This window comes from Camelina sativa, chromosome 4 (genome assembly GCF_030686135.1).
Source record: "Camelina sativa cultivar CO46 ecotype springtype chromosome 4, ASM3068613v1".
NCBI lineage: Eukaryota > Viridiplantae > Streptophyta > Magnoliopsida > Brassicales > Brassicaceae > Camelina > Camelina sativa.
The window spans coordinates 16,562,046-16,685,359 of NC_141883.1; the positions used below are offsets into that span (position 1 = coordinate 16,562,046).

The 123,314-nt window shown below is 36.6% G+C and overlaps 13 protein-coding genes, 4 long non-coding RNA genes and 2 other non-coding genes across 24 annotated transcripts; 10 read left to right on the forward strand and 9 right to left on the reverse strand.

Moving 5' to 3' along the window:
• Nucleotides 1–1,412: 1,412 nt before the first annotated feature.
• Nucleotides 1,413–5,060, forward strand: LOC104780334 (putative phospholipid:diacylglycerol acyltransferase 2). 5 transcript variants are annotated; one of them, XM_010504830.3, is made up of 6 exons: nucleotides 1,413–2,125; nucleotides 2,749–2,971; nucleotides 3,154–3,440; nucleotides 3,574–3,904; nucleotides 4,002–4,267; nucleotides 4,424–5,060. In XM_010504830.3, the coding sequence occupies exons 1-6, from the start codon at nucleotides 1,734–1,736 to the stop codon at nucleotides 4,911–4,913; spliced, it is 1,989 nt and encodes a 662-aa protein (XP_010503132.2). In that variant the 5' UTR covers nucleotides 1,413–1,733; the 3' UTR covers nucleotides 4,914–5,060. The 5 variants fall into 5 exon arrangements, 3 of the variants coding, with proteins under 3 accessions (XP_010503132.2, XP_087366353.1, XP_087366354.1); XM_087510227.1 differs by having other exon boundaries at nucleotides 1,526–2,125; nucleotides 4,002–4,272; XR_015596765.1 differs by having other exon boundaries at nucleotides 1,528–2,125; nucleotides 3,154–3,445.
• A 3,254-nt stretch (nucleotides 5,061–8,314) lies between these two features.
• LOC104780335 (uncharacterized) lies at nucleotides 8,315–11,201 on the reverse strand. Its single transcript, XM_010504831.3, is given in 5 exon segments — nucleotides 8,315–8,912; nucleotides 8,915–8,963; nucleotides 9,227–9,274; nucleotides 9,370–10,338; nucleotides 10,668–11,201. Coding segments are annotated over 5 exon segments (1,656 nt in total). The 5' UTR covers nucleotides 10,875–11,201; the 3' UTR covers nucleotides 8,315–8,529.
• A 5,151-nt stretch (nucleotides 11,202–16,352) lies between these two features.
• On the reverse strand, nucleotides 16,353–18,371 carry LOC104780336 (sucrose transport protein SUC8-like). The gene is made up of 3 exons (XM_010504834.2): nucleotides 16,949–18,371; nucleotides 16,771–16,834; nucleotides 16,353–16,634 (listed from the first exon to the last, which is right to left on the reverse strand). The coding sequence occupies exons 1-3, from the start codon at nucleotides 18,188–18,190 to the stop codon at nucleotides 16,465–16,467; spliced, it is 1,476 nt and encodes a 491-aa protein (XP_010503136.1). The 5' UTR covers nucleotides 18,191–18,371; the 3' UTR covers nucleotides 16,353–16,464.
• Nucleotides 18,372–23,165: 4,794 nt separating this feature from the next.
• LOC147945830 (uncharacterized) lies at nucleotides 23,166–23,993 on the reverse strand. Its single transcript, XM_087509382.1, has one exon. The coding sequence runs from the start codon at nucleotides 23,991–23,993 to the stop codon at nucleotides 23,166–23,168; it is 828 nt and encodes a 275-aa protein (XP_087365508.1).
• A 7,917-nt stretch (nucleotides 23,994–31,910) lies between these two features.
• LOC147945831 (putative FBD-associated F-box protein At1g32375) lies at nucleotides 31,911–43,271 on the forward strand. Its single transcript, XM_087509383.1, has 6 exons — nucleotides 31,911–32,120; nucleotides 34,709–34,897; nucleotides 37,487–37,675; nucleotides 40,264–40,381; nucleotides 42,730–42,914; nucleotides 43,050–43,271. Exons 1-6 carry the CDS (start codon nucleotides 31,911–31,913, stop codon nucleotides 43,269–43,271), a joined length of 1,113 nt encoding a protein of 370 aa, XP_087365509.1.
• A 157-nt stretch (nucleotides 43,272–43,428) lies between these two features.
• On the reverse strand, nucleotides 43,429–45,087 carry LOC147945832 (uncharacterized). The gene is made up of 2 exons (XR_015596149.1): nucleotides 44,820–45,087; nucleotides 43,429–44,384 (listed from the first exon to the last, which is right to left on the reverse strand). It is a non-coding gene; the product is annotated as an uncharacterized LOC147945832 (long non-coding RNA).
• A 1,011-nt stretch (nucleotides 45,088–46,098) lies between these two features.
• On the forward strand, nucleotides 46,099–47,570 carry LOC104780338 (farnesoic acid carboxyl-O-methyltransferase-like). The gene is made up of 3 exons (XM_010504836.3): nucleotides 46,099–46,250; nucleotides 46,372–47,016; nucleotides 47,129–47,570. The coding sequence occupies exons 1-3, from the start codon at nucleotides 46,182–46,184 to the stop codon at nucleotides 47,459–47,461; spliced, it is 1,047 nt and encodes a 348-aa protein (XP_010503138.1). The 5' UTR covers nucleotides 46,099–46,181; the 3' UTR covers nucleotides 47,462–47,570.
• A 2,671-nt stretch (nucleotides 47,571–50,241) lies between these two features.
• LOC147945833 (uncharacterized) lies at nucleotides 50,242–50,895 on the forward strand. Its single transcript, XR_015596767.1, has 2 exons — nucleotides 50,242–50,394; nucleotides 50,484–50,895. It is a non-coding gene; the product is annotated as an uncharacterized LOC147945833 (long non-coding RNA).
• Nucleotides 50,896–54,195: 3,300 nt separating this feature from the next.
• On the forward strand, nucleotides 54,196–56,969 carry LOC104780339 (pheophorbide a oxygenase, chloroplastic). Its single transcript, XM_019244613.2, has 7 exons — nucleotides 54,196–54,876; nucleotides 55,220–55,455; nucleotides 55,532–55,658; nucleotides 55,746–55,882; nucleotides 55,968–56,127; nucleotides 56,204–56,488; nucleotides 56,568–56,969. Exons 1-7 carry the CDS (start codon nucleotides 54,451–54,453, stop codon nucleotides 56,820–56,822), a joined length of 1,626 nt encoding a protein of 541 aa, XP_019100158.2. The 5' UTR covers nucleotides 54,196–54,450; the 3' UTR covers nucleotides 56,823–56,969.
• A 63-nt stretch (nucleotides 56,970–57,032) lies between these two features.
• Nucleotides 57,033–59,112, forward strand: LOC104780340 (large ribosomal subunit protein bL9c). Of its 2 annotated transcripts, none has more exons than XM_010504838.3 (7): nucleotides 57,033–57,320; nucleotides 57,729–57,856; nucleotides 57,976–58,021; nucleotides 58,168–58,265; nucleotides 58,352–58,399; nucleotides 58,552–58,708; nucleotides 58,950–59,112. In XM_010504838.3, exons 1-6 carry the CDS (start codon nucleotides 57,168–57,170, stop codon nucleotides 58,670–58,672), a joined length of 594 nt encoding a protein of 197 aa, XP_010503140.1. In that variant the 5' UTR covers nucleotides 57,033–57,167; the 3' UTR covers nucleotides 58,673–58,708; nucleotides 58,950–59,112. The 2 variants fall into 2 exon arrangements, with proteins under 2 accessions (XP_010503140.1, XP_010503142.1); XM_010504840.3 differs by having other exon boundaries at nucleotides 57,041–57,320; nucleotides 58,886–59,112.
• Nucleotides 59,113–59,404: 292 nt separating this feature from the next.
• LOC104780341 (cation/H(+) antiporter 4) lies at nucleotides 59,405–62,084 on the forward strand. The gene is made up of 3 exons (XM_010504841.2): nucleotides 59,405–59,668; nucleotides 59,794–60,852; nucleotides 60,941–62,084. Exons 1-3 carry the CDS (start codon nucleotides 59,405–59,407, stop codon nucleotides 62,069–62,071), a joined length of 2,454 nt encoding a protein of 817 aa, XP_010503143.1. The 3' UTR covers nucleotides 62,072–62,084.
• Nucleotides 62,085–64,588: 2,504 nt separating this feature from the next.
• On the reverse strand, nucleotides 64,589–67,104 carry LOC104783775 (cation/H(+) antiporter 12-like). The gene is given in 4 exon segments (XM_010508887.2): nucleotides 64,589–65,571; nucleotides 65,574–65,658; nucleotides 65,733–66,761; nucleotides 66,892–67,104. Coding segments are annotated over 4 exon segments (2,310 nt in total).
• Nucleotides 67,105–67,651: 547 nt separating this feature from the next.
• LOC104783776 (cation/H(+) antiporter 10-like) lies at nucleotides 67,652–70,842 on the reverse strand. Its single transcript, XM_087510230.1, has 3 exons — nucleotides 70,309–70,842; nucleotides 69,156–70,181; nucleotides 67,652–69,038 (listed from the first exon to the last, which is right to left on the reverse strand). Exons 1-3 carry the CDS (start codon nucleotides 70,519–70,521, stop codon nucleotides 67,926–67,928), a joined length of 2,352 nt encoding a protein of 783 aa, XP_087366356.1. The 5' UTR covers nucleotides 70,522–70,842; the 3' UTR covers nucleotides 67,652–67,925.
• Nucleotides 70,843–74,177: 3,335 nt separating this feature from the next.
• On the reverse strand, nucleotides 74,178–74,846 carry LOC104780342 (uncharacterized). The gene is made up of 3 exons (XR_766706.2): nucleotides 74,786–74,846; nucleotides 74,510–74,595; nucleotides 74,178–74,418 (listed from the first exon to the last, which is right to left on the reverse strand). It is a non-coding gene; the product is annotated as an uncharacterized LOC104780342 (long non-coding RNA).
• A 1,358-nt stretch (nucleotides 74,847–76,204) lies between these two features.
• On the forward strand, nucleotides 76,205–77,976 carry LOC104780343 (uncharacterized). Its single transcript, XR_766707.2, has 3 exons — nucleotides 76,205–76,484; nucleotides 76,675–76,753; nucleotides 76,837–77,976. It is a non-coding gene; the product is annotated as an uncharacterized LOC104780343 (long non-coding RNA).
• A 3,987-nt stretch (nucleotides 77,977–81,963) lies between these two features.
• On the reverse strand, nucleotides 81,964–84,053 carry LOC104780344 (uncharacterized). Its single transcript, XM_010504842.2, has 2 exons — nucleotides 83,768–84,053; nucleotides 81,964–83,152 (listed from the first exon to the last, which is right to left on the reverse strand). The coding sequence occupies exons 1-2, from the start codon at nucleotides 83,816–83,818 to the stop codon at nucleotides 82,454–82,456; spliced, it is 750 nt and encodes a 249-aa protein (XP_010503144.2). The 5' UTR covers nucleotides 83,819–84,053; the 3' UTR covers nucleotides 81,964–82,453.
• A 17,366-nt stretch (nucleotides 84,054–101,419) lies between these two features.
• LOC147945834 (small nucleolar RNA R71) lies at nucleotides 101,420–101,524 on the forward strand. The gene has a single exon (XR_015597898.1). It is a non-coding gene; the product is annotated as a small nucleolar RNA R71 (small nucleolar RNA).
• Nucleotides 101,525–110,605: 9,081 nt separating this feature from the next.
• On the forward strand, nucleotides 110,606–112,289 carry LOC104780345 (uncharacterized). Its single transcript, XM_010504843.3, has 8 exons — nucleotides 110,606–110,920; nucleotides 111,019–111,056; nucleotides 111,146–111,254; nucleotides 111,333–111,356; nucleotides 111,431–111,499; nucleotides 111,590–111,713; nucleotides 111,811–111,871; nucleotides 111,940–112,289. The coding sequence occupies exons 1-8, from the start codon at nucleotides 110,795–110,797 to the stop codon at nucleotides 112,106–112,108; spliced, it is 720 nt and encodes a 239-aa protein (XP_010503145.2). The 5' UTR covers nucleotides 110,606–110,794; the 3' UTR covers nucleotides 112,109–112,289.
• A 4,574-nt stretch (nucleotides 112,290–116,863) lies between these two features.
• LOC147945835 (small nucleolar RNA R71) lies at nucleotides 116,864–116,970 on the reverse strand. The gene has a single exon (XR_015597885.1). It is a non-coding gene; the product is annotated as a small nucleolar RNA R71 (small nucleolar RNA).
• Between the last annotated feature and the right edge of the window lie 6,344 nt (nucleotides 116,971–123,314).

Below are 123,314 nucleotides of genomic sequence, written 5' to 3' on the forward strand. Positions count from 1 at the left end.
ACTATCCTTAGAGTCTCTACTCTACCAAATTGGAAAATCACTGAACAAAAGATTATTTTTAATTTATCAAGAAAAATATAGTTAGCAAGAAACCGTATGTAAGACTCCTTTATAAAACGTATACATTACAAGCATAAACGAGCGTATCATAATAATAAATATATATCTTCTTGTAGTATGTGATGTGCCCCAACGGTTGAGTAAAGAGACGTAAGGTAATCTTTTCGATGATCTAATTTTTGGTCTTTGGATTCTCTGACTACAAAAACAAAATTGTTTAAACTTCTGCAGCACCTCTTTGTATCACTAGGGACAAATTTAACAAAAGCAAAAATACCAATAAGGCCAAAATATAGGATAAAAAATTACATACGAAAATTATGGCAGGGAATAAAGAAACCTGATGATTAAGATGGAACGGTGCGAAAATGGGTTTACGTACGTGTTTGGTTCAGTTTCTCATTTCGTTTACGTGCTCTACTTACTCTTCACGTGTCTTCGTGCCTTCACGATCGATGCCAATCTACAGTTTGACGGCAAAAAGAGAATCTCTTGATATATATTAAAATTAAAATATCAATCAATGCAATTTAATGCAAAAAAATGTTATGATCCATTGAGATAATTGCTGCATTTATAGTATAGTTGTATTACAGATCTTTGACCCCCAAAAAAAAAAACGAGTTGTATTACAGAAATGAATCAATGATAAAACTTTTACATGCACGGATTTAGGTTAGCTGGTCCCTGGATGTTCCGTTCTTGGGGCCAATTCTTTCGGTTTTCGGGTAATTTGAGTATGATAATCTGGTAATCATATATGAACCGAATAAAATTTGGTTCGGTTCGGTATAGATACTAAAAGTTGGAACCGAATAAGACGCGAAGACATTTGGTTCCAACGAGCTGTTCGGTTCCGACTTAACTGAAGCAACCGAAAATACTCATACGAAATCATAAGACATGGTTAAAACCACTTGAATCCGAACCAAACCAAAAGCCATAGATTTATTGTATTAGTTTCAGATTTTTTGGGTACCATCCGGTTCTAAAAGTTCTAATAGTTCGGTTTTTATATAGTACACGAGACCAAACTTAATTCCAAATTTTATTTAGCTTCGATCGGTTTGGTTTTTTAATTCCGGTTAATATTCTCAGGCCTATGAATATGCATAACAAAAGGTAGCCATAAAACAGGTGACTCTATAAAGTTCTTAAGCGATGTCACTTGAGTGAGTAATGATGAATAATAGTATAATTTGGTCTTAAGGTATTCATTTAGTATAGCAACTGATTAGTATATATGCCAAAGAAAAAGAAAAAAGAAGAAGCAAAACTGCATGTAAAAAGGAAGACAAGTGTCCTAAAGTGTAACAATATCTTCATACTTTTCACACACTTCTATTTCTACTAGCTTACAAGTCGTCACCTCGAATATTCCTCCCATCAAACTCAACAAATGTTGAAATTTTCATTACTAGTGATACTGTAATAGTAATAAATATAGAAAAATGGCGGCATAATTATATAAGTAGAAACTAATATTAATTCTTCTTCTTCACATTGGAAATGTCGTGAAGCTTTTTAAGACCCCAATTTTTGTTCTTTCCTTCTCTGCATTTTACAATATTTGCCATTTATTGCAAAACCAATTTTTTTCTCCTAATGAAACGAGATCTTTATTGAGTTTAAATGATTTTGGTTTAGCTCATAAAAATAAAACACATTGTTCGATGCCTCCACTTCTCCGGTTCAGAAAACTATCTTTCTCCGAAGACACCGTCAACCCTACAGCCAAACAACAAACCACCACCGAGAAACCAAAACGTCGTCGTGCTGGGAGATGTAGCTGTGTGGACTCATGTTGCTGGGCGATTGGTTATCTCTGTACGGCTTGGTGGCTTCTTCTCTTCCTCTACCACTCAGTTCCTGTCCCGGCTATGCTTCAAGCTCCCGAGTCTCCAGGGACTAGGTTGAGTCGAGACGGTGTTAAGGCGCTTCATCCGATGATTCTTGTTCCGGGGATTGTAACCGGCGGGCTTGAGCTTTGGGAAGGCCGTCCTTGTGCCGAAGGGCTCTTCCGTAAACGTCTTTGGGGTGCTAGCTTCACCGAGATTCTTAGAAGGTGACAATTTAGACCGTTATGTTATGCGTCACTCGGTTTGGTTCGATAAACTTAGAGAACCGGGTTGATATTGGTTTCGTTTTTCAGGTTTAGGGGGTTTACAATCTTGGTTAAGCTTGATTTCATTTCTTGAAATGGCTTTACGTACATTGTTATGGTCTGAGGATTTAATTTGGTTATGGGTGGAGATGGTTCTTTCTATGTGTTTTTGATTATTTAGCATCTATAGTTTTGGATGATTTAAAAAAATTATGAATAAATTTATTCAATTCTAGATGTGAGAAGGAAATTAATGTCAATTTGGAAATGGAAACCGTAAGATTTTATTTCTTATAGCAAGTAGAAAATTGTCAAAGATCTACAGAATATATTATGTTTCTAAAACATGCAATGACGATAGATTTTGTATTTGTAAACTTACTAATTTTAGAATATCAGTTTCTAATAGCATTTCAGATATTATTGTTTATGATTTTTGATGAATTTTAGAAATTAGGATTGTTAAAGTTTTTTCTTTTTTAATTAAACGACTTTTGGGATTAGCATTTCGATTTTCTAAATTCTGACTTAACCCGTTTGAAGAGTTGACTTGCTCGTTTAATTGTTGTGATTTGATTTTATAGGCCATTGTGCTGGTTGGAGCACTTATCTCTGGACAGTGAGACTGGTCTCGACCCACCAGGAATCCGGGTCCGAGCAGTCCCAGGACTGGTGGCTGCAGACTATTTTGTACCGTGCTACTTTGCCTGGACTGTTCTCATAGAGAATTTGGCGAAAATTGGATATGAAGGCAAGAACCTTCATATGGCCTCCTATGATTGGAGACTCTCTTTCCATAACACCGAGGTATGTTCACATTAGCGGACTTGGTAGTATTGATTCCTATATGTCACATTGACACACTAGTATCAATGATAATGATTATAATATAAGACATCACGATGATTACTATATTAGCTACTTTTGTATATGTAATGTTAGATTGTATTTGGATTAATCTATAGATTTTTTGGATTGGAACCGAGCAGGTACGTGACCAATCTTTAAGTAGACTGAAGAGTAAAATCGAGCTAATGTATGCTACCAACGGGTATAAGAAAGTGGTGGTGGTTCCGCATTCAATGGGGGCTATCTATTTCCTTCACTTCCTTAAATGGGTTGAAACACCTCTTCCTGATGGAGGCGGTGGTGGCGGTCCAGGTTGGTGCGCCAAACACGTCAAAGCCATTGTCAACATTGGACCCGCCTTTTTAGGTGTCCCTAAAGCCGTTAGCAATTTGCTTTCTGCTGAGGGCAAAGACATCGCTTACGCCAGGTTAGGTCCATCGACATTTTAAAGTTACTTTAACTTGTTATATGTTAGGAACTTAGGATCATATGAAATGGTATATTCTTTTCAATATCTGAAATAGCTTAATGCATTTTTATTGGTCGTGCTTATGGTTTAGATCTTTGGCTCCCGGTCTCTTGGACTCGGAACTTCTCAAGCTACAAACACTCGAACATCTTATGCGGATGTCACATAGCTGGGATTCAATAGTTTCTTTACTACCAAAAGGAGGTGAGGCAATCTGGGGCAATCTAGACTCGCATACTAAAGAAGGCCACAGTTGTATTGACTCCAAGAGAAAATTATCACAAAGTAATCTCCATAGACAAAACGACAGCGTTAGACCGGAGTCTTGGGTGAAAGAACCCGCAAAGTACGGAAGAATCATAGCATTTGGAAAACGAGCATCTGAAGTGCCATCCTCACAACTAAATACTCTTAACACCAAGGTTTATATTAACAATTTTTGCCATGGTCACCTGCCTTTTTCTGGGGTCAATGGACTCATAACTGCGTTTTACTCTTTCTTTGTCTATGCTTAAACAGGAACTGTCAAGAGGAGACGACTCTTTAAATGACAGCACATCATGTGGAGAGTTTTGGTCAGAGTACAGTGAAATAAGCCGAGAAAGCATAGTTAAAGTAGCAGAAAACACAGCTTACACAGCCACCACTGTTCTTGATCTTCTCCGTTTTATAGCCCCTAAGATGATGAAACGAGCTGAGGCTCATTTCTCACACGGCATTGCTGAGGATCTTGACGATCCTAAGTATGGACACTATAAGTACTGGTCCAATCCACTCGAGACCAAGTAAGGTTCAAAACATTTTCCCATTGTCCTTTCTTTATATAGCAAGTAGGCACACATCCAAAAAAAAAAAAAAGTAATTATTGGTGCCTTGGCTGGCAAGAAAGGTCTAGGTCACAACATTTCTTATATGAATACCTTGTTTTATTCCCCTAACAGATTACCAGATGCACTAGAGATGGAGATGTACTGTCTTTACGGAGTAGGGATTCCGACAGAGAGATCTTACATATACAAGCTCACAACCCCTTCGAGTAAATGCAAGAGCAGCATTCCATTCCGGATAGATGGATCAGTGGACGGAGATGATGACATTTATCTAAAAGGAGGAACTCGGTTTGCTGACGGAGACGAGAGTGTACCGGTGATAAGTGCAGGGTTTATGTGCGCAAAGGGATGGAGAGGGAAAACACGGTTTAACCCGTCAGGGATGGAGACGTTCGTCCGGGAATATAAACACAAGCCGCCCGGAAGTCTACTCGAAAGTCGAGGAACAGAAAGCGGATCTCATGTAGATATAATGGGTAATGTTGGACTCATTGAAGATGTTTTGAGGATTGCTTCTGGAGCTTCAGGTCAGGAGATTGGTGGCGATAGAGTTTACTCTAATGTGATGAAGATGTCAGAGAGAGTTAGCATTAAGTTGTGATATATGTAACATAATTAGGAATTTAACCAATTTTTTTGGCCTTTTTAAAAAAATATGTAAATAAACGTAAGTTCGTTGTTTCTGCTCAGTGCTCATATTTGTTTTGTCGTGGTTAAATAAAATATAACGAAAACCTTGGGAGTAAAATAGTAAGTTTAAAAACTAGGTGGTCTTTTCTGCAAATTAATTATATTCCAAAGGACTTTTTAAGTTAAAAACCAAAATTGATCGTAAACCGGTTTAAATATTTTGGATTTGATTCGGGCGATCAGATCATATGCCCTCGTGGCTTAGAGGTGACTCTAGATTTTGGAATACGAACAATTTCAAGACTCTAGGGTCCATCAAACAAACAAGGCGATGTTTTGTTGAGCCTTTAAGATTGATGTGTTTTGGTTGTGTTGCAGTAATGGACGAGGGACGCCAAAAGGACTTGCAGTTGTTGGAGGAGATTATTGATAAAGGTTTAAAACAGAAGCTTGTACACACAACTGCTTCACGGTATCTTTTTTTTTTACTTCTTTTGATGAAATTATAATTTGAGTAAATGTATGTAGGATATTAGGTTAGCATACAAAAGACTATAAACCATTTAACTGATGGTCAACCTTGAGAAAAATGGTGTGAATAGTCTCAAACATGGGGCTCTACTAATTTTGCTTGTAACCTGGACTTTTTGTTGGGGCTTTTCTGACTCTCCTGTTGATGATTTTGATTGTCTGATTGTATTTCTCTGGTTTCTCAGCTGTGGATGCTGATTGATTTGGTTTTGTGTTGTTATTTATTTTGAATGGTGTGAATAGTCTCAAAACAATGGTCAACTTGGTTCAGAAGTTTACATGCAAGCTGAAGTGTACGTCGCTTTATAGCTTTTGATCCTTTCTTTTAATATTAGTCAACTCATTATCTGGGAAATGTCATACACTGTGTCTCCATGTGCAGCTTAATGCATTTTGGCAAGAGCACAATCTCTTCTGCCTTCAATAAACATTTTAAGAACTTTCAGTATGTTCAATATGTTAGATGCTAGAAAATGTTGAGATTACTGCGGATTAAAACTGGATAGGATTCCTACCAGGTTTGCTTTAATTTCTGATTTCGTTTACACCTTATGTCTATTTGTATTCAGGCCAGATACGCGGCACATATTCATGGATATATAGGACTCGGCTTTTATGTAGAATTCACTATATGTATGAGAAACAATAAATAATGCATTTTTTTAAACTACATTTATCAACCTTTTCTACAATGAGTTATAGAGGCAATCGGAAAATTCTCAATCGAGTTAATGATCACCAAAATTCTTAAAACATATTATCCAACATTCAAATATATATTTTTTCCTTATTCCGTAAAAAATAATTTTATATGTTTTGTAATGCTTTTTCTATAGCAATAATAATATAATTAAAAAAATAGTGACTGAAAATATAAATAATTATATGAAATATTTTTGATTTATAGTTTTGCAAAAATGTCAATGTACAAGAGTTGCAATGTACAAGAGTTGCGCATACATAATTGTGTGGTAGTGAGATAATTCAAGGTAACACTTGTAGATAATTCAAAGTTCCTATTTATCATTCAATGAGGGAAGTTTTTTTTTATTACATAGTTTATATTCATCTAGTTAATAGTCACATGAATTTTGGAAAACACCAGAGGATGATGCTAAATTTTAAAAATTACCATTTTTTTAATCTATATCTTTGTAGTTATCTTTCCTATGGCTTGCTATGGCTTGAATCATGATTCTCTTCACTTTATCCTTATAAAATGTTTTAGTAATGTTGACAAAAAAATACAAAAGCACGTATTTTTTTTTGCCTTTTTTCAAAATAATATCAATATCTTGTTTTCTTATTATTTTCCCTGAGGTTATTAAATCCACGAAGATTGTTAGAATCATTTTTAACTGTCCATGAGGAGAATCTCCTTCCTGTCAATGAGGAAGATAACAACGTTGAGCTCTACCACAAGTCACAACGTGAGGAGAACCAAGAGGAGAATCCCAATGAGGAGGATAACAATGCTGAACTCTACAACTACATGTAGAACCAAGAGGAGAATCCACTTGATGTCAATGAGGAAGATAACAACGCTGAGTTCTACAACAACGTGCAGAACCAAGAGCAGGTAAAATTAAATTTTTCATTCACTCACTCTTATTGATGTTTTTGATTGATGATTCTGACTATTTTTTTATCTTTCAAATGTAGGTCAACGTTGTGTAAGTTTAGAAGAGAAAAGATATAGCTTATGTAACGAGTAACGATTGAGAGTAAATTGGTGTATGAAGTGTAGAGTTTAGATCGGAAGAGAATAGTGTAGTGTAGAAGAAGAATTCTTACTTCCTACTTGATTTGGATCCTAGGTAAAAAATAAATATAGACAATTACAAACAGAATATTCTATACAAGATGCTATGCACAATTACACATAGTGAAAGTGACATCTCCTCTTAAGTTAAACTTGTCATCTTTTGTTTGACTTAAGCTCCCACTTGTCCCTAACTCGCCAACGGCTCTTTGGAGAAGGATCTGGATGTTCCACGACCGTTGGAGGCTTCTCTTCATGGACTGGACTCGTAGACATTCTAAATGGTACGGACGGCCCATCTTGATCATTTTACGGACGTACGGACATGGGGTGTGAGTTCTCATACGTTGGAGGTGAAGAGGAGGAGAATCCCCTTGCTATCAATGAGGATAACAACGCTGATAAAATGTGCAGAACCATATGCAGAACAATGTTTTTCCATACCTTTGCTCTGTTTTTTTTCTTTCTCCAAATGCTGCTTTTCAAAGTTCTGTTTGTTGCCTTATATTTCTGTTTGCTTCTGGGTGAATCCAAGAAACACATGGTTGTATTATCGTATATGATGAAATGAGTTGTGTGGTAGAATGCATTATAGTGACTAAAAGTGGATTTACTATATAAATGGTGGTTTTTTTTTTTTTACAGGCAACTAGAAGAGTTTACTGGTGTTATTACGCAGATCAAAGGTCGCATCAAACTGGTAAGTTCAAGGTCTTATCTTGTTTTCTAATTTGTAGTTCATTTGTCTTTATGAGGTTGGGATTTGACTAGAAACCTACTGCGTAGTTACCATTTGGGTAGTGATTATGCTAATGGTTGTGTATATTTGCAGGCTCATTACCAGATTCAGCAAACCTACTGAAAAGCCTCCTTCATCCCGGCAACGTGCGTTTTAGTACTACCAACTACCAAGCTTTACCTTTTCTCTCCAATGGAGACAGACACATTAATTTAAGCAATTAAGATTAGATGATTGTTGTCGTATAGTGGACCAAATTGTTAGATCAGTCATCTATTCAAGATGATCAGGTGTAGATTAAGTAGAATGTTCTTTCTTTTGATGAAGTAGAGAATGAGAGTTAGCAAACTGCGTGGATCCTCAATGAACCCACAATTTGTGTCCCCATATACTCACCACATTCAAACGTTAACTGTTCTGAGCAACAAAATTTTGAAGCTTCCCCTCAACCAGCAAAACAAAACACACAAGTCTAAATCTTCTATTCGGAAAAAAGCCAAATGTCAAACAAGAAACCCAAGACAAGCCGAACAAATAACTTTGGGGGCAGTTTTATCATTTTAATGTGCGAATATCCCGACCACATTGACGTCCTTCTCTTGTTGTCCCCTTCTGTTCAGAGCCATCAATGGCGATATTACCTACACCAGCCTCCATAGCTTCCCTTTCGTCCTTTTCCTTTTCTCTGTTCTCAGTTACTGCTTCTTCTTCTTCTCCTTTTGGTGCTTGCGGTTTCATTGCCGGTTCCAGTAATCTTGGGCCTGGACTGAACCATGGGTGTGTTAGGCATTGCGCGGCTGTCGGTCTCTTCTCAGGCACAAATTCAAGAATCGGGATTAAGAAATCTGCCATGGCTTTTGCGTCCTGCTCGCTGAAATCATACTTCTCCTTTAAGACTTTGCTGATTGGCCAAAACCGCAACCGCCGGATGTGCCTAGTTCACCTAGTCGGTTGAAGTAATCCGGCGAGTATCGACCGCCTAATGCAATCTACAATTGAAAACAACATAACTCATCGAAAGAAATTTGGCTCTACTGTTTATCCGAGTATCAACCATCAGAATTTGCAGTCAAATGGAACCAAAAAAACTAAAATCCAACTTTAGAAAGGATTCGATACTAGATACATATACATGCGATCTTATACGGTCACAACACTACTTAAATTTAGAAAGGATTCAATACTAGATATGTATATTTGTTCATGCGAACTTAGATGGTCACAACACTACAACTATATTTATCAGCTTTACCTTTCGTGGCATCATCCCGAGAAGCTCCATCATCAATGCCAGGTGATCCTGAAAGAAAAGCAACCAGTTTAAGACTGCACATAAGAATAATACAGCTTAGCTTCATACAAAACGGCTAAGAAAGTGAATATATAAGAAGGTACCTCATCCCGGTCATAGTTTTCACCACTGTGAGGATCAAATAGGACATCTCCAGTGGCCAGCTCCAAACAAATACAAGCAAAGGACCACATATCTGCTGAGGTTGAGTATTTTGATCCAAGAACAACCTCTGGACATCGGTACTGTCTTGTCTGAATATCGCTTGTGAACTGTTTATACGTCCAACAAGCATTCCCAAAATCTACTAATTTGCATTTGCACTCTATATCACTCAGTAATTTATGCCTCGTGGATCGGCTTCCTCTCCTATTACCCTGACTATTCTTTTTGTTAGCCTTCTCTCTGGCTTCTTCATCTTCCATTAATCTTGTGGAACTTCCTTCTGACCTCTCCTCTGTGGAATTGCCATTTGTTCTTGCTTCTGAGTTAGAAATTCTTTCATGTTCTTCTGAAGCTTCCTCTCCACCACAACCCTGAACTACCACCTTCTTAGCCTTCTTACGGATCTTCTTTTTCTGATTCTTTGTCAAATCGCCATCGTATGTATAACTCTTAGTTTCACGTTTAGCAGCTGACTCAGAAACAACTTTTTCCTTGGTGGATGGCTGAACAAGTGGAACACCTGATCTCCTAGCATCTCTTGATGGATCAATAGTGGACAACAGTAAAACATTCTCCGGCTTTAAATCAGTATGAATTATAGAGAGCTCACGGTGAAGGTAATCCAACCCAACCAAAATATGAAAACAGAGCTCTTTAACCTTGTGGAGAGGGACCCCTCGGTAATCACTGTACTTGATAACGGACAACAAGTTATCTCCCAAGTACTCAAAGACCATACAAACATGTTTCCCATTAGGACCCGAATGCTTGAAATGATCCAGTAGCTTTACAACACATTTCTTATCACCAGGGTCACTTTCAGCAATCTGTTTCAAGATCTTGATCTCATCCATGGCTGCCTCTGTGTAGTGCTGAGCGCTCTTCTGGACTTTCAAAGCTACATAACGCTACAAACAATAAATTTTCTTGCGTGGTCAACGCTTTGAAATGAAATTAAAGCAAGGTCCTCCAGCTCAAAACCAAACAAGTATAAGATACTACATGTGTTTCTCAGGGATCTGAAACTAACAGTTAAGAACTCAATCTGACAAGCTGGCTCATGCACATTATATAGGTAAACCATAACCTCCCTCAACCACATTACCGAAACAGAGCATATATAGTCTATACAGTACTGAGAAACATAACAAAGCAATCATTTTGTTCTTCTTCTTTTCACACCCTATGTTAGGTTCCTTAGGAAACAAAAACGAAGAGGGTAAAAAAGGAAACATACCGAACCATGAGTGTCCCAAGCAAGCCAAACAGTAGAGAAATGACCCCAACCAAGCTTACTCTGAATCACATAAACTCCATTCTTAAAAGTATCACCAACTCTCACCGCATGGTACCCTCCTTTCCTGTAATCCTCCGTTCCTTCGTCCTCCGACGAGTACTCACTCTCGTCACCCACACGTCCGCCGTTTTTATCCTCCGCCGCCATTTCCGGAACTTCACAAAAAGGGGCAATCCCGGAGACCCAGAACCACCTCGATTCTAGGAAAAAGTTTCGAAATTGGGAGAATCCCAATTGAGAAGACCAAGCGATTTCGAAGCTTAACCCTACAAATTGATGATTCAATACAAAATCAGACTGAAACGAAAGATGATGATTCTGGAATCTGATTTGGTGAATCAATCGAATTTGTTCAATGTGATGATTGGGGAATTTTGAAAAGTCTCGAGAGAGAGAGAGAGAGAGAGAGAGAGAGAGAGAGAGAGATCGGTTGGGTGGTGTGTCTCCTTGGTTGGTTTGGTAGTTACAAATTAGGGTTTTCTACTCACTTTAGATTCAAGATAAACCGGTTTTAATTGGACCCGGTTTAACGGTAAAACCAGAAAAACGATTTGTCAAAATAACTGGGAAATGGGAAGTACATTTGTCAAAATAATTTAATTATGTCAAATTCCAATTAATAAATTATTAATTGGGAAGTAGTTGATTGTCAAATGTAATTAAAAATCCATAAGAAATAAAAAACCGTTTTCTCTCTCGACCCTTTTCTCTTAAAAACCGTAGATCTTTAGCCATTGTCGTCTGAGTTTTGTTTGCCTCTTCGTCGTTTGGGGCTTCGTCGATGGTGTAAGAGGGCTCTGCTCTCCTTCTTTGCTTTTATTTTCCAGTTGTAGTAGTAGGGTGATTCGATCTCTTCCCTTCCGGATGTGTTGAGGAGTGGCTCAACTGTTGCATCGTGATGGTGCGGCGGCTGACGCTACGGAGTGAGATCTCGGCTCTTTTTTCCTCTCCGGCGGCTGATGGTGGTGGTTCGAAGCTGCTCCGGGCGGCATTCTATGTAGCTTCAGGATTCAGATCTGGGTCTTGGGTCGTGTTTCCTGCTACACCGAACCTCTATGCCGGAGATCCTAGTTGTCCGGAGGTTAACGGTTGAGTTGGGTTTTTTTTGAGTCTACCAGTTATTAGGGAGGATTCTGTGTGCATCGGTGGCCGAGATTTGAGGACATCCTTAAAGTCGCGTTCTTGAGAGCTTCCTCCATTTTCTGGTTTCAGTCCGGCTAAGAAGCGAGACAACAAGGAAAATGCGACGTGGCCAATCCGGAAATGCACCGTGAAGTGAAGCTATGCTAATCTTTGCTCCAATTTCTTATCTTTAGTTGATTACATTCTGGATTTACGAGAGTAATTCGGAGAAGCCTTTGCTCTTGCTGGTATTGTTTCGCATCTCTTGGTCGGGTCAGTCGGATGTATTGTCCGTTTTTGGCTTAGGACCAGAACAATGAAAGCCATAAATACCAAGCTAATCTGATGTTGCGCCTCTGGGTGTTGATGCTATTGGGACAAGTTCTACTCGCCGATCATATGGTACTAATAGCTTGGATTTGAATTAATTTTTAGTGTAAGATTTGGTCTTCTCTGTGTTAGTAGTTGTTCTTGTGTCATAGGACTTATTTAGATGGTTTAAGAGATGATTTCACACCGAGTTGTGGTGTGTTATCTATCTCGTTGTGGTAAAAAAATGTTTTGTTTCTCGGTTAGGTAGCGTTGGATCCGCTAGTGATTCAGGGTGGTACTAGATCGACTCATTGCATTTGGTCCAATTCTTTGGAGGGGATGTTAAGTACCTTTGATTTGGATGTAGTATCTTGGTTAATGAATAATTGATGTTGAGCCAAAAAAAAAAAAAAAAAAAATTGGGAAGTACATTTGTCTTTTTGTTTTCCCATAAGTGTTGCAAAGGTTACAACAGTGGAAAACTCCACTTATAGAACTCGATATGCTAATGAACATTACAATATTGGATTATCCAACAAAGATTGATCATCTCCTTTTCATCTGCTCAAAAGTAAACATCTTCATGATCTTTCAAGTTCTGCTTCAGCCTTCAGACTTAGAACTACAACCTTGGCTGCTTTAAGCGGAACATTTGAAACAACAGATCACACTAACAAGGAACTCAAAGAAAGAGAACATCCAGCAGAAAATTCCAACACAAAATAAAAAGACTAAGAGGGAAAAAACTGAATCTCTCACTTAACCCCCATCCCAGGAACCTTTACACTTAACGCACAACCCGGTGGAGACATGAGTGCAATCCAATTCATCCGAAACTTCTTCAAGACCCTCAATCACTGAGATGCTAAAGCTTGAAAGAAAATAACCACAAAGCAAACCAAAGATCGAGTACTAAGAATTTACGACCCAACTAACAAAATATTGGCCCAAAGTAAAGAAACAACTGGCCTTATTAAAACACATAGGTGTCCCAGAGGACAGATAAGGTCAACCGATGATAGCATGAGTAATTTAAACACGTGCACCCTGCACTGCATTCAAGCCACATGTAAGCATATCCTTCACTTAATGATGACTCTTTGGATTCGCTCGGGAAGAAGATTTCGACCGCCGGTGATTGACGTCGGAGAAATATCCGACCATCAGTAACCGAAGTGAATTTACCCAAGAAAAACATTTATTCAATTCGTAGACATCTCGACTTCATCATGAATCAGTGAAGAAATCTTAATCTGAATGAGATTTAGAGGAAATTTTATTCCAGTAAACCGCCGAGCAAAACCCAACAACTTCAATTCCCTTTTTTTTATTTCTCTTCTCTAAATCGGTAGGTATCAAAGACCACCGCATCTACATCTTATTTCTAAACAGATGAAGATGTCCATCGCTAAATTTGGAAACACCGAAGTCAGGCGGACATGACCTACATAGATGCATAACTTTGCTTGCACTTTCTCTAGACTTTTCTATTTTATCTTCATGCCAAATATCACCATAACCACCTTGCCCACATCAGAAACCCAAAGTTGTACACACCGGAATAACAAAAACTAAAACACGACAACGGTATAGCCGTAACGTAAGCCGACCAACTTCTGTTAAGTGAACCGCAAGCTGCCGGAAGGAGAGCCGGCCAAGTCCTGTTGAAAGAACCAGAAACTGCCGGACGGAGAGCCAGCCAAACTCTGTTAAATGAACCAGAAGTTTCTGGAAGGATAGCCGACAATCTCCGCTACTGAAGCCGGAGATGCCATACCAAAACCCCAACTAAATCGGAAAAGATAATAATCAACGGCAACAAAGTCACCGTGATAGGACCCGGACAGCGCCAGAGAGAAACTAAAGCTAGCCATCGTCACGAGAACCGATCGATGCTAGACCAAGGCCATCCAACCACCGCTAAATAAGCCGATAGCTGACGGATGAGTGCCGGAATATAAACCGGACGGCTAAAAAAGAAGAACAAAGAACTCTCTCTCTCTAAAGGATTTGAGAGAGAGAAGAGAGAGAGCGGGAAGTACATTTCTCAAAATAAATTTTTTATATTTACATAATTAAACTTTTGTCATTAGTATAAATATCATAACTTGAAGTTATTATTTATAATATAATCGTATTTTAAATTAGTATCTAAAAAACAAAGTTTTAATAATTGTAAAAGAAATGAGTATTCCATAATTTAAATATTCGAAATATTTTTAACTTGCTAAAAAAAATATTTTTACAGACATGTTATGGACCGAAATAGAGTTTACAGAAATATAATTATATAATTATTTATGGATTGGTCTACTAAAATACACAAAAAAATTTATTCTGTTACCAAACACAAAAAAATATAACATAATTTCTCTAAAATTATAGAATCTCAATATTAATCAAAACATATCAAACAATTACAAAAATACAACTTATATATTTTTTTCATAATTAAAAAAAATAACTACAACATATATTTTTCTTAGTAATTTAAAAAATTATTCCGTGGTATACCGCATGTTAAAGTCTAGTACTACAATATAATGTACTTGATTGTGTTTCAAATTTTTTAATTTCAATGTTAAAGTCTAGTACTATAATAAAATGTACCTCATTGTATTTCAATTTTTTTAATTTCAATGTAAGTCTTCGAAACGAGATAGCTTTAGGCTCCAATAAAACAAAATACATATGTGATCCTTGTGATCATTTAATTAACCTTCAATCATTCATTTCTAAATATTAGTTAAAATAAATGTTTATTCGGTTGATGATTTATTGTTGGATTTCTAAATTTAAAATATATTTTAAATAGATTTGAAAGTAAAACTGAAAAGAATTCAAATCCGTAAATAAACCATGTTATGTCAAGATACATATGTTTCTATTTTCGAAATATATTAAATTTTATGAATCATATGTAAATTAGATTTACAAATCAATGAGAGCTAATAATATTTTTTAATTTGGATGAGAATGACCGTTGTCACTAAGTGACTCACTACACATGCTTATTTTTCAACCTAGTCTACAGCGGGTCGAAAACTTCACGTTACGTTGACCCAATCTGTCAACTACTAAACCTTGTAACGTTGATAATTAATTAGGTAATTAGTGATACAGTCTAGGGCTTTACATTCTATTAATGTAAAACTTCTAATATAATTAACACAAGACTTTGATTATACTTAACAAATAGGAAACACTAAATAGGCACGTTTTCGGGATGCAAAAATTGGAAAACAAGTCAACACCAATCGCCTGCTTCCACAAAAGCTACGGGTCAATAATTTGTTCTCCTAAAGTGTTTGAATATTATATAACTACACAAATATAATTATATACGCATCTATATAAATAATATCCAGTGAGAAATATTGTATATACTGCCAGTAAGCATGGCCAGTTTCTACTAATATTATTTAAAAAGTACATTTGAATTTGTGCTTCAGAAATTTTCATGTGATGCCATTGTAAAAGATGTCATATATCTAAAAGATAACTTAAATCACCTCAGTAAAAATAATTATATTGAACGATGTATACGTAATTTTTTAAATGTATATATTTTTAGTTTATTTTAAATAGAAATGTAAATTTACTTTTTATATGGAAGCAACATATTTTTAGACTCTGAATACAACTTCACAAATTCGGCACGATGCGATGGAGAAAACATATGAGCTTGTGATAGAGAAAACACAAGAAACGCTTCCTCAATTAACCAAAGCCAAACCCGGAATGCAATACATCATTGTGCTTCGAAGAAACTGATTTCATGATATATGTAGATATGTGAAATGAAATAAGTCTGAGATTCTAATAATGTGATTACAATTATGTGTGTTTATATGTGTGAATGTGTTGTGTTCGTATCATTTGAACAATCCCTTTCATTTATGTGTATCATATGCTACACATATTACTTTGAAATATCAGTCACTATTGTTTTCCCAAAATGTCTTTCCATTAGATAACTACAGTATACAACTAATGGACTACTATGTCTCTTTATACTGTCAGTTATACACTTGCAAAGGCTGGCCCAAAGGAGGCTAATCCAAAGGGTCAAGTGATGAACTCAAAAAGTATAGGAAGTTTGGTATGTTTGTTGAACTCAACAACTATTATTTAAATGGTTCCTTCTTCCAAAAGAAAAACAGATGAATATGATTAATTAGGAGCAAAATATGGAAAACATGATCAGAAAATATATATTTATATATTGCATACAAATATGCAACATGTTACATCAGTATTAGACATGCATGTGCATACACATAACAAATAAAACAAACACCACTTAAGGTAAAACAGTAAATGCTACAACACTGCTAATAGCCGCTGCAATTGCTCCGACCACAAATCCTGGTAAGTTTCCACCTCCAAATAATGCATCAACAGGACCAGCTCCAAACGATACAATCATTTGTGGTATCACGATTGCCATATTTAATACTCCTAGAGAAAGTCCTGTAGAGATGACATTAAAATAAAAAAAAATTCCTTATTAACTTAATTAAATGCTTTAAAGTAATTTATTTTATTTTGAATGGTATAATTTTTTTGAAAAAAAAAACCAAAAGTAAGACAAAAATATTTTAAATACCTTGGCCGGCCCCGGTGCTGCTTGAGATTATGGAAGCTAGGGCGAATGGAATACTGAAAGTAATCTACACAAAACAAACAAAAAGAAGATTAATAATGTTAAAAAATAAATAAATAATGGATACTAATTATAGTAACAAAATTTGGATTAAGAAAAAAAAAACAAGTTGTGGACTTACAGCAAGAGGAATTCCAAGAATAGCAAAGAGAGCCAATGCTCCACCTTTGATGCTATCGGTGGGAAGGGCCAAGGCACCGGCAGTTTTCCGGTGCTCCTCCGCCTTTTTAGAAACCAAAACCGTCATTGCCAAACACACGGCGAGGATGATATTCACAGCTCCCCAAAGCCTTTTGGCTCCAATTTTCCTGCTAATACCTTCAATACCAAGCGAAAAGAATCCAAGAACGATTGAGTTAAGCATCAATCCCAACGCACCAACTGTAACTCCTTGGTTGTAAAGTCTCTTCATGTTGTCATCTCCCTCTGAGCTTCCACCGTATACTTCACGACCCATCCAGTCAGTATCGAATAAAAGGAAAGGGAACCACGCAATCCAGTTCAAGGATGTTGTGATCAACAACATCCACATTGGTTTTTTCATCACCTTGAAGGCTCCAAATAACTCACCGAAGAAGGGAGTTTTCTTCTCTTCGTTGGAGTCTGCCTTTGGTGACCATGGTTTGTCTTCGACGTACCAAAGAGATATGATGGTGACGACGAGGAGGAGAGTGATAGAGAGGAAGAAACAACTCTTTAGATTTGCGCAATAGATGTCACATGATTTAGTCATTGTGAAAGGAAAGATCTTGTGGAGGTGACTGTATGAACCAGCCGCGTACCCCAAAACGTTTCCAACAGCCATGAAGAAAGAGAAAGCCGCGTTTGCGGTTCGCGTTTTCCTAGCGTCTCCAGCTGCTAAATCACCGAGGAAAGCACGGCAAGGTCCTTGGAGAGTGTTGTTAGCCACGTCCAGGATCCAGAACCCGAGTGCGAAGATAACGACGGCTTTTGACTTTACACGCTCCTCGACTTTGTCTCCCAAGCTGTGGCCAAAATCAGCCGCGTAACCGATTAAGAAAACAGCAACGGCCACTAGAAAGGCGCCAGCGGCGATGAAAGGACGACGACGACCGAATCTTGACTGACATCGATCGCTGTAGTAACCGACGGTTGGTTGGACAAGTAAGCCGGAGATAGGACCACATAGCCAGATGAGAGATGACCATTTGTGTGGAACCCCGAGAAGCTGCACGTACGGAGTTAGCAGAGACAACTGAAGAGCCCAACCAAACTGTATACCAGCAGCGATAGAAGCTACGGATATCATCTTTCTGAGTGGTGATGGCCCATCAACAACTGCCGTCGACGATGAAGAAGACGACTTATCCACAGCATTTTGTTTTTCTTGGAGGTCACTCATCTTCACCTTATCCTTTGAGGGAATTGTGCTGGTGATGGTATTAAAGACAAGGTGAAGAAGAGGACCGAGATGTTTGTTCTATAAAATGTTGTTATTCCGTGTTTCAAATAGTTTAGGAAAGCAAAGCTTTTATAGCTAGAACACATACATCCTTTATTGGATTATTCTAATAATGACAAAGCTATAACGGTAACACAACCGAAAATAGTTTGTCATTCTTATCCATAGGTATGATCGGTGGTTGTTGTATACTCCCCCAATCCAAAATAGGTCTACAGCACTAAAACTCTTCTAATCTTATTTTAGACATTAATTATTACCAATATTACAAGTCAAATATAACAAAAACAGAATTTCTGGTTGTATGTATTGTAATTTCTACGGCACATAAAAAAGCTGTGCAGTTTTCTTTTTCTCTTTCTATTTTTTTCCATTTTATTTATTTTCACTCCATTTTATTTATTTTCACTTATTTATTTTCACCCCTTTTTTTTTTGCATTTTGAACTAAAAAAGGAATAAAAACGTACGTACCTGGTGACAAAATAAAAACATACATAACTCATCTAATCTGCATATAATATACATATACGCATTTGACAATTTTATGTTACTAGATTTTTGTAACAAATTTTAATAATGAATTATATATATATATATATATACATAAATTAGTTTATTCACACAAAAAATGTAAATAAATCTACTTACTAAATGAAAATATGGGATAAAATTGATTATAGGGGTGGGTTTTGTACATTGAGAATGAAATGCCTAGTATTGTAGAGGCAGATGTGGTTGTTGCTTATCCCTGTGTTAGTAAGATTATGCGTTCTATAACTTCAGTCAGTCATCTCTATTTTACTATTTATGTTTACTAGACTCAAAAGTAAATTAATTTTCACTCTCTATGATATAGGAATCCAGATGAGGGAACGTACGTGAATAGATGAAAATAGGCAAATGGTTGATAACACTGTTCTGCCTATTTGATGGATGATAGATGGAATGCAACGAAGAGATGGTAAATAGACAAATGGTTGAAAACATTGTTCTGTCTATTTGGTAGCAGTGGACGATGAAGAGATAGATGGATGGATTGAAGGACGCCACAGAGATCTGTGAAAGGATCTATGATAAGTCAAATCTCAGTCTTCAAGGATTCACACACAAGAAGAAGGAGAAAAGGGTGGTTGCTTCTATCTCAGAAGAAAACCTAAGAAAACTCTCATTTTATTTCATAAAAACTTGAAAGATTACAATGCTGAGAAGGGACCTTATATAATGATCCAACAGCAGGGGACCTTCTAAGGTCGAAATTTATTACAAATAAAAGGACTAAACTTGCAAAAACAACAGACTCGATTTTAGGACCTAATAAATAAAAGACTCAAAAGACCCAACGGTCGATTCTTGCAAACAAGAAAAGAACCATTATTTATTATTTGAATTCAAACACTTACCTTGGTAATAGCTCTCATGCACGCTCCAGCCTTTCATTGATTGCTTCGGAAATGATGAAAAGAACGGGTTCTTTAATTCCTTGTAGAACTGGCAAAAATGATGCTTGTGGAGTCTTCTCTTTGGAATCTTCTAGCTCCATGAGAGTAATGAGACTTGCAATGGACTTGTTGAATTGTTCCTTTAAGGTTCTTGCTCCCAACCCTGTCATAGGTTTGTGTACCATTGTTGGCAGAACGGGTTCTTCAGGAACTGAAAGAACGGGTTCTTCGGGAAATGGCAGAACGGGTTCTTCGGGAAATGGCAGAACGGGTTCTTCGGGAAGTTGACTACTGATGTCCTCATTATTCCCTCCCCCTTGAGAGAGTTCTGTGTGCAGAACTATTTCATCTGCATGGAAAGGAGATAAATCAGCAATATTAAAGGTTGGAGAAATGTTCAACTCACCTGGTAGCTCAATCTTGTAGGCGTTGTCATTGATTTTCTATAAGACCCGAAATGGTCCATCTCCTCTTGGTGACAGCTTGGACTTTCTCTCCTTGGAAAATCTTTCTTTTCTCATGTGTAACCAGACCCAATCTCCAGGTTCAAACGTCAGCTCCTTGCGGTGCTTATCCGCATGCTCTTTGTTCTTTGCGCTTTTCTTCTCAAGATTCTCTTTAACTCTTTGGTGAAGTTTCTTCACAAAGTCAGCTTTGGTGACTCCTTCTGCACTAGAATAAACAGCTTGGGGCAGAGGTGTGATGTCTAATGGGGTTAGACGATTAAAACCATTTACAACTTCAAATGGAGAGAACTTGGTACCAGAATGCTTAGCATGATTATAAACAAATTCAATATAGGGTAAACAAGATAACCATTTTCGGAGATTCTTACCCACCGTAGCTCTCAAAAGAGTGGAGAGAGTACGATTAACTACCTCAGTTTGGTCATCAGTTTGAGGATGACAAGTGGTGGAGAAGAGTAGCTTAGTTCCTAGCTTTTTCAACAAATTCTTCCAAAAGTGGCTGAGAAATTTGGTGTCTCGATCTGAAACAATGGTCCTTGGGATTCCATGCAAACGCACAACTTCTTTGAAAAAGAGTTCAGCAGTTTGAGAAGCATCATTTGTCTTGTTACATGGAATGAAATGTGTCATTTTGGAGAACCAGTCCACCACAACAAAGATAGAATCTCGGTTGTTGATCTTAGGCAGCTCTAAAACAAAATCCATAGAAATATCTACCCATGGTAGGTTAGGGATAGGCAAAGTCATATATAAACTATAAGGATGTGACCTGGATTTTGCTTTCAAGCAAGTGATGCACTTTGCATAGAACCTTTCCACATCTCTTTTCAAATGCGGCCAAAAGAAATGCTCCATCAGAACACTTAGTGTTTTGTCTCGCCCAAAATGTCCCATAAGTCCTCCTCCATGTGCCTCTCCTATTAGCAGCTCTCTCATGGATCCTTGTGGAATGCACAGCCTTTTGTCCTTAAAGAGAAATCCATCATGTTGGTAGTATGACCTATAAGCGGCTTTGCTTGTTTCCTTAAAGGCTTCTTTGAAATCTGGATCCTCCACATATAGACCTTTGATATGATCAAATCCCATGACTTTAGCCTCCATTTTAGTGATCAAAGCATGTCTTCATGATAAAGCATCAGCTACAATGTTCTCTTTGCCCTTCTTATACTTAATTCTTATACTTAATCACATATGGAAATGTCTCCACAAATTCAAGCCACCTTGCATGCCTCTTCTTAAGTGTTGTTTGTCCTCTTAGGTGCTTGAGTGTCTCATGATCTGTATGAATAACAAACTCTTTTGATAGTAAATAATGTTGCCAAGTTTCTAGAGATCTTACCAAAGCATAGAGCTCTTTGTCATAGGTTGGATAATTAAGTGCAGCTCCGCTGAGTTTCTCACTGAAGTATACTACTGGGTTTCCTCCTTGAGTTAGAACAGCACCTATTCCTGTACTAGAAGCATCACATTCAATCTCAAACATTTTATCAAAGTTAGGAGTACCAAAACAGGTGCATGTGTGAGGCTGTTTTTGAGCAGATTGAATGCATCCTCTTGTGCTTGTCCCCATTTGAATTCCACATTCTTTTTAATCATAGATTTCAAGGGTGCAACAATGGTATTAAAATCCTTCACAAATCTCCTATAGAAGGTAGCCAGTCCGTGGAAGCTCCTAACATGTCCAATGGAGCTTGATCTTTTCCTCATCGACCATTAGTCCCTGCGAACTCACAACAAATCCTAAAAACACAACTTGATCAGTGCAAAACGTGCATTTCTTAAGATTAGCATAGAGATGTTCAGCCTTAAGCGCTTTTATCACCATTTCAAGATACTTTACGTGATCTGCAAGACTTGTGCTATAAATCAAGATATCATCAAAATAAACAACCACAAACTTACAGATGTACTCCCTTAGGACCTGGTTCATTAACCTCATGAAGGTGCTTGGGGCATTGGTGAGTCTGAATGGCATAACTAACCATTCATATAGTCCTTGCTTTGTCTTGAAAGCCGTTTTCCATTCATCACCTTCTTTCATTCTCACCTGATGGTAACCACTCCTTAGATCAATTTTAGAAAAGACAGTAGCTCCACTAAGCTCCTCTAGCATGTCATCAAGCCTTGGAATGGGATGTCTATATTTGACAGTGATGTTGTTGATTGCTCTGCAGTCTACGCACATTCTCCAAGTTCCATCTTTCTTAGGTACTAGCAGAACCGGTACAGCACAAGGGCTTAGGCTTTCACGAATGTAGCCCTTTGACATTAGATCACGAACTTGCTTTTCCAGCTCTTTTGCTTCTTCAGGGTTTACTCGGTAGGCTGGTCTATTAGATAGTGGTGCTCTCGGAACTAAATCAATTTGATGTTCGATTCCTCTTATAGGCGGTAGTCCAGGTGGTATCTCCTCGGGGAAGACCTCTTTAAACCTTCCTAAAAGTTTAAGCACTTCTGGTGGTAAGTCTTTCTCTTCTTGAACTGAAAACAAACCTTCCTTAAAGATCATTGGTAGCACCTTGTCTTGTGAATTAATTGATTTCAAAACAGTAGAAGGTGTTATGTAAAGATTAGTTTTGTTTGACTTAGCTTCCTTTGACATGGTCTGGTTCATTTCATGCACTTCTTGAGGGGTGAGTGGAGCTAGAGTATGCTTCTTGTTGTTGTGTGAGAAAGTGTAGTAGTTGGTTCAACCATTGTGTAAAGTCTCCTTATCAAATTGTCATGGCCGTCCTAGAAGAAGGTGTCCATCTTGCATAGGAACCACATCACACACAACTTGGTCTGAATATTTGCCTATGGTGAATGGTATGGTGACTTGTTCGGAGATCCTTAGTTCAGCCTTATCATTGAGCCACTTAAGTCGATATGGATGGGGATGCTTTATCTTTTGGAGACCTAGCTTATCAACCAAATACTTGCTGGCTACATTAGTACATGAACCACCATCAATGATTAAGCTACATACCTTGGAGTTTATGGAGCAACGAGAGTGGAATATATTTTCTCATTGAATTGTTTCAGGATCAAAAAGAGTGCTAAGAGCCCTCCTTATGACTAGAAGCTCTCCCATCTCTGGATAGTCCACAATATTCTCCTTAGATTCATTACGTTCTTCTTCCTCATCTTGTGATTCATACTCTCCATTGGCCTTAAGGATCATTACTCGCTGGTTTGGGCACTCCCTTGCATAGTGTCCTTTTCCCTGACATTTAAAACAAGTAATATCACGAGCTCTTTGGTTAGTAGGCTTACCTTGCTCTGGTTTGGTTACTTTTGATGCCTCAGGTGCAGCTCTTTTAAACCTCTGGTCCACATCAATAGATTTTCCCTTGTCTAAAGCTTTTTGAGGTGGTGGTGTCCATGGAGTCTTACTGCGGTTAGTAGAAGTTGTCTTCCTTTTGATGTGTTGTTCAGCTTGGACTGCTAGGTGCAACAATTCTTCAAGATCATGATAGGTTTGTCTTTCCACCTTTCTAGCAATTCGATCATGAAGACCATCTAGGAACTGTGCCATCAAGTTCTCCTCAGACTCTTCTACCTCCAATCTGTTTTTAAGAGATTCAAACTCTTCAAAGTACTCCTCAACAGTTTTGCTTCGTTGTGAGAGCTTGCGGAACTTCTTTTGTAGCTCTCGGTGGTAATAAGCTGGGACATATCTCTTTCTTAGCTGAAACCTCATATTATCCCAAGTGGTGATTGGTATATGTCTATGCCTTCTCCTCTCAGAAACATCTCTGTCCCACCAAGCTAAGGCATTGTCGGTAAGTTGAGCAACATCTAGGGATACCTTTCTCTGTTCAGAACAGTTGTAGTAGCCAAAGATATGTTCCATACGTCTTTCCCAATCAATGTAAGCTTCAAGATTAACCTTTCCAGCAAATGTTGGTCGATTGAGCTTGAGATCATAGCCTCCTTCTCTTATGTTGTCTTCATCTCGTCCCCTGCCTTATTGGTAGTGTCTCCTTGGCCTTTGGTGTTGATTAAGATCTTGATGTTCTTCCTCTGAATCAGACTGATCTCCATTATCAACCTCATGGTTTCCTCTTGGCAAGTTACGAACTGGTGCTCTTGGTGCAGGTGGGGGTTGTTCAATTCGTGTCATGCGATCACCAAGCGTTTGGAGTTGGGCTTGAATAGATGTAAGCATCTCAGCCATGTTCACCTCTCCTCCTTGTTCTCCCATGGTTCAAAACGTTTCTGTAAAAATAAGGAAAAAAGAGATCAAGTGCACAGGAAGTCGAAAGATCCAAATATGGAAAACTTCCAAAAACTGACAGATCTAGGATTTGGGAGGTTTTGGGCAATCAAATAAACAGATCTGAACGATTTTTTTTTTTTAGGGTTTTCTTTTTAGAAGATGAACAATCAAAATAGAAAAAGAACACACGAAAATAATAGATCTAAAAGGGATAAACGAAATAAAACAAAACAAACTGAAACAGACACAAACTGAAGCAAACAAAGGGAAATAAACTGAAACAAAAGGGATAGATAAAACCTGATTTGGAGCGTTTAGCTCTGATACCAGATGATATAGGAACCCAGATGAGGGAACCCATGTGGATAGATGGAAATAGGCAAATGGTTGATAACACTTTTCTGCCTATTCGATGGATGATAGATGGAATGCAGCGAAGAGATGGTAAATAGACAAATGGTTGAAAATACTGTTCTGTCTATTTGGTAGCAGTGGACGATGAAGAGATAGATGGGTGGATTGAAGGACGCCACACAGATCTGTGAAATGATCTATGATAAGTCAAATCTCAGTCTTCAAAGATTCACACACAAGAAGAAGGAGAAAAGGGTGGTTGCTTCTATCTCAGGAGAAAACCTAAGAAAATTCTCATTTTATTTCATAAAAACTTGAAAGGTTACAATGCTGAGAAGGAACCTTATATAATGATCCAACAGCGGGGGACCTTCTAGGGTCAAAATTTATTACATATAAAAGGACTAAATTTGCAAAAACAAGAAACTCGATTTTAGGACCTAATAAATTAAAGACTCAAAAGACCCAACGGTCGATTCGTGCAAAACAAGAAAAGAACCATTATTTATTATTTGAATTCAAACATTTAACTTGGTAATAACTCTCATGCACGTTCCAGCCCTCTTTGATTGCTTGGGAAATGATGAAAAGAACGGGTTCTTTAATTTCTTGTAGAACTGGCATAAATGATGTTTGTGGAGTCTTCTCTTTGGAATCTTCTAGCTTCATGAGAGTAATCAGACTTGCAATGGACTTGTTGAATTGTTGCCTTAAGGTTCTTGCTCCCAACCTTGTCATAGGTTTGTGTACCATTATTGGCAGAACGGGTTCTTCAGAAACTGGAAGAACGGGTTCTTCAATAAATGGCAGAACGGGTTCTTCGGGAAATGGCAGAACGGGTTCTTCGAAAATTTGACTACTAATGTCCTCATCACTCTAACTTACATATTTTTATTTCTCCAATCTTTGGGTCAAAATATTTAATATGTTGCCACTAACATATCTCATGTACTTAATGTTTCTCACTTTTATAGGATGAAACCCCCGTTGGTTGTTTCTTATAAGTCTTGTATATTTAGAGATATGCACGTGTGAACCAGAGTGGTTGAATACACTTTTGTGTATGCTCAGAGATTCCCCTAAATTAAAACATCTCAAATTAGAACAGGTTGGTGGATCTAAACTTGATTTTAATATATTTGGCTTTGAGCAGTACATGTGTTGGTTGACTTGGTTCTAATCCACTCTGCTATTAATCAAGCAACATTTCCCTCCCCATGAACCACGCCCTTACTGGATAACTGGATTGAGCCGTGTTTAGTTCCAAAATGTTTGTCATCAAGTCTTGAAACCTTAAAATGGTTACAATATGAAGGAAAAGAAGAAGAGAAACAAGTGGCAGCATTCATCTTAAGAAACGGAAGCGGTTTAAAAAAGGTATCCATCTCCTCAAAATCGATTGATGACCTCGACAAGAAATTTGAGATGATCAAGGCATTTTTGTCAAGGCGTTCACCTGCCATTCGACTGACGTTGTGGTCGTCAATTAACATATTGTTGGTTTGTTGGTTGGTGTTCGATCTGAATTTTCTTATGTTTTTGTCTCCTAAATTTAGCTTTGTCAGTTTGCTATGTTCTTTTGCTGTTGCATGAGGCTCCGGTTCTAGAAAGTGTATGTGTTTAAAACTTGGTCAGAAGTTTGGTGCTATAGATATTCGAGTATTTGTTGGACCTGCTGTTAATGGCAGAGTGCGTGAGCTGATAATCGAGATTGATGCTTCGATTACTGAAATCTCAGTCACACTTCCAAGGAGTATGTGTACAGACTGTAGAATTAATGCTTGTGGATTTGGTGCTAAACAATGCTGGGAATCGTGGATTCTCGTAAAGAATAAAGATATAAGCAATCGATTATGATTGTAACAAACCTAGCATCATCACCTTAAGTATAACATCACAATATCAGGCTCACGCTCATGCATATCAATCATCAATGGGCTGGAAGTTCGGTTTTTTGGTTTAGTTTTGTGGTTTTACAAAAAATGAAACCATAAAAAAAGCATATGTATCACAGTTTCGGGTTTTAACGGTTATTGCATGTTTTTTAATAAACAGATGTATATAAGTTGATACATAAATTAAAAATAAGCTAAACCATAAACATAATTCAAAAAAAATATAATCCAACTTTTAGTTTTGTAAACTCAAATCTTTAATTCAAATATAATTTTTTTGTAACGCCCCGACCGCCATCTCTCAGTGGGCCTATGTCCAATCTCAGTCCATGTGCCCACCTTCCTTAATGGGCCTCATGTCCTCTCACTAGGCCTGTGAGCCCATCCATATCCGACGGCCGGTTTGCTACGTGCGGGAGGCTTTAAAGACTTTTTACCGTCCCTACAAATCACCACATGATTTTTCCCTGTGATCACCATATGATATTTCTCTGTCTTTTGTCCTCACTCGCACAATTCCAATAGTCACTGCCCGGAAGGTCAGCCATCCTGAGAACACTCCAGCTCAAACACGCTTAACTCTGAAATTCTCTCATGACCATTGACCGAAAAGATAAGTGCACTTTGGTGACATAGGTGGGCAATCAAATAAACAGATCTGAACGATTTTTTTTTTAGGGTTTTCTTTTTAGAAGATGAACAATCAAAATAGAAAAAGAACACACGAAAATAATAGATCTAAAAGGGATAAACGAAATAAAACAAAACAAACTGAAACAGACACAAACTGAAGCAAACAAAAGGAAATAAACTGAAACAAAAGGGATAGATAAAACCTGATTTGGAGCGTTTAGCTCTGATACCATATGATATAGGAACCCAGATGAGGGAACCCACGTGGATAGATGGAAATAGGCAAATGGTTGATAACACTTTCTGCCTATTCGATGGATGATAGATGGAATGCAGCGAAGAGATGGTAAATAGACAAATGGTTGAAAACACTGTTCTGTCTATTTGGTAGCAGTGGACGATGAAGAGATAGATGGGTGGATTGAAGGACGCCACACAGATCTGTGAAATGATCTATGATAAGTCAAATCTCAGTCTTCAAAGATTCACACACAAGAAGAAGGAGAAAAGGGTGGTTGCTTCTATCTCAAGAGAAAACCTAAGAAAATTCTCATTTTATTTCATAAAAACTTGAAAGGTTACAATGCTGACAAGGAACCTTATATAATGATCCAACAGCGGGGGACCTTCTAGGGTCAAAATTTATTACATATAAAAGGACTAAATTTGCAAAAACAAGAAACTCGATTTTAGGACCTAATAAATTAAAGACTCAAAAGACCCAACAGTCGATTCGTGCAAAACAAGAAAAGAACCATTATTTATTATTTGAATTCAAACATTTACCTTGGTAATAACTCTCATGCACGTTCCAGCCCTTCTTTGATTGCTTCGGAAATGATGAAAAGAACGGGTTCTTTAATTTCTTGTAGAACTGGCATAAATGATGTTTGTGGAGTCTTCTCTTTGGAATCTTCTAGCTCCATGAGAGTAATCAGACTTGCAATGGACTTGTTGAATTGTTGCCTTAAGGTTCTTGCTCTCAACCTTGTCATAGGTTTGTGTACCATTATTGGCAGAACGGGTTCTTCAGAAACTGGAAGAACGGGTTCTTCAATAAATGGCAGAACGGGTTCTTCGGGAAATGGCAGAACGGGTTCTTCGAAAATTTGACTACTAATGTCCTCATCACTCTAACTTACATATTTTTATTTCTCCAATCTTTGGGTCAAAATATTTAATATGTTGCCACTAACATATCTCATGTACTTAATGTTTCTCACTTTTATAGGATGAAACCCCCGTTGGTTGTTTCTTATAAGTCTTGTATATTTAGAGATATGCACGTGTGAACCAGAGTGGTTGAATACACTTTTGTGTATGCTCAGAGATTCCCCTAAATTAAAACATCTCAAATTAGAACAGGTTGGTGGATCTAAACTTGATTTTAATATATTTGGCTTTGAGCAGTACATGTGTTGGTTGACTTGGTTCTAATCCACTCTGCTATTAATCAAGCAACATTTCCCTCCCCATGAACCACGCCCTTACTGGATAACTGGATTGAGCCGTGTTTAGTTCCAAAATGTTTGTCATCAAGTCTTGAAACCTTAAAATGGTTACAATATGAAGGAAAAGAAGAAGAGAAACAAGTGGCAGCATTCATCTTAAGAAACGGAAGCGGTTTAAAAAAGGTATCCATCTCCTCAAAATCGATTGATGACCTCGACAAGAAATTTGAGATGATCAAGGCATTTTTGTCAAGGCGTTCACCTGCCATTCGACTGACGTTGTGGTCGTCAATTAACATATTGTTGGTTTGTTGGTTGGTGTTCGATCTGAATTTTCTTATGTTTTTGTCTCCTAAATTTAGCTTTGTCAGTTTGCTATGTTCTTTTGCTGTTGCATGAGGCTCCGGTTCTAGAAAGTGTATGTGTTTAAAACTTGGTCAGAAGTTTGGTGCTATAGATATTCGAGTATTTGTTGGACCTGCTGTTAATGGCAGAGTGCGTGAGCTGATAATCGAGATTGATGCTTCGATTACTGAAATCTCAGTCACACTTCCAAGGAGTATGTGTACAGACTGTAGAATTAATGCTTGTGGATTTGGTGCTAAACAATGCTGGGAATCGTGGATTCTCGTAAAGAATAAAGATATAAGCAATCGATTATGATTGTAACAAACCTAGCATCATCACCTTAAGTATAACATCACAATATCAGTCTCACCCTCATGCATATCAATCATCAATGGGCTGGAAGTTCGGTTTTTTGGTTTAGTTTTGTGGGTTTACAAAAATTGAAACCATAAAAAAAGCATATGTATCACAGTTTCGGGTTTTAACGGTTATTGCATGTTTTTTAATAAACAGATGTATATAAGTTGATACATAAATTAAAAATAAGCTAAACCATAAACATAATTCAAAAAAAATATAATCCAACTTTTAGTTTTGTAAACTCAAATCTTTAATTCAAATATAATTTTTTTGTAACGCCCCGACCGCAATCTCTCAGTGGGCCTATGTCCAATCTCAGTCCATGTGCCCACCTTCCTTAATGGGCCTCATGTCCTCTCACAAAGCCTGTGAGCCCATCCATATCCGACGGCCGGTTTGCTACGTGCGGGAGGCTTTAAAGACTTTTTACCGTCCCTACAAATCACCACATGATTTTTCCCTGTGATCACCATATGATATTTCTCTGTCTTTTGTCCTCACTCGCACAATTCCGATAGTCACTGCCCGGAAGGTCAGCCATCCTGAGAACACTCCAGCTCAAACACGCTTAACTCTGAAATTCTCTCATGACCATTGACCGAAAAGATAAGTGCACTTTGGTGACATAGGTGGGCAATCAAATAAACAGATCTGAACGATTTTTTTTTTTAGGGTTTTCTTTTTAGAAGATGAACAATCAAAATAGAAAAAGAACACACGAAAATAATAGATCTAAAAGGGATAAACAAAATAAAACAAAACAAACTGAAACAGACACAAACTGAAGCAAACAAAAGGAAATAAACTGAAACAAAAGGGATAGATAAAACCTGATTTGGAGCGTTTAGCTCTGATACCATATGATATAGGAACCCAGATGAAGGAACCCACGTGGATAGATGGAAATAGGCAAATGGTTGATAACACTTTTCTGCCTATTCGATGGATGATAGATGGAATGCAGCGAAGAGATGGTAAATAGACAAATGGTTGAAAACACTGTTCTGTCTATTTGGTAGCAGTGGACGATGAAGAGATAGATGGGTGGATTGAAGGACGCCACACAGATCTGTGAAATGATCTATGATAAGTCAAATCTCAGTCTTCAAAGATTCACACACAAGAAGAAGGAGAAAAGGGTGGTTGCTTCTATCTCAAGAGAAAACCTAAGAAAATTCTCATTTTATTTCATAAAAACTTGAAAGGTTACAATGCTGAGAAGGAACCTTATATAATGATCCAACAGCGGGGGACCTTCTAGGGTCAAAATTTATTACATATAAAAGGACTAAATTTGCAAAAACAAGAAACTCGATTTTAGGACCTAATAAATTAAAGACTCAAAAGACCCAACGGTCGATTCGTGCAAAACAAGAAAAGAACCATTATTTATTATTTGAATTCAAACATTTAACTTGGTAATAACTCTCATGCACGTTCCAGCCCTCTTTGATTGCTTCGGAAATGATGAAAAGAACGGGTTCTTTAATTTCTTGTAGAACTGGCATAAATGATGTTTGTGGAGTCTTCTCTTTGGAATCTTCTAGCTCCATGAGAGTAATCAGACTTGCAATGGACTTGTTGAATTGTTGCCTTAAGGTTCTTGCTCCCAACCTTGTCATAGGTTTGTGTACCATTATTGGCAGAACGGGTTCTTCAGAAACTGGAAGAACGGGTTCTTCAATAAATGGTAGAATGGGTTCTTCGGGAAATGGCAGAACGGGTTCTTCGAAAATTTGACTACTAATGTCCTCATCACTCTAACTTACATATTTTTATTTCTCCAATCTTTGGGTCAAAATATTTAATATGTTGCCACTAACATATCTCATGTACTTAATGTTTCTCACTTTTATAGGATGAAACCCCCGTTGGTTGTTTCTTATAAGTCTTGTATATTTAGAGATATGCACGTGTGAACCAGAGTGGTTGAATACACTTTTGTGTATGCTCAGAGATTCCCCTAAATTAAAACATCTCAAATTAGAACAGGTTGGTGGATCTAAACTTGATTTTAATATATTTGGCTTTGAGCAGTACATGTGTTGGTTGACTTGGTTCTAATCCACTCTGCTATTAATCAAGCAACATTTCCCTCCCCATGAACCACGCCCTTACTGGATAACTGGATTGAGCCGTGTTTAGTTCCAAAATGTTTGTCATCAAGTCTTGAAACCTTAAAATGGTTACAATATGAAGGAAAAGAAGAAGAGAAACAACTGGCAGCATTCATCTTAAGAAACGGAAGCGGTTTAAAAAAGGTATCCATCTCCTCAAAATCGATTGATGACCTCGACAAGAAATTTGAGATGATCAAGGCATTTTTTGTCAAGGCGTTCACCTGCCTGTCATCTTATATTCGACTGACGTTGTGGTCGTCAATTAACATATTGTTGGTTTGTTGGTTGGTGTTCGATCTGAATTTTCTTATGTTTTTGTCTCCTAAATTTAGCTTTGTCAGTTTGCTATGTTCTTTTGCTGTTGCATGAGGCTCCGGTTCTAGAAAGTGTATGTGTTTAAAACTTGGTCAGAAGTTTGGTGCTATAGATATTCGAGTATTTGTTGGACCTGCTGTTAATGGCAGAGTGCGTGAGCTGATAATCGAGATTGATGCTTCGATTACTGAAATCTCAGTCACACTTCCAAGGAGTATGTGTACAGACTGTAGAATTAATGCTTGTGGATTTGGTGCTAAACAATGCTGGGAATCGTGGATTCTCGTAAAGAATAAAGATATAAGCAATCGATTATGATTGTAACAAACCTAGCATCATCACCTTAAGTATAACATCACAATATCAGTCTCACACTCATGCATATCAATCATCAATGGGCTGGAAGTTCGGTTTTTTGGTTTAGTTTGTGGTTTTACAAAAAATGAAACCATAAAAAAAGCATATGTATCACAGTTTCGGGTTTTAACGGTTATTGCATGTTTTTTAATAAACAGATGTATATAAGTTGATACATAAATTAAAAACAAGCTAAACCATAAACATAATTCAAAAAAAATATAATCCAACTTTTAGTTTTGTAAACTCAAATCTTTAATTCAAATATAATTTTTTTGTAACGCCCCGACCGCCATCTCTCAGTGGGGCTATGTCCAATCTCAGTCCATGTGCCCACCTTCCTTAATGGGCCTCATGTCCTCTCACTAGGCCTGTGAGCCCATCCATATCCGACGGCCGGTTTGCTACGTGCGGGAGGCTTTAAAGACTTTTTACCGTCCCTACAAATCACCACATGATTTTTCCCTGTGATCACCATATGATATTTCTCTGTCTTTTGTCCTCACTCGCACAATTCCGATAGTCACTGCCCGGAAGGTCAGCCATCCTGAGAACACTCCAGCTCAAACACGCTTAACTCTGAAATTCTCTCATGACCATTGACCGAAAAGATAAGTGCACTTTGGTGACATAGGTGGGCAATCAAATAAACAGATCTGAACGATTTTTTTTTTAGGGTTTTCTTTTTAGAAGATGAACAATCAAAATAGAAAAAGAACACACGAAAATAATAGATCTAAAAGGGATAAACGAAATAAAACAAAACAAACTGAAACAGACACAAACTGAAGCAAACAAAAGGGATAGATAAAACCTGATTTGGAGCGTTTAGCTCTGATACCAGATGATATAGGAACCCAGATGAGGGAACCCATGTGGATAGATGGAAATAGGCAAATGGTTGATAACACTTTTCTGCCTATTCGATGGATGATAGATGGAATGGAGCGAAGAGATGGTAAATAGACAAATGGTTGAAAACACTGTTCTGTCTATTTGGTAGCAGTGGACGATGAAGAGATAGATGGGTGGATTGAAGGACGCCACACAGATCTGTGAAATGATCTATGATAAGTCAAATCTCAGTCTTCAAAGATTCACACACAAGAAGAAGGAGAAAAGGGTGGTTGCTTCTATCTCAAGAGAAAACCTAAGAAAATTCTCATTTTATTTCATAAAAACTTGAAAGGTTACAATGCTGAGAAGGAACCTTATATAATGATCCAACAGCGGGGGACCTTCTAGGGTCAAAATTTATTACATATAAAAGGACTAAATTTGCAAAAACAAGAAACTCGATTTTAGGACCTAATAAATTAAAGACTCAAAAGACCCAACGGTCGATTCGTGCAAAACAAGAAAAGAACCATTATTTATTATTTGAATTCAAACATTTACCTTGGTAATAACTCTCATGCACGTTCCAGCCCTTCTTTGATTGCTTCGGAAATGATGAAAAGAACGGGTTCTTTAATTTCTTGTAGAACTGGCATAAATGATGTTTGTGGAGTCTTCTCTTTGGAATCTTCTAGCTCCATGAGAGTAATCAGACTTGCAATGGACTTGTTGAATTGTTGCCTTAAGGTTCTTGCTCCCAACCTTGTCATAGGTTTGTGTACCATTATTGGCAGAACGGGTTCTTCAGAAACTGGAAGAACGGGTTCTTCAATAAATGGCAGAACGGGTTCTTCGGGAAATGGCAGAACGGGTTCTTCGAAAATTTGACTACTAATGTCCTCATCACTCTAACTTACATATTTTTATTTCTCCAATCTTTGGGTCAAAATATTTAATATGTTGCCACTAACATATCTCATGTACTTAATGTTTCTCACTTTTATAGGATGAAACCCCCGTTGGTTGTTTCTTATAAGTCTTGTATATTTAGAGATATGCACGTGTGAACCAGAGTGGTTGAATACACTTTTGTGTATGCTCAGAGATTCCCCTAAATTAAAACATCTCAAATTAGAACAGGTTGGTGGATCTAAACTTGATTTTAATATATTTGGCTTTGAGCAGTACATGTGTTGGTTGACTTGGTTCTAATCCACTCTGCTATTAATCAAGCAACATTTCCCTCCCCATGAACCACGCCCTTACTGGATAACTGGATTGAGCCGTGTTTAGTTCCAAAATGTTTGTCATCAAGTCTTGAAACCTTAAAATGGTTACAATATGAAGGAAAAGAAGAAGAGAAACAAGTGGCAGCATTCATCTTAAGAAACGGAAGCGGTTTAAAAAAGGTATCCATCTCCTCAAAATCGATTGATGACCTCGACAAGAAATTTGAGATGATCAAGGCATTTTTTGTCAAGGCGTTCACCTGCCTGTCATCTTATATTCGACTGACGTTGTGGTCGTCAATTAACATATTGTTGGTTTGTTGGTTGGTGTTCGATCTGAATTTTCTTATGTTTTTGTCTCCTAAATTTAGCTTTGTCAGTTTGCTATGTTCTTTTGCTGTTGCATGAGGCTCCGGTTCTAGAAAGTGTATGTGTTTAAAACTTGGTCAGAAGTTTGGTGCTATAGATATTCGAGTATTTGTTGGACCTGCTGTTAATGGCAGAGTGCGTGAGCTGATAATCGAGATTGATGCTTCGATTACTGAAATCTCAGTCACACTTCCAAGGAGTATGTGTACAGACTGTAGAATTAATGCTTGTGGATTTGGTGCTAAACAATGCTGGGAATCGTGGATTCTCGTAAAGAATAAAGATATAAGCAATCGATTATGATTGTAACAAACCTAGCATCATCACCTTAAGTATAACATCACAATATCAGTCTCACGCTCATGCATATCAATCATCAATGGGCTGGAAGTTCGGTTTTTTGGTTTAGTTTTGTGGTTTTACAAAAAATGAAACCATAAAAAAAGCATATGTATCACAGTTTCGGGTTTTAACGGTTATTGCATGTTTTTTAATAAACAGATGTATATAAGTTGATACATAAATTAAAAACAAGCTAAACCATAAACATAATTCAAAAAAAATATAATCCAACTTTTAGTTTTGTAAACTCAAATCTTTAATTCAAATATAATTTTTTTGTAACGCCCCGACCGCCATCTCTCAGTGGGGCTATGTCCAATCTCAGTCCATGTGCCCACCTTCCTTAATGGGCCTCATGTCCTCTCACTAGGCCTGTGAGCCCATCCATATCCGACGGCCGGTTTGCTACGTGCGGGAGGCTTTAAAGACTTTTTACCGTCCCTACAAATCACCACATGATTTTTCCCTGTGATCACCATATGATATTTCTCTGTCTTTTGTCCTCACTCGCACAATTCCGATAGTCACTGCCCGGAAGGTCAGCCATCCTGAGAACACTCCAGCTCAAACACGCTTAACTCTGAAATTCTCTCATGACCATTGACCGAAAAGATAAGTGCACTTTGGTGACATAGGTGGGCAATCAAATAAACAGATCTGAACGATTTTTTTTTTAGGGTTTTCTTTTTAGAAGATGAACAATCAAAATAGAAAAAGAACACACGAAAATAATAGATCTAAAAGGGATAAACGAAATAAAACAAAACAAACTGAAACAGACACAAACTGAAGCAAACAAAAGGGATAGATAAAACCTGATTTGGAGCGTTTAGCTCTGATACCAGATGATATAGGAACCCAGATGAGGGAACCCATGTGGATAGATGGAAATAGGCAAATGGTTGATAACACTTTTCTGCCTATTCGATGGATGATAGATGGAATGGAGCGAAGAGATGGTAAATAGACAAATGGTTGAAAACACTGTTCTGTCTATTTGGTAGCAGTGGACGATGAAGAGATAGATGGGTGGATTGAAGGACGCCACACAGATCTGTGAAATGATCTATGATAAGTCAAATCTCAGTCTTCAAAGATTCACACACAAGAAGAAGGAGAAAAGGGTGGTTGCTTCTATCTCAAGAGAAAACCTAAGAAAATTCTCATTTTATTTCATAAAAACTTGAAAGGTTACAATGCTGAGAAGGAACCTTATATAATGATCCAACAGCGGGGGACCTTCTAGGGTCAAAATTTATTACATATAAAAGGACTAAATTTGCAAAAACAAGAAACTCGATTTTAGGACCTAATAAATTAAAGACTCAAAAGACCCAACGGTCGATTCGTGCAAAACAAGAAAAGAACCATTATTTATTATTTGAATTCAAACATTTACCTTGGTAATAACTCTCATGCACGTTCCAGCCCTTCTTTGATTGCTTCGGAAATGATGAAAAGAACGGGTTCTTTAATTTCTTGTAGAACTGGCATAAATGATGTTTGTGGAGTCTTCTCTTTGGAATCTTCTAGCTCCATGAGAGTAATCAGACTTGCAATGGACTTGTTGAATTGTTGCCTTAAGGTTCTTGCTCCCAACCTTGTCATAGGTTTGTGTACCATTATTGGCAGAACGGGTTCTTCAGAAACTGGAAGAACGGGTTCTTCAATAAATGGCAGAACGGGTTCTTCGGGAAATGGCAGAACGGGTTCTTCGAAAATTTGACTACTAATGTCCTCATCACTCTAACTTACATATTTTTATTTCTCCAATCTTTGGGTCAAAATATTTAATATGTTGCCACTAACATATCTCATGTACTTAATGTTTCTCACTTTTATAGGATGAAACCCCCGTTGGTTGTTTCTTATAAGTCTTGTATATTTAGAGATATGCACGTGTGAACCAGAGTGGTTGAATACACTTTTGTGTATGCTCAGAGATTCCCCTAAATTAAAACATCTCAAATTAGAACAGGTTGGTGGATCTAAACTTGATTTTAATATATTTGGCTTTGAGCAGTACATGTGTTGGTTGACTTGGTTCTAATCCACTCTGCTATTAATCAAGCAACATTTCCCTCCCCATGAACCACGCCCTTACTGGATAACTGGATTGAGCCGTGTTTAGTTCCAAAATGTTTGTCATCAAGTCTTGAAACCTTAAAATGGTTACAATATGAAGGAAAAGAAGAAGAGAAACAAGTGGCAGCATTCATCTTAAGAAACGGAAGCGGTTTAAAAAAGGTATCCATCTCCTCAAAATCGATTGATGACCTCGACAAGAAATTTGAGATGATCAAGGCATTTTTTGTCAAGGCGTTCACCTGCCTGTCATCTTATATTCGACTGACGTTGTGGTCGTCAATTAACATATTGTTGGTTTGTTGGTTGGTGTTCGATCTGAATTTTCTTATGTTTTTGTCTCCTAAATTTAGCTTTGTCAGTTTGCTATGTTCTTTTGCTGTTGCATGAGGCTCCGGTTCTAGAAAGTGTATGTGTTTAAAACTTGGTCAGAAGTTTGGTGCTATAGATATTCGAGTATTTGTTGGACCTGCTGTTAATGGCAGAGTGCGTGAGCTGATAATCGAGATTGATGCTTCGATTACTGAAATCTCAGTCACACTTCCAAGGAGTATGTGTACAGACTGTAGAATTAATGCTTGTGGATTTGGTGCTAAACAATGCTGGGAATCGTGGATTCTCGTAAAGAATAAAGATATAAGCAATCGATTATGATTGTAACAAACCTAGCATCATCACCTTAAGTATAACATCACAATATCAGTCTCACGCTCATGCATATCAATCATCAATGGGCTGGAAGTTCGGTTTTTTGGTTTAGTTTTGTGGTTTTACAAAAAATGAAACCATAAAAAAAGCATATGTATCACAGTTTCGGGTTTTAACGGTTATTGCATGTTTTTTAATAAACAGATGTATATAAGTTGATACATAAATTAAAAACAAGCTAAACCATAAACATAATTCAAAAAAAATATAATCCAACTTTTAGTTTTGTAAACTCAAATCTTTAATTCAAATATAATTTTTTTGTAACGCCCCGACCGCCATCTCTCAGTGGGGCTATGTCCAATCTCAGTCCATGTGCCCACCTTCCTTAATGGGCCTCATGTCCTCTCACTAGGCCTGTGAGCCCATCCATATCCGACGGCCGGTTTGCTACGTGCGGGAGGCTTTAAAGACTTTTTACCGTCCCTACAAATCACCACATGATTTTTCCCTGTGATCACCATATGATATTTCTCTGTCTTTTGTCCTCACTCGCACAATTCCGATAGTCACTGCCCGGAAGGTCAGCCATCCTGAGAACACTCCAGCTCAAACACGCTTAACTCTGAAATTCTCTCATGACCATTGACCGAAAAGATAAGTGCACTTTGGTGACATAGGTGGGCAATCAAATAAACAGATCTGAACGATTTTTTTTTTAGGGTTTTCTTTTTAGAAGATGAACAATCAAAATAGAAAAAGAACACACGAAAATAATAGATCTAAAAGGGATAAACGAAATAAAACAAAACAAACTGAAACAGACACAAACTGAAGCAAACAAAAGGGATAGATAAAACCTGATTTGGAGCGTTTAGCTCTGATACCAGATGATATAGGAACCCAGATGAGGGAACCCATGTGGATAGATGGAAATAGGCAAATGGTTGATAACACTTTTCTGCCTATTCGATGGATGATAGATGGAATGGAGCGAAGAGATGGTAAATAGACAAATGGTTGAAAACACTGTTCTGTCTATTTGGTAGCAGTGGACGATGAAGAGATAGATGGGTGGATTGAAGGACGCCACACAGATCTGTGAAATGATCTATGATAAGTCAAATCTCAGTCTTCAAAGATTCACACACAAGAAGAAGGAGAAAAGGGTGGTTGCTTCTATCTCAAGAGAAAACCTAAGAAAATTCTCATTTTATTTCATAAAAACTTGAAAGGTTACAATGCTGAGAAGGAACCTTATATAATGATCCAACAGCGGGGGACCTTCTAGGGTCAAAATTTATTACATATAAAAGGACTAAATTTGCAAAAACAAGAAACTCGATTTTAGGACCTAATAAATTAAAGACTCAAAAGACCCAACGGTCGATTCGTGCAAAACAAGAAAAGAACCATTATTTATTATTTGAATTCAAACATTTACCTTGGTAATAACTCTCATGCACGTTCCAGCCCTTCTTTGATTGCTTCGGAAATGATGAAAAGAACGGGTTCTTTAATTTCTTGTAGAACTGGCATAAATGATGTTTGTGGAGTCTTCTCTTTGGAATCTTCTAGCTCCATGAGAGTAATCAGACTTGCAATGGACTTGTTGAATTGTTGCCTTAAGGTTCTTGCTCCCAACCTTGTCATAGGTTTGTGTACCATTATTGGCAGAACGGGTTCTTCAGAAACTGGAAGAACGGGTTCTTCAATAAATGGCAGAACGGGTTCTTCGGGAAATGGCAGAACGGGTTCTTCGAAAATTTGACTACTAATGTCCTCATCACTCTAACTTACATATTTTTATTTCTCCAATCTTTGGGTCAAAATATTTAATATGTTGCCACTAACATATCTCATGTACTTAATGTTTCTCACTTTTATAGGATGAAACCCCCGTTGGTTGTTTCTTATAAGTCTTGTATATTTAGAGATATGCACGTGTGAACCAGAGTGGTTGAATACACTTTTGTGTATGCTCAGAGATTCCCCTAAATTAAAACATCTCAAATTAGAACAGGTTGGTGGATCTAAACTTGATTTTAATATATTTGGCTTTGAGCAGTACATGTGTTGGTTGACTTGGTTCTAATCCACTCTGCTATTAATCAAGCAACATTTCCCTCCCCATGAACCACGCCCTTACTGGATAACTGGATTGAGCCGTGTTTAGTTCCAAAATGTTTGTCATCAAGTCTTGAAACCTTAAAATGGTTACAATATGAAGGAAAAGAAGAAGAGAAACAAGTGGCAGCATTCCTCTTAAGAAACGGAAGCGGTTTAAAAAAGGTATCCATCTCCTCAAAATCGATTGATGACCTCGACAAGAAATTTGAGATGATCAAGGCATTCTTGTCACGGCGTTCACCTGCCTGTCATCTTATATTCGACTGACGTTGTGGTCGTCAATTAACATATTGTTGGTTTGTTGGTTGGTGTTTGATCTGAATTTTCTTATGTTTTTGTCTCCTAAATTTAGCTTTGTCAGTTTGCTATGTTCTTTTGCTGTTGCATGAGGCTCTGGTTCTAGAAAGTGTATGTGTTTAAAACTTGGTCAGAAGTTTGGTGCTATAGATATTCGAGTATTTGTTGGACCTGCTGTTAATGGCAGAGTGCGTGAGCTGATAATCGAGATTGATGCTTCGATTAATGAAATCTCAGTCACACTTCCAAGGAGTATGTGTACAGACTGTAGAATTAATGCTTGTGGATTTGGTGCTAAACAATGCTGGGAATCGTGGATTCTCGTAAAGAATAAAGATATAAGCAATCGATTATGATTGTAACAAACCTAGCATCATCACCTTAAGTATAACATCACAATATCAGTCTCACGCTCATGCATATCAATCATCAATGGACTGGAAGTTCGGTTTTTTGGTTTAGTTTTGTGGTTTTACAAAAAATGAAACCATAAAAAAAGCATATGTATCACAGTTTCGGGTTTTAACGGTTATTGCATGTTTTTTAATAAACAGATGTATATAAGTTGATACATAAATTAAAAATAAGCTAAACCATAAACATAATTCAAAAAAAATATAATCCAACTTTTAGTTTTGTAAACTCAAATCTTTAATTCAAATATAATTTTTTTGTAACGCCCCGACCGCCATCTCTCAGTGGGCCTATGTCCAATCTCAGTCCATGTGCCCACCTTCCTTAATGGGCCTCATGTCCTCTCACTAGGCCTGTGAGCCCATCCATATCCGACAGCCGGTTTGCTACGTGCGGGAGGCTTTAAAGACTTTTTACCGTCCCTACAAATCACCACATGATTTTTCCCTGTGATCACCATATGATGTTTCTCTGTCTTTTGTCCTCACTCGCACAAGTCCGATAGTCACTGCCCGGAAGGTCAGCCATCCTGAGAACACTCCAGCTCAAACACGCTTAACTCTGAAATTCTCTCATGACCATTGACCGAAAAGATAAGTGCACTTTGGTGACATAGGTGGGCAATCAAATAAACAGATCTGAACGATTTTTTTTTTAGGGTTTTCTTTTTAGAAGATGAACAATCAAAATAGAAAAAGAACACACGAAAATAATAGATCTAAAAGGGATAAATGAAATAAAACAAAACAAACTGAAACAGACACAAACTGAAGCAAACAAAGGGAAATAAACTGAAACAAAAGGGATAGATAAAACCTGATTTGGAGCATTTAGCTCTGATACCAGATGATATAGGAACCCAGATGAGGGAATCCACGTGGATAGATGGAAATAGGCAAATGGTTGATAACACTTTTCTGCTTATTCGATTAATGATAGATGGAATGCAGCGAAGAGATGGTAAATAGACAAATGGTTGAAAACATTGTTCTGTCTATTTGGTAGCAGTGGACGATGAAGAGATAGATGGGTGGATTGAAGGACGCCACACAGATCTGTGAAATGATCTATGATAAGTCAAATCTCAGTCTTCAAAGATTCACACACAAGAAGAAGGAGAAAAGGGTGGTTGCTTCTATCTCAGGAGAAAACCTAAGAAAATTCTCATTTTATTTCATAAAAACTTGAAAGGTTACAATGCTGAGAAGGAACCTTATATAATGATCCAACAGCGGGGGACCTTCTAGGGTCAAAATTTATTACATATAAAAGGACTAAATTTGCAAAAACAAGAAACTCGATTTTAGGACCTAATAAATTAAAGACTCAAAAGACCCAACGGTCGATTCGTGCAAAACAAGAAAAGAACCATTAGTTATTATTTGAATTCAAACATTTACCTTGGTAATAACTCTCATGCACGTTCCAGCCCTTCTTTGATTGCTTCGGAAATGATGAAAAGAACGGGTTCTTTAATTTCTTGTAGAACTGGCATAAATGATGTTTGTGGAGTCTTCTCTTTGGAATCTTCTAGCTTCATGAGAGTAATCAGACTTGCAATGGACTTGTTGAATTGTTGCCTTAAGGTTCTTGCTCCCAACCTTGTCATAGGTTTGTGTACCATTATTGGCAGAACGGGTTCTTCAGAAACTGGAAGAACGGGTTCTTCAATAAATGGCAGAACGGGTTCTTCGGGAAATGGCAGAACGGGTTCTTCGAAAATTTGACTACTAATGTCCTCATCACTCTAACTTACATATTTTTATTTCTCCAATCTTTGGGTCAAAATATTTAATATGTTGCCACTAACATATCTCATGTACTTAATGTTTCTCACTTTTATAGGATGAAACCCCCGTTGGTTGTTTCTTATAAGTCTTGTATATTTAGAGATATGCACGTGTGAACCAGAGTGGTTGAATACACTTTTGTGTATGCTCAGAGATTCCCCTAAATTAAAACATCTCAAATTAGAACAGGTTGGTGGATCTAAACTTGATTTTAATATATTTGGCTTTGAGCAGTACATGTGTTGGTTGACTTGGTTCTAATCCACTCTGCTATTAATCAAGCAACATTTCCCTCCCCATGAACCACGCCCTTACTGGATAACTGGATTGAGCCGTGTTTAGTTCCAAAATGTTTGTCATCAAGTCTTGAAACCTTAAAATGGTTACAATATGAAGGAAAAGAAGAAGAGAAACAAGTGGCAGCATTCATCTTAAGAAACGGAAGCGGTTTAAAAAAGGTATCCATCTCCTCAAAATCGATTGATGACCTCGACAAGAAATTTGAGATGATCAAGGCATTTTTGTCAAGGCGTTCACCTGCCATTCGACTGACGTTGTGGTCGTCAATTAACATATTGTTGGTTTGTTGGTTGGTGTTCGATCTGAATTTTCTTATGTTTTTGTCTCCTAAATTTAGATTTGTCAGTTTGCTATGTTCTTTTGCTGTTGCATGAGGCTCCGGTTCTAGAAAGTGTATGTGTTTAAAACTTGGTCAGAAGTTTGGTGCTATAGATATTCGAGTATTTGTTGGACCTGCTGTTAATGGCAGAGTGCGTGAGCTGATAATCGAGATTGATGCTTCGATTACTGAAATCTCAGTCACACTTCCAAGGAGTATGTGTACAGACTGTAGAATTAATGCTTGTGGATTTGGTGCTAAACAATGCTGGGAATCGTGGATTCTCGTAAAGAATAAAGATATAAGCAATCGATTATGATTGTAACAAACCTAGCATCATCACCTTAAGTATAACATCACAATATCAGGCTCACGCTCATGCATATCAATCATCAATGGGCTGGAAGTTCGGTTTTTTGGTTTAGTTTTGTGGTTTTACAAAAAATGAAACCATAAAAAAAGCATATGTATCACAGTTTCGGGTTTTAACGGTTATTGCATGTTTTTTAATAAACAGATGTATATAAGTTGATACATAAATTAAAAATAAGCTAAACCATAAACATAATTCAAAAAAAATATAATCCAACTTTTAGTTTTGTAAACTCAAATCTTTAATTCAAATATAATTTTTTTGTAACGCCCCGACCGCCATCTCTCAGTGGGCCTATGTCCAATCTCAGTCCATGTGCCCACCTTCCTTAATGGGCCTCATGTCCTCTCACTAGGCCTGTGAGCCCATCCATATCCGACGGCCGGTTTGCTACGTGCGGGAGGCTTTAAAGACTTTTTACCGTCCCTACAAATCACCACATGATTTTTCCCTGTGATCACCATATGATATTTCTCTGTCTTTTGTCCTCACTCGCACAATTCCGATAGTCACTGCCCGGAAGGTCAGCCATCCTGAGAACACTCCAGCTCAAACACGCTTAACTCTGAAATTCTCTCATGACCATTGACCGAAAAGATAAGTGCACTTTGGTGACATAGGTGGGCAATCAAATAAACAGATCTGAACGATTTTTTTTTTTAGGGTTTTCTTTTTAGAAGATGAACATCAAAATAGAAAAAGAACACACGAAAATAATAGATCTAAAAGGGATAAACGAAATAAAACAAAACAAACTGAAACAGACACAAACTGAAGCAAACAAAGGGAAATAAACTGAAACAAAAGGGATAGATAAAACCTGATTTGGAGCATTTAGCTCTGATACCAGATGATATAGGAACCCAGATGAGGGAACCCACGTGGATAGATGGAAATAGGCAAATGGTTGATAACACTTTTCTGCCTATTCGATGGATGATAGATGGAATGCAGCGAAGAGATGGTAAATAGACAAATAGTTGAAAACACTGTTCTGTCTATTTGGTAGCAGTGGACGATGAAGAGATAGATGGGTGGATTGAAGGACGCCACACAGATCTGTGAAATGATCTATGATAAGTCAAATCTCAGTCTTCAAGGATTCACACACAAGAAGAAGGAGAAAAGGGTGGTTGCTTCTATCTCAGAAGAAAACCTAAGAAAACTCTCATTTTATTTCATAAAAACTTGAAAGATTACAATGCTGAGAAGGGACCTTATATAATGGAAAGGAGATCATTATATAAGGTCCCCTCTTGGAATATTTTTTCAAAGAGGATCTCAAATCAAGATTTAACTAATGGTTACAACCCATATAACGTATAACCTATTAATTAATTAAATAATTAATCTTATAATCAATATTATATAGTCTACACAAAAAGGTTGTGTACTTCCGTTTTATTATATAGGGGATTATCAAATTAAACTAGATTTTCACAACACCAACATGAAAGTTTAAACAAACTACAAATTCACAAGTCACATCCTCACCTTCACGTACGATGTCCAAATTTTGTGTTTCAGCGGTTCGGCTCTCTTTGTTTGCCAACTCACCGAGCGTCGTTCTCTCCTCCTTCTGGATATCCCCCCTTTTTCTCTTATTGTGGTACGCTTTCCCTTTTACGAGTAGCATTTACGTTTTTCGATTCTCAACGAGCCAACGACTTCACAATCAGTGGCAATGGTGGTGGGAATAAGTAGCAAAAGAATTAAGAAATTTTTTTCTTTGGCACGCAAACTAACTATTTTTAGGATTCCTAAACCCGATCTCTTGTGGATTCTCTCTAAAATAAGGGAAGGCCTTACGTAGAACTTACGACTTCTTCCGAAAAAGTGAAAGTACCCCTCAACCCTATTGCATGCGCGTGCCTTTTGTTACAATCGTTTCCTTATTGTTTTCTTTTCTCTACTGTGGGCTAAGAAACAATTAAAAAAACATCTTTTTTAAAGCGAGAAGTGATATTAGATTTAGATCACGTTTAGGGACTAGGGTTTGATAATGATAAATCAATAAAATTCCTATAAAAAATGGAAAACAAAATTGGTTGCATGGAAACATTTTAGAATTGTTTTGGACTGTACGTTGTGGCTGTCTAGTTTTATCTTTAAGTGTTATAAAATCACCTATCGCATACTTCCTCTCTAAGCAATTTGGACTCCAAGGTAGTATTTTTCTCTTATCTCCTTATCATTAACTTCTCTATATATCTCCAAGTAGTATTTTGCTTCAATGTAATAGTAAAAACAACAACAATAATAAGAAGAGGATCATTGTTTAACTTTCTCCCTTCTACTCTCGATCTCTGTCTATTTATTTACTATAGTATGTATATAATATACATACATATATACACATATACATATAATATAATAATATTATATATTTGCGTTATATTTTATAACATTAACATTATTGTCATACGGAATCATTCATATGTTAAACACAGTCAGGGAATCATATCATATCATATCTTTTTGTAAAAACATTGTTTAATAATTCTGAAGTTTTTAATCTTATCAACTAACTAGACTACGTAATATATTATTCATTGGCACGTTCTTGGTATATAAGAGTTGAAAAGTCCACATTATTGGGCTAGCTGTCTCCAGATCAGTATTGTTACTTTGATTCCCTGACAATGTTTAAAATATGATAACTTAAATTAATTAGTTTATTCATCAATAAAACGAGGCCAATATATTTATTAATTAGGCCACTATGCAATATAAGTAGGCACAAAGTTTTCCACTTAACACACCCATCATCACTCACAGCCTTAACACATAAAAAGTAAATCATCACAAGACAAGAGATCAAAGAGAGATCAAAGAGAGATCAAAGAGAGATCAAAGATGTCGACTACATACTCCATGCTCGGCGGTGAAGGTCCCGATAGTTACCGAGAACATTCGAAATACCAGGTTTAGTATTCATATATGATATCGTTTTTATTATTTAGCTTCTACTAAAATCATGTTATAGAAAAAAAAATCTAATAACAAATCATGTCTTATTTATTGCAAAACATTTATTGGTTCATAGGGAGCATTGGTTATAGCTGCAAAGGAGAATATCAATGAAGTAATCTCAACGAAGCTAGACATCGACACTAGTTCAAATCTCATTAACATAGCAGATTTCGGTTGTTCATCTGGACCGAACACATTCAACGCGGTACAAATCATAATTGATGCTGTGGAACTCAAGTACAAGGGTGAAAGTAGTCTCAAGGACAAAGAGTTCCAAGTTTTCTTCAATGATTCTTCCAACAACGATTTCAACACTCTCTTCAAGACACTTCCTCCAGCAAGAAAATATTTCGCAACTGGAGTTCCGGGTTCTTTCTTTGGTCGTGTCCTTCCAAGAGATAGTCTCCATTTGGGGGTTTCTTCTTACTCACTCCATTTCATATCCAAGATTCCCAATGGGATCAAAGACCGTGACTCCCCTGCGTGGAACGAGGAGATACACTGCTCTGGATCTTCAGAAGTGGTTGAAAAATTGTATTTCGAACAATACAAGAACGACGTGGGCGGTTTCCTCAACGCTAGAGCTCAAGAGTTTGTGTCCGGTGGATTGCTATTGCTTCTTGGATCATGTCGTCTAAATGGAATTCAATTCTTTGAATCCGTTGAAGGAATGATGGTTGATTGCATTGGATCTTCTCTTAATGAACTTGCTAAACAGGTAAACTTCGAAACTCATAAAAGATTTATCAACTCTTCTACCTCATAAGATTAGTACTAATCGAATACTAACATATTATATATTTTTTTGTATTTTTCCTTCAATTTAAAAGGGTATAATAGATCAACAAAAGCTTGACGCTTTCAAATTGCCCATCTATGCTACACAAGCGGATGATTTGAAGCAAATCATCGAGGATAACGGGTCTTTCACGATTGAGGCATTCGAGAAGATTACTCATGGGAAGGGAGAGTATCCGTTAGACACCAATTATTTGACGCTTGCGTTTAAGGCCTCACTTGGAGGATCTGTAGCTGCATTATTTGGGCAAGATGCTATGGAGAAAACGTATGAGCTTGTGAGAGAGAAGACACAAGAAATGCTTCCTCAATTAGCCAAAGCCAAACCCGGAATGCAGTTCCTCATTGTGCTTCGAAAAAACTAAATTCGTGATCTATGAAATGAAATAAATCTGAGACTCTAATAATGTGATTACAATGATGTGTGTTGTGTTGTATTTTTATCTTTTAAACAATCCCTTTCTTTTATGAGTATCACATGCTACACATCTTACTTTCAAATATCAGTTACTATTATTTTCCTATAATGTCTTTTGCATTATTGTTATTTATTTATATCTAAAAAGTTGTCAAGGCATGTTCATTATATAACAACTACAAGCAATGGACTACTTTGTCTCTCTTGACTCTTGAGTCTTGACTGATGTCATTTTGGTTTTCCATCTAAAGTAATTAAAGAATTCGAGTAACTAGAGAAGATTACTACTGTAGTCTAGTGAGGTTGTTGGAGTTGTTTAGTGGAAGATTAGTGGAAGTTGTTAAGTAGTTGTTACACACAAATAGTTTAATATACTTTATCTACAAAGAGTTGTGTCATTAAATAGGAAAACATTAACTTTGGGTTATACTCTTGGGAAGCTACAACTAGGAGTAAAGCAAATGGAAAATGCCACTTGCGTCAAATTTAGAAGTAGATTATACGAACTAAACTTAAGTGAGTTTGAAGAAAGAATTTATCAGTTTTCCGATTTGCTTTGTCTCTGTATCTCGTTGTAAACCGAGGTCCAGTCCAACTTTGTGAGTATTTTCAGCAAAAAAAAAAAAAAAATGAGGGTGCAAGGGCCGGTTATTGTAAACTGGTAAAGGCCACTTTAGGTTTACAACTATAATATATAAATCCATAAATAAGTAATTTTCACAAACCCACCAAAAACTTTTTTTTTCATGGTTTAACAAAATCACTTACATTTTTCACATAATAGCCACAATGCAATTTTTAGACAACAATGCTCTCTAACCCAACTATTTTGATTTGATTTTCTCAAATTAAACTAGATATTCACCCGCGGTACACCGCAAGACTATATTTTTTTTAGAAATGCAAAATAAAATTTCTTTATTATATTAACTATATATGTATATAATATATTTTGTATTTTTTAATCTACTATAGTTTTACATCAATACATTATGTAGTATATAATTTTCATTGTCTACATGTAGTGGTTTATTATATACAAGTTAGAATATCTTTATTATTCATTAAATTTAATTTAGTCAACAAATATACTTTTTGTGATTTTTCTTTTTAATTTACAATGTAGAGATAATAGTATTACATAATATACTCTATTTTTATAATTATATGAGTATACTCTAATTTGACTTTGTAATTTTGGTTGTTTTATCTCTATATAATTAACACTGTTGTATTTATAGTTGTGCAAGTCTATTAAAATGGTAGAGTGTTTTTTTTGTAAAGTTTGATTTATATCAATTATTTCTTATTAGTATGGATTGAAAATCTATATATTAATATATTAGCTACTGAAAAACACTTAGGTAAAGAAGTACTTTTTTTTTTTTAACAATTTGTGACAGTTCGGGCCTCAAATTTTTTGAAACAATAAAGTTATTATCAACAGTTTAATCACTTGGCTTCTAAACACATGAAAATAAATTATTATCAACAATTTTTTTAAAGAATGGATTAATTAAATAGAAAATATTTAAAGTTAATGGGTGTTTGTCCGATACTTTTGGAAATTTGAATAGGAGAAAATCTTCTTAAGCTAGATCCCAAATTTGATATTATTTAAAATAAAAAATAATTGTAAAATTAATGTTAATGGCATGATTTTAAATAAGTTTCAACTCTATGATTTATTTGCTAAATGTCTCCAAAAATGTATATATAGATGTAACAGTTTTTTATTTAAGCTAATTAATTTTAATAATATAGAAATAAAAGGAAAATCCCATAAAAAACCACTAAGGTGGCAACGACTTACAATTTAAACCTTCAAACTATTATACTCCCAACTAAAACCACCAAAGTGTCAAATTTGTCAAATCAAACCTTCAATATGGAATTTGGGTTTGTGATTCCACATTTATCACCGGAACAGTTAACTCCATTAACGGAATAGTTCATCCCGTCACCTGAACAATATAATGGTGTAAACCCAAACACATCTAATTTTGTTCTAATTGTAAAATCTAAACTCTAACCACCTCATTTGTAAACCCAAACCGACATATAATATTTTTTTGGTTGTAGAATCTAAACCCTAATTCTCATTTATAAATCTAAACCGATATACATAACTTTGATTAATTGTAAAATCTAAATCAAGCCAATATTTAACTTTCCTTAAATAAAATATACATAATTTATTTCTTTAATTTGTTTTGTTTTTAATTTAATTTTGATTTATTTTTTAAATAAAATATTAGATTGAATGATTGGTTGAGAGAGGTATGAACCTAAGTATTTTTCCAAGATTATTTAATTTGGCATACATAGAAGTTAGGAGATAATGTCGCCATGATTGTTTCGTTGTTGCTAAACCCTAAAATTAATTAATGAAATAATGAAGATAGATCAATATCATTTTTGGATTAAAGAATTGCCAAGATTCCTGCTTACTCTGTATGCGACAACAACAATATCAATTTTAAACAATAGTTATTTCAAACTAAAGAAAAATGAACATACAAGTTGAATTTGTTTACAGAGATGACCTTCTTTGAACTTTTTTAAAGACAAGCGTATGTTTTAAAAAAGAGGATAACAAAGACGGCCTTGCATAATTGTGGCGACACTATGAACTTGGGAAAATCAGAAAGAAGAGAGAAGTGATTAAACTAATATAACAAAGTTACAAAATTTTGAGTATAAATAGATGACCACACCTACGAATTTGAATTATCAAAGTTTACAGCTTCTCCAAAAGAAAAACAAAAAGAACAAGAGTTTTACCGAAGGCAAAGCAAAGAAGAAAAGAAATGGCAAAGAACATCATCAACTCCGTCAGCTTCACTGTTCTCTTGGTTGTTCTCCTAATAGCTTCAAATGGTATATAATATTAGTTTTACAAAGTTGATTGTACTTTGCACTTGCATGTCTCTTAATTATCTTGTGCTGATGAATATGTCAATATCTAGGAATCCTTGCTAGCGAGGCTACATGCCCAGGATGTACTTCACCTGTGTTCCTCGACGAGTGCCCGTCCGCCCACGGAACCAATAATGATGAGTGTTGTAAGTGTTGCGCAGCCAACTACCCTACTGCTTGCGGCGGGGTTATTGAGGGAACTGACAAACACTGCCACTGCAAGAAAAATGCTTGAAATAACCTCAACATATAATTACCAAGTGTGACTTCTATTTCCATATTCGGTGTGAGGACATAACATTTGTGTGTGTTTATGTTCAAGTTTCTTTTGCTTCCAAATAATACATCAAGGGAAAAGCTTATCATTGCTTGCCCCCCCCCCCCCCCCTATGTACGTAATCTCATGTTCTGTACACTTCTTATTTCAGTCATGATATATATATAATATATACTCGTTTTGTATTTGTGTTCGACAATCCATTCCTAGAGAGAGAGAGAGAGAGAGAGAGAGATAATCTGCAACTACCATAGCATCCAACCATTCTTTTGCGTCCTTCTTTGCCTGGCTAATACAAGATCTCCATGTAATATGCTTTTGTTGATAAGATAACATATTTCTATATAGTTTCTAAATCCTCTATAAAATTCAAAATGGCAGTTGTTTGTAGACATCATCTAAACCCTGACCTGAATTCATAGAGAAAATCACTTGTAATTTTTCCTCCACATACGTACAGAACTGTTGGATCGGATCCAAAATCATGTTATGTGGCATACTATATAAAAAAACAGATGAGCTATTGTTTCATCAACGCTGCAACATCGAAGATAGAGAGAGTATTGATTGATGTGTCGTGATCTCAAGCATCAGTTGATACAGCTCCAAATAATAACCTCCAAAGAAAATCTTTAATCATTGGGGCTATGTGTAGCTTTCAAATTGCAGCTTTTAGTAAAACATTACCAGGGGAGGTTATATATTCTGACTTCACCGTGTGTATACCAATTTCTGTGTAATGCCTTCCCAAGAAATTTCCCTCTGCACCACTGCTAATTTTCAGGTTCAAAATTGTATTCAAGTCATCTTCATGGATTATTTCCTTTACCTTGTCATTCCTTCCAACCTGTTCTTTCATCATTAGAGTAGCTTCTATGTTGAGTGCGAGTATATATAAGCATCAAGTAAACAACACAGAGAATTTATGAACGATGTTTGGTTTTTCCTACATCCTCGAGACCTAGTCAAAACAAATCCACTAGAATAAGATTGCAATTACTTCATATGATATAGACCACTACTAAATCTCATTTTTTTTAGATGAATAAACCACCAATAAATCTTAAATCATATCTGGTGGACAACGCCACACACTTTGTGTACATCTCTTTGAAGCGCTCAAATCTTTGTGAAGCGCTTTCTTGGTATTTATAACAATCTTTCAATCTTAAGTTGACAAAATTCCTATTTTTACCCTAATAGGATTTTCCTATTCTAAACCAAAACTAGGAATTGAGAAATTTTATTTTTCTTTATGGATAAAGAATGTTTTCTTTATGTTTCCATCTTGAATCTTCTATTCAAAATGTTTATCTAGCTCAACAGCCGTCTCTTGGCTTGTCCAAGTTGACATCAAACTTATGTACTCCAACTCTTCAAAGTAGTCATACAGCTAGACTTCATATATTACTTACCTCCTATACTACTTTGGAACTTCATATATGTTCTTACAACAAGTGTGTTGAGTAGTGCCTCAACATCTTTGGCAGTTGTGCTCATTATCTTCACGTGAACTGTCACACCATCTATGAGGATTCTATTTCTCAACATTTGTAGCACATCTTCTCTCATTAGCAATCTTATGACATGTTTTGTAGCTTAGAAAACTTGGTCAACACCCCACTTTCAGGATTTACTGCATATCAAGTTACAATGTGGATCTAGATTGCAAACAAAGTACACTTTTCTGTTAAATAAACTAAACTTTGAGATCCGTACATATAATGACATTATCTAAAGAATTATAACCAAGCGATGAAAATTTGATTAACGCAATGTTATAACTAACCTTGCTTCAATAATAGAAGTTGAATATTAAACAGTTTAGACGAACGGTCTGAAGAAGTTACCTCCATAATTCCACTTCAGCAATTTCAGCAACACGATAAAGTGGTGCGTAACACTCCTTCTTGTAGATCATATCATGAATTTAGAATCAATTGCCGTTTCACTAATGTTTTAATATATATATATATATATATATATATATATATATATATATATATATATATTCCTCTATTGCAAAGATTTAATGAAATGCTTATATGTGTGTATTCTTAGAAGATACATATGCATAAGGGTGTGCTTATAAGCTAATCAGTGTAACCAAACACATAACAGATTTTAGCACCTTTTTTTATCCACGATAAATTCAATGTGCGAGAATTATTCCAAGTTTATCTTTGACATGACTTTCGCAACTTCAGGATATAAGAGCTCTTCATCTTCCATTCCATATTCGATAGCAGTTAGGAATTTGACTATAATTAATCCAATAACATCTTCATTTTGTTTGCACCAAAGAGGATCATATTAATTTAAAGTGGAAAGTTATAGAGCTTATGGAATTGAGATAAAGAAAAAAAAATCTAAACCTTTATCAGTGAATCGAATAAAATGATGCAAGAGGTCAAGGGACAGAAATAAAGATTGAATTACAGTTGCACTTGAGTTTTATAATAGAGGAAGCTGTAGCCGTAGAACGATTTTAGAAATGAAGATGTTATTGGAAAAATGTCATTTAAAGCCCAAACTCTGTTTTTGGTGGAAAAAAACACTAATTATTTGTTGACTTCCAAATAAATCGCAAACTTTCGTTGACTTAGTGTTTTGAGGCACAACGTTAAGTGGTCAAACGGAGAAATTAAACGGGGTTAATTATCCGTTAATGAGATTCGTTAATATCAAAACGACGCTGTTTATAACACCCTAAAACTCCCAAATTGAGAAATCGATTCTCAATTTCCCCGATTCACAAACCCTAATCGATCTAACCCTAATCGAACATGATATCTTCGATGACGAGAAGATTCCAGATCTCTTTTTGTTATACACCGGAAGAACGGTCGACGAGGATTCTCTTCAGTTCTCGATGTAAAGATCATTACACCGGCTCCACAAAACACACTTCAATGGCACTCCACGGTCGAATAAAGCTACCACCGATGTCTCTGAGCTAGAACTCATCTTGTCAACTCGAAGAAAAAGAGAGAAATCGAAGAAGAAAAGATAAATTGAGATCGATTAGGGTTTGTGAATTGGGGAAATTGAGAATCGATTTCTTAATTTGGGAGTCTTAGGGTGTTATAATCAGCGTCGTTTTGCTATTAATAGATCTCGTTAACGGATAATTAATCCCGTTTAATTTTTCCGTTTGATCACTTAATGTTGTGCCTCAAAAGGCTAGATCAACGAAAGTTTGCGATTTATGTGGAAGTCAACAAATAATTGGTGTTTTTTCCCTCCAAATGTAGAGTTCAGACTTTAAATCAACAAAATATAGATTTGGGGATTTTAATGACATTTTTCCCATTTTAGAAATCGTGGTAATTTAGTTTTGGATGAGAAAAGTTTAGGATTTTTTGAAGGAGTGATTTGTGCTTTTTATTACTTTTACGTTTAGTTTTTTCAATTTTTTAAAAATGTGTTTTTATTGTGTTATTTTTCATTGCAAGAAAAGTCTAAATGCCAAAATCAAAATCTATGTGCCCATTTGATGATCAACGTTCTTATTTGCAATGTGCCAAAATTTATCCACGTGTTAAACCAATTTGTTCACAGTTTCTCTCGTTACAAAACAAATGGTATCGATAGCCACGGCCCACGGGGATATTGCATACTTACACGCAATCTCTTCTTCTTCATCCTTCTCGCAGATTTCCAAAGCTTCAAATTGATTCATCTAAAAGAGTAATTAAACATCAAAATCTATTATAAATAAAAAAGCAAAATTTAGAAAAATGTCAGTAGTTTTACTCTCTTCAACATCTGCAACGACAATCACCAAATCCCAATCCAAAAAGATTCCCTTTTTATCTCCCACCACCGATTCCGCAAAACTCTCATTCAAGGTCTCGTTTTCTCCATCAAGATCGAAACTTTTCAACAACCCTCTACGCGTGGCGGCGCCTCCGTCAGTACCCACTTCGGATCCGGCGGAGGAGCAGCGGGTCGAAGAAGATTTCGGCAGAGAGAAGGAAGAAGAAGGGTCTGAGTTCAAGTGGAGAGACCACTGGTATCCAGTTTCTTTGGTTGAGGATTTGGATCCTAATGTGCCAACCCGGTTCCAGCTCTTGGGTCGAGACCTTGTCCTCTGGTTTGATCGGAATGATCAGAAATGGGCTGCCTTTGATGACCTCTGCCCTCACCGGCTCGCTCCTCTCTCTGTAATCTCTCTCTCTCTCTCTCTATATCTCTCTCTATCTATCTCTTTGAACAAGTAGTTTAATTAGGTATAGTGATTTGGATTAGAAGAATAAAGTATTGGAGATGAATAAAGTATTCCAATTAGGCCAGCTTTAAAACAAGTTTGTAATAAAATATTAGGATCAGAATCAGAACAGTTATGTGTAGAGACTTTTGCTCTGTTTTGAAGCTGTGGTAAAACAAGTTTTGAGCTTTAATAAGTTTCTGGACCTTTGCATGATATGTTTATATATATGAGGGCAGAGATCATCAAAGGTTTATGTAGTGGATGTGTAATGTGTTGATGCATTGTGGTTTATGTAGGAAGGGAGGTTAGATGAGAATGGACACTTGCAATGTTCATATCATGGATGGTCCTTTAGTGGGTGCGGATCTTGCACTAAGATTCCTCAGGCTGCTACTTCAGGTCCTGAAGCTCGTGCTGTTAAATCTCCGAGAGCTTGCGCTATTAAGTTTCCGGCAATGGTGTCTCAAGGTCTTCTCTTTGTGTGGCCAGATGAAAATGGTTGGGAAAGAGCCAATTCAATTGAACCCCCTAGGTAACGAGCGAGGCTTTCATGAACATAGCTCATAGTATACTCGTTTTGTTTAATGCTTTGGTCTTTAATGTTTTAGGTTGCCAGATGATTTTGATAAACCGGAATTTTCAACGGTGACAATTCAAAGGGATCTTTTCTATGGTTATGATACTCTCATGGAGAACGTATCTGACCCTTCCCACATCGATTTTGCTCATCACAAGGTGTTTTTCCCGCTCAAAGCTCCCAATGTGTTTTAGTTTCGGCTACGGAACTTTATCCTCAGCTGATGATTTTCGTGTTGTAAACAGGTTACAGGAAGAAGAGACAGAGCTAAACCATTGCCGTTCAAAGTGGAGTCAAGTGGGCCTTGGGGTTTCCAAGGTGCAAATGATGACAATCCAAGGATAACTGCAAAATTTGTTGCTCCGTGCTATTCTATGAACAAGTGAGTCTGTAAGTTCCTCATAATACATTATAAATAGCTAGCTTACAGTTTCATACTTAATGTTGTTGTTTACGTTTGTCTATAGGATTGAGATAGATGCGAAGCTACCAATAGCCGGTAATCAAAAATGGGTAATTTGGATTTGCTCATTCAATATACCAATGGCTCCTGGAAAGACCCGTTCCATCGTTTGCAGTGCCCGTAACTTCTTCCAGTTCTCAGTACCAGGACCTGCGTGGTGGCAGGTAAAACAAATTTATATTCCATCTCTTTATTCCGGTTTACATGCATAAGTTTGCTTCTGACACGGTTCCTTGTTAGGTTGTACCGAGATGGTATGAACACTGGACTTCAAACTTAGTCTATGACGGAGACATGATCGTACTTCAAGGACAAGAGAAAGTATTCCTCTCTAAATCAATGGAGTCATCGGACTACGACGTAAACAAAGAGTACACAAATCTCACATTCACTCCAACTCAAGCAGACCGTTTCGTTCTAGCCTTTAGAAACTGGCTCAGACGGCATGGAAAGAGTCAGCCTGAATGGTTCGGCTCCACCACAGCTAACCAACCTCTTCCTTCCACTGTCTTAACCAAGCGTCAGGTGAGCCATGAATCATTGCGTCCTCACATCATTTCATCTCTATCACACTTGTCTGATAATTTCATAATTGAACAAACAGATGCTGGATAGATTTGACCAGCATACACAAGTGTGTTCCTCATGCAAAGGAGCTTACAACGGTTTCCAAACCCTCAAGAAGTTTCTTGTTGGCGCCACGGTTTTCTGGGCAGCCACGGCTGGTGTTCCTTCTGATGTTCAGATTCGGCTGATTCTGGCTGGTTTATCCCTGATTTCAGCTGCTTCTGCGTATGCTTTACATGAACAAGAGAAGAACTTTGTGTTTAGAGATTATGTTCACTCTGAAATTGAATAGATGTGTTGTATATTAGTATATTTGTAAAATCATCATACAAACATTGTAAATCAAATACCTGAGAAAACTTCTAGAAGGTTACATCTACACTTGTATCATACTGTAAACAAGCCTGCATGTATGTATCAATGGAAACTGTTGTAACAAGTTCTTTAGGCAATGTTGGTTACAAAATTTACCCATAAGAAACTTTAAGGAAAGAAACAAAAAAGAAGAATAATTAGGGGGTCAAATTAGAAATATAAGAAAAACATCCGTCACTTCAGTACTTCACCTTGTTACGCCGATAAGAAGATAACACTTCAACGTTCTTATCTCTGCTCGGAACTGAACTCAGCTTTCGCAATGGCTTCTTCGACAGCGTTGTCCCTCTCGTGGAGCTCCTCACCTTGTTGGGGTCACAGCTTCAATGGTGGTGGAAATGAAACCCTAAAAGTACCCGAGCGAAGGTTCAATTTCGAAGTTGTTTCCCAGAAGAAAGCCAAGAAACTTCGAAAGGTATAATAAAGTCATAACCTTTCATGTGTTTCACCCAAGAATTTGATTTGGGTTTCAGGTACTTTTCGACTTGAGCTTGTGGTTTCTGAGAAGTGAGAATTTTGATTGAGATGAAAGCAAAACTTAAAGAAGCTTAATTTATGGGTTTAGTACAAAAACATAGTCTTTGTTCTTGTATCAGTGTAGAAACTGAATCAAAATTTGAAAAGATTGAAAAGTGAGCTCCGTTTCAGCTTCTTATTCGCATTGTTTCTGTTCATTCGATTGTAGTTCATATGAAATCTGAAATAAAATTGGAATGCAGGGAAATGGTGATTTGAATTTCGCAGTAGATAACTTTGTCATACCAGTTTAGCTCCAAGATAATGAATGAAACACAAAATGGTAATCTTGTTTTGTTTCTTTTAGGTAATCTTGAAAGAGGATGTGACAGACTTGGGTAAGCAAGGGCAATTACTAGACGTGAAAGCTGGATTTTTCAGAAACTTTCTCTTGCCCACTGGAAAGGCTCAGCTTATGACTCCACTTCTGCTCAAGTAAAGCTGCTTAAGTCACCCTCAACTAGGGAACTTCCATTCACATAGCAGAAGCTCTTACTTGCTACATTGCTGTGAGATGCATCATTCTCTGATTTTTGTGTTGTTTCTGTTTCCAGGGAATTGAAGATGGAAGATGAACGGATAGAGGCAGAAAAGCAAAGGGTAAATCTGAGATGAATACATTCATTGTTTCATTTTGTTCACTCAAAGTTTGGGTGTTTGAGTGATCACCAAATAACTCTCTTATGTTGAGTTTCACTTGAGAATTTTGTTTGTTGTTGTTCTCTTTGCGTGGAACCTCTTTGCAGGTGAAAGAAGAGGCGCAACAACTGGCCATGATATTCAAAAGCGTTGGGGCTTTCAAGGTTAAACGCAAAGGCGGTAAAGGCAAACTAATATTTGGATCGTAAGTCATGTCCAAGCAAATCCACAGATTTTAATGGTCTTGGGAATCATGTCTACCCTCTACTTAACTTTCAAACTTTTCTGCAGTGTCACAGCACAAGACGTCGTTGACATCATCAAATCGCAGCTTCAAAGGTAACCGAGCGCAGAAAAATTTGAACAGTTTCACATGAAAACTTGCCAAGCTTTTCCTTGCCGTTTCGTTGTATCATTCTTCATATGGTATTCACTGTTCTTCGAAGAAACTAATATGGTTTCATATGCTTCCCTGTGACTGTTTTTTGCAGGGACATAGACAAGCGCCTTGTCTCTCTCCCAGAAATCCGTGAAACCGGAGAATACATTGCTGAACTCAAACTTCACCCAGATGTCACTGCTCAAGTTAAGATCAACGTTTTCGCCAACTAAACCTTCAACAATTCAAGATTCCTCCTACATGCCAAGGTATTTCTTGATTCTCCATGATCATGTGGCTATGTTTTTCACAACTGAAAATAGACGTTCGTTTTGTCTTAATTCGCCTGGAAATAGGTAGTTAAACCCATATCCTGAACCCTCAACATCAGCATTTAAATGTTGGTTGGTAATAATTAGCTGTTGAATGGAGTTTTTTTGTTTAAGGTTTAGCAGCAAAACACCGATGCTGATGGACCATTGCACTGTGTTTGGTGTTTTGATGTTGCAGGAACATAGAGAATGGGAAAAGAGAGTGGCCAGTTTGTGAAGTTTTTTCTTGTAGATCTTTTGCATTTTTGCTATTTTCTAATGTTAATTTTGGATTCTGAATATTAAAAGAAGATAATATTTTCTTCAAGTTATTATTATATTGTATTCATTTGTCTGTTAAAGTTGGTGTTGAGAATGATTAAATTAACACTAACAAAACTGTTAATAAAACTAACACATAACCAGAAACCTGTAAAACTATGTAGCCGTCTCTTGTTCCCACAAGATTGACTATTTTTAGAGAGTTGTTTTTTTAAAATGACAAAACCCAGGTGTTTATTTGTTTCACTGCTTCTCTTTAATTCTGTTATCTAACCTTCTTCTTTAAAACATATATACCTCTTTCATTCGATATTTATAATCATAATCATCTTGTTTCTATCATCATTGTTCTTGTTAACAAGTTTTTGTACAATGGAGTTTGGAGATGATAGGAACCTTTACCTGAGAGATACATGGAGAGATGCAAACATGATCTGCGGTGTCGTGCCCATTAACCCGAGCTCGAACGGGCTGTGGCCTTCCCAGAAGCTACCTGATCCTATCGCCAACATTGAGTTCTGGAATTACATGTTTCCACATGTTGAGATTATTTTCCTCATTGTCACCGTTCTCTGGCAGTTCTTCCATTTCTTCCTCAAACCTCTCGGCATGACTCGTTTCACCTCCCATATGATTGTAAGGACTTGACTCAATTCTTGAATGTTCAAATCTCCCTTCTTAGTTTGCATTGCATATGTTTGATACTTGAATGATTCAAAACTTGACCAAAGTCTATATGCGTGCATGTGTTTTTTTTGCAGACTGGGATTCTCCTAAGCAAGTCATTTCTGAAGGAGAACACACCAGCTAGGAACTTCTTCTCGTCAGAAGACAACAAAGAGACTCTGTTTGGTCTAGTTGGTGCATGTTCCTACATGATGTTTTGGTTCTTGATGGGAGTCAAAATGGACTTGGGTCTGATCCGCAGCACAGGGAGAAAAGCCATAGCGATCGGTCTTTCTTCTGTATTACTCTCGATAATGGTTTGTGCCTTTATCTTCTTCTTCATCCTAAGAGATTTAGGGACGAAAAAAGGAGAACCAATTATGGATCCCTTTGAAATCATCTTGATCTATTTGATCCAATGCCTTTCGTCGTTTCCTGTCATTGGAAACCTTCTTTTCGAGCTTAAGCTCCAGAATTCAGAGCTTGGCCGTCTCGCTATGTCTTCCGCAGTGATCAGTGACTTCAGCACTTCGATTCTCTCCTCGGTTCTAGTCTTTTTAAAGGCACTCAAGGACGAGAGAACTCGTCTTGGATCAGTTTTTATTGGAGATGTTATCGTTGGAAACCGTCCTATGAAGCGTGCAGGCACAGTGATGTTCTTCGTCTTGTTTGTCATATACATTTTCAGGCCATTAATGTTCTTCATCGTCAAGAGAACGCCTTCTGGTCGTCCCGTTAATAAATTCTATATATACGCAATCATCATTCTTGTCTTTGGATCAGCCATTCTTGCTGACTGGTGCCAACAAAATATATTCATAGGACCTTTCATATTAGGTTTAGCTGTTCCCCACGGTCCACCTTTGGGTTCTGCAGTCGTTCAGAAGTTTGAGTCTGTGGTTTTCGGCACATTACTTCCATTCTTTGTAGCTACCTCAGCCGAAGAGCTTGATACTTCCATCTTAAAGTCTTGGATAGATCTCAAGAGTATCTCCATCATCGTGTCTATATCGTTTGTTGTCAAATTTGCTCTCACGACTATCCCTGCCTTTTTATACGGTATGCCAATAAATGACTGTATTGCTTTGTCTCTTATTATGTCATTCAAAGGCATTTTCGAGTTTGGCGGTTACGGTTACGGGTATCAAAGAGGGGTAAGTATCTCTATCTATTGATTAACTTTGAAACTGAGCTTAAGAGTTTTTATCCGACCTGTAACCTTAATTTTCATATTCATTGCAGACTATTCGACCGGTGACCTTTACGGTTTTATCTCTTTACATATTGGTGAACTCTGCAATCATACCTCCGATATTGAGACGCATTTACGATCCTTCGAGGATGTACGCAGGATACGAGAAGCGGAACATGCTTCACATGAAACCAAACTCCGAGCTTAGGATTCTATCGTGTATCTATAGAACAGACGATATACGTCCCATGATTAATCTCCTTGAAGCTACTTGTCCCTCAAGAGAAAACCCTGTAGCTACGTACGTCCTTCACTTGATGGAGCTAGTGGGACAAGCTAGTCCAGTCCTCATCTCTCACCGTTTGCAAACACGTAAAAGCGAGAACACGTCTTACAATTCTGAAAACGTAGTTCTCTCATTCGAACAGTTCCACAAAGATTATTTCGGTTCTGTTTTCGTTAGCACGTACACGGCTTTATCGATACCGAAGATGATGCATGGAGACATTTGTATGCTGGCTCTCAACAACACAACGTCTCTTATCATCCTTCCTTTTCACCAGACTTGGTCCGCTGATGGATCAGCCATTGTTTCAGACAGCAAGATGATACGGAAACTGAACAAGAGTGTCATCGACCTGTCTCCTTGCTCTGTCGGAATCTTTGTTTACCGAAGCAATATTGGCCGAAGAACAATCAAAGAGACAGCTATAAACTTCTCATCTTACCAAGTATGTATGCTCTTCCTTGGAGGTAAAGACGATAGAGAAGCTTTAACACTCGCTAGGAGAATGGCTCGTGACCCACGAATCAACGTCACAGTGGTTTCCCTCGTCTCTTCCGAACAGAATTCCAAACAAATAACCGATTGGGACCGAATGCTCGATTTAGAACTACTCAGAGATGCGAAGAGCAGCGTTGTAGCCGGTGGCCACATTGCCTTCTCCGAGGAAGTAGTGAATGACGCGTCTCAGACATCGGAGTTGTTGAAATCAATTGCAAATGAGTATGAATTGTTCATCGTTGGAAGAGAAAAAGGAAGGAAGAGTGTTTTCACGGAAGGGCTTGAGGAATGGAGTGAGCTCGAGGAGCTTGGCATCATTGGAGATCTCTTGACTTCACAAGATCTTAATTGCCAAGCTTCTGTGTTGGTGATACAGCAGCAACAACAGATGATTTAGGGGTTAATCAGAAGCTGACCAGGTGTTTCTTTGGGGCCAGAAACATATCGATCGATCAGCTGAAAATGGCAACAAGGACTTCATTAGGACTTGTGGAAACTGCAAGACACATATACATAGTTCGTAATTTCCAAATTCCAATTGTCATTACATTCCTCATGTTACTGGACATTTTCTAGAATTAAAGATTTTCTTGAGATCATTACAATGTTTTTGGATGTTGTATATATTTCAATTTTTTATTTATCTGTGAATATTTTGAAAAATTTCTTCCAAGCGTATGATGAGAAAAATGATAATAAATTAATTTTTTTTGGGAATTTAGCCAACTGGCAGAATATGCACTATATGAAAACGGGTATTAATAGCATTTCAGGATATAAGTATTTCAGCTTAATAATGGTTTACGTGTTTATAGTACATTAGTACAGTTGCTTTATGCCTGATTTTTATACCGTTTCTGAAATAATAAATGATAAGATTGGTTCTCCATTTGCTTTGTAACAGCACATATGACATATGCGTAGTAAAACGTCACTGTAAGTTACTCGAGAATGAAACAATTCATTAGGTGCCAAAGTAAAAAAAAAAAAAAGAGATATTTGGCAAAATGATACATTTTTCTAGGCCTGGGCATTCGGTTAACCATTCGGTTTCGGTTCGGTTGTATTCGGTTTCGGTTATTTTGGATATAGTAATATAGTAACCATTTGGATATTTTTGAAATTTCGGTTCGGTTCGGTTCGGTTTCTTTCGGTTCGGTTTCGGTTTGGTTATTTAAATAAATAACCATAACTAACATAAATTATATTAACATTAACCAAATAAACCAAATATAACCAAAACTAACCGAATATAACCAAAATTAACCAAATATACAATAACAAAAATACAAAAAAGGGAAAAATATGGATTCAATTTTACAAAATAGTATTTAACTTTGTAAATTCAAAATAATAACATTTACATATATTGATTATTTAAAATATTTAATTGTTTTAAATCTAGAAATAATTTATATTTTAAGTTTATTTTATAGTTTTGCATAATATTAAGTATATAATATTTGATATCTTCTAGGTTTTCGGATATTTCGGTTAACCATTTAATTGTCGGTTCGGTTCGGTTCGGTTTCGGTTAGTTTGGATATAGATTTTTACTAACCATTCGGGTATTTGAAAAATTTCGGTTCGGTTCGGTTTGGTTTTTTTCGGTTCGGTTTCGGTCGGTTATTTGGTTATCGGTTATTTTGCCCAGCCCTACATTTTTCAAACATAATTTGGAAATACGTACGTTCACTATTTACAATTAGGAAAAAACATATTCACCACTGTTCAGCTATTTCCACATCTATTTTTATCATTAAGGATTCTACTTAATTACATCATATGCCATTGTTTTCTATTTTTTTTTTGATATTTCAAATAATTGTTAATATAATTTTTTTAGAAAACTTTTTAATTACAAAAAACTATGTTTTTTTCTTTACAATTTGGTATGAATTTTAATTAATAATTTTTAAATAAATTATATAAATATTTTGTATCCGTACACATTTATAAGTGTACCGATGTCTACACACCTTATTAAGTGTACATATATAATTTTTACAAAACCATTGGGATACAGACATCTGAAAACTTAAGAATTAAACAAATTACAAATTTTAGATCCGTACACCTAATTAAATGTACATATGTCTGTACACACTATTATGTGTACAGATGAAATTTGTTTAATTCTTAGGGTTTCAAATGTCTGTACATATGTTTGTACTGAAATGTTTTTATACAAATTACATTTGTAAAGTTAATAATGTGTACAGACATTTGTACACATAATAATGTGTATAGACATCTGTACACATACTAAGGTGTACGGATACAAAAGATTTATATAATATATTTAAAAATTATTAAATAAAATTCATATCATATTGTAAAGAAAAAATGTATTTTTTGTATCTAAGAAGTTTTCTAAAAATAGATTATACTAACAGTTATTTGAATAATTATGATTAAAAGAAAAAAAAATTATTTCTTACCCACACACATACCCAGTTTTGTAATTTTCTCACCAAACCTATGCCCCACCATTTCTCCCTATCTCACAAACTCTCTATTACACAACATCCTATTTTTCCAATTTTAAATAGTGAATGTATTAGTTTCTCAATTAAGTTTCCAAAATGTACTAATTTGCTAACAAACCCTTAAAAAAATATGTATATATATTATATACTAAACTTAGTTTTTTGAAAAAAAAATAATTGTTTTTCCCTTTCTCTTCTTTACTCTCTCCCTCTCCCTTTCTGTGAAGCTAGCTACACAAATATAAAACAAACCTATAAAGTTAAAACTAGTTACATTCAAAATAACAAAATCTAAACGTGTAAAGCAAAAAGGTTGCATAGGTTAACCAGGTCAAGATACATGGTAAGAAAAATATTTCGGAAAGAATGAAATGTGTGAACATTGTTCTAATAAATATATTATACAATAACCAGACGAATACTTATTATGTCTGTTGTTGTTGTTGAACTACCAAAACAGAAACCCTAGAGTCAAGATCTCTAGCCGCTAGCAAATCTCCAATGACGCCTAACTCTGGGAGTTCAGTCCACTCTTTGAGTCCATCAAAGTCCGGTTGTGCCATGCCGTGATCTCTCCCAAGAACCATGAGATCATAAGCTTCAGAGAGCAATCGAACAGTGGTGGCCACTTCAGGACCACCGGTCACAATCCTCTCTGTATATGAAATACAATTACTGGCTTCTGTATTTCTAAGATCCTCTAAGACTTCGTGATCAAGAATGTATTCCCAATCAGTCGCCTCCGTTTCTCGGTTTGAGATAACTTGGATCACTGTGACTTTGATTCTAGGATTATGCTTCATCTTCTTCACTAGTGAGAGAGCCTCACGGTCATCTTTGCCTCCAATGAAGAGCACACCAACATTGATGTGGTACCTTTTCGTGCCTCTACACGAGAACTGTCCACGGTCGACGAGTATTCCAATAGAGCAAGGTGCATTTTGGAGTAACGACTTGTTTAGACGTCTTATGGCTTCGTCCTCTGACTCAAACGTCCCATCTATCGCCCATTTCCTCCCCGACGGGATAATAATCATCGATGTGGCATGTTCCAACGCGAGCATGCAGATTTCATCGTGCATCAGGTTCTCGTGTGTGTGGGCAGTGAACATGTTCATGGTCACCGACTCCAACTTGCTAAAGGCAAGGTTTGTGGTATGGATGTAGGAGTTATTCACTAGCCGTTTCGTTTTCTCGTTGTGCGAGATTAAAACCGGGACAATTTTCCCAATAAGCTTCACGAGGTGGAGAACTGTGACCATGATGGTGGAGGGAAATAATTGGAGAAATGAAATGGCTGCAGAGATGTTCTCAGGTTTGTGTACACAAGTCAAAATCCTAAGATCTGAGTTCGGTTTGAGATTTATGATGTTCCTCTTTTGGTAACCAATGTACTTCTTCTTCGGTCGTACAGTCCAGCCAAGGCTGTGGGGATAACCCCGGAGTTTATAAGCGCACAAATGATCAAGAACGTATATGTAGCCTGCGATATATACTGCAAATACAAACCAAATAAATATGTCAAGATCTTGGCGAAATGGATTGTGAATATTGGGTGGGAAAAATTACCGAATCGTCGAGTGTTGATTCATATAGAAAGATTTCAGAGAAACTCTTGGTGCACAAGAGCAGGGAAGCGGCTATGGCCTCCTTGAGTGGTACCTTGCAGTACAAGCAAGGTACCATCCCAGCCGCCATTTTCAAAACACCAGTAAAAGCAATTAAGAAGATGTTGTACATGATGTCATCGTACTCGTAGATGATCTTCATCACGTCGCATCTCATTGTACTGAATGCGATTGAGATTGGTATAAGAACGTTCATTGTAAGAGCCTCATACTTTGCTTCCAAGGCGGATCCTATAGGTGGACCTTCTGGTATGATGATGCCCATAAAGAATGGTCCCAAAAGGTATTTCATATTGAAGAATGAGGAGTAGACGGCGGAAGCAATTACGCTCAAAACCGCAGCATGTACATACACATCTGCCACAGGTTTGCCTTCTGGTGTGCGTTCTACTATCCATTCTACAATCGGCCTAAAAATTAAAAAGACTATAAGAATCAAAACTATCACCCCTATAAGGTCACGGTAGGCTGTCATTGGGGAGATATTCTTGTACGTTCCCCTGAGATAGGCTAGTACGCTGACAAAACACCCGAATATGTCATTAATCAGGGATGCAGACAACACAAGGCGACCGAGTTCGGAGTTTAGGATCTTTAGTTCCGACAGGAAATAGGTGACTGTGGGCAAGAGAATAGAGGATTGGGTTGAGATGATAACAGTGCGTTCGGCAAGGACTTTATTATGCGGTAAGTAGTAAGGGTTTATATTGGCCGTGTAGAGATTCCGCACACACAAGCCACCGAAGAAAGGGACAATGAAGGTCAAGATCCCGACCACGATGGGTAGCCATCCGTTGTGGAATGCCAATCTACGGCTGATTTTGACTGTCATCAAAAACGCAAGCATAATGTTTCCACACACTGAGAGGCCTCTTAACGACGCGTTTCCATCTAGTACAGGATCCCACGATAACTTTCCTGATGATCTTTCCCTAAGATCGAACAATTGAGGCCCTAGAATCAGACCAGCCTGAAGATAATATACATTTATTAAGATGCAAGATTGTCAAAGGTCGCTTAGAACTTTATACGTGCTTGTCAAGTTACATTAATATTTGCGCTTACTTGACCGTCACGGTAACATGTGCGAAGATACTTACCAGCATATAAGAAGGAACCGGGGAAATGCCAATGCATCTAAGAAATATGTGAATCATGATGATGAATATGAAGATGAGTAATATCTGAAGCTCCATGAGAGGCAATGAATATCCGAAGATCACATCTGGCGAGTTTAGGTTTTCCCAAAATCCATATGACGAGATGTTGAACACTACGGGTATGCAACCGTGGAAATAGGTCGTTGTATTCATATATTTGTGTATCAATTCTGAAAAATCTTTAAGAAAAAAAAAACTATAAAGAACGTGTGATTTTTTTGGTTTTCAAAGGAGACGAGTAATCCATTTCTTTTTGTTTTCTTTAGGTCTTTGATAAGTATTCGAGTTGTTTGCAAGAGTTAGTTAGTGGAAAACTGTTTGAATTTTTTTTAAAACATAATACAAGCTGTAAAAGCTACACATATGTTGACAACAAAATCTTCCTGGAACTAATGGAATCTTAAATTTAGAAAAGAAAGTAAAAGTCTATCATTTGTTCGTTGAAAAACGTGAATTTACGAATATGAAGAATTTACGTTTGATACAATACTTTTCTTTTCGAATCCCAAAGCATCACTTGTTAAGGATTGATCATTGTGGTGTTCTTGTTCGTTCGGCCGTCATCTTATACAAGTAACACATGGATATTAGAAAAGTTGATATTGCATGAGTTTTGTAAGGTTAAATATATTATTATTTTGACCTCAACTCATGATTAGTGCATCCTTATTAAACTGTTTATCTATAATATTAAAAAATAGAATAATAATACTTCTTGCAATTGGTTTACTCATTTGCAAATATGTTGTATTTACATTTCTTTTATTCTAGTGGATTTAATCCCTAAACATAATCCAGACAAATGGGAAAAACCGAATAAACAAATTTTGTGATTTTTTATTTCTTTTTTCTAACTTCACTGAATATTTCTATAAATGTATATTATAATCAAACAAATAAATGGTTATTTTTCATAAATCTTCTCTAAACTCCTGTCCTAAGGAAATGGATAGTCTTGCTATCAAAACATGTGGTCACACTTGTTGTTGTTGTTGCTGAACTACTAAAACCGAGACATTAGAGTTGAGATCTCTAGCTGCCAGCAAATCCCCAATGACACCTAACTCAGGAAGTTCGACCCACTCCATTAGTCCTGACAATTCTTTTGATGTCATATCATGATCTCTCCCAACAACCATAAGATCGTACTCTTCAGCCAGCGATCGGACAACGGTGACTACCTCTGCACCACTGGTCACAACCCTTTCTATATAAACAATATCATTGTTTTCTTCTCGAACCTTTACATCCTTTAAACCTTCATTATCGAGAACGTTATCCCAGTTTGGCTCTACTTCATTGTTGAATACGAGTCGGGTCACGGTTACACGGACCCTAAGGTTATGTTTCATCTTTTTTACCAGTGATAGTGCCTCTCGATCGTCTTTGCCTCCAATGAAGACCACACCAACATCAATGTTGTACATTTTTTTGCTTGTTACAATACTTTTTCGTGAGAACTGCCCGCGGTCCACTAGTATGCCTATAGAACAAGGCGCACTGTCTAGCAATTGCTGGTTTAAATTTCTTATGGAATTATCGTCAGACTCAAACATTCCATCGATGGTCCATTTCCTCCCCGACGGTAGGACAATCATCGATGTTTGCTGGTCAAGTGCGAGTGTGCAAATGTCTTCATGCATCAAGTTCTCATGAGAGAAGGCGGTGAACGTTGTCACGGTTACAGACTCTAAGCTTTCTAGCATGAACTTTCTGAAAGCAAGGTTTGCGGTATGGATGTACGAGTTGTTGTTAAGTCGTTTCAACTTCTTGTTGTGTGATACTATGATTGGGTTGATCTGACCAACGAGCTTTACGAGGTGAAGAACTGTGACCGCGATGGGGAAATCTAGGTTTGGGGAGGATAACAATTGGAGCAAGGCAATGATCTCAGAGACGTTTTCTGGTTTGTGCAAACAAGTTAGGATTCGAAGATGTGAGTTTGGTTCTAGATGCAATATGTCCCTTTTCTGGTAATTAACGTACTTCCGTTTCGGATCGTACATGCTCCTTAAGACCAGAGGGACAATCCCAGCATTTAGTAACGAATAAATGATCAAGAAAGCGTATGTGGCCTGCGATATATACTGCAAAAAAAAAAACAAAAAAAAAAACAAAAAAAAAAAAAACCATAAAATATGTTTGGATTTACGTAAAAAATCAATACTAACTATAATAGACACGTTTGCGGGTCAGGAGGTTACCGTGTCATCCAATACAGCTTCGTAGAGAATGAAATCAGTGAAACTTTTGTAGCTTAAGATGAGAGAAACAGCAATAGATTCATTGAGAGGTAGCTTGTAGTACAAGCAAGGAGCAAGACATGCGGCCAGTTTTAGGACAAGTGTTAAAACTGTTAGGAAGACGTTGACGAAGATGTCGTTGAACTCTGTTAAGATCCTTATTCCGTCACATCTCATCGTGCTGACTGTGATTGAGATTGGTAAGAATATGTTCATCGTGAGCTTCTCGTACTTAGCCTCCAAGGCCGATCCTAACGGTGGACCTTCCGGTATGATGAGGCCGATCATTAATGGTCCCAAGATGTATTTCATGTTGAAGAACGCAAAATAAGCAGCAGAAGCAAATGCGGTCAGAATCACGGCATGAACGTATACATTCTTCACAGGCTTGTCTTCTGGTGTGCGGTCAATGACCCATTGCACAATCGGCTTAAAAACAAGAAAGACGATGAGAAGAAAGATGAACACCGCGACACTGTCACGGTAAGCTGTTGCATGTGAAACATGCTTGTAGGTTGCTTGAATAGAGGCGAGGGTCATGGAAAAGATCCCTAAGATGTCATTAATGACAGTGGCGGACAATGCGAGGCGACCAAGCTCGGAGTTGAGGATATTGAGCTCTAGCAAGATAAATGTTGTGGAAGGCAAAAGTATCGCAGATTGGGTTATGACTATTGTAGTGCGTTCACCTAGGGCTTTATCCAGCGGCATGTAGTGAGGGTCAATGCTCTTAGAGAAGACATTTTGGAAACCGAGACCAAACAGAGGAGCAAAGAAGGACACGATCCCGATCACAACAGGTAATTTTCCGCTGTGGAACGCTACTCGCCGGCTGGTTCTAACAGTCATCAAAAACGTAAACATTAGGGTTCCAAACACCGAGATGCATCTTAACATCGCGGTTCCATCCAACGCAGGATCCACGGATAGTTTCCCTGAAGATTTCTCTAGAACATCCAAAAGCTGAGGCCCTAAAATAATTCCAGCCTGCACATAAATTTATATATATGAATTTACTTTTTCAGAAAACTTTCTCAATTGCATGCATTGTTGTCTATGTCCCTGAAACATTGTGTACGTGCATGTCAAGTTAACATATAGAAACGGTGCTTACAATCATATATGAAGCGATCTGGGAAACGCCGATGCATCTAAGGAACATGTGAGACATGACAATGAAGAAGAATATAAGTAGTATTTGCATCTCCAGGAGAGGCAGCGAGTACCCGAAAATTACATCGGGCGATTTTAGGTTCTCCCATAATCCTTGAGAAGAGATGTTGAAGACGGATAGTCGGCAATCGCCACTGTAGATAGTCGTGTCCATCAAAATAGCTAGGCCAAGAAATTAGCCAAACCGTAGGAATTTGTGATAGAAATGTCTTTTTGTGTAATTTTGTTGTTTGAGTATTTGAATTTGGGTTTTCAAAGGATCATGCATTTGTGTAGTTTTAGTTTTTTTTTTTTTTTTTTTTTTTTTTTTTTTTTTTTTTTTTTTTTTTCTGGTCTTTGACAAGTATCTGTAAAAAATCCATCTGGAATTAATGGAACTTCCTATTTAGAAAAAAGGTTGAAACTAACAGTTGTATGATTTTGTTTCATTAAAAAAAACTTGCATCTAGTTAGAACATGGAGAATTTGCTTCGCTAATTAAAAAGTGCAAGCTAAGGTTTGATATAATGTTTTTCTCCTAAATTAGCGTAAAGTGATCTGTTTGGACAACCCAAAGTTAGGAGGTTCTAAATAGCACGGAATTAATTGAATGCCTTTAACAAAAAAAATAGCAACATGGAATCCAAATTTACGAAATATTTTCCAAGTGCTCTAAGTTTATAATGTTTTTATTTTCCTTCCCTGGATAATAGTTTATAAATTTATTTGTTTTTGGTCTAATAATACTTGTAAAAGTAGTGATCATGCTAAAATCTGATGTACACTCATGATAGAACTAGACGACGTACATAAAAAAAAGAGGTGAGGAAAGATTCAACCATATATAATTGATGAGTTGGATAAATGGAGTCATGGAGATGTAGATGGTGGTGAGAAGTTCTCATTTAAATTACTAGATTTAGTATATTCTATATTTGCAGGCTTGCATCGAATATACCAGATGATATATCATATATGAGCCATGTGTACATAGACAAAGATAGTATCATATATATTAGGCTGCAAGAAGAAATGAAGAACGCAGCTGAAAAATGGAAAATTGAAAATGGGAAGACCATGAGATGGAAAAGAAAATAGAAGTTACAGATCGGGTTGATCCAAGATATAAGACTTATGATTTCCTTGATCACTTACATGTATTTAAATTTGGGTCGTTCTTCATAGGCATCCAGAAAGGAGAGGAAAAAGAGGAGAAGAGGAGAACAAAAATACAAGGAGCAACGGCCAAGTCGTTCAAATCTCGTTGAGTCGTGCGGCCGTGCCGACGATAATGAAGGCCAGAGGCGAATTTATAAATAACGTATTAGATCATTTAAAATCATATTTTAACTTGTATAAAAGAAATTTACAATACATACAATAGATAAGTTGTAAACAATAACTTATAATATCATATATGCTATATGCATATTTTCCCTTTAAGTGGATAAGAAAATAGAGTTTACATGACCATGAGAGTTTGCAATTACACAACCTCCAAAACGATTAAGGTGTGGTTCTCCCGCTATCTCCCGCAAACGCTGTGTTTGCGGGTGGTAGCGGTTGCTAGCGATTGATACCAATAACACAAACTGCTTCCAATCGCTTTCAATCGCTCCCAACCGCTTGAAACTACTGAATTCTAAAAGTTGCTTCCCGCAAGTGTTTGCGGTCGTGGCTGGATTTGTTTTTTTTAACTAAAAACAAATCAATGATACTGAAATATTTTTTTATATATCTTCTACCTAATCATTTTATCCATTAAGGATGGGAAAAAATGAAGTACAGATACGATTGAGCAGATTAGAAAATAAACAATTATACAAGAAAATAAGATTCTAATTAACAATAACCCGGAAAACTTGATGTATATTTAGTAGCACATCGCACATAAGTTCAAAAAAATCTAAATAAATATAAGATTTCATCAGAATTTTTTTAAGAATAAGATTATTTATAAAAAATATTATAACAAATCACCAATGACTCTTCTCAACTATCGCTTCAATATGAAATTTATTTGTTTTCTGAATAATTATTTTAGTTTTTTTAATGAATTTTAATTATAAATCAAGTTTAATAAAAATTTCGGTGTTTTAAAACATGTATCTAATTATATTACATTTATTATGTTTTAACCGCTATTGTACCCGCTGGTCAACCAGTCATAAAATTCCCGCAAATGCACCCATTTTAAAACGCTAAACCAGTCATTCAAAATGCTTCATAACGCTTGAAACCGCAACCACCTACTTCCGCAATCTCCCGCAACCGTAGCCGCAAACACTGCGGTTGAACCAGTCAGGCCCTAAATCAAGAATAATATGAGAAGCCCATATTAGTCATTCTCATTTTTAATTTCAAGACTGAAGTTGTATTTGTGAGAATAGTTTTTATTTTAACTAGTACTCAGACCTCCACGATATCGCGGGGGAAGTATTTCAAAAAAATAATTTAATTTTAAATTTTAAATTATATATTATGAAATTATTTGAAAGTAATATAATAGTTTTAAAATACGTGCACGAATAAAACTAAAATTATTTAAAAAGAAAAAAATAAGAAGTAGGTTTAAATACATAAATATTAAATATAAACTATTAGTAAAAACATAACCATTAAAACGAAAACTTATAATAAAAAAAAATATTATGGCAAAGAGACACAAGTTTGCAAAAAAAAATTGTTTAAAATATTATAAACATAAGATATTTTATAAAGAATTATGGTAAAGAGCTACAATCATCATAAAATTATTTATATTTATATTACTAGTAAAAAACTGTTATGACAAAGTGTACAACGGAAAGTTTAAACATTGAACTAATGGTTTTATTGAGTAAATGTACCCATTATTAACCAATGGTTGTAATGAGTAAATGTACTCATAAATAGAATATTTAACTAATAGTTGTAATGAGTAAACACAATTTTCTAATATATAATTATAATTATAAAATATATTTCATATTGAGTGAAAATGTATCAATGAAAATTTAAAATTTAAAATTTAAATACACCACTTTTTCAAATAAAAGAAATTTTAAATATTAAAATAGTTTTTTTCAAAAAATTACTATAAATAGACGCAACTGTAAATTATATATTAAATTGTATTAAATTTCTATATTGCTATAATCATTTTTAAAAATTTTAGTTAGATTATAAAATAACGTTGAATATTAGATATTTTTAAAAAAATATTTAGATTCAACATAAAACAGAAAATTTATTTCAAGAACAATGATTTAATTTGTTAGTCATTGATGAAGATACAAATATATAAACAGTTAAAAAGACATGACTATTTAATTAGACATACCTCTTAAAACAAAAAAACTGTAATAAAAAATAGAAAAATACAAATAAAATATGGTGAAAAGTCACAAACGTATAAATTTATAATAAAAAAACATGGAAATATTTTTTTTACGAAAATATACAACAAAAAATCTTATTCACATTTATTCAAATTATTATTATTATATAGATTATACATTAGTCATCATCATCATCTCTCTCTCGATCCAATTTTTACTAACGTTTCATTTATTCTCCATAGAGATTCCTTTAATTACTCACTAGATTTGGACTCGCACGTACATGCGGGGTTAATTTCAAAAACTAAGTTTATTATCATGTTTATAATATATTACGTATATGTGGAGTTATGGAGATCTTTTAGGAATGTTAACATTCATAGTCCAAACTTATATCAGTTTAGTATTCAATTTATTTTTAATTCACTTTAGATAAAAAAAAATGATCAAATTTGTTATTTGTTATATGTAAAGACAACTATATTAAAAATAGTGAGGAATGGTGGTTTGAATCTAAAAAATTTAATAGTAAAAAATATTTTAAAAATGTAAAAATAGTTCACGTCACGTTCTCTTCCTGTAGAACCTCTTCTCCATCGAATGAGACTTCTTTTTCTTTGCTTCTTTCTTAATCATGATGGTCTTCTCCGTCTTCTTCTTCTCACTGTCGTTGCTAACTTGCTATGCTCTCAATCTGTCTTCCAACATGCATTGTCTTTTTATTGAGATTATTATTCTTTGTGTGAATAGGCCTGTATTAACATCATTAGTATAAACCATGATCAATCCGACAAATCTCGATAGAAATGAAATGAAAAAAGAGAAAGGTTAAGTAGTTATTACCATGGTGCTAAACACAACCTTTTGACTATTTTCCATTTTCTCAGTATCACATGTTCTTATTTCCACATTCTCAGAATTTTGAAAACCTAGAAAATTGACAAAATAAACAGACTTTATCAATCAAACAAAGTAAAAAGACTTATGAATCAAACTATATCTATCAACAAACAGAAAAGAGAAAATAGATAAATATAGTTATATATATGTTTTGTTTCGTTTACATGATGATCATCTGTTTATAAATATGATGTTTTACATTAAAAACAAAAAACTTACTAATTCAATAGACGATATTATTTTCTTGATTTTCCCAGATTTTACAGAAGCTCGTTTACACATATGCCATGTTAACCTTTAGGATGTTTTTCTATATTTATAGGTACTATATGATAAAAAGAATATGCTAGATCCGGTGCAAAATTCCAAGATAATAAAAACGTATATATTTGAATTGCCAAAATCTGAATTTTTAGATTGATTTTGATAAGATTGCGTTGTCAATATTACGATAAATTTTGGAATTATCATTAAATAATATAAGTAATGATAAATTTTGAAGTTACGTGATTAACAATTTCTAAAAAGATATTCAAGATTTTTAGGAAGTTAATGATTTAAATACTTAGAAGTTAGAATCAATCCATTTTTTTGTTATATAAGTAATATTTTGTAGACTGTTTTGATTTAGTGGTTTTGAAGTTGCTTAATTTATGCGATTTGAAATTAAAATTCAAATTGTTTGGTTAATTGTCGAGTAGTTATGGATAGGGATGTTAATATGGGTCAGCAAACCCATTTATATAAATGGGTATGTTAAATTAAAATGAACCCATTTATATCCATTTATAGGAAAAAATTAAATGGGGTTAAATGGGTTTTCCCAATTAATCCCATTAATTATATGGATTTTATTATAATTAAATAGGTACCTATCTAGACCCATTTATGTTGATATTTTTATTAAATAATTATTATATAAAATTATATTTTTCTGTCAAAATTGTAAAATCACATTTTTCCGCCAAAACTGTAAAAATGTGTTTTCTCGCCAAAATTGTAAAATCACATTTTCCTGCCAAAACCGTAAAAAAAAATGTTTTCCCGCCAAAAAAACAAAATTGTCTTTTTTTATCAAAATAATTTTTTTCTCAAAATCTTGTTTTTCCGCCAAAAATGCAAAATTGTCTTTTGTTATGAAAATGTTCTACCGCCAAAATTACACATTATCACTAAAATTATATACTTAAATGGGTTTAATAGGTTAAATAGAGTAATATATGTTTAAATATGTATGGTTAAATGGGTTTCAAATATATATATGAGTTTAAATGGGTTTATATTTAAATAGGATGTGTTTAAATGGAATGAGTTTAAATGGAGTGGGTTTACCCATTTTAACATCCCTAGTTATGGACAAGTCCAAATATTTAGGGTCCCACATTTGATTCTGATTTCTTTATTGGACTAATTGATTATTTTTTCTTTAACGGAATAAAGGGATGGTCAATCGGCAGTTAATGTACACGTGCTTTATTCTTTAACACGGTATAGCTGTTTGGTTCCGCGTTTAATACCTTTCATTTGATACAGTTAATCATAATTCGAATACACATACACCAGGTCGTACCCGGGATCCGCACGTTTTTAATCCTAAATTTACCCTTTTATTGTTCTCCAGAATTTTTTAATAAAAAGGGCATTATATGGAATTTCGTTTTTCAAACTTTTTTTTTATTTTGAAGTGTACTCCCCAATTAATAATTAATAGTATAGATTCCACTAGTTTCGTTTCTATTTTTAGATATTCTCTAACCCTTAACCAATCGCTACATACATTCGTTCTTGTTTCTCGATTTTTTTCTTTTGTGATTTTTTGTATAATGGATACAGGTTTGAACTCTTCTTCTTACTTGAAGGCACAGGCTCGATGTCCTATTCAAAGATCCTTTCTCCGCAAGGACACGTCGAAAGAAATGTAAGTGTTGTTAAAAATTAGGGTTTCAATCTTTTGGGCTTTGTTCTATTCTTCGGGATTTAGGGTTTTGATCTTGCGTTGCTTTAATAACATCGATTTCTCTAAACATTAATGTCTTCGTTCCAATTAATTTCATGTTTTGATGATGAATTGTACTGATCGATTTTTTTTTTATGTGTTTTCTCACCAGCTTGACAGATTTATACCAAATAGATCAGCCATGGATTTGGACTTTGAATAGACGAAACGGGAACGATCATGCAACAAAGGTAAGTTCACCATCAAGAGAAGCATATGAGAAACATTTGGCTGAGACGATGAATCTCAATCGCACTCGGATTATTGCTTTTAGGAACAAACCTTAAGCTCTAGTGGGAACTCTTAACAGCCATCACTCTGTTTCTTTACCAACAGCCTTGGATGTACCTGACTTGGCGGATGACTTTTACCTCAACTTACTTGACTGGGGCAGTGATAATGTTTTAGCCATAGCATTGCATCATACTACTGAGCTTGTGATAGTTGATGAAGATAAGGGACCTGTCACAAGTATCAACTGGGCACAAGATGGTCGTTATCTTGCAGTTGGGCGTAACAGCTCTGAAGTCCAGATTTGGGTTGTGCATTTGTGCTGATAGTCGTAGAGTGAGAACGTTGGAGTGTGGTCACGACTCACGAGTCTAGAGTAGGATCATTGGCATGGAACGATCATATCTTGACAACGAGAGGAATGGATGGGAAGATCATCAACAATGATGTACGGGTTAGTTCACACGTTGTGAAAGCTTACAAGGGTCACACTTTAGAAGTTTGTGGGTTGAAGTGGCCAGGATCTGGACAGCATTTAGCAAGTGGTGGCAACGACAATGTGGTTAATATATGGGACCGTTCTAGCTCTCTATGGCTGCACAGGCTTGTAGAGCACACATCTGCAGTTAAAGCTCTTGCTTGGTGCCCTTTCCAAACGAATTTGCCTGCAACTGGTGGCGGTGAGAGATGGGAGAATAAAGTTCTGGAATACTAGGACAGGAGCTTGCTTGAACACGGTAGAAACTGGCTCTCAAGTTTGTTTTTTGATATGAAGCAACAAGGAAAGATAGTTGCTTAGCTCACATGGGTTTACTCAGAACCAGCTTACACTTTGGAAGTACCCATCTATGGTGAAAATGGCTGAGCTCAATGGTCACACATCACATGTTCTATATAGGGCCCAGAGTCCAAATGGTTATACTGTAGCTTCTGCAGCAGCAGACGAGAGACTGATGTTTTGGAATGTAATTGGAGTACCAGAGGATGCCAAAAAAAGCAGTACATGCTGAGCCATTTACTCATGTGAACCATATTCACTGAAGTTGTTGTGAAGTCGTTGTCTATTTGTATCTTGCTACACAAGAGAAATGTTTATGCCATTGTATCATGTTAAGTAGTTGTTTCTACCTGAAACGCTTGTATATATCTCATTATATGGAAAGATTTTGATTTTGCATTGACAGATGATGATATGTGCAGGAGTGTGCATACAGTTTCATATTCTTCTTTTGAAATGATGAGAAAGAACCTTGCATTTTGACAAGTGATTCCTAGAGAAGTGTTAAAGCCCTTTGAGTGGAGACCAAATGGTGGGAAATCCCAGTATGTAGCCTGTTAGTGTGTATTATTGACCTTCTGATACTGTCTACTTTCTAGAATAGCTAGTTTCATAGATAACTAAGTTTGATTCTACTGTGACATTTGTTCCATGAAACAGGGGAAGAATATGCATATGGGCTGCTTCCTATCCAGGTAATATGGCATTGGTTAGATCCGGTGGTTCCGCTTTGAGGGGAAGTCTATCTAGAGGATCTAGAACTCGCTGGATTTTGGTTGACTTTCTTCAGGGTCATAATGATGAGAAAATTAGTTCTCTCTCATGGAGACCCTGTGGAAGATATTTTTTAAAAAGTTTTCTGCTACAACTGTTTCGCTTTACTTCATTTTGGTGTTGTTAGTTAACTGCACATGTTTTCAAGATCATTTCAATTACCATAGTAGTTTATCAAACTGAATCTCATGTAGGCATTTGTTGGGAAAGTATTTGGATTTTCATGGATCTTTTATAAACTTTGCATCACATGAGTCCCTAACTTTGTCCATCCTGTATTTCCTTGACCTATTTTCACATATTTAGCATCAGCCTCATATGACAGCTCATCTTTCACCATATGGGATGTTTCTCAAGGGAATAGAATACCAAGTTAGAACACATTCTTAGTGCAAAATAGTATGCAAATATGTGAACATTTATCCTTCTTGGGATGTATCAGTAAATCAAGTCCAAATAGTTGAGGACAGAACTTTTTTTTATTTTTTTATATTTTACATTCTGTTTCTTGAGTTGAGATATGAGAAACTGCATCTTGCGTAAGTGGATTCAGTTCCTTGTTTCTGAAAGTGATCTCTATACATCTTCCAGTGATCTCTAACATTAAATGTATTATTTATAAACAAAAATAAACCATACATATACACCTACTTATATGCGTATTATTTTCCTTTTAGTAAGTCGTTAATGTTATTAAAAGAATAAATAAGCATAATCATGACTTTGTAGGGCTTCAAAAGAAAAGAAAAACAAGATTTTCTCGTACAATCGAAAATTTTCTTGTCTGAAAAAAAGAAATAAAGTAATTTAGTAGTCTTGAAATAATTTGTAAGCAACACCAAGCTATTTGGCCTTTTGCTTTAAGGAAAAGACCAATTAATAGAGAGTATACAATCTATATAATATAACCACTCTTAACTTTTCCCTTAAGTATAATAAATCATAACCATTAGTACATGAAAATATATTATTTAATTACATACATAAGAGTATGTTATCGAGTTTTTTTTAAGTATATGATACCACAATCATAGCACAAGTGAATTGACCGTCACAATGAATTGACCGTCACAATACTTATGATGGTACGCATGTAAATTTCTTTGAGCACTGTCGTTCCTCTTCAATTCGTTACAACATATATGTATAACTATTTTTCTATATGTTAAAGCATTTTTGGATCTAACTATCTATCTATATAATGAAAACAAAAGTGATAAGAGTAAGTACTTGAATAAATTTTTGTCTCTACTGATTGGTTAAAAAAAATTAATTTATTAAGTTTCTGCTTCACTACTAGATTTTAACTCACAGTACACCACGTGTATATAATTTTTATTATAATTTATATTTTATATTATATTTGTATGTTAAATATTGGATGTTTTGCAAATAGAAGAATAACTAAATTTTTTGGAAGTTTGTGCGGCTAAATGTTTATATTAATTTTTTATCCCGTAATATACTTCATGACCATTTGTTTGTTATATTTAGTTTTTTTTTTAGTATTTGAGGTTTTATTTTTATTTTTTAATTATTATAACAAAAAATAAGGATCTAAATATATAATGAGTCATTTATACGCTATGATTAATTCACATTTTTCCTAATGATTTAATTATTTTACATAATTTTAGTTAAATCAACATAATTTTATATGTCAAATATTCTAATATTACTAGTGTTAACAAATATTAAAATGATGATTTAACCTGTGTTAGTATAAATTTAATGATATTTTATTAATTCCAACATGTATTCTCTATAACACATCTACTATATAACCATATTATATAGTATTTTAAACTTTTAAAAATTTTACGTATTAGTAATATTTTAAAATTTTATTAAGTTTTTGTATATATATTAATTATAATATTTAAATAAATGTGAATCGAAATTCTTCTTACGTTAAGAATCAAAGCTCATTGGAAAACAAAATGGGAATCAAATTGTTGTTTTCTTTAGTTGCAAAGAATTCAGAGATAAAATATCTTCAAAACACAATAGAAAGTATGGTTAAATATATCATAGTTTCTGGTTCTATATTTAATTTGCTGTATTTCTTTTTAGTTGAAAATGGAATGTAAAATATTTAGGAAACAAAATCTGAAATAATGGTATTTTTGAAAAAAAATTAGGGATTAACTTTGTAAATAAGTACAAATAAAACGGTAAAACCCAAAATGTACATTGAAAAAATGTATACATAGATTTGTTGTTCCATTTCTGGCCAAATTCGACAGGTTTATTTACTAATTAAACATCAAAAATTCTATTAAAAAACAACACACCATTCATTGTTACAAAAACAAAACTATTATGTGTCTAATTTAACTTCTGGAAAATTTGTTTCTAACGAACGAACCAACTCAAAACATTTTACAATTATATCCAAATTTCGATAATCGATTTCTATTTTGTATTCAAACACTAGGTTTTCACCCTACCGCGGGACTAAATTATAAATTAATGTATTTTTATAATATTTTTAATTTATTTAGTTTTTAAATTTCCAATTAATTAAATTTTATTTAATTAATTTATAAATTTGTTTAGAATGTTTTTCTTCTTCTTACGTTTTATACAGTTTATACCTAATTACATTAAATTTGTTATTAGATAAAATATAAAATTTTAAAACATTTAGTTTTGTTTTCTATAATTAAACAGAGGTATATACATATATAGTATGTTAGTGTATATTTTTATGTGTATACAATTTTTTTTTTTGGAATATTAAGAATGTGTTGTAGTATGTCAGTATGTGTAATATTTTGTAGTTCCTATACTAAATAATTTATAAGTTAATTTTCCAAACTATGACTACAAATCTATAGTATATAAAATAAACTAATAGTTTTAGTGTTGGTTCTATAGTCTAAATCCGTCATGCTAGGCGGATCACGCAACATGTTCAAAGATTTTTAATCTGTAAAAACTCATGATACGAAACCCGTAAAAGTAAAATATAATATGTGATGCTAAAAGTCACTTTTTATCAAATCACTTTTTCAAAATTTTAAAGAATAATACCTCTTCACTCACCTTCTTATAAAATAAGGAAATAAAATTTATATACATTTATAATTATGTTTGTTAACTTTTAAAACAATTAGTTTCTATAAAAAAAAATATAAATAGAATTAATTTATTTATTAAATTAATTATTTAATTTCAACGATATGTTTGTAAATAAGTGTCAACTTAAAGATTTATTTTATAAATATTTCATAAAATGTATATATAGATGGTTAAATGGTTTTATATATCATAACTCATAAGTCTCATAAATAAATAAAAATTAGGAGAGGCCCATGCGATTAATATTTTAGCAAATACGACAGAAGATCCGGTTTTAGATCTTCAGGACCCACCCGGACTCCAACCAAAAAACATCAAATCCTTTCTGGTTGTTGGCTTACCCTTCGACTTTTCGGTTCCCACTTCTCACCCATCTTCATTGAAAAAAATAATACTATTTAACATGGCACTAAAATACCTTAAATTAAACCTTTTTGTGTTATGAATATACTTTTTCCAAATCAATTAAACACCCACAAAACATAGACCTCTTTTTAAGTCTTTGATTTAAACTTTAAACATACATCACATTGGTTCATTAAAACACAATCACATTTCCATTAGATCTTTAGTATTCTACACCAAGGGAAATGAACATAGATGATAACAAATGGAAAAACAAAACATCCCAATACATTCATGGAGCCAAAACATGGATGTGAAATTGGGTTTAGGAAACAAAACAAAAAAATCAATAAGCAAAACCAAAGAAATGCAAATAGCAAAACTCTCACACTTGGTAAAAAAAACTCATGTTTAAGTTTTGAGTTGTTAAACCAGGGGGAGTTTCATTCCCATCACTCTCTAAATCTAAACCCTAAATGGATCAGATTCACTCTCCACAAATTCAAAATCAAGCTCTATCTACAACAAATTGACTAAAAAAGATCACTCTCACTAGAAACCGTAAGTGAGACTAATACTGATCTGTATATTGTATATTAGAAGACTATATATATATTAGTACTTTGTTGAGTAAGGAGAAAAAGATCAGTAGCAAGCTCGGCCCGGCGTAATGTCTGAGTTAATGGAGAAGAACTTTCTGATACTTAGTTTCTGAGCAAGTTTCATCTGAGATTGAGGAGAATGCCCTTTTCTTGTTGGAGTTGCCACAACCACTGTTCTGAAACTGCGGTGGTGGGACGGTGACTGGAGGGATCTCAGAGGTCTCAAGTGGAGGAGGCGGGTGGCGCCATTGAGGCAGAGGACCAGCTAAGAGAAGTGTCTGAAGCAACGGACCTGCCTTGATAACAGCTTGTAAGAGTTTCCCCTTTTCAGGAAGTGGCTTTTCAGGCAACAATGTAGCCATCATCTCATCTCCTGACACTTCAATCTGTTGGTTCATCATCACCGGATCGATCACTGATGGTGACATGATGCTTTCTTCGGTGTCAGAAGACGAAAAGCTCTTGTTAGAGTTAAGCTGAGGCTGCGGCTGAACTTGCTCGTCTTCAATAATGCTTGAAGCTCCAGATAAAGGAGGAGTGATGTGTTCCTGTTTCTTCTGATTCTGCTGCTGTTTCTGTTGAAGTAAGAGATTGTTGATGAGGAGGTGATGACATTTCTCAAGAGCTTCGTCTCTTTCTTTGAGGGTTTTGGTTAAAACATCTTCAAGTTGGATCAGTTGTTCATCTCTCTTCCTTAGTTCCTCTTGAGCCACCAGCTTCGTTTGTTCTAGCTCCAGTGTCGTGTACACAAGAGTCTGTCTTAACTCTTCCGTTGTCTAAACAATTCAACAGCAAAAAAAAACACAAACAATGAACAGAGATACAGAGAAACCCCTAATTTGAGCATTTGTTTACAGATATCATATCAAAATTAGGGATTTTAGCAACAAATGACGAGCGCAGACACACAAAATTTCCAAAAAATCTTGTCTTTTTTACATCTAATTTACATACAGAACATGCAGATTCATATCTAAACTAGGGTTTTGTTTCCCAAAAGTCTTGTCTTTTCAGACTAATTTACATACAAAAATGCGAAATTTAAGCTTAAATACTGAAATTAAGAACACCCATTACGCAGAATCAAGCTAAGAAACTGGTGAATGTATCAAAGTCTCGAGCAAGTGTAATTCGAAACCCATTAAAGCATTATAGTCAAACCCAGTTACAAAGTATGAAACTTGACTAAAAAACTCAGGAATTGAGTCAAAGTTTAGGGTTTTGATTACACAAAACAAAGAAGAAGATCACAAGAAAAGTTATGATTTTTGGACACACATTATGCGTAGATCTAAGCAGAACAGTAAACACAATGGAAGAAACCATCACTACTGTTTCTAAAAGAAAAAACAAAACAGAGGAAACAGAGTAAAAAAAAAAAAAGTCTTTACCTTTCCCTGAGAGAAGTAAGCCCAGCTAAGAAGAGCATTGCTTTGGTCCATGTTCCAAGCTAAACTAAGAGATGGTTAGATTATGTTAACAAGTATGAGGAGAGAAGAACAGAGAATGGGTTTAGTGAAGAGTTTTACTTCTATGGAAGGAGTAAGTGAGAGGAAGAGAGAGTTATTATAAAGTAGTGAAGAAACTTCATAAACTGTTTAAAGGAAGCAGATGCCTGTGTGTGCCTGTCATATAGAGAGAGCTTTCAACATCTTTTTCACCTTCAGTATCCAATATATTTTCTACAAAGTTGAAAACCCCACCCAACAATTTTCTATTAATATTATATTCTTTTTTTACCAGTATTACTATTATATTCATTAGGTTTATTAATATACAGAAAAAGTTGTACTATAATATAACCTGATATCACTTATTACAAAGTATGGTTTACTAATATATTTTTCATTTAAATAAATGATCTCAGATTAAAGATTATAGATTTATATCAATTTTATTAAAAAAAATTTAAATAACAATAAATAACAAACAACATAACTCTATATATAAATCGCAGACATTACAAACGGAACATGTAATTTAATAGTTTGTTCAGTGTCGTCGTGATTATGTCATTAATCGAGTTTCAAATTCATATAACTGATAATGTAAATAAAAAAAATTATTGGGTTTATTACAGTACTATTTTAAAGTTGCGCTACATAGTTAGTCTAATAAAATTGAATTTAAAATAAATTGTAGTTTTCATGACCAAAAAATTGTAGTACTTTCCATATTTACTATTCAAATCCTCAGAATAATTTTATTTTGAAAAAAAAATGCTGAAACTAAAAGCAAAACATATACGGTAAGAAAATTAATGTCCCTTCAAATAAAATATTTAATAATAATTGGTGATTCATATTTTGATTTAGTCGGCTTATATTTTGGACGGAATATACGGCATAAATTGTAGAATTTAAATATATCAGGAGGTGTTATTGGAGATGTTATTTGTAATTCCATATAGAATTGTAAATAATGGAAATCAAAACATATGGAATTCGAAATAACATGTTTTATCCTTGGATTTGAATCTTTCTATTTTACACTTTCAAATTCATGTAAATCCATTTAAAATATAATGTGGATTTTGAAATCCAAAAACAAATCATTAAATGAATAACATGAGATTTTTAAAAGTATTTGTAAATCATATAACCAATAACACAGAATTTTGATAAGTATTTTAAAATCAATGATTGAATAACACATGATTTTTATTTGGATTTCCAAATCCATTAAAATCATAGAACCAATAACCCCACCTAAAATTTTGAAATGAAATAGTATAATTTTTGATAACCAAATTACCAACAAAGAAAACAAAAAACAGACGTCTTTTTTCCTTTTTCCAAATAGTTACAGTGATCGAACTATTTATTTACTGTGGCTACTATAAGTACTAGTAAGCAATAGCATCTCAAGGGTTTGGTGCAATGACCAATGCCGTAGTTTACGTACTTGCTGGGTCTCACTTTCTTCTAGTATTTTTGTTTTCTTCTTTCGTGTTGTCAATGGATACAACAGCATTTCTTGTCTTTTTACCCAAAGACGAAACAAGTTTTACGAGAGTCATGTCTTTGACATTTACACCCATTTCACACTACACAAGTCTATACCGAGAAGAACGGGAGCCGAATGCTATATTCAACATTTGCTTGTCTTGGCATGTTTTTGTACGTACAAAATATATGCATTTCATTATGTGTTTGTAGAAAGTTTTTGGACCTTGATCATGCACTTTTTTTTTTCATGCACTTTCTTTACTTGAATCCGAATTGTGATACGGCGACGATACTTGCATGTATAAACTATTCGACTACGTAGTAAACGTACGAGCTTTGTTATAATTTTCTAACTTAATTTTAAAAGGAACAATTGTTTGGTATTCTTGGGCAAAACAAAGTGAGCATTCGATCGAAAAGAGTACTAAATACATTTCTTGGGATATATTACATATATTTGTACATGATTCTTGATTTCTATATATTTAAATCGAGGTCACAAAAGATCTAGGCAGAGTCATCTTTTATAATCTAAGTGGACTTACACTGTTTCACATTGCTTTAGTTTTACTTTTCTCCTCTTAAGATATTATTATAATATAAGAAATATTTGTTTACTGCATAAGTCAGCTACACCGTCTCAAGTTCGTTGATCATGATCATTCAAACGTGATTCGTGAACTATGTCTTCTTAGATTTTTGCACTTATATCACAAGTTTGTAGGATATATTTGTTTTTTGTTTTCCACAACTTATGTATGATGTTATGAAATGAGTTTTATATGATAGGAAGATCTCAAAAAGATTGGAAGATCTCATTTGATTATTTTGCAAATTCATAGTAGTCATACGGTGATACTAAATAAATATTTTTGTAAAGAAAATATTATTATAATTCACATATACATATCTAGCTTTACAAAGAAAGTGTTCAACGTAGACATTTCTGGTAAACTTTGGACCATATATTCATGGTTTTTTTTTTTTGCCTTCAAAAGTCATGTGCATGCAGCCCCAACACAGAGAAAGTCACTGGCTTTGTCTAAATGAAGGAAACATGTATTATCGTAGGTATACATTTTGAAATTTAAGAAAAATATGACTAAATCATATGAAACTGTAATTTGATCATATTTCAAGGATTTATGCATTGTCTTTGTATCCAGCTTATATGTGTATGGATGTTAATTTATAAACGCACAGAATCAAATATGACGTGGATTCCATTGTTAGCAAAAGAAGCTGGTAAGTAAACATTTTCCACCAATATCTATAAAAGGTTTATGGAATCACTTTTCAATTATGAATCTCCACACCAGTCACGTCTTGGCTCCCAAATTTCACTTTGGTACTTAGTATATCTAAACAAAAGTTTGAAAATAGAAATTTACTAAATAAAATTTCTAAAAAGGTATTCAGTAATATTTTCTCTTTTTGGAATCATTTTGACGGTAGTTAGTCGAAAATCCTCGAAGCCAAATCTTATATAAAGCAAATAACCATAGAACTCTAATAATGTAATAGCCTTTAAAGTTTACATTTTTCAATATAAAATTCTGGCTAGAAATGATTTTACCGTGGTCAACCAACTTTCTAACTATTTTTATCCAAATTTAGGTTATAAAATGTTGAGAGATGGACGCGATGGATCAAGCCAGATTAAGATCGACTATACATTTCATTAGCTTTTTTTTTACTAGTAATTAGAATATAGGAACAAATAAACAATTAATCTTTTTTTATATATTTTGTTGAACATTTTTACATTTAATTGTTATTGTGTTATACGTATCTAAAATATAACTTGAGGGATTTTCAAAATACCCCTTGAATAAAATCACTAAATTCTAAACCCTAACCTTTCAAAACTATATCTTAAATGCAAAATGAGAACCATAATCTAAAAAAAAAAATCTAAAAATCAATTTAACATATTGAAATTATGTAAAAGAGGGTAAAAATAAAAATGTTCAAAAAAAAGGTATTTTGAAAAGGGTATCCCAAAAAGAGTATTTTTAACAAATTCTTTTATAACTTTCAGCAATATATTATTTGTGAATGATATAATTACTTAGAAATATTTCACATACAAAAATAAATTATAAAAAGGATATTAACGTTCTTCAAGTGTCTGAGACCTCCCATCTTTTAATGTTTTTTGGAGGTCATTTTGGGTCGATAAAAGGGTTAATTAATGCCCACTTTTCCTGGAAATGAAAGGTAAGAAGAAGAAACATAAACTTTCACTGGAAGTGGAAGTAAGTAAGGAAAATAATATCTCTATTTTTGGTTTTTGGGGCAAGTGTTAACATCATAATAATTACAATCATGATGGTCATATTAATGGGTATCACATGATAATTGTTTTATTAGTTATGATGATTACATTGAAATATAGGCTTTAACAGTAAATAATCATTTATAAAAAATAGAAGAATATTTTCATTGAAAGTAATTATTTTAAGCTATTTCACACTTATAAATAACTACATAATTTTTTTCTTCTAATTTATGTTAAAACATAATTATATAAAAAAGTAATTATTTTAAGTCTTTGCACACATTTTAAAAAACTTCATAAAGTATATATATTTTTGTCTAATCTATATTAAAACATAATTTTCATAAAGCCCCCTGTATAATACAAATATTTACCTTGGATTGCCTAATATAAAAATAAGTTTTTGGGAAATTAGGGTCCAAATATAAAAGTCAAATTTTGCTGCGAATAGCTACAACCTCTAGTAAAACAATTTTTATGTGATAATTGACTGTGGTTCGGATTGGCTAATACTTAGCAACATAACTATAAATACGTAACAGTATATAAAGAGTAACACCAGCTTCTCGTGAAAGTAGTCGAGCGACCAGTACATTAGTCGTCTTATTTCCTGGCGACACCAACTACACAAATAACATCTATAAAAAGAGATGCTACGACACCTTTCTTAATTTTTTACCGCATTTTTATCACATTTACTTCTTTATTTTTGATCGTCGAAAGTAGTCGCAGAGACCTTATACCAATCATTGTCATAGCAGTTTGCCTAGGTCTAATTTGTTTTGGACTAGCATTAGCAAACGATGAATGAAGAATGTTCCTAAGTTTGTTTTCTCGGTGCGTGCTCTCCTGTCATTACTTATTAGTCTGTAACTTCTTACTGTAGTCAGTAGTCACGTACGTCCGCGGCAATACAAATCATTTTCTCATGTATACAATACTTTCTCCTTAAAAAATACACATTCATCACTTTTAACAAATTATGCCTCTAGACAAATCAAATAAGAGTGAGAAGAGTAACAATAATTCTATTTTTTTTAAAACATTTGATAGACAAATCATTTTAGTTCCACTTTTATATACACATGAAAATGTCTATAAATACACGAAGGCCCACATTATCCAATCCTCAGTAACGCGCAATGAATATGATCGTGTTGCCAATTTGACAAACATTAGATTATTCACACTTATTGGGTTAAGGTTTGTGTTCGAAGCCACATAAATGGGAACTTGTTGTATGAATGCGTAACGAGACATGCTTTGCGTCCATTTTATTCAATATAATGAATCATTAAACAACTTTTTTCTATTCGCGCATTTTTCTTTCTAATTAAATCCCTTAATCACGATAACAAGGCAAACCAATTGCATATTTTGTCGGCCAATAATTTCCCATGATGTTCTTTCTTAAAGTAAAAATTCCTGATAAGTAGTGAAACATAGTTTGTAGGAATCTTAACTATAAATATCAAACGAAATAAAACCAACCGTTTTAGCAGTTAAAGAGGTATCGATTCTGTAGAAATGCCTTTAAGAGAATCATATTGTACCTCTATAGAATATATGTGTATAATGTTTTATACCTTTGACACTTTGACTGACACTTTGAGTAAAGCGGTTACTGTTTATATAATGGAATAATTCACTCCTATGTTATTATCTAATTGGATGTGATGGTACGTAAAAAATATATAGTTTTGATATATACTTTCAGTGTGAAAAGGATGGGTTTGCATTATTTACCTTTTAAGGAATGTAAGTGTATTTGTCTGGCAATTTGGGAGTGCAAAACTGCTCGGGTTGGATTTTTGTATTTCTTGCGTAATCAAAGATTTTGGACATTCAGTTCATAGTCTCTTTAGGTTCAAAACCAGAGTAGCTAAATTATTTTTCTGTGTTGTAAATAGGATTGGAAACTAAGATTATCACTCTCCCACCATCCTCCCAAAACACTCCGCAAAGTTTTGATTTTTTTTTACCTTTTAGCTTCCATAATGAAGTAAGAAATAATTTAAGAAAGAAATCTGCAACACAATTCCACCTAAAATATTTCTTAATTTAATTTTTATTCAATCACCGGAACAAAATACCCAATACTCAAGTTTTACTGAAATCAGAAAAGAGGATATCTGGTTTAAAAAGAAACAAAAAACACATTGTAAAAAAAAAATAGTATACTTAGATACAATAATAAATATAACGGTAGAAACTAGACATCGATGAATAATTAATTATTTATTTTTTCTTTTTTTTGTTCTTGAGAAATTTTTGTTGTTAATAGTATGTAATATGTAAATTTGAATTTTTGATGGTAAAACATAAATATTATTAGTACAAATCACTTTAATTAGTACAAATCACTTTAGTAATTGTACTAACAATGAGTGGGTTGTCTACTGTCAGGTGTTACAACGATTTCCTTTGAGAATTGTGATAAACCTTCAGCAATATCAAAACTGTTAGAGAGTTGGCTTTTATGGGTATTCTACATTTTGTAATATAATATTTCGCACATATTTTGCTAGAAACCGTGTGGGTCCATTTAGTTTAAATATTTTCAAATGAAAATTTCTATCGACAATTGGTCCATTAGCCACCATATATGAACCTTTTGGTGGGTCATCAATATCAAACACAACCGTATCCATTTTTAGAGGATCTTTCATATTCTCAACTGTCTTTGTGTGCAAATATATTTATCGTATTTTGTTTTCAATAACAAAAGTAATGCTATGATGCTATGAGTAAAGTAAGTTAGCTATATCTCCTAATGTTTTGTCGCTAGAAAGGTGGAAGACAATTTGTCCACAAAAAAGAATAATAACCGTAGTAGATAAGAGCTTTTCTAACAGAGGTTTATAGCTAAGGTTTTTACTCTTTCTTTTTTGATTAAAATTAAATCAAAAATGATGAAAATAATAAGAGTTTTCTTTTGTTTAAGATGTTTAAGAATCTCTAAGAGGCAGTATCGTGTTGAGTAGTGGTTGGTGAACTCATTAAAAAAAATATATATATATCGTTGCATTTCTTTATCTTCCTTCTCTCGATAAGGGAGAAACAGTCAAAACATGTTTCGGAAACAGAAATTTTGAAGAATAAGAATATGGATTTGATGAACCCCAATAATATTCAAATGACGAAGCCCAACAAACCTGCTACAGAGCAATGGTTGGATAAGAAGAAAGAAGCAACGAAAGAAGCAACCTGCAATCAAGTTGTTGCTAAAGCAAAAACAATGAGCTGTCACAAAGGACTGCATATAGAGACGAAAAATACATTTGATGCCCCCAATCTCCTTTGTGATGATTACAAGTGTTCAAATGATTAGGGTTACATTGTCTTAGTCCTATGTATAAATAGAGTCCTATCATCTTTGTATAAACTTAAGAGAGTATCCAATAAGAAACTAAAAGAAATTTCTTCACATTATCTTAGTTCTCCATATGGTATCATAGTCATGGCGTTGTCCACTGAGCTCTATTCACAACCAGTGTTAAACATCGCAAATTGTGTCACGGTTAAGCTTACAGAGAGAAATTATTTGCTCTGGAAGTCTCAATTCGAGTTGTTTCTAAGTGGTCAAGGGCTCCTAGGGTTCATCAGTGGCTCCACTCTGCATCCCGCTTCTGCTACCAACGCCGAAAACACTCCCAATCAACCCTACCATGCCTAGATCCGGTTAGACCAAGTTGTCAGAGCTTGGCTTTGTGGTTCGCTGACAGAAGATAGCCTCACCGATCAACACAACAACATCTTAAGAGGTATGAAATTTCCTGGATGGTCACTTTAATAAGGTCTCGTCTGCTAGGTTGTTTGGTCTACAACGGAAGTTGCAAAATACTGAAAAGAAAGAGCAACCTATGCTAGATTACTTGAAAGATCTTAAGAGTGTTTGTGAGCAACTTGCCTCTGTAGGAAGTCCTGTTAGTGAGACAATAAAAATACTTGCTGCTCTAAATGGTCTAAGTCGTGAGTAGGAACCGATTAAAACTTTGATTGAGGGTACCTTGGATGCTACTCTGTCGCCTACTCTTGATGATGTGATTCCTCGTCTAACTGCATATCACGACCGCCTCATGTCTTAGAAGGAAAAAACAAATGTTACACCTCACTTGGCGTTTAATACTCATCGATTCGATGGTTCTTCCTACAACAATAGAGGCGGATACTCCACCAGAGGTAGATGATTTCATCAACAAATTTCTTCCTCCTCGGGTTCCTCAGAGTACTCTGCTGATAACAGATCTGTATGTTAGATTTGTGGAAAAGAAGGACATGCAGCGTTTAAATGTTGACATCACTTTGACAACACCTATCAGTCACCACTACTCCCTGCAGCTTTAGCTGTCCTGCGTATCACTGATGTCATAGATCAAGGAGGTCACGAGTGGGTTACAGACAGTGGTGCTACCGCGAATGTCACTAGTTCTCCGGGTCAGTTGCAGCAATCACTTCAATACGCTGGTAGTAGTTCCTTGTATCATGTTTGGAGATGGAAACTTCTTGCCTATCACACACACTGATTCTGTTATTCTACCAACGACATCAGGTATCTACCATTTAAAGATATTATAGTAGTTCCTAGTATTGCAAAATCCTTGTTGTCTGTTTCTAAGCTTTCAAGAGATCATTGAGTTTGATGCTGTTGAGGTTCTTATTAAGGATAAGGCAACAAAGAAGCTTCTCAATCTGGGTCCACATCATAATGGATTGTATACGCGCAAGGATTCACCGTTTCAAACATTCTACTCATCAAGACAACATGCAACGTCTGATGAGGTGTGGTATATACGTCTTGGACATCCTAACAACAAGATCCTAGAGCAGTTAGTGAAGAATAAAGCCATTGTTATCAATAAAAGTACCAAGCAGATATGTGAGGGATGTCATTTTGGGAAAAGTAGTCATCTTCCTTTTTCAGATTCTCAGTTTGTTGCAACTAGGCTGTTAGAAAGGATTCATTGTGATCTTTGGGGTCCTCCTCATGTTACATATGGTCAAGGCTTCAGATATTATGTAATCCTGATTGACAATTGGTCTAGATTTTTATCCATTGAAAAATAAATCAGATTTTTATTCTATATTCTGCAACTTTTAGAAGCTTGTTGAAAATCAGTTTAGCTGCAAAATTAAAATGTTTTATTGTGATGGTGGTGGTGAGTTCACAAACAAATCGTTTCTCAATCATCTGAGTCAATGTGGAATACATCAACTCATTTCTTGCCCTACACTCCTCAGCAGAATGGTCTTGCAGAGAGGAAACAAAGACATATTACTGAACTGGATCTTTCCATGATTTTTAACATCAAAGTTCCTCAGAAATTTTGAGTTGAAGCTTTCTTTACAGAAAATTTCCTGAGTAATATTCTTCCTACTACAGCTCTAGCTGAAAATCAAAATTCCAATGAGAAGCTCCATCAAGCCCCTCCAAATTACACAACTTTGAGGACATTTGGCTGCACTTGCTATCCAACTCTCAAGGACTATGATGTAAACAAATTTTATCCAAGGTCCCTCCGATGTGTTTTCTTGGGATACAACATCAAATACAAAGGCTATAGGTCTTTATATCAACCTACAGGAAGTATCTATATCAGTCGACATGTTCTATTCAATGAAACTGAGTTTCCATTCTCTGATGTATATCAACATTTTCATAACGAAGGAGGATCAAAGCTTCTGCAAGCATGGCAACAAAGCTTCCAGTTTCATGAAACACCGTCTGCTCAGAGTCAAGCTCCTTCACCCCCTGGACGAAGTCAAAATCTGTTTTCTGATGATGATTTTCCTCCTTTGAGTCGCAGAACGTCTATATCAGCTCCCATAACATTAGCTCCTTCATGACAATCACCTGTTTCTACACTTTCCAATGAAAATCCTGCAGTGGTTCAAGACTGCATTGAGTGTATGACAAGCAATGAGTCTGTCCCTATTGGCGATGATGCTCTTGTTCCACCAACCAGATCAAAGTCCCATGAAAATACAGACACAATATCAACAAAAAACTGCAATGATTCTTACTGATCAAAGGGAGAACCAAAGCTCTCAGTCAACACATCCAATGAAGACAAGATCACAATTAGGAGTGCAAAAGCCTTATCGCCGTTACGCCTTACTTACTGATAACATGATTTTCACCCAGGGTATCAACTTCCTATGCAATTGCAGTACAAAGGGTTATCAATCCAAATGATTGTTATGCTAGCAGATAAGATATGATTAGAAGCAAGCAAGTCAAGCCAAGCAATAATTGGGGTTTTATCTAACAATCCTAAAACAAGTAAAAGAAAATAAATAAACAAGAACCACACGACCTAAGCATTCGATGCAAGCATTCGAGTACATGATCGGGTGGAGAGATCGGGTCAGGAAGAAAAGTATGAACAGCTCGAAGGTATACACGAAGTTGATGATCGAGTACCAGTTCGGGTAAGGGGTCGAGTTATGAATAAAAACGTAAACAATCAAGATGCGAAAGCTCCTAAGGATGGGGTAATCGACTCCTAAGCGTTCCTGACCAATATGTGATGTCCTACATGCCTCAAACAAATATTTCCTAGACAATGAATCTCTTAAATCTTGCTAAAACACTCTCGTGATAGAAGCAATCAACCTTGGTCACTCCCCTACCCAACTCTCGTTGGAGAAACATGACCAAGCATGCATTACAAACCGATTCATTATTGTCAATAAACTCCTTACACATCTAATCTCTTCGGCTAAGTGAGTAAATCTCTAGCATTGATTGATTCAAGCATTTCAACAACATATGTCGATGGCAAAACACCCTAGATCTAGTCTCAACCTCTCGGTCTGAAAATAGCATTAAGAACATCAATCTAGAAGGAAATTTATATAAAATAAACATTCAAGCTAAGACATCCTAACTGATCAAGAACATTTATTTGTCTATCCCATCCCTAGAAACTTTATTTCACTACTCAGATCTCATGGAAGAAAGCATAAAAACACAAATAAGCGAGCATTGTATTGAAATATAATAAAAGTAAAAGAGTACAAAATTGAAAACTAGAAAGAATAGCAAAAGAAATGAAAACTGAATCCTAACAAAGTGGAAAAAGAGTTTTAGTCGCTCAGTTTCTCTTCCAGAAGCTCTCGCTCTCTGTTCTGAGGGTCTGCGGCGTGCTAGGGCGAAAGGAAGAAGAGGGAGATTTATATATGGAAACCCTTTTAACCTAGCTGCTCAGTCCTGCCCGAGGGTCTGCTCGACGGGGTGCATGAGGATAAGGTCGGGTTGTTCTTCGGGTAGGTCCTCGGGTAGGTCTTCGGGTTGTTCTTCCTGATCTTAGATCCTCCTTGATCGGGTTGAGGTTTGGACTGTTCTTCCTGCTCAATAGCTCCTTCGGGTACATGCTCGGATTTGTCCTTGTTTCTCCCCATTTTAGGCTCTAAAGCACCTGTTTTCATCCAAAATGCACAAATGCAAGAATGCAACACCCTAAATGGCATAAATGCAAATTCCTACAGTTAATGACCTAAAAATGCTAAGGTTAGGATATATATATATATAATGCAAAATATGGACAAAAAATGATGCCTAAAACATGTAGAGAGTTATCACACCCCCAAAATTAAATCTTGCTAGTCCTCTAGCAAGGAAGTAGGAGGATGAGGTTTAAAAATGGGGACTCATAACCTTTTTGTGCTAAACAAAGGATTCAAGCTATAGTCCTTAAAGATAGTTTAACGGTGCTAAGATCAATCAACATACTTACAAATATTTTTCTATGCTTACTACCATGCGTCGATCTAGTTCATCCTCCAACTAACAGTAAAGACTTGCAATTCCAAAGAACATCTCTTTCACATTCATTAAAGTGTTTGGCGAATTCTTGCAAATGGGAAGTGAATCAAGCTCAATCGGTTTCAAGGGTAAGGCTTTTTGGTAGGTGGGTTTCGAACAATATTTTTGGGTGGCTTACTCTCAAAAGAAGGAATGCTAGACAGTTATAAAAACTATCTAAGATTGAGAACAATTGAGGCATACAAAGCTTAACTCTTGATGATGTACCCTTTTTCTCATTTACTTTCTTTTTATCCAACACCCTAGAATAAAACTACCCACAACCTTGGTCTTAACTCCTTTTTTTTTTACAATCCCTAAGGTTTAAACTTTAAACATCTAGCTCTTTTTTTTTCTTTTTTTCTTTCTTTCCTAAACTCCTAATAATATACCCATACTATTATTTTTTTTTTCTTTTTCTAGGAGACTATAACAAGATCTTTCTCTTTTTTTTTTTTTTTTTTTACTTAGAGACTTAGACCCAATTAAACCGAATCTTAGGGACTTTCTCTTCTTTAATTTCTCTTTTATTCCTTAGCCCAACCCCAAATAATCATGCTAACCACCTATCTTTCAAAACTGATTCTATTAGCTAGTCCAAATGATTCTAACTTAGCTAAATCAAGAGCCAGTTCTTTGTCGTTCTCAATACTCTCAAGGTTTCACAACCTATAGCACAATGAAAAGGCCTCACTCAACAATTCACAACAAGGCTTGAAAGAAAGGTTTGGGTTCAAGGGTAGGGAAAAAGAAATCGGGTTAAACGAAAAGATTGGCAACAATGGAGTGTTAACCCGAGTTTAGAGTTACCATGAGCAAGCATTCAAATTCCATAAGCAAGATAATTTAAGTTCAGGTGAAGTCCAATAATATAGAGATGATGTAATGTTAGAGCAAGTTTCACACAAGTAGAGGAAGCTTTCAAAAGACACAAGGTTTTAAACAAGGATTTTTCATTTTTTTCCAAAGAATGATCTAGCAACAATGAACTGTGATTATGGGCTATAGCTTCAATCCTAAGGTGTGATTTTAAACAAGGTGGTTTTAATCATTGTCCCCTAAAATGCATATGCAACTACATGAACACTTTTTTTTTTTTTTAATTTTTCAAATTTGTTGGGTTTTTTATGCAAATAGATGCAGACTCAAATGAATAAAACTAGTATGCAAAAATTTAAAATAAGAGAATAAGAAAATAAAACACAATGTTGTATACATTCTCAGACCCTCCCCCAAACTTAAATTACACATTCCCTTGTGTAAATAAAAGTCTGAAAAAGAAATATGAGAATACACAAAGAAAATGAAAGAAAATGCAATGGTATAAACAATGGTTTGGATGAAAGTGGTACCTCATGGGTTGGTGAAGAAAGAGGTTGTGGCAGCCTCTATGATCGCCAACGTGTACCCAGAATCGTCACCGGCTTCAGCAGGCGCCGGGATTCGCTCATCAGAGAGCTCGATTATGTGCACAGACGACTTTCTCGGACCAGCATCCAAGGGGTTGATCGGGTAAAGCATCGCGTAGCTCATCGGGTAGGGCATCAAATATGGCATATGGTAGGTCAGAGGGAAAGGACCTGAATATTCACATAGATGTGTGCTTGATGGTGGCATCGGGTATGACATCGTGTACCCTGTCGGGTGAGGTGTCGGATAGGCATCTGAGTGGCTTCTTTGGGACCTATCGGGTCTGGTAACAGCCTCCTCTGCTTGGGGCTCGTAGGATGACGCCCTATAAGGCTCTGGAGGTGCCAATCCTCGGATTCCTCCTAGTGGTCCACTCCTCCCCGTCCATGTGGGTGCAGATGCTGAAGTGGGAGCTGAGGCACAACTTGCCTTGTCTTGCAACTCCTTGATCTGTCCTCCCATCACCTTTAGTGTGCCAGTGAGGTCTTTTACCTTCTTTGTTAAGAACTTGTTCATCCTCTTCAACCACCGGATTCTTTTGTGAGCTTCTCTTACTCCAACCGGTTGCTTTTGAGAGCAAACATACTCCTCAAAATCATAATCCTCTGAATCACCTCCTTGGCTCTGTCCAGCTGGCTCTCTCTCTTCAGCCTCTGATTCCCCCTCAGGGTTGTACAACTCCTCCAATGACGGCATGAAGTCTATGTTCTCCCCTAGCTGGATTTTTGTGCACACGATATTGGGCAGAATCATTTGAGTAGCTCCGACTGCTGGATGAACGAACTTGAAGAGTGACATGTCATTTGGCTTCTCATAAGCCAAAAATCTCGCCAATGTGAGGTAGTCGATGTCTAGCCATCTCGACTCATGTACCACTCCCTTCAGGGGCACATCACAAGCTACCAAAATTGGTGTGAACAAACCTCCTATGGAGATCTCTCCAGCTCCCTCTCGCCTCTCGGTTTTCATTGCCCAAGATTTCAGATATAGGAACTGATCAAGCAAGACAAAGACCAAACTTGTATCCGCAACATCCCCTACTAGCGGTCTACCATCCCTAGCATTATCCAAGATTCCACACAAGGCTATGTCTAGCAGTTGGAGCTCATGATCATTCACATTCCCAATTTCCTTCCTAGCAAATAGAGTGCAGGCTAGGGACTTATGAAAATACCTCAAAGCAGGGCTCCTTATTTGAGCAGATTTGGAGCTTGCGGACTTGTAGGGAAGCTTATCACCTATTGTCAGCCACAGGGATTTCATCTCCTCTTTGCTCACTTCCATGTTTTCTCCACTACCAGCCTTGAAACCATACAACTCCTCCATCTCCTTGAAGGTGAATCGGTACTCCTTGTTGCGCACGGAGAAGGTGATGAACCCGATCCCCCCATCCGGTAGCAGGGTCGGGTGGTCTTTTAAGTAGTGTAACCGCAACGTGGAAAGGAAGTGAAACGTCTCCTCCTCATAAGCTTCGAGGTTGGTTCGTATTATCTGGCCCAGGTGGCACTTGTCGAAGAGAAACTTGACATCTCTTGCGATTTCCAACTGTTTCATCGTTTCGCGGTGGGGGTAGCGGGTACCAACGAAGCTCATCTTGCGGAGGACCTTGACAAACTTGGCCGGAGTCTCCACCTCTCTTTGCTTCAGCCGCCTCGATGCCAATCGTGTGCGTTCTCTCTGCACCTCTTCGCGGTCGTGACTCTCACCCTCTGTGTCTCGATCTTCTTCTTCTGCTGCTCTCTCAGCTACTTCTTCAGTTTTTTCAGACGCAGGTCTCTTCCCTCATGCAACCGTGGCTCTGCTCCTCAACGGTGAGGTTTGGTTCTCCTCCGGTTCTCCTCCTTCGGCATCAGAATCGACCTCCATTGGGTCAGAGATGGTTCTCTCAGACGTAGACAGGTCCCTACGTGGAGGAGATCGGCGGATTGCAACCAATACTGAGCTAGGAGAGCGAACTCGGGTGTCTACACGATCGGCTGCTCGAGTACCTGCTCAGATGACGGATCGGGTTGAGCATCGGGTTGGGGATTGGAAGCATCCACTCGGCGGTTGGGAACGTGAACCGTCTCCTTCTCCCTAGGAATCGCGAGCATCCACGCTGTCACCTCCGGTTCTAGCAACGGCGGAGGTTGATCTTGTCTCCTTATTTTGGTAAGTCCTCATCTTGGGAGCCATTTTTGAATCCTTGAAAAGAGAAGAATCTAAACTCGAGATTAATAGGGTTAGTTCCCGAAAACCTTAAAGCACTCGAGTTTGAGAGAAAGGAAAAATAAGAAGATGGAAGTTAAAGAGTTTTGATCACTTATCGATTTAGTCTCGGGGAAGAAGGGGTTGGTCCTCTTTAAATGGAAGGGGTTGCCGCTAGGGTTTCACCGAGAGTGGGCTAGGGTTTTGTGGAATTCGGACTCCACTCGCCGCCCGAGTGGGAACACGATTAGGCGCGTTGGGTACGGATTCGGGTAGAGCCTCGGGTTCCCCAAAATTTCCTTTTACCATCTTTTTTTTTCTTTTAAGATATATATAAATATATGTAAACTTATAGAAATAAATTATTGTAAAAATCTAAAATAAGACAAAATAAATAAAATGAAATTAAAAGAAAATAAATGATACCTTTGGGATTTCCTCCCAAGTGAGCTTGTTTTAAGTCACTTAGCTTGACTCTTCATGCTCTTCAAGCATGGTTTTTTGGAGGGAGAGGTTCTGGAATCCTCTCCACTAAAACAGACTGGTTCAACCGATTTTTCTGGTCTTGTCCTGGTTCCACAACAAATGTAATATTAGCTTGATGCTTGATTCCTCTTGGTTTGGCCTCGGTGGAGAAAGCTTGACCATCAATGGCTGGCTTTTTAATTCCTTCCTTGATGTCAAATTCCATCTATTACTGCTCCTACTGTTGCCAAGAACGGTCTTCCTATGATCAGTGGATCGTCTGGTTCCTTATCCATATCAAGGATCATGAGATCAGTAGGAACTTCCACTCTTCCAATCCTGAGAGGTAAGTTTTCCAGTATACCAATGGGGTGTCTGATTGTTCTGTCAGCTATAACCAAATACAGACTACTTGGTTTAAAATTGCTGAAACCCATCTTGTTGGCAACTGATAGTGACATGATGCTGACTGAAGCTCCCAAATCGCACAAGCATTTATTGAAAATCCGAAGGCCTATTGAACATGGCAAAGTAAAAGATCCGCGATCCTCCAATTTCTCCTTAATTCGCAGTTCAGGATCTAAACACACTTCACTCCTCAGAATTGCATTCCCAATCTCTTTGACAGTTTCCTTTACCTCAATCTCCAGCTGAGCTGTCTCCTTGATGATTTGTTCTCGAAGTTCGTGTGGTGGCAAGAGCTTAGGAGGTGGAGTTTTTTTGTTTGGACATACGCTCTGCAAGCGCTTCTAATTGGATGTCAAGAGCAGCTCTGAACCTTTTCTCTAATTCCCCTTCCTCATCTTGAGGAAGTTGAGGTTGATCTGTCATCTGAACATCCACCCGATGTATAATCCGATCACCTTCATTGGGTATGTCATTGGGTTCAGCCTCGGGTGGTGCATTGGTTTGCGATTCTTGAACCTGTGCTCGGTTATAAGCTCGATCACTCTCCTTGAGTTAGGGATCATGTTCATACTCGGATATGTAGTACTGGTGCTCATACATCCCATAGTGATCCATATCCTCCCCATCTTGAACATCGTTGTCCTCAGTGAGGTAGTCCTCAAAATCATGATCAAGAAAGATGGCCTGAGCAGTGGCTTAATCTTTTGGGTTCTGAACAGCTTTACCTGGAATATGGTTGAGTTTTGGAGGTGGTTGGGTGTTGTGTTGGCCTTCTAGGTATCTCAACTTAGTGTTGAGAGAATCATACTTGGCATTCAGGTCATTGTACCCAGAATCCATCTTGTTGCTCATCTCCGCAAACCATTTTGCATTGTCCATAGCGGCCGATGCTTGATTTTATATCATCTGCTGAATTAGGCTGCGTAGGTCACCTTCTTGAGATTGGTTATGCGGGCCTTGCTGTGGTAGGAATCCAGGTGGGGCAATTGGTTGGTGGTAATTACAAGAATACTGCTACTTAGGAGCATAACCTTGATTGTATTGGACAAAAGGCTTTTGCTGGCCTTGGTTCCCTTGGACTGCGGATGGGTAGATTTGGTCTCTAGGATTCGCAACATTCGGGTTACGGTATGACAGATTCGGGTTCGGTTTGTAGTTGTTGTACCCTTTGTTGTAACATCCTTGATTGTTGATGTAGTTCACATCCTCTTGCTGAGCACTCTCCCCATCTTGTTGCTGAAACTGGTCTTTCTCTGAGATGGCATGGACATGCTGCTGCTGGTTGAGGAGTTTGTCCAATTTGTCATTGAGGGCTTTCATGTCTCTCTTGTACTTAGCATCATCCTTGCCAAAAGATTGTATAGTGCGATCATACTCCTCATTGTAATGCCCATTAGATTGAGCCAAGTTCTCCACTAGATCCCAACCTTCATCAACATCCTTATTGAGGAAGTTACCATTACTAGCGTTGTCCAGCAACATCCTGATCTTAGAGACTACACCTTGGTACAATGTACTTAGCAATGAAGCATTGCTGAAGCTATGATGAGGGCATCTGCTTGTGTATCCCTTGAAACATTCCCAAGCTTTACTGAACGTCTCATTTCTCTTCTGAACAAAGCTGGAGATGTCATTTCGCTGTAGTTGGAGAAGAATTTGGCGAGGAACGCCTTTTTGCATTCTTCCCAAGTGGTGATGGACTCCTTGGGAAGTGATTTCTCCCAGATGTGTGCTTTGTCTCCCAAAGAAAATGGGAAAAGCCGGAGTTTGAACCCATCTTCACTAACTCCATTTATCTTGGTTAGGCTACAGAGCCTATCAAACTCATCCAGATGGTCCAATGGGTCCTCTATTGGCTGTCCATGAAACTTGTTGCTCTGTATCATCTGGATGAGACTACTCTTGATCTCAAAGTTATTGTTTTGAACAGAAGGTGGCACAATGCCATATCTTTGAGTGTGAGTAGATGGAGAATCTCCTGCTCCTATGTTGGTCCTTTCTTGAGGAGCTGGTGGACCATTCTGATTATTCATAGCCTCCTCAATTGTTGTTGGTTGCGGTTGTGGTACTTGTTGTTGACGGAGTAACCTTGGTCTGTCGATGTTGTCGATGAAAGGACTCAAGTGTTGGTTACCCTTGGATCGTGTTTCATGCACAATCAGTTAACCGAGTGAGTACACGAAGGTCGACCCGAACTAGGTGATCGAGTGACGGGTCGGGTGGGTACTCGAGTTGTATCTGAAATGCAAAACAAAAAAACACGAAAGTAAACAAGTCAGTTCCAAACCAAAGTATGGAATAGAACTTGATCTAGCAAGTGCTGAAATCTTTAACGTAGCAAATAAAATTCAACCAAATGGCAACAACGCCAAATTGATAACAGGATTTTCACCCAGGGAATCAATTCCCTATGCAGTTGTAGTACAAAGGGTTATCAATCGAAATGGTTGTTATGCTAGCAGATAAGATATGATCAGAAGCAAGCAAGTCAAGCCAAGCAATAATTGAGGTTTTATCTAACAATCCTAAAACAAGTAAAAGAAAATAAATAAACAAGAACCACACGACCTAAGCATTCGATGCAAGCATTCGAGTACATGATCGGGTCAGGAAGAAAAGTATGAACAGCTCGAAGGTATACACGAATTTGATGATCGAGTACCAGTTCGGGTAAGGGGTCGAGTTATGAATAAAAACGTAAACAATCAAGATGCGAAAGCTCCTAAGGATGGGGTAATCGACTCCTAAGCGTTCCTGACCAATATGTGATGTCCTACATGCCTCAAACAAATATTTCCTAGACAATGAATCTCTTAAATCTTGCTAAAACACTCTCGTGATAGAAGCAATCAACCTTGGTCACTCCCCTACCCAACTCTCGTTGGAGAAACATGACCAAGCATGCATTACAAACCGATTCATTATTGTCAATAAACTCCTTACACATCTAATCTCTTCGGCTAAGTGAGTAAATCTCTAGCATTGATTGATTCAAGCATTTCAACAACATATGTCGATGGCAAAACACCCTAGATCTAGTCTCAACCTCTCGGTCTGAAAATAGCATTAAGAACATCAATCTAGAAGGAAATTTATATAAAATAAACATTCAAGCTAAGACATCCTAACTGATCAAGAACATTTATTTGTCTATCCCATCCCTAGAAACTTTATTTCACTACTCAGATCTCATGGAAGAAAGCATAAAAACACAAATAATCGAAAATTGCATTGTATTGAAAATAAAATAAAAGTAGAAGAGTACAGAATCGAAAACAAGAAAGAATTGCAAAAGAAATGAAAACTGAATCTTAACAAAGTGGAAAAAGAGTTTTAGTCGCTCAGTTTCTCTCCCAGAAGCTCTCGCTCTTTGTTCTGAGGGACGGCGGCGTGCTAGGGCGAGAGGAAGAAGAGGGGGGTTTATATATAGAAATCTTTTAACCTAGCTGCTCAGTCCTGCCCGAGGGTCTGCTCGATGGGGTGCACGAGGATAAGGTCGGGTTGTTCCTCGGGTAGGTCTTCGGGTTGTTCTTCCTTCTCTTAGATCCTCCTCGATCGGGTTGAGGTTCGGACTGTTCTTCCTGCTCAATAGCTCCTTCGGGTACATACTCGGATTTGACCTTGTTTCTCCCCATTTTAGGCTCTAAAGCACCTGTTTTCATCCAAAATGCACAAATGCAAGAATGCAACACCCTAAATGGCCTAAATGCAAATTCCTATAGTTAATGACCTAAAAATGCTAAGGTTAGGGTATATATAATGCAAAATATGGACAAAGAAGGATCCTCTCAAAACCTCTCATCTAGAGAGTTATCGCTTACTCTCAAAACCTCTCATCTAGAACCCAAGACAGTAACAGAGGCACTGAAGCAGGAGGGATGGACTGATGCAATGAATGAAGAGATTGATAACTGCAAAGAAAGAAACACGTTCTCCCTAGTACCACCTGAACCAAATATGATATCATTGGATATAAATGGGTTTTTCGAACAAAACTCAACGCAGATGGTTCCCTATATAGGTTGCGGGCTAGACTAGTGGCTAAAGGGTTTCATCAGGAAGGAGTTGACTATTTTGAAACCTATAATCCAGTTGTAAGCACCGCTACTATACGTCAAGTTCTTCATGCAGCCATAATAATGCAGTGGGAACTGAAGCAGTTGGATGTTAAAAATGCTTTTTTTGCACGGTGATCTTACTGAAGATGTATACATGTTCCAACACCAGGATTTGTTGACAAGATCAAACCAAATCATGTTTGGAAGCTTCATAAATCCCTCTATGGACTCAAACAATCACCAACAGCCTAGTATGATAAGTTTAGTACATTCTTACAAGAATTTGGTTTCTTTTGTAACATGTAGGATCCTTCTCTGTTCATATATGATAGAGGATCCTACATGATTCTGCTACTGCTCTATGTGGATGATATGGTCATCACTGGTGGAAATGTAACTCCCCGACCGCCACCTCTTAGTGGGCCCCATGTCCAATCCCAGTCAATGGGTCCAGTTTTCTTAATGGGCCTCACATCCTCTCACTAGGCCTATGAGCCCATCTATATCCGACGGCCGGTTTGCTACGCCCAGGAGATTTTTAAAGAATTGTTATCGTCCCTACAAATTACCACATAATCTTTCCCTGTATTTTGTCCTCACTCACACAGTTTCGACAGGCACTTCCCTGAAGGTCACCCATCCTAATACTACTCCAGCATAAGCACACTTAACTTTGGAGTTATGTGAGGACCCTTGACTGAAACGATTAGTGCACTTTGGTGTCATAGGTGGCCAAATCATTTTTTTTTAAACCTCTCTGCAAACCGGGGTGTCACAAGCAACCCAACTCTTCTCAACAAGCTCCTGGAAAATATGAATCAAGCCTTCAAAATGAAAGATCTGGAAAAACTCCAATACTTCTTGGGAATACAAGCCACAAATCATGAAGATGGTATGTTTCTCTCACAACAGAAATATGCAGAGGACCTTCTCAAAGTCATTGGAATGTTTGATTGTGCTCCAATGCCTACACCTCTGCCAGAACAACTCAACCAAGTGCCACATCAGAAGGAATTTTTTTTCCAACCCAACATACTTCAGAAGTTTGGTTGGGAAATTACAGTATCTCACTTTAACAAGACCTGATATCCAGTTAGCTGTAAATTTTGTCTGTCAAAAAATGCATGCTCCAACCATATCTGGCTTTCACTTGCTCAAAAGAATTCTCAGATATATCAAAGGAACAGCAACGATGGGCATATCAGTAAAAATACTGATTTCAAGCTAAGCGCCTACAGTGACAGTAGCCATTCCGACTGCAAAGAAACAAGATGGTCAACAGCAGGTTACTGCACATTTCTTGGTAACAATATCATCTCTTGGTCCTCAAAATGACAGTCTTCAGTCTCTAAGAGTTCAACCGAAGCTGAGTACATATCATTGTCTAAAACTGCTATAGAGTTAGCTTGGATCAATAACATGCTTCGCTATATACGCATTCCCCAACCAGATACTCTAGAGCTCTATGGTGACAACCTCTCTTTCATATACCTTGCCGCTAATATAGTCTTCCACTCTCGGACAAAGCATTTTGAAACTCACTATCACTATGTTCGCGAAAGAGTAGCTTTGGGAGCTTTGGTTGTGAAGCATGTGCCATCGCATCAACAAATTGCTGACATATTTACAAAGTCACTTCTGCTTAAACCTTTTGCTGAGCTACGGTACAAACATGGTGTGGTCTTGCCACCCACACTAAGTTTGCAGGGGAGTATAAGGGAGTAACTGTCAAAACCTGTTTTCAAAACAAAGGTTTTGAAGAGTAAGAATATGGATTTGGTGAAGCCCAATAAAATTCAGATGACGAAGCCCAACAAGCCTGCTACAGAGCAACGGTCGGATAAGAAGAAGGAAGTAACGAAGGAAGCTTCCTGCAGTCAAGCCATTGCTAAAGCAAAAGCATTGAGCTGTCACAAAGTACTGTAGATAGAGAAGAAGAATATGTTTGATGCCCTCAATCTCCTTTGTGATTATGACAAATGTTCAAATGATTAGGGTTGTATTTTCTCAGTCCTATGTATAAATAGAGTGCTATCATCTTAGTATAAACTTAAGAGAGTATTCAATAAGAAACGAAAAGAATTTTCTTCACATTATCTTAGTTCTCCATACTCTCTTTATCACAAATCTCTCCAATTCAGCAACTCAGGCGGGACGACTGCTTGCAGATTCACAACTTCTTTCTCTCTATGGAGAAACCTAAACAATTCGGTGGTCACCATCTGCGAATTCGGTGAACCAAATATAGAATAACTTTCAGGTTTGTCTCTATTGATTCTTTTTTTTTTTTAATTCTTGAATCTAGCTTTAAACTTTATTGGTGTTTCTATATGTAAATGACTCCTTTTTTTTTTGATTAGAAACAAAAAGTATTTAAAAAACTTTTTGAGGATCTAATGAATCTGGATTTGCCTTTGTTGGAGTGTGTTGATTACTCAGTTGTTTGGTGTTTTGGTAATCAGATTTTTCAAAAATTCGAGTGTGGAAGAGCGAGAGCTTGCTGAGCTGTTGATGGAGTATCAGGTCTCTTAGCCAATGATTTCATTTATTTATTTATTTCATAAGCCTCATTGTTTGAAGTTTGATTTATAACACTATTTGTTTACTTGGTCTACAGAACAAGCGTGGTGGGAGGGACAAATTACATCTCATGGTTCTGCCTCAGTCAAATTTTGATCACCCTGAGAAAGGAGATAGATGCTCTCTGTGGTAAAGCTTCATTTCCCGTCTCTGAGATTAGTGTGATGTTATTACTAGATAAGAGATTGTGGTTTCATTAGAACTTATCATAATGATTGTGCTGCATATTTCCATTTAGTTGTAGCCATGGAGCTTGCTCTCTCATTGGAGAAGCTACTAGGCCGGGAAGGTTATTACATAGTAGTACATCTTGTAAAGATTAAGTGGCTTTGTTACAATTGAGAGAGACTAAGAGCTTTGGCCTGCAGTTTTATGACATGTTTTTTAAATGGCCACTCGTTAGGTTGATGCATCTAGTTAATTAGGTTTGGACTTTTTAGTTTTTTCTTCATCATTTATATGATTTAACAAATTTTTTCCTTGTCAAAGTTGTGTGGAGGGTTGAACCTCTTAGCTATGTTTGTTATTTATGTGACTTTTTCAACTGTGTATCTTAGGAGGGCATTTGAATGTTACAGCTAAAGTCAAAGCTCCCAAGAGAAGTAGACCACCCATCACAAATCTTTGTCTTATCATGTTTCTGACCAAGGAACGGGAATGCTACAGGTGGACTTGGTGAGGAGACATTGTTTTCCTTTCCTGTGTACTGGAAGGAATGGAGATAATCGGCGTGTGCTTAGTGGCCACTGGTTTGCTCGTAAAGGTGGCCTAGACTGGTTTGCTCAAGTAATCCATTGTTCTGTCTTTCCTTCTATTTGTCAGCTCAGGCTACATCATTGCTTCAGTTTGAACACAAACAAGACATACTCAACTTATCTTATAGACAATATCTTTCTGGCATATTGTTTCATAAAATCGTTAGTTTTGTTACATATTATTTCACAGAATAAATAAAAAAAGTTCTTAAGAACCCAACTAGAAATTCTAGTATTAGAGGGAAAAAAGTGAAGAAGTTCTTAAAATCCCTATTATGAATTCTATCATTGGAGTTGGGAGATGGTCTAACAAATAGAATAATAAAAGAAGATAATTCAATACGCAAATTTATAAGAGGGGTATTCAACTTGATACTTTAAGATTTTTAAAAAAGAAAATGAAAATGTGATTCTCTGAGATTTGTTTATTAAACTTTGGGTGATTTTAAAATATTTTACAACACAATACCAATAGAATATCAGATCAATAGTTGGAGCTATATCCTCAGTTCATGTACGATGGTGATGTTTTTTTTTTGTGTCAAATAATAATTTGATCGAAATCTCCATGAGCTCAAGGGAGAGAGAGAACCTCAACCTGAAAATTTAAAGTATAACCAGAAAAAGCTAACGAACTCGTAGTTCCTAGACGTGAACCGTCGTCATCTGCCAGAGGTTATGCTTCATGTTAGTCTGTTTCACCTTTCGCTGTTGAACCTCCTCGACAATGGCCGCCTCCACCGTAGCAACAACAGTCACAATCGCAGCAACCGTCTTCACAACCACAACAGCGGACACATTCACAACCGCAACCCAATGGTTAATCTTCCTTGCAGTTAGCTATGTTCCTCGAAGAGGTTTGTGAACATTCCGGCGGGGGAGCTTCTTTGCTGGAGAAGATTGGATTTAACTGGTTTAGTGTTGTGAAGATTACTTTTCCTCTGATCCAAACCAACATAATTCATTATTCCTTTACTCTGCCTCTGGTGATGCTGCAGCAAACCCAGAAAACTCGACGTCTCAGGCTGAGACCGGTGGAGAAGGTGGCTGGTGATTGGTGGGGGTTTTTGGCTTCAAGATCTTCGGTCTTTTTTTTTTCTTTGAAATCTTTCAAAATTCCATCTCTATAGGTATGATTTTGATTGTCATACTTTTCAACTAAAAAACAAAAGAAAGTCTCCTAAAATCATACAAAGTAGCAAGTTTTAAAAAAGTTGTGATATTTTGAATAACAAGAGATTTCAAGTAAGTTTTAAAAATTACTGATTGAATAACAAGAGATTCTGAATCATTTTAAAGGATTTCACATAAATCTTAAGTTGAATAACATAGGATTTCATAAGATTTTTAAAAATCCTCAATTGAATAACAAATGATTTTAAGAAGGACATTTCTATGGGTGAACCTCTCTTATTCACCCCCACTTAATTAATGAAACAAATTATTAATTAAAGAAACAAAATCTGTATATTATTCAATTTTAAAGTTATTAATTCTAAACATTATATTATAGTTTTTAATTATAAAATCTAAATCCAAATTACTTTTTTTATAAACCCAAACCGACATATAATTTTGTTTATTTGTGTAATTTAAACACTAACCACTCTTTTATAAACCCAAATTGAAATACAATTTTGTTTAATTGTAAAATCTAAACCCTAACCACTATTTTTTAAACCCAAACTGACATATAGTTTTCTTTAATTATAAAATCTAAACCCTAACTACTCTTTTATAAAGCCAAACCGACATATAACTTTGTTTGATTGTAAAATCTAAACTCTAAACCCTAACCACTCTTTTGTAAACCCAAACCGACATATAATTTCGTTTAATTATAAAATCTAAACCCTAGTCACTATTTTGTAAACCCAAACCGACATATAATTTTGTTTAATTGTAAAATCTAAACCCTAATCACTTTTTTTTGAAAACCCAAACCGACATATAATTTTGTTTAATTGTAAATTTACACTCTAATCATTCTTTTATAAACTCAAACCAACATAATTTCCTTATTAAAAAATCTACAGAATTTGTTTCCTTAATTTATTTTGTCTTTTTGTTTTAATTTTGATTTATTTTATAAATATGATATGACATGACGTCTTGTTGTATTTTGATTGGTTAATTAAGACGGGATGAATAAAAGTGGTTCATCCTAGGGGTGAACCCACAAAATTTTCCTTTAAGAATATTCTACGATCATTTAGAATGTCAAATTCAATACCCCTCTAAATAAATGTTAATGTTTATGGTCCTTGAACAACTTAGTATTCACTGATTATAGAAATTCGTTTTATAGTTAGATCTGAAAAGTATCCAAATTAGTTGAATCCAATTTTGGATAGTGGATATGCATTAGATAATGTTTTAATTATTTCTGTTTGGCTCAATATCTTACTCTTCGTTACTCCAAATTGGGTATTACTTTGTAATCATCATTCGAAGATAATGTTTTAATTAGTTAAAGTATGTTGAATCTTCTCAAATGAAAGTTATATTTTTTTCATTAATAAAAAAATGTATACCTAATTAAATTAATTTGATTTTTAAGTTAACTTTTGTTCGAATAAGACCTAATATACCTTATCGCCTTAAAAAACAAATGACAGTATATTAAAATAACTGGTATGATAATTTGAATATATCTGTTTCTCTTTTACTAAATGCTCTTATAATAAATCAATTAGGTCCTGTATTAGGTAGAAAAGGTTGTATAAAGTTTTTTTTTTTTTTTTTTTCTCAGATTGATTGAATTGGCCGCATTGGATCTGTTAACTATTTTGTTTTGATTCTTGATCAATATAAGTTAATTTCTATGAAAAAGAAGAAAAAAAAAGCATTGTAAAACGTTTCTCTAAACAAGAAAGAACATACAAAAAAAAAGGAGAAGGGAAAAAAGAAATATGCCACAAAAGGGCCTTGTGAGCCTGCCTCGGCCCATACACTAATCAGCCATAAAAAATCAAAAAGGCAACTGCGTCACCCGGGTCTATTGCTTGGAAGGCAATTATCCTAACCGTTGGACTACAGACGCTTCTGGTACAACAAATGTTTATAAACATTTATAATTTTAGATTGTTTCCAAATCATACAGAATCAGACTTAGTGATTGATTTAGCTTGTTGGAAGAACAGGCTGATACTATTTAAGGTCTTAGTATACTGCTAGCAGCTAACTAAACTCTTCAGGTCTTTTTTGCTTCGGAGAGCCGTTGCCACAACCCACGACGAACCTCACTCCAAACCAACTTTGTCAAAAACCACTTTCTCTTCTTTTTGAATATATATTTTTTCTTTTGGCTCTCTTCTTCGTTTCCCTCTCAACTTTTCTCTTTTTGTTTCTATCTCGCAATTTTCAAAAAAAGAATCTCCTTCTTTGTTTTGAACAAACAAAATGTATCTGCTTTTATTTACTTTCTGGCATTTATTTCAATTTTGAAACTTGAGTATCCTTCAGACTTCAACTCTTGTTGTTTTAGTTTTATGAAATTAAGTATCAAGAACTGAGAGGATGATGAAAAGATCACCATTTCGTTACAAGATGAGGCAGAGTCTCTCTGATATCACTAACTCTCAGTCTCACGAAGAGCTTAATACTTGTCCGGAATTGCGTGAACATGTAAACCGGCTAATGAAGGTTACTTTCTCATTCTTGCATACTTTAAATTCTCTATCATTTTTTTTTTTTTTTTTTTTTTTTTTTTAATTTTCATTTACTGAATGTGATTTTGACAGGAGAATATAGCATTGGTTAAGCTTCTTGAGGAAAGAGAGTATCCTTTTGTTCTATGTAGCTTCATTTTTGGTAACTTGTTGATGTAATGAAAATTCAAGAAAATGTTATTTTCTTTAACAATAAAAGTAAAACAATTGAGCTAAGTAGATACGAATTGCGGAATCTACGTGAAGGCATACAGAAATTGCAAGTTCAGAATTGGAGCCTTGCTCAATCAAATTCCCAATTCTTAGGCGTAAGTTTCCTTGTCCCCTTCGTTTTCTTGATTCTCTCTTCGATACAGAGTCTCATCAGTGAAAAAATTTGTTTGCAGGAGATCATTTTAGCCAAAACCAAGGTGAATGAAACCATAAACTCTCTCTGGTCTTATGTTTTTAGAGTTGCTTTGTGTAAGATTAGATAAATTTTCAGGTGAAAGCATTGCACCACGAGGTTACTTGCAAAGATGCTCTCTTAAAGTATAAATGTTGTGAACTAGAGGTTTGAACATGTTTTGCTGTTTCACTTATTTTTTCTTCAAGTTTTTATTTGGATGTGTATTGACGATATTAATTCACACTTTCAAATCAGAGAGGCGAAAACACACAACAGAGAAATGTACTAACAAGTGAGAATGTGTTAGATATAACGGATGAAGACTCACCGTCACCGAGACCTTTTGTACCAAACAGAAGGCGATTTATCAGAAGCAAATGTATGTATACATATATATCTCATCATCTTCTTGTTTAGCTGATAACTATTGTTACTACAGATTGATCTTATATATTCCTTGATGGTTTTATCAATAGCCTTAGGAGCATCTACTGCACACAAGATTGAGGCAGAAAAAGTGAAATCTGAAACCAAAAGGTTTTCACTTTAACCCTTTAAATTCATGTTTCACTATGCTTTGTAGTGTCTTAATCGTTATGTTACAGGAGGCAGTCACGAAGGAGATCAGCGAGAGTGAGATCATCAGCAACTCAAGAATTGACTGAGAATCTGTTTGAGATCGAAGATCTTCAGCTTACAATGCCTAATGACATGGAATCACATGCTGGAAAGAAAGGAAGAGGTAGAGTTACGAACAAGACATCAAGATTTTAAAGTCCATGCGAAATGTTGTATTTGAAAGAAGCAATGCATGACCTTTTCTATAAGAAAGCTCGATATATCTAATAAACATTTTTCGAATGTGAGGCGAGAATGGGTTGACGAACACAAATACAAAGCGAGTTTATTTTTTCCATGATTGGAATAAAAGTTCAGAGAACATGAGATATTATATTACTCATATATCTATATTTTGCTTATTCGTAGCATAGCATGTATTTGTCATGCATTTAGATAGGATAACTAGTTGTTTTGTATCATTTTCTAGTCTCTTTTATACACTTTGCATATTTAGGTAGTTCTTGCATCATCTTTGCATACATTGTGCATTTCAGAGTATTTCAGGTATCTACGTCGGAAACACACCGTTCGAGCCACGTTTCGAGCCACGTCTCGAGCCATCCAGTTAAGCCACGTTTCGAGCCACATCTCGAGCCATCCAGTCGAGCCCATCTTCGAGCCACTCGGTCGAGCCACCCATCACGCGCGTCACTCGACATTGTTTGAGCCACGATGAAATTGCACATCTCAGGAAGACACCCTGTCTCACACACTTCAGGAGATTCCCAAACTGACTCTTTGCCTTGTCGTTTTAAGTTTTAGGGATTTACATGTTTTTACTATAAATACATTTTGTTCAGTCTTGGCTTGAGACATCTTTTATCTCATTTAGTTCTTTTCCTTAAGGTTTTACCTAGCCACCAAAAACGTTCTCAGACTTTGTAATCCGACATCTTTGAGTTTATTCAGTTTTTGCATTTGATTTCTTCTACAAAGTTGTTCTTCCCATTTTATCTATCTAATGATGCTTGATTCAATGGTTTATGAGTTTGTATCGTTGATGATGGTTTCTAGATCCGAGTAGTGTTAGAGTTCTTGAGGATGGGATAGATTAGGTGGAGGATCTAAGGATGTAGGGTGTTTAAGCTTTGATTTGTATGATTCCCTTCTAGACTAGAGTTAGAAGTACTAGTTTCTCTCTGATCAATATTGGAACTAGGGCTTAGACATTTCCACACCCAAAAGGTGTTCGATGAAATGTTGACCAGCTAGTGCCAGAGACTTACATTCCTAGCCTAAGAGATTAGTTGTCTAGGATGTTCGTTGACGTGAATGAACTTGTTTGTCATGCCTGCTTGATCATGTTTCTCTAGCGAGAGCTAGGTTTGGAAGTGGTTGAGTTTGAGTAGCTTCTGTCAAGAGATTGGATTAGCTAAGTAGTGATGTTCATTGTTTAGGGATAGTTTGTTTGTGGCATCTTAAACACTCTATAGACTAGGATACTCCACCGATATCAATTACTCCCATCCTTAAGACTTCTTTCTTTCTGATTTTTATTGCATTCTTGAGACTGTTTCGCTTCTTGCTGTTTAGCTCATGTTTAGACTCGTTTCTATTTTCATTCATTTTTGCTTGTTGTCATGCATTCTCGATTCTAGTTCTGTAACTCATTTCCGTTTTGCATTCTGATCATTCTAGGATTGTTAGAGATAAAACCACTCTTTGAACTGGCTTGACTTGTGATTGGTTGATTGCATCTTGATTGCTAGCAACATCCCATTTGGATTGACACCTTAAGTACTACAACACATAAGGTTAATTGAACCTGCTAGGACACACAAAAATCCTATTATCAATTTGGCGCCGTTGCCGCACCAGTCACTATGGAACAACCTAACGGACCAAATCCGAGACCGCGAAACATTGGTGTTGTGGATGCATCGAACACTCATACTCAGCGTGCTGGAATCGTTCCTCCTGCTGTGCAGAACAACAATTCGAAATCAAAAGTGGTCTGATCTCCATGATTCAAGGAAACAAGTTTCACGGGTTGTGATACACCCAAATTCGAGGATCACTCAGCCGGATTAGAAAGGATAGAAACTCACCAAGGTGCAAGGTGCAACAAGGGAGATTTGATGGGTTGAGGGGTCGCACAACAGTTGCGGAAGGCTGCTGATATTCCCAACTCCAATCGTTGCTAGATATGACACACTAGTCTAGCAAGAGGAGGGTGTTGCTTGGATATTACACATCAAGAAACAAGGAAGTGTTCTAGACAAAGAACAAAGAGATAGACTCTTAAAATGAAAAGGAAAATTGATTGATTGATTCTCAAATGAGATTACATGTGTTTATATAGGGATAAAAAATTTGGTAACAAGGCCAAGTATTAATTGTTCTTGAAACTAAAACACATTAAAGATAGATGGTTGAATGAAGACCCAACTCTTGAAGTTTTCCTTCCCAAGGTGTCCTTCCCAAGGTGAGTTGAACTCTATTTTTGTCACCCCTCTTTGACCACAAAATAAAGTGATTATTTTGGGCTTTTTTGGGCTTGAATTAGGCTCAAAATGGACTGGACTTGGTAGACAACATCCCCAATAGAATTTCCAATGCTATCCTTGCCCATAATCTCTTGAATTAACCCAATAAGTGCATCCTTGAACTTCTCTCTCTTTCATTCCTTGGTCCAATTTTGCTGATGAGAAACAACACGAGTTGTACCATTTCTTCACTTTTAGCTTAGTTGAAACAACACCTGGTTTCCATACATAATTATGGAAACTCTTAAACCAGTTTGACCTAAAACTATTCAAGTGAACAACTAGATTAACCTCCTTTGGCAAATGGTTGTTTGGCTGGAAGAATTGATCTTCAACTTTGTTCGTGTTGAACAAGGCTCAAGGATCTTCTTGGATGGTCTCATGATCATATCATACCCCTCCTCTTGAAAAAGTTTCGTCCTCGAAATTGTACAGCCATGGTTTGGAGAGTGTTGAAGTGATTTTGGTGGCTTATCTTTGCAGCTTCCTCTTCCTTAGAAACAAGAGACATCCTTTCTTGTTGGTAACTTGGCGTGACAGTAGACGCTCCATCAGTTGGTCTAGAAGTTCTCCTTAGAATATGATTTGAACCACGATGGTGATGGTGGGGAACAAATCGCTTGCTCAACATAGACTTCAATTCTGTCCAAGTCTCAATAGGGTATTCTCCATTTCTCCTCCTGCTTATCACCAATTGATCCCACCAAGTAGTAGCATAATCACAAAATCTAGTGGCTACAAATCGTAATAGTTTTGACAACTAAAAACCGACTCAATTTTTTTTTCCCACTCAAGATATGCATCTCGGTCGTTCTTGCCTTGAAAAGTAGGAATCTTCAACTTCAAAATACACATATTATCATCCACTCTTCCGCTTGCTTCTCTAGCACTTCTTGGTCTCAAGTGGCTCCCTCTTGAGGATTGACTACTGTAATAATCGTCAGCCCTTGTTACTCTAGGTTGATCTCTTTCTTTTCTATGATGCAACATTTGTGGTCATCTCGGTTGTGCTTCCGCTTGAACTTCATCCAACCTCTTGTAGATGGCATTCATCTCAACCCTCCACATCCTTCGCATCTCTCCCATAAGTGCTTTCAATTGTAGATTTAGAATCCCAAGCCCTCCGTCTTCGATGATCCCATAATCTTGACGATCATTAAACATTTTTTTTTTGCTTTTTTTTCTCTTTTTTTTTGTTTTCTTTTTTTTCCTTTTTTTTTTTGAAGGAAGATGAATAGATAGAAGATGAAAGAAATAAAAAGATAGAAAATCAAAAGATAAGTATCGGTTGAGTGGCTCTGATACCATTTAATACGCCCAAATTCGAGGTTCACTCAGCCGGATTAGAAAAGATAGAAACTCGCCAAGGTGCAAGATGCAACAAGGGAGATTTGATGGGTTGAGGGGTCGTACAACAGTTACAGAAGGCTGCTGATATTCCCAACTCCAATCGCTGCTAAATATGATACACTAGTTCAACAAGAGGAGGTTGTTGATTGGATATTACACACCAAGAAACAAGGAAGTGTTCTAACAAAAAACAAAGTGGTAGACTCTTAAAATGAAAAGGAAAATTGATTGATTGATTATCAAATGAGATTACATGTGTTTATATACGGATAAAAAATTTGGTAACAAGGCCAAGTATTAATTGTTCTTGAAACTAAAACACATTAAAGATAGATGGTTGAATGAAGATCCAACTCTTGAAGTTTTCCTTCCCAAGGTGTCCTTCCCAAGGTGAGTTGAACTCCATTTTCGTCATCCCTCTGACCACAAAATAAAGTGATTATTTTGGGATTTTTTGGGCTTGAATTAGGCTCAAAATGGACTGGATTTGGTTGACAGCATCCCCAATATAATTTCCTATGCTAACCTTGCCCATAATCTCTTGAATTAGCCCAATAAGTGCATCCTTGAACTTATCTCTCTTTCATTCCTTGGTCCAATTTTGCTGATGAGAAACAACATGGGCTGTACCATTTCTTCAAACAATACCTGGTTGCCATACATAATTCTGGAAGCTCTTAAACCAGTTGGACCTAAAACTCTTCAAGTGAACAACTAAATTAACCTCCTTTGGCAAATGGAATGTATTGCAAATGGTTGTTTAGCTGGAAGAATTGATCTTCAACTTTGTTTGTGTTGAACAAGGCTCAAGGATTTTCTTGGATGGTCTCATGATCATATCAGGTTGCCTATGGAAGATCCACTCGACCACTTGGACGAGTTCGACCTTCTGTGCAGTCTCACTAAGATCAATGGAGTGAGCGAGGATTGTTACAAGCTCCGCCTCTTCCCATTCTCCCTAAGAGATAAAGCTCATCAATGGGAGAAAAACATTCCTAAGGGAACCATCACCACCTGGGACGACTGCAAGAAAGCCTTCCTGGCCAAGTTCTTCTCCAACTCCAGAACAACACGTCTTAGGAATGAAATCTCCAGCTTCACTCATAAACACTCAGAATCATTCTGCGAAGCCTGGGAGCGTTTCAAGGGTTACCAAAGCCAATTTCCACACCATGGTTTCAGCAACGAATCACTGCTGAGCACTCTATACCGTGGTGTCCTTCCAAAAATCCGCATGCTGCTTGACACTGCCTCTAACGGTAACTTCCTGAACAAAGACGTTGATGAAGGATGGCAACTAGTTGAGAATCTCGCCCAGTCTTTTGGCAACTACCATGACGACTATGACCGCACAGTTAGAAGCGACGATGGTTCTGAGAAGAAGTACAAGAAGGACCTAAAGAATGTTAACGACAAGCTTGATCGCCTCCTGCTCAGCCAGCAGAAGAATGTCCACTTCGTATCTGAGGATGACCCTTTCCAAGTTCTAGATGGGGAGGGTGAGCAGTCTGAGGAGATCAACTACGTCCAGAATCAAGGTGGATACAACAAGGATTATAACCCCTATAAGACGAACCCCAATTTATCTTACCGGAGCACCAATGTTGCAAATCCACAGGATCAGGTGTACCCTCCTAAACAACAAAAACAAGGCCAACAAAAACCTTTTGTGCCTTGCAATCAAGGATTCATGCCTAAACAACAGTTCCAGCAAGGTTATCAAGCTCCCTCAGGACCACCACCAGGACTTGCCCTCAACCGGTTCAGCCTTCTCCAGCTCATGATCAAGAAATGAAGCAAATGATGCAACAACTTCTTCAGGGTCAAGCTAGCGGTTCTATGGATATTGCTAAGAAGTTTGCTGACCTCAGTCACAGGATGGAATATTCTTACAATGATCTGAACATCAAATTTGAGGCTCTTAATTCAAAGATAAGGTATATGGAAGACCAATCTGCTTCCACTTCTGCACCAAAGCCTGGCCAATTCCCATGGAAGGCTGTTCAAAACCCCAAGGAGTTTGCAAACGAAATTACACTAAGAAGTGGGTAAACATTGCCTCCCAGGCAGGGAGTTCCAAATGTCACTAAGGACAGTGAGGACTTAGATGGGGAGGATTTTGTTCAAGATGAAGCTCAGATGAAGGATCCCGTCGAAGCAGTCAAATACCCGATCGAACCAGTGCAGCAGCCTGAACCTGAAGCTTTTAAGGAACCTGTTGTTTCTGATGACAAACCTGTGAGGTTCATCCCTACACCATACAAGCCTCCTCTACCATTTCTAGTGAGGTTTAAGAAGCAGCTTACTGAGAAATATAAAGCTTTGTTCGAACAACAAGTCAAGGAGAATGAGTTGAGGATGCCATTGCTGGATGCATTCACACTTGTTCCTCACTACCAGAAATTCCTCAAGGACTTAGTGATGGAGAGATCTAAAGAAGTTCAAGGCATGGTGGTACTCAGTCTTGAGTGTAGTGCAATCATCTAGAAGAAGATTGTACCCAAGAAACTCAAAGATCCTGGATCATTCACTCTACCTTGCTCCATTGGACCTATGTCCTTTGATAGGTGTCTATGTGATCTTGGCACTTCAGTTAATCTGATGCCATTCTCTATGGCCAAGAGGTTGGGTTTTACAAGGTTTAAGGGTTGCGACATCTCCCTCATCCTTGCAGATAGAATAGTGAGACTCCCACAAGGTATTCTAGAAGACTTACCTGTCAGGATCAGAAACGTGGAAGTGCCAACTGACTTTGTGGTTCTGGAGATGGATGAAGAACCAAAAGATCCTCTGATCTTAGGAAGACCGTTCCTAGCGACTGCTGGAGCCATCATTGATGTCAGAAATGGCAAGATTGATCTCAATCTAGGCGACGATTTCATTGTGAAGTTTGACATCAAGGATACTTTGAAGAAGCCAACAATAGGAGGACAAGTCTTCTACATTGAAGAGATGGATCAATTGGCTGAAGAGGATCATCTCAAGACCGTTTTAACCAAGGATGGGAAAGAAGGGTTCCTGCATGAGGAGACCACTTGTTACAAGAATCTGCTAGACTCCCACAAAAAAACGGATGGACCAGAGGAGTTTGAACAGCTATCTGACGTAGAGGAGGTATGTGCAGTCGAGGCAGAGACTTCAGAACGTCAGATGTCCCACTTGACTGACATCAAGACCCGACTCGAGACACTAACATCCCACTCGATCGAGCCACCGCTCGAGCCGCACCCCTTCCACTTGAACGCGATCGCTCCTGACTCCCATGTTGATGACTGGTCAGAACTGAAAGCTCCAAAGGTAGAACTAAAAACTCTCCCTTCCGTACTCAGGTACGTTTTTCTGGGAACCAATTCGACTTATCCTGTCATAGTGAATGCTAGGTTGAGTGATGATGAATTGGGGTTGCTAGTAACTGAGCTTAAGAAATATATAAAGGCTATAGGTTATTCTTTAGATGATATCAAGGGAATCTCACCTATTCTTTGCACTCATAGGATTTATCTTGAAAATGAATCTTATGCTAGTATTGAACCCCAAAGGAGATTGAATCCTAATCTGAAGGAAGTAGTAAAGAAAGAAATCCTTAAACTGCTTGATGTTGGAGTTATCTATCCTATCTCTGATAGTACTTGGGTATCTCTAGTGTATTGTGTACCTAAGAAGGGAGGAATAACTGTAATCAAAAACGAAAAATGAGTTAATCCCAACTAGAACCATCACAGGGCATAGGATGTGCATTGGTTATAGGAAGTTGAATGCTATATCTAGGAAGGATCATTTTCCTCTGCCTTTCATTGATCAAATGTTGGAAAGATTAGCTAGTCATCCCTATTACTGTTTCTTTGATGGGTATAGTGGATTCTTTCAAATCCCTATCCACCCAAATGATCAGGAAAAGACAACCTTTACTTGTCTTTATGGCACTTTTGCCTACAGACGCAAGCCGTTTGGTTTGTGCAATGCTCTTGCCACCTTTCAAAGGTGCATGACATCAATTTCTTCGGATCTGATTGAAGAGTCAGTGGAAGTGTTTATGGATGACTTCTCTGTATACGGTTCCACTTTCTCCTCTTCTATGTTAAATTAGTGCAGGGTATTGATGCAATGTGAGGAGACGAACCTGGTCCTGAACTGAGAGAAGTGCCACTTCATGGTTGAAGAAGGGATCGTTCTAGGACACAAGATTTCTGAGAAAGGAATTGATGTTGATAAAGCTAAGATTGAGGTCATGGTTCAGCTTCAACCACCTAAGACAGTGAAGGACATTATAAGTTTTCTGGGACATGCTGGGTTTTATAAGAGATTCATCAAAGACTTCTCAAAAATTGCAAGACCATTAACACAGTTGCTGTGCAAGGAGGTTGAGTTCGAATTTGATGCAACATGTCTGGAAGCTTTCAGCAAAATCAAGGAGGCTTTGGTTTCAGCACCCATAGTACAAGCTCCGAACTGGGATCATCCGTTTGAGATTATGTGTGATGCTTCAGACTTCGCAGTTGGAGCAGTTCTGGGACAGCGTATTGACAAGAAGCTTCATGTCATCTACTACGCAAGTCGCACCTTGGACGAGACTCAAGGAAGGTATGCTACCACACAGAAGGAACTCCTAGCAGTTGTGTTTGCATTCGAAAAGTTCATGAGTTATCTTGTGGGTTCGAAGGTCATAGTGTATACCGACCATGCTGCTCTGAGACACATCTACTCGAAGAAGGATACTAAGCCAAGATTGTTGCGATGGATTCCGCTACTTCAAGAGTTTGACATGGAGATTGTTGACAAGAAAAGCATAGAAGACAGAGTTGCGGACAACTTGTCAAGAATGAGGATTGAAGATGTTGTTCCAATAGATGACTCAATGCCTGAGGAACAACTTCTGGTCGCCCAGGTTTGTGAGCAGATGCATGACACAGGGGTTGAAAACCTCAGACTCAATTGTATGATGATCACTTCAGACACTGCACCATGGTATGCTGATTTCATGAATTACAAGGTTTGTGGAGAAGTTCCTGATGACATGGATCCCTACAGGAGGAAAACGTTTTTCAGAGAGGTCAACCACTACTTCTGGGATGAACCCTATCTGTACAAAAGAGGTTCTAACGGTCTGTTCAGAAGATGCATAACAGAAGGGGATGTGTAGGGAATGCTTGAGCACTGTCACGGCTCCACTTATGGAGGACATTTCGCCACATTCAAGACAGCTCAGAAGGTTCTTCAAGCAGGTCTCTGGTGGCCAACCTTGTTCAAAGACGCTCACAGCTTCATCACCAAGTGTGATGCTTGTCAGAGGATGGACAACATCACAAGGAGAAACGAGATGGCCCAAAAGCCGATCCTTGAAGTGGAGATATTTGATGTTTGGGGTATAACCTTCATGAGACCTTTCAACCCTCCTTCTAATGGTAATGCCTACATTCTGGTAGCAGTTGATTACGTTTCTAAGTGGGTTGAAGCCATCACCAGTCCTACCAATGATCACAAGGTTGTTCCAAAGTTGTTCATTAGTATAATTTTTCCAAGGTATGGGATACCCAGAGCAGTGATCAGTGATCGTGGAACTCACTTCGTGAACAAGGTGTTTGAAAGCATGCCGAAGAAGTATGGTGTGAAGCACAAGGTGTCTACTGCGTATCACCCTCAGACCAGCGGACAAGTTGAAGTTTCGAAGAAACAAATCAAGGGTATTCTGTCAAGGATTGTTGGAGTTTCAAGGAAAGACTGGTCTGTCAAGTTAGACGAGACTCTCTGGACATACAGAACATCATTCAAGACGCCAATAGGAAGAACACCATTTCAGTTGATATATGGTAAAGCATGTCACCTCCCTGTGGAGGTTGAGTATAAGGCACTTTAGGCTATCAAGTTGCTGAACTTGGATATTGACACAGCTCAGGCTAAGAGAACTCTTGACATCCATGAGTTGGAAGAAATAAGACTTGATGCTTATGAGAGTTCCAATATCTACAAGGAAAGGACAAAGAATTTTCATGACAAGAAGATTATTGTCAAGGAACTAAAGGCTGGGGATCGAGTTTTGCTTTTCAACTCCAAACTTAAGTTATTTCCTGGAAAGCTTAAGTCTAGGTGGTCTGGACCTTTTGAAGTCAAGGAAGTTCTGCCATTCGGAGCCATCACTCTTCTGAACAAGGATGGTAGCAAATTCACTATAAATGGTCAGAGAGTCAAGAAAAATTTAGCTGATCAAATCCGACCAGAGGGGTCTTCTGTGCTCCTCTATGAACCCCAACAAGCATAAAAAAAACTGAAAAGTCAAGCTAGGGACTTTAAACAAGCTCACTTGGGAGGAAGTCCCAAAGGTATCATTGTAAATATTTTCTAGGATCCTTGTGTTTTTAATTTTTGTTTTTGGTTTTCTAGTATTCTAGAATCTACAGAAAGGAGTATGAGCAACAAAAAAAGAAGAGTGAAAGTAGCAGTAAACAAAGTGAGTTCAGAGTAAAAACCGAGTATGGTGGGTTCTACAGAAGAGATAGAAGATACAGAGGAAATAATGGAAAGAAAGAGTCAGAGTGTGTTGGTTTTATGTGGGAACAGAAGGAAAATATAGAGAGGGAATCTTAATTATTGGTTTTATCACTCTTCTCCTCTCACCCACGTGCCCATCATCTCACCCTTTATTTTCCCTCACTAGACATATCACTTTTATGTCTCATCCTCTCACATCATCCCACCACCACTCACCCACCACACTCCCTTTCACACCCCTTCACAATCCCTTTAATTATTTAACTTCTCTCTACTCTCTCCTCTCACCAACCAAGACAAACTCTCTCACTCTCGACATCATCATCTCACTTCACTCACTCTCTCTTGCTTGATTTTACGAAGGAACTGCACCAACACACATCGCCTCGACCACCGTAAGTCTTCACCTGTTCCGACAAAGCATCACACTCGAGCCATCGTTGTTCCTCACTCGAGCCTGTCAACTCGATCCGACCGACATCATTTCCCCCACTCTCGACGCCTGCTTCCGTCGAAATCAATTGAGCCAACCACTTGAGCCGACATCATTCACTCGATACTGTTCAAACCTAACATCTTGACCACGCTCTGTAACACACGTTTCTTAACACTGCAAATCTCACATTCGATTATTGCTCTTGTTATCTGCTCAGTAACATATTAACATTTAGCTTTGAGTTTACCATGTCTCAGAGAAACAGAAAAAGTACTGAGCATATACATGAGATGAGAGAAGCATATGGTTGTGTTGGTGGAGAATGCTCATCACCTGAGTCCATGGCAAAGCGTTTCCTGAAAATGAAGAACATGGTTGACGAAGTTGTTGGGGGTTCAACACAGGCAGCGGGGTCAAGCAGACCAGCCAAACCGCTCACTAAGAGTAAGAGTCGTGGGAAGAGACCGGTACCAGCCTCTAACTCAAGAGAGGAAGACAGTGATTATGAACAGGAGGAACCTGACTTGCGTTCATGACAAGCGCCTAGGAAATCTGTGAGAAGGAGAGCATCTGAGACGAAATTGACTCCCAAGGAGTACTA

Coding starts and splice junctions, on each gene's coding strand:
- LOC147945830 (XM_087509382.1), bottom strand. CDS start 23,993: ATGGAACATATCTTTGGCTACTACAACTGTTCTGAACAGAGAAAGGTA.
- LOC104780338 (XM_010504836.3), top strand. CDS start 46,182: ATGTCGACTACATACTCCATGCTCGGCGGTGAAGGTCCCGATAGTTAC. Junction 46,251..46,371: donor GAGAACATTCGAAATACCAG/GTTTAGTATTCA, acceptor ATTGGTTCATAG/GGAGCATTGGTTATAGCTGC. Junction 47,017..47,128: donor TTAATGAACTTGCTAAACAG/GTAAACTTCGAA, acceptor TCAATTTAAAAG/GGTATAATAGATCAACAAAA.
- LOC104780345 (XM_010504843.3), top strand. CDS start 110,795: ATGATGAAAAGATCACCATTTCGTTACAAGATGAGGCAGAGTCTCTCT. Junction 110,921..111,018: donor ATGTAAACCGGCTAATGAAG/GTTACTTTCTCA, acceptor TGATTTTGACAG/GAGAATATAGCATTGGTTAA. Junction 111,500..111,589: donor ATAAATGTTGTGAACTAGAG/GTTTGAACATGT, acceptor CTTTCAAATCAG/AGAGGCGAAAACACACAACA.
- LOC104780334 (XM_010504830.3), top strand. CDS start 1,734: ATGCCTCCACTTCTCCGGTTCAGAAAACTATCTTTCTCCGAAGACACC. Junction 2,126..2,748: donor TTCACCGAGATTCTTAGAAG/GTGACAATTTAG, acceptor TTGATTTTATAG/GCCATTGTGCTGGTTGGAGC. Junction 3,441..3,573: donor AAAGACATCGCTTACGCCAG/GTTAGGTCCATC, acceptor CTTATGGTTTAG/ATCTTTGGCTCCCGGTCTCT.
- LOC104780344 (XM_010504842.2), bottom strand. CDS start 83,818: ATGGACCAAAGCAATGCTCTTCTTAGCTGGGCTTACTTCTCTCAGGGA. Junction 83,153..83,767: donor CTTACTTCTCTCAGGGAAAG/GTAAAGACTTTT, acceptor TGAATTGTTTAG/ACAACGGAAGAGTTAAGACA.
- LOC104780336 (XM_010504834.2), bottom strand. CDS start 18,190: ATGAGTGACCTCCAAGAAAAACAAAATGCTGTGGATAAGTCGTCTTCT. Junction 16,835..16,948: donor TTCTTGGAATTCCTCTTGCT/GTAAGTCCACAA, acceptor TGTTTTGTGTAG/ATTACTTTCAGTATTCCATT. Junction 16,635..16,770: donor CAGCACCGGGGCCGGCCAAG/GTATTTAAAATA, acceptor TCATCTCTACAG/GACTTTCTCTAGGAGTATTA.
- LOC104780341 (XM_010504841.2), top strand. CDS start 59,405: ATGGAGTTTGGAGATGATAGGAACCTTTACCTGAGAGATACATGGAGA. Junction 59,669..59,793: donor GTTTCACCTCCCATATGATT/GTAAGGACTTGA, acceptor TTTTTTTTGCAG/ACTGGGATTCTCCTAAGCAA. Junction 60,853..60,940: donor GTTACGGGTATCAAAGAGGG/GTAAGTATCTCT, acceptor TATTCATTGCAG/ACTATTCGACCGGTGACCTT.
- LOC104780339 (XM_019244613.2), top strand. CDS start 54,451: ATGTCAGTAGTTTTACTCTCTTCAACATCTGCAACGACAATCACCAAA. Junction 55,659..55,745: donor TCGATTTTGCTCATCACAAG/GTGTTTTTCCCG, acceptor TGTTGTAAACAG/GTTACAGGAAGAAGAGACAG. Junction 55,883..55,967: donor CCGTGCTATTCTATGAACAA/GTGAGTCTGTAA, acceptor GTTTGTCTATAG/GATTGAGATAGATGCGAAGC.
- LOC104780340 (XM_010504838.3), top strand. CDS start 57,168: ATGGCTTCTTCGACAGCGTTGTCCCTCTCGTGGAGCTCCTCACCTTGT. Junction 58,266..58,351: donor GGCAAACTAATATTTGGATC/GTAAGTCATGTC, acceptor ACTTTTCTGCAG/TGTCACAGCACAAGACGTCG. Junction 58,400..58,551: donor ATCAAATCGCAGCTTCAAAG/GTAACCGAGCGC, acceptor TGTTTTTTGCAG/GGACATAGACAAGCGCCTTG.
- LOC147945831 (XM_087509383.1), top strand. CDS start 31,911: ATGTGTTTAAAACTTGGTCAGAAGTTTGGTGCTATAGATATTCGAGTA. Junction 37,676..40,263: donor GCTGGGAATCGTGGATTCTC/GTAAAGAATAAA, acceptor AAACTTGGTCAG/AAGTTTGGTGCTATAGATAT. Junction 40,382..42,729: donor CTCAGTCACACTTCCAAGGA/GTATGTGTACAG, acceptor TACAATATGAAG/GAAAAGAAGAAGAGAAACAA.
- LOC104783776 (XM_087510230.1), bottom strand. CDS start 70,521: ATGGACACGACTATCTACAGTGGCGATTGCCGACTATCCGTCTTCAAC. Junction 70,182..70,308: donor AGATCGCTTCATATATGATT/GTAAGCACCGTT, acceptor ATTTATGTGCAG/GCTGGAATTATTTTAGGGCC. Junction 69,039..69,155: donor AAGCTGTATTGGATGACACG/GTAACCTCCTGA, acceptor TTTTTTTTGCAG/TATATATCGCAGGCCACATA.